The 122,599-nt window shown below is 36.5% G+C and overlaps 2 protein-coding genes across 2 annotated transcripts; one reads left to right on the top strand and one right to left on the bottom strand.

The window, feature by feature from the left end:
* Window positions 1-4,016: 4,016 nt before the first annotated feature.
* LOC132562645 (palmitoyl-protein thioesterase 1-like) lies at window positions 4,017-37,797 on the bottom strand. The gene is made up of 10 exons (XM_060227399.1): window positions 37,704-37,797; window positions 33,299-33,408; window positions 32,624-32,751; window positions 14,516-14,586; window positions 10,659-10,746; window positions 9,659-9,673; window positions 6,845-6,935; window positions 6,256-6,354; window positions 6,027-6,098; window positions 4,017-5,456 (listed from the first exon to the last, which is right to left on the bottom strand). Exons 1-10 carry the CDS (start codon window positions 37,795-37,797, stop codon window positions 5,328-5,330), a joined length of 897 nt encoding a protein of 298 aa, XP_060083382.1. The 3' UTR covers window positions 4,017-5,327.
* Window positions 37,798-38,037: 240 nt separating this feature from the next.
* LOC132562653 (transmembrane protein 65-like) lies at window positions 38,038-70,294 on the top strand. Its single transcript, XM_060227408.1, has 7 exons — window positions 38,038-38,385; window positions 48,763-48,807; window positions 58,224-58,291; window positions 64,776-64,830; window positions 67,310-67,352; window positions 68,691-68,796; window positions 69,180-70,294. The coding sequence occupies exons 1-7, from the start codon at window positions 38,103-38,105 to the stop codon at window positions 69,273-69,275; spliced, it is 696 nt and encodes a 231-aa protein (XP_060083391.1). The 5' UTR covers window positions 38,038-38,102; the 3' UTR covers window positions 69,276-70,294.
* Window positions 70,295-122,599: the final 52,305 nt, after the last annotated feature.

The following is a 122,599-nucleotide window of genomic DNA, read 5'->3' as shown; positions in this document are numbered from 1 at the left end:
TGATTGGAATATGAGGTTAACAAAATCAAAACCATCCTGATTATTTCCCCCTTGTGATACTGATTTGTGACCAGTTACTGTTGGATGTTTTTATACAACATTATATAATTAGTGTTCACTTAAGTATGTATGTGTACAAAATATGTGTGATGTGAGATTTGATCTGTTGTAAATACAAACATCAAAATTTGTGATACTACCAGTAATTATAGGTACAATTATCATTCCCCCTGTATATAGATTTGTGATATACTTATTCCTCTAGATCATTCAAACCGGATGATTATGACCCTTTAACTTATAAAATTATTAGTGTCTTTTCATTTTTCTTAGAACTGTATTGTTCCCTTCATTTTCACAGGATAGATACAGATGTGTCTCTAAAATTTGATGTGTAGTTGTATTATTAGAAGATACAGGTCAGGGTTATGTCATATTTGGGTAGAGTTATGGCCCTTGGATGTCAAAAAATTCAACTTATTTTTAGATTAAAAATAATTTTTCATTGAAGAGATGATATAGCAGTAATATACACAGTACTGTTGGACAAATCTCTGCAGTGAGTAATGACATTGTAAATATCAAAGGGACATGCTTTAGTCACTGTTGCTTATATCTTGGTACTTTAGTATCACATAATGCTAAACATTTTCAAATTCATCAAAACTTTTAATTTGGAAAATTTCAAAGGCACTACCTATTGAAAATTATGTTGCTAGGCATTAAGCAAAATGATGAGAAATGTTAAATGATTATGTATATAAACTTGAGGGTAACGTACTTGTGTATTAGTGTGAATGAGTATACTAGTGTAATGGCTGTGATGGTGACCTGTATCTACTAAATAACTGTCTGTACAAAGTTTGAATATTCTGAAGTTGCTGACACTGTATAGCCCACTTTTGTTAAGCTACATTTATTGTAGTATATATAATTATAGGTCCTAAGCTTTCTGTGCTTTTCAAAACTAGTTGATTCTTGTATGACATACTTTCTACAGTTTGGATTGTATGTAAGGACTTGTCTACTCCAATGAAAGATTTGGTCACAAATAGTACAAATAATAGATCTCGAATCTTAGGCCCAAAACAGAGGTCTCAGCTCTCGTTTTTCGGGCTCACTGGCTGGTAGAATAAAATGTGTCTGAGATCTAAGTTTCCTTTAAAGGTCTTAGTCCTATTGACCCTGCAGCCCTGTGTGCAAAGCGTTGACTTCATTGTCTTTTTGCTGATGAAGTAGAAATGATCAGACTTGAGGAGTATGCCTACCTAGGGATAATATCAGCACTTTTTCACTGTTGTGATATATTTGTGTCACCTCATTAGATCTGAGACTAAGGGATTCCCAATTCATGACATCGAACATCATGTCTCCCATGATCTTACATCATCTTTAAATGTCACACCAACAATGCCAGACAGTGTCAGCACTACATAAATTAAGAGACTAACATTAACAAATAAGCTATAAACTTCATCTTTAGCAGCTGAAGATTTCTTCCCCAACATGGAGGAGGTTCTTTTAACCCATCAGTAGTTACATGATTTGATGATAGGCCTATGTGTGGTACATATTTATCAAGGTCATAGATATTATTCAATGCCATGTATATGCATAATTTAAGAGTATAGATTTTTCTACCTTAGATTTGACTATTATTTATGAAAATTGAAACGAAATTCATATCCAGTATATATATTGTTACCCATCTTTCCTTAATCTCTTTCCTAATTTTTTGGGTTTTTTTTTTTATTGATAATGACCTGACCACCAAATTCATTGCTATAAAATCACTGCATTTCCACTCTGGTTTTTTTTTTTTTTTTTTTTCCAAAGAAAACACACTACACACTGATAGGCCACATGATAAGCAGCTGATATGAGTTTGAAATATAGTTACCGAAACACCACAAAATTTTGACAGCTTTGGTTTTGTTAAGTGAAATATTTGAATCGTATTAGGATCAGGTCTCCTTTTTCAGAATTCCAAGCGACCCTGTGTCAGTAGGTTTACATAAAGAGGCTACCTGTGTTTTCCCAATTTTTAGAAAAGTTTTTGTGAATTCTTTCACTTGATAAATAAACACCAATTTCTAATTTCCAATCATGCAATTCATTATTAAGTTTATTGAACATAATGCACTAGGTATTTTTCTATCATTTACTCTCAGGTCTGTTTTTGACAGTACACCAGTTGGAGGAGAGAGTATTTATCTAATATTTTGATAGGTTAGATTTTTTCTAATAATGGCCATACAAATATTTCATAACAGCAAGCCATAATAGGTTATAAAATATACTTGTAAGAAGTTTAATTTTTATTGAAGAAATTATGATAAATATACAAAAAGGAATTAATCCTGTTCCACTGATTGACTTTTCAAAATTACGTAGACTGCAATGTGCATGAAAATTAATTTGAAATAAAATACTGGAGCCCCCAGAATTATCAAGCAGATGTAAATTTCAAAAGTTTAACAAAATCAATAATACTCTTTATATAGTCATATATGTATATTTGTTAATTAAATCTTTGGCATGGCATGATATCTGAATATTTTTAGAAAACTGCAGGATTTGTTTGTTCAGAAAATTTTTGTCATATATATATTTTAAATTGTCGTTTTTTACTTTTTTTATTTTAACCAATACACTTTTTTTTTTCTTCTTGTTTTTTAACCAATACACATTGACTTAAATGTAAATACTCACGATATTTGTTTATGAAGGTTTTCTTATTTGATGATGTTAGAATATAATTACTTTGTTAATTGATTTACATTAAAAATGGGAAAAAATGTATCTTAACTTTGACTTTTTCTTTTATAGTGTGTCCAGACAGGGCAACATCTGACTTCAGGAAATATTACCTTTATAGTGTGACCAGACAGGGCAACATCTAACTTCAGGAAATATTACCTTTATAGTGTGACCAGACAGGGCAACATCTGACTTCAGGAAATATTACCTTTATAGTGTGACCAGACAGGGCAACATCTGACTTCAGGAAATATTACCTTTATAGTGTGACCAGACAGGGCAACATCTGACTTCAGGAAATATTACCTTTATAGTGTGGCCAGACAGGGCAACATCTGACTTCAGGAAATATTACCTTTATAGTGTGACCAGACAGGGCAACATCTGACTTCAGGAAATATTACCTTTATAGTGTGGCCAGACAGGGCAACATCTAACTTCAGGAAATATTATTATTCACCTAAAAACAAGTCAATAATTGTTTTATTCGATCCACACTTTCGATTGGTAAAAAACAGCAGCCAAGGTTACTGGATTGTTATAGTTTCCTGCAAGTTACACAACAGGGATTTTAACAGTGATATTCACCTTGTGTACTCGGATTATGTCTACTAGTATTTTGATGAAATATCACAATATATTTAGATCTATGACCAATAGCCATAAAGGTCTTATAATAATCTCCACATGTTTCCATATGATAATAAGCAAGTTCTCCTGTCTCACTGAAATTCAAATTAATTGCATTTCTCTTACTATGAATGACTTATTGGGATTTTTTGTCGGTTATGCAAGTCATGAGTCAAGGCCACTGCTATTGTAAGTAGAAATTCAGTGTTATTTATATATAATTACCCTATTGTTCTGTAAGGAATCATTATAAGATGGTTATGAATAATAACAAGATATTATCTAACCAGGCCCCACTTGTATAAAATATCTCAACTTGAGATTTCCTCAAGCCCAGATTTTCCTCAGCTAATATCTCCTTGAAAATATCTTGTATGAAAATTCCTTAAGGAATTTCAGGACATCCTAGCCGAGGACTCCCTCCTGTTCCTTGAGAAAATTTTATACAAGCTGTTTTTGAGGAGATATCAGCAGAGGAAAATCTCGACTTGAGGAAATCTCAAGTTGAGATGTTTTATACAAGTGGGGCCTGATCCTAGTATATCCCTTCCTAATCTCTAACAGACAATCTGTTCCATATCTTCATTAATTATTTTTCAAATCTATGAAAGAAAAACTAACTACAGTTTTTCATATCATTAGAAATCAAATATTTATTATAACAAATAAATCATGGATTGCAACATACTTATATACAAATAATATCAAGACACTTCAGTTGAGAGTCCCTGACTCACTTAAGTACATAATTAACGAAAACTTACCATATATATCTGGCAGTAAGCCCATTATTTGTTATAAGCCCACCCATATCTATTGCTCATTAATGTGCCAATACCTGACTGTGTCTGTGCCTTAGACTTACTGCAAAAAATATATGGTAAATATCCCTTAGGATATGTACCTTATTACATAATCTCACAGCCAGTCAGGAGACAGCCAAACCATACGGTCAATAACGGTACAGACATGGAATCAACATCTTTGGAATTTTCATGGAACATCCTTTATATAACATGCAATCAAGATCTTATATTGCATGATAATACATTTCTCATGGAACTAGGAGAAAATAGTTTTATTTCAATATAGAACAATCATAGCACATTATGTAATTAACACCTATATATATATCACAACATCAAAATGCATTATATAGACAAATATGGTCTTTCATGCTGCTTATTTTCAAAATGCAGTCACACTTAACATCTGCTGCTGGGAATAAATTAATTCGCAATCAATAAATGCATGAATAGTTTAGTCTTAAGCTGAGGAAATGGACAAATATTTGATTCATAGACAAATCTCTTAGAAACATTTAATATTCATACATTTCACTGAAATTTTTTAGAGTGGTAGTACTTAAAGCAAAGTCTAAACTTTTGAGGATACTTTCCAGAATAAAATTTGCCAAAGCTTTTTTATAAAGTTTTAAGCAAAGCTTCAAATTAAATACACAGGGATGTTTACAAAAACAATTTCCTACTTCTCTTGCAGAGAATATTATCTCCCCTTATCATTCCTTGTATGTGATATTAGTGAGTCATTTCCCTTGCATTGAAAGGTCTACCTAAGCAATTGACATAGAATGCTCAATACGCCAATAATGCCTTGACTCCAACTTAATTCCATACTTGTTTATTTATTAATTATTTCTGTAAGTTTTCTAACAATAATACTGACCTAGAATACACTACAATAAATTAATGTCAAAATAATGTTTTTTCACGCATGTGTAAAAAGACATTTTTCATAATTAGTAAACAATTTCAAAATGCTGGAAATAAACATCTCTATTGCTTTTTTCATCATTTTTTCTATCTCATAAAATCAAGTTTAATTCTTAGAATCAGAACCTGAAACTGATCTTCCATAATTGATAATTTAAGGTCGAGTATACTTCTGATGACAAATTTTGGGTTTTTGTCATGTGTCTACTGTGTAAGGAAGGGTTTGACGATATTGGCAATGAACCACTCCTCTGTGAACTGGAGATGATCGCCAGGATAGCTGAGGAAGTGAAGACGTTTTTCAGTGTCCATAGTCTTCAGTCCAAGCCAGTCCTATTGAAAGAAAAACAAACAATTCTTCACATTACACATTATGTTTCTGAAGAAAGCTTTAGTTAATAATATATTCTTTTCAAGGGAATTCTTATTTAATGCCTAACTTCAATCTTTGGGGTTTGAACACACAGGAATTTATCTCAACATAAAACAGATTTAGTACTACAATGGCCTCCAATGATACTAACGTCATTTCTTGAACTAAATTTTGCAGAGGGACAAAGCAATAAACTTGTTGAATAAGACTATGAGCCAGTTAGTACATTTGAAGTCATCAAGATAAAAAACAGGTAACAATTTCTTTATCATTGTTACATTAATAGCAAATCTAATACACAATGTAATATGTGAAATTATTAAAAAAATCTAACTATTTTTTGTGAGTTCCAATTTCAAATTTCAAACAATACATGGATTCCGAATTAGGGTAAACATTTCATCTCAAATGTAACTTGTAAACAAGATGTGTGTATTATACACTGTTTTCAGGTTGAGGGGAACGTTTTAAATATGAAAAACATGATAACTGAATATTTCTTATTCCTGCCTGCCCTCAATGTCCATTACCTCTGTGTACATCAGAGTCTCATTCAGGGGAACAACTTCCTTGTCCTGGCCAGCTTTGTAGAATCCAAACCACTGCAAAAAAGTACATCAGATATGATGAAAAAACATGAATTATGCCTAAGTGTGTTGTTTTAATAAACATTTATTTTCATCCTTTTTTTTAATTCATCATGATACATATATATTGAAATGTTTGACAGAAAAAGTCATTGTTTTGATAACAGCCTACCTCACTTTCTCTAGGTTGAACCATTTCATCTAGGGTAAATTTGAGCATCACAAAGTTCTTCAGCTTCTGTAAGTTAGCCTTGTAAGTGGCATTCTTTGTCTGCAATTGAAATTTTAAAAATCAGAAAATGCTAATTCATTAACTTTCAATTGAAGCCTAGTCTGATTGCAAATGATAAAAAAAATGTTTGTACATTGTCATATATCAAACAACAATAGATATAGGTGGTCTTGTCACCACATATATTGATGGATAGGTACATGTATATTTTAAGGTAATGTTTAGATTCTTACTAAACCTGTCTTTAACCCTTTCAGCGCCAAATATTTCTCACAATGTACAGCTCAGCGCCAAATATTTTCTGGTAAATATCCGAAAACAATAACAAAAATTGTTGACTAAAGTCGCCTACGGCAGCCTGTCTGTATGTCGACTTTAGTCGCCTACGGCACCGAAAGGGTTAATTAAGTAGAACACAGAAATTGATCATTAAAAAATCAAAATGGTGAAATTAGAAGTATGTTCTAATCAGTTCTTGTCTTCCTTCCATGGGAGAAATATTTATATTTGATACAGAAAAAAGTCCTACCCTCTCCTGATTGATGTCGGCCAAAAAAACACTGTACTTCCTGTACTCATCTTCATTAAAGGGATCCTGCCAGTACTCCGCCTGTGCCAAACTATAAGCACCAAAATTATACATATTTGTTTCTATACCAAAGCACAACAGGGGCCTTAGACTGCAGTTTATGAAGAGTTATGTCAGTTTCACAAGCTTATACCACCTGTACCAGATGGCCATTGTACCGTTGGTTATTGAAAAAGAGGTTTGAAGTTCCTAACACCTTGAAAGTGGGTCATGGCCATTCATTTGAACAAACTTAATATCCCTTAATCTCAGTATGCTACAGGTCCATCATCATGATGCTGGGCCACACAGTTGTTGAAAAGAAGCTGTTTATCAATATTAACATATTTAACCTTTGTGACTGTGGCCCCAGGTCATTCATTTAAACACATTTGGAACCAAGATCTCAATTCATCTAAGTCTGTCACTGGTCCAATATAAGTACTTTCCAAGGCCTCTTGGTTATTGAGAAAAAGTTTAAAGGGAGAAGTTGGATGGTTTCAGACAATGCCCCATAGCATGATCTCACTTGCCTTTTTAGGCTGATGAGCTAAATAATCAATTTGATTTGTCCATCAGATTAATGAATATTCTTCATATTTCTGAATTTGATTGGTGTTAAGAACTTATATCAACCCATACTGCTCATTGTTGTCATTATCAGTTTATGGAGTATTTTGATGTGCATTTTTGGATGTAATGCCATATCCTTCTATCACTGAAAGACACATACTTATCAGTGATAGACACATACTTATCAGTAGAAGACACATACTTATCAGTAAAAGACATATACTTATCAGTGATAGACACATACTTATCAGTGGAAGACATATACTTATCAGTGGAAGACACATACTTATCAGTAGAAGACACATACTTATCAGTAGAAGGCATATACTTATCAGTGGAAGACACATACTTATCAGTAGAAGACATAAACTTATCAGTAGAAGACATATATCATCAGTAGAAGACATATACTTATCAGTAGAAGACACATACTTATCAGTAGAAGACACATACTTATCAGTGGAAGACACATACTTATCAGTAGAAGACACATACTTATCAGTGATAGACACATACTTATCAGTAGAAGACATATATACTGATCAGTAGAAGACACATACTTATCAGTAGAAGACACATACTTATCAGTAGAAGGCATATACTTATCAGTGGAAGACACATACTTATCAGTAGAAGACATAAACTTATCAGTAGAAGACATATATCATCAGTAGAAGACATATACTTATCAGTAGAAGACACATACTTATCAGTAGAAGACACATACTTATCAGTGGAAGACACATACTTATCAGTAGAAGACACATACTTATCAGTGATAGACACATACTTATCAGTAGAAGACATATATACTGATCAGTAGAAGACATATATCATCAATAGAAGACATAAACGTATCAGTAGAAGACACATACTTATCAGTAGAAGACATATACTTATCAGTAGAAGACATATACTTATCAGTAGAAGACATAAACTTATCAGTAGAAGACACATACTTATCAGTAGAAGACATATACTTATCAGAAGAAGACATATACTTATCAGTAGAAGACATATACTTATCAGAAGAAGACATATACTTATCAGTGGAAGACATATACTTATCAGTAGAAGACATATATCATCAACAGAAGACATATACTTATCAGTAGAAGACATATATCATCAACAGAAGACATAAACGTATCAGTAGAAGACATATACTTATCAGTAGAAGACACATACTTATCAGTAGAAGACATAAACATATCAGTAGAAGACATAAACTTATCAGTAGAAGACACATACTTATCAGTGGAAGACATATATCATCAGTAGAAGACATATACTTATCAGTAGAAGACATATATCATCAATAGAAGACATAAACATATCAGTAGAAGACATATACTTATCAGTAGAAGACACATACTTATCAGTAGAAAACATATACTTATCAGTGGAAGACACATACTAAGACACATACTTATCAGTGGAAGACATATACTTATCAGTAGAAGACACATACTTATCAGTAGAAGACACATACTTATCAGTAGAAGACATAAACTTATCAGTAGAAGACACATACTTATCAGTAGAAGACACATACTTATCAGTAGAAGACACAAACTTATCAGTAGAAGACATATACTTATCGGTGGAAGACACATACTTACCTGTAGAAGACATATACTTATCAGTGGAAGACACATACTAAGACACATACTTATCAGTGGAAGACATATACTTATCAGTAGAAGACACATACTTATCAGTAGAAGACACAAACTTATCGGTAGAAGACATATACTTATCGGTGGAAGACACATACTTATCAGTAGAAGACACAAACTTATCAGTAGAAGACACATACTTATCAGTAGAAGACATATACTTATCAGTGGAAGACACATACTTATCAGTAGAAGACACATACTTATCAGTGGAAGACATATATCATCAGTAGAAGACATATACTTATCAGTAGAAGACACATACTTATCAGTAGAAAACATATACTTATCAGTGGAAGACACATACTAAGACACATACTTATCAGTGGAAGACATATATCATCAGTAGAAGACATATACTTATCAGTAGAAGACACATACTTATCAGTAGAAAACATATACTTATCAGTGGAAGACACATACTAAGACACATACTTATCAGTGGAAGACATATACTTATCAGTAGAAGACACATACTTATCAGTAGAAGACACAAACTTATCAGTGTTGTATATTTACTTACTTGTTTTGGACAAAGCTGGAAGTAACAGAAAAAAGTATAAAAATGACTACAAAATCATGTTATTTTTCAAAATGGTTCTATGATACCACCAATGAAGCATGCCTGATAAAACGAGATGAATTCTTTTTATAATATTTCCTAATTAAAACAAATATGAAGCTATGTTTAACAAACTGAATGAAGGTACTTTTATCTACAATATTACAGTTTATTCCCATTTTGCAGAAAAATATAAAGTTTTACAGTGAAAATATAAGTGATATTATAAAATAAGTTTTGATATTTTCATTCATTTTTCACCAATCAGATCAAAGCATTTACAGTGAAAATATCTGTGCCAAAATGCATTGTGCACTTCAGAAAAGACAACTCTGGTGGGTCTAGCCCTATAAAATGACATTATACTCTCACTTCACTGTAATGAATTAGAGACTCAGGCTATTTTATAATAATTTTAAAAACTTATGTCTTACAAGTGAAACTGTATTATCCTACTGAGTAATGATAATACAGCACATGTGGACAAAGTAGCCAGGGCTTTTTATCATTCAGGAAAGAGCCTCATTTTTGGAAGGAAATTGATCAATTGGGAAGGAAGTTTTAAAGAGAAAATTGTATATTGTGGGACTTTGGCCATATTATATTAAACATATCCCTGTTGGCAATGGGGTCCATATTTGGCCCCAGAAAGAGACATGTCAGCAAACAGTTTAAAATGAAACAAACAGATGATTCCTTGGTTTTTTACAAAGAGGATAAAGTTATATTTCATATCAATGGGTGGAAACTTTGCTATTTTTTTATTTATGCACTTGTGAAAAATATCAATGTTCCCTGACCCATTTGATGAAATATAACTGCCATTCATCATGAAACAAAGAAAATTTATAAATAAGACAAAATTAACTGAAGAGGAAAGGTTTTCAATAAAGCAGCATTGGTGTCCATACTTCACACCATAGTGGATCAGGTAATGGTTAACTAAATAAATAGTTCATACCTCACATAGGCTCCAATGTTGAGTAGCTTTCTCATATAATCACATAAAGTTTCATTATCTCCAGGACATCTCGGGAACCCAAACACCCCTACAACAAAGTAAACAATGTAAAGACAGGGAACCCAAACACCCTTACAACAAAGTAAACACAGGGAACCCAAACACCCTTACAACAAAGTAAACACAGGGAACCCAAACACCCTTACAACAAAGTAAACACAGGGAACCCAAACACCCTTACAACAAAGTAAACACAGGGAACCCAAACACCCTTACAACAAAGTAAACACAGGGAACCCAAACACCCTTACAACAAAGTAAACAAAGTAAAGACAGGGAACCCAAACACCCTTACAACAAAGTAAACACAGGGAACCCAAACACCCTTACAACAAAGTAAACACAGGGAACCCAAACACCCTTACAACAAAGTAAACACAGGGAACCCAAACACCCTTACAACAAAGTAAACACAGGGAACCCAAACACCCTTACAACAAAGTAAACACAGGGAACCCAAACACCCTTACAACAAAGTAAACACAGGGAACCCAAACACCCTTACAACAAAGTAAACACAGGGAACCCAAACACCCTTACAACAAAGTAAACACAGGGAACCCAAACACCCTTACAACAAAGTAAACACAGGGAACCCAAACACCCTTACAACAAAGTAAACACAGGGAACCCAAACACCCTTACAACAAAGTAAACAAAACCCAAACACCCTTACAACAAAGTAAACACAGGGAACCCAAACACCCTTACAACAAAGTAAACAAAGTAAACACAGGGAACCCAAACACCCTTACAACAAAGTAAACACAGGGAACCCAAACACCCTTACAACAAAGTAAACACAGGGAACCCAAACACCCTTACAACAAAGTAAACACAGGGAACCCAAACACCCTTACAACAAAGTAAACACAGGGAACCCAAACACCCTTACAACAAAGTAAACACAGGGAACCCAAACACCCTTACAACAAAGTAAACACAGGGAACCCAAACACCCTTACAACAAAGTAAACAAAGTAAACACAGGGAACCCAAACACCCTTACAACAAAGTAAACACAGGGAACCCAAACACCCTTACAACAAAGTAAACACAGGGAACCCAAACACCCTTACAACAAAGTAAACAAAGTAAACACAGGGAACCCAAACACCCTTACAACAAAGTAAACACAGGGAACCCAAACACCCTTACAACAAAGTAAACACAGGGAACCCAAACACCCTTACAACAAAGTAAACACAGGGAACCCAAACACCCTTACAACAAAGTAAACACAGGGAACCCAAACACCCTTACAACAAAGTAAACACAGGGAACCCAAACACCCTTACAACAAAGTAAACACAGGGAACCCAAACACCCTTACAACAAAGTAAACACAGGGAACCCAAACACCCTTACAACAAAGTAAACACAGGGAACCCAAACACCCTTACAACAAAGTAAACACAGGGAACCCAAACACCCTTACAACAAAGTAAACACAGGGAACCCAAACACCCTTACAACAAAGTAAACACAAACCCAAACACCCTTACAACAAAGTAAACACAGGGAACCCAAACACCCTTACAACAAAGTAAACACAGGGAACCCAAACACCCTTACAACAAAGTAAACACAGGGAACCCAAACACCCTTACAACAAAGTAAACACAGGGAACCCAAACACCCTTACAACAAAGTAAACACAGGGAACCCAAACACCCTTACAACAAAGTAAACACAGGGAACCCAAACACCCTTACAACAAAGTAAACACAGGGAACCCAAACACCCTTACAACAAAGTAAAGACAGGGAACCCAAACACCCTTACAACAAAGTAAACACAGGGAACCCAAACACCCTTACAACAAAGTAAACACAGGGAACCCAAACACCCTTACAACAAAGTAAACACAGGGAACCCAAACACCCTTACAACAAAGTAAACACACAAACACCCTTACAACAAAGTAAACACAGGGAACCCAAACACCCTTACAACAAAGTAAACACAGGGAACCCAAACACCCTTACAACAAAGTAAACACAGGGAACCCAAACACCCTTACAACAAAGTAAACACAGGGAACCCAAACACCCTTACAACAAAGTAAACACAGGGAACCCAAACACCCTTACAACAAAGTAAACACAGGGAACCCAAACACCCTTACAACAAAGTAAACACAGGTAACCCAAACACCCTTACAACAAACACCCTTACAACAAAGTAAACACAGGGAACCCAAACACCCTTACAACAAAGTAAACACAGGGAACCCAAACACCCTTACAACAAAGTAAACACAGGGAACCCAAACACCCTTACAACAAAGTAAACACAGGGAACCCAAACACCCTTACAACAAAGTAAACACAGGGAACCCAAACACCCTTACAACAAAGTAAACACAGGGAACCCAAACACCCTTACAACAAAGTAAACACAGGGAACCCAAACACCCTTACAACAAAGTAAACACAGGGAACCCAAACACCCTTACAACAAAGTAAACACAGGGAACCCAAACACCCTTACAACAAAGTAAACACAGGGAACCCAAACACCCTTACAACAAAGTAAACACAGGGAACCCAAACACCCTTACAACAAAGTAAACACAGGGAACCCAAACACCCTTACAACAAAGTAAACACAGGGAACCCAAACACCCTTACAACAAAGTAAACACAGGGAACCCAAACACCCTTACAACAAAGTAAACACAGGGAACCCAAACACCCTTACAACAAAGTAAACACAGGGAACCCAAACACCCTTACAACAAAGTAAACACAGGGAACCCAAACACCCTTACAACAAAGTAAACACAGGGAACCCAAACACCCTTACAACAAAGTAAACACAGGGAACCCAAACACCCTTACAACAAAGTAAACACAGGGAACCCAAACACCCTTACAACAAAGTAAACACAGGGAACCCAAACACCCTTACAACAAAGTAAACACAGGGAACCCAAACACCCTTACAACAAAGTAAACACAGGGAACCCAAACACCCTTACAACAAAGTAAACACAGGGACCCCAAACACCATTACAACAAAGTAAACACAGGGACCCCAAACACCCTTACAACAAAGTAAACACAGTAAACACATGGAACCCAAACACCCTTACAACAAAGTAAACACAGGGAACCCAAACACCCTTACAACAAAGTAAACAAGGGAACCCAAGACACCCTTACAACAGAGTGAACATTTTGTCAGGATGAAAGAATTTTGGACTTGTAACAGAATAACAATCAAAACAATTGTGTTGAAACTGTTAATAAACCTAAGTGACTGACCAAAAGTATATTGTTTCAATAAAATTATCGTGGTATAAACTTTCCTGTTAATAGATATCCTCAAATCAGATGGAAATGACGTAGACCTTGTCAAACATAGTGTTAATATCACCTCATTGAACCAGACATTGATACCTCAGTCTTACCATTGACAAGGAAATGATATTGCCCTCTTTTGTGTTTGAAGTTCGCTTGAGGAAGCAACCATAACTGCTGACAGCAGTCAATTTATGATTTTTTCAAAAAACACAAACCAGCTTGAGTTAGAGTCAAATCACACACCTCAGAACCTGTGGTTGGGAAGTCCCACACTCTACCAATTAAGATATAGCAGCTCAGTATTGTCAATGTCTCCATTCTGACAACAGTATTTAAAACTCTTGTCCTAAAACCTGTTAAACTACTAACATCAACCTTATAAGATCTCCAGTTCCTGATGATTTCACTTTCATTTTAGTGAGACATAACCTTTGATTCTTTATGGCATGGTCTTTACTTAAGACAGAAATGACCTTGATGTGACCTTACCTTGGTGTTGTCCCCCTACAGAAATCAGGTTCAACATGGGTGGCTCTGGGCATCTCTGAGCAACAGCTCGTCTGAAACAAAAGTTCTCTGACTTCTTAATCTGGATAGAAATGTATGGTAGTAAAACACTATCTTCAACAAATATTTTCCAGTTGTGCACTACATACTGAATGGTGTGTGTGTGAAGATGATATGTGGATGTTGCATGCATGTTGTGTGTATGATGCATGCACGATGTGTGCACAAAGTTTTTGGTGCATTTTTATTACCACAACTGTATACACTCAACTAGGTGTCAAAGGTTACTTGTATATGGTGCCATAAATCTTAAATAGGTAGTTGGTGACAGAGATAAGTATATATCATACCTTATAACTTACACATATATTTGGTGACAGAGTTAAGCCTTTATCATACCTTAATAACTTACAAGTATAGTTGATGACAGAGTTAAGCCTTTATCATACCTTATAACTTACACATATATTTGGTGACAGAGTTAAGCCTTTATCATACCTTAATACCTTACAAGTATAGTTGATGACAGATTTCATTTCAGTAATAATTACCATAACTTTAGTATGCAAATACAGTACCTACACCCATCTTTGTATCCCAACAACAAAAGATTCAAAAGAAAAACAATCCCGCCCTCCCTACGATCCATGAGACATCACGGCAGGAACGCAGAGTGATCTCCCTTCCTCTTACCTTTATGGCTGCCGACGAGTGCGGAGGTGTCTGAGCTAAGTGCTTTTCTTACTCCTTCTCTTCGTACTGCCATTGTCGTTTGAGTATATTGTTACTCTATTAGTAGTCTATAAACCCATCTCCCAACTTATATTGTGAAATTAAGTATTGTCATTTGTTTATTTTGACCGTATTTCCGGCCGTTTTTTCCTCCACGTATTCGAGTGCGTGACTACTTGTCTCGTTGCTCGGATTTGCGTGAAGTTGGAATTTGTTTTCTTGCTGCTTTGTCGGCCGTGTTGTACGGCCGTTTTATTTATGCAGTGCAATCTTGCTGCGTACGGTAGGCTTTGTGCTCTCGTTCGTAGTTTTTTGATTGTTAGAGAACTTCGTTTCCGGCCGTGTTTTTCCTCCGCGTGTTCGAGTGAGTGACTACTTGTCTCGTCACTCGGATTTTCGTGAAGTTGAAATTGTTTTCTTGCTGATTTGTCGGCCGTTTTGTACGACCGTTTTCTTTTTTTTGCAGTACAATCTTGCTGCGTACGGTAGGTTTTATGATCTCGTTCGTAGTTTTTTGATTGTTAGAAAACTTTTTATCCTTGTTTTCATTGTTACAATTTTTTATTGTTTCGATGCTGGATAAAGGTGCCGGGTTTACGTCGAGGGTCAGCGCATGGATGTTCCTATTTCTATAGATAATGGGAACCCCATGATACCTGTCCCATTTGCCGACATTACAGCCAGACCTCACTATGTGAACTTTGTTTGCACATGGAGTCTCCTGCTTAGGCTCCCATGCCTTTCCAGCTAACTTTCCGCCGGAAGAGGGATTCGTCCTCTTCTTCCGGTAAGGGAAGTAAGCTTTTTAAGACCTCCCTCCTGAAGTTCTGAACCAGAGCGTTCCTGCTGGGGGTGCTCTCGTTCCACCGAGCTCCACCCTTCAGCAGGGGGTGGCTCCCCCTGTCCAGGTGTGTCCTGGAGTAGGGGGGGGGGCAGCCCGACCCTGACTCGGCGCAGTCAAGGGTCGAATTGGCCGGTAGCTCTCGATAGGCGGCGGTGTTACCGTCGGAAAGGGACTTCCGGTCGAGGTCTTTGATTCCTTCAGGGACCTCGGCACGCCAGGTGGCGTCGTTGGTGGGGGCCGCTTTGACTCCGGAACTGTGCCTTCGGGTATAGGTTCAGGGGCCACAGACTTTTTGTCAGGATTGTCTGTGGCTACGGGGATTAGTGACACTTGAGTTCACTAATCCTGGTGTCAGCGCGGGGTCTGTTTTCCCACCCTCACAGGCTTCTGGCTCTGGGACTTCCGTCCCAATCCAGATTTCCCAGTGCAGGGTTTCCCAGGGGTTTTCCTCCAAGGGTTTGGGGCTTCAGGCCAGGAGTCCGGTTTCCGGTCTCCCTTTCCCCCGGGCTCAGGGAGTAGGGGTGCCTGCGGGCACTTATTCCTGGGTCGCCCAGGCCAACCTGCGGATGGTTTTGGGTACCAACAGTTACTCAGCAGTTACGGGCTTAGCCCGTACATGTCTGGGTTTCCACCTGGTGGGAGTGGCGGTTCATCCTGGTCCTTTGGACAGGATGTCCAGCCCCAGACTCAGGCAGGCCATCTTGGCCAGTTCTGGGGTCACTCCCGGCCCGCTGGACCGTTCCCATTCCCTCAGGGGTTTGGGTTTTTACCCCATGGGTCTTCACTCGTGGAACCCATAGGGGTTGGTCTCTCCTCTAGGAGATGTTATAGCAGTGCGGAATCCCCCCAATGTTCTGCTACTTCGGGGGCCTTGTTGGCCGGTCCTATAAAGGTTTGCCAGACCTTAAGGACTTCCGCCTCCAGCGCGGACCCGTCGGTCTCCTGTTCCCAGGGGTCGGCTTCGGGTCTCCGACCCAAGCCTACAGCTACAGCTGTTGGTCGCGCTGCGTCCAAATGCCATAAAGAGGAGTTCCCCTCTGCGGAGATGGCTCCTCTGGCGGCCCCTGTTCCTCCCAAGGGGACTTCGGTCTCTATTGAGGAGGAGATGGACATCGAGGGTGCGGGCTCGGCAGAGGAAGACGATGTCATTCATCTTTCTCCTGGGCCAAGAGGGTTCACAAGGGGAAGATGGCCCTGAGACTGCTGAAGCTGAGGCTCAGCATGTGCTTTCTGGGATGCGGGTCCTCCGGGCCAACATCTCCCGGATTCTCAGGGCGGAGGTTTGCCCACCACCTCAGCATCGTCGGCGCCTGAATCCACCATCCTTCTGGGTTCCCTGGTGGCTCCTCGGGCTTCCGTTCGCTCAGATCGGTCTCTGCCAGAAGGCAATATCATGTCTTCGGTTCTGGCCACGGCCCGGGCTCCGGTTTTAGAGAAGGACTCCTTCTCTACCCGTGCTCCCGGGTTTGTCGGTCTGCAGCTCAGTGTTGGTGAATTGTCGGAGGCTTCAGCTTCCGACTATGCCACACATGATGGGCAGCTGGCCTCTCAACCAGCACAGCTGGAGTTGAGACAGCTGGCTGCCTGGCCCGGCAAATCAGTGGACCAGGTGGTGCTCGATCCCAAAGAGCACCACAGGATGGAGAGAATGTTGCACCTCTCCATCCAAGTTCTGTCATACATAGACTTCCTGACAGTTTGTCTATACAGGGTATCCGATTTGCCTGAGTGTCGGTTATCCGAGACAGAACAGCCGACATACAGGACACGGCAGCCTTGCAGGTTCTCTGCTCGTCAATGCCGTGTTGGCTAGGCAGTTTTCAGTTCTGAAATTCCGCCCAGTCCAGTAACCCTACCGTTTCCGCTTGTTGAATGCCCCCTTCTAGGGCTCTACCCTGTTCAGGGTAGCTCTTCCTTGGGTTCAGAAGGATATGAAGGAGGACTCGGTCGCCTCAGCACTTCTGGTGAAGAGGTTTCAGGCTGAGAAGGCCAGTGCCTCGCAGGGGTCAGTGCCTCCTAAGAAGAAGGCGAAGTCTTCAGCTGCTCAGTTTTCTGCACAGCCCAAGTCCTAACCTCACTTCAACGGCAACAAGGGGAAGGGTAGGAAGGGTAAGAAACCTCCTGGGGGCAAGAAGAAGGGTTCCTGACTATTTCTGCTTCTTGGCCGCGAAAGGCGAAGGGTATGGCCATTGGACGGTGGTTCTCCTTTCCCGGGCTCATGTCCTTCTCCTGCAGGTTCAGGCTCCAGGTGGGCAGACGATTCTCTGGTCTGGCAGGGGCTCGATCTGCCCCATCCGGAACTCCCTGTGGGCGGACGTCTCTCTGCTTTCCTTTCCTAGTGGCAGGATATTACAGAGGACGCTTGGGCTTTTGTCGGTGGTCAGGGTGGGTCTAGGTATTCCCCTTCTTCAGGATTCGTCCCTCGCCTCCTGGCCGTTTTTGTTTCTTTCCTCCTCCCGGGGATTCAGAAAGGGCACGGGTGCTCCAGGAGGAAGTAGGGACCATGCTGCCAAGGCAGAGATGCCCTTGGGGCTCACGACAGCTCCTTTGGTGTTCACCAAGTTGCTGCTGGTGTTTCCTTCACTCCTGCAGAATAGACGTCCACATCTATTTCGACGACTCCCTCATGCCTCTTTTGGTGTGGGAATCGTTAGTGAAGGACACTCGTCTGGTCCTGAAACTCTTGCTCAGAGTCGGCTTCATTCCTTCCAGAGAGAAGTCAGAGGTTCCTTCATATTAGGACTTCTTCTTCCTGGGGAACCATTTTGACATGGTTCGGGGCTTAGCCCTTCCACCTCTGGAGAAGTTTGAGAAGGTCAGGGCTCTGGCTCTGACTTTCATCACTTGGTCGCTTGTCCAGGTACATTGGTTCCTCAGTTTTCTGGGGTATCTCAACTCCTTGGCATATGTGGTCCCCCTAGGGAGGATTCACATCGGACCTCTCCAGATGTTCCTCCTGTCTGACTGGGTTCCGTCATCCAGGAGGCCTGGATCCCGCTTACCCAGTCGGTCAGGGAGTTCTCTTGCTGGTGGACCATTCAGGAGAACGTTTTCCACGGGGTACCTCTGACCAAGCCTATCCCCTCTATGATCCTGTTCATGGACGCGTTCATGACAGGAATGTGAGCTTACCTCGATGGCCAATGCCGCTTGGGGGAGTGGTCTGGCGAACAACTCTCGGAGCACATCAGTGTACTCGAGATGAGACTGTTCATTTGGCTCTGCAGTCCTTTAGGGGTATCCTGCAGTCCAAAGTGTGGCTACCGACAACAGTTGTCGCGTATCTGGAGAGACAGGGGCCACCAGGTCTCATGTCCTGTGTGCCCTCTCCATCCACATCCATCTTCTCTGCCAGGACATGCAGTTGACCATAGCGGTCAAGCATCTTTCTGGCAGGCTGAGTGTGTTGGTGGCCACTCTCCAGGCGCCACCAGCCGGTGTTGACGGAATGGCAGCTGTGTCTCTTGATTTTCAAGGGGAATTGTCAGGCGTGGGACAGACCTATTATAGACCTGTTTGCCACTTCCCTGAACAACCAGCTGCTAACCTTCGTCTCTCCGGTCCCAGACCGTAAGGCGTGGGCTGTGGACGCCCTTTCTCTGGAATAGGAAGGGACGTATGCATATGCATTCCCTCCCTTCAACCTGGTGGGCAGGGTTCTACAGAAGTTCTGGGAGCATCACTGCTCCTTACTTCTGAGAGCCCCTCTGTGGCCGAGGCAGGCTTGGTTTCAGGAGCTCTTGTCGTTTCTGGTGGAGGAGCCCTTGGCTCTCCCCACCAGACCGAATCTCCTTCGCCAGCCTTGGCCCAGAACGACACACTCTTGACCAGAGATCCTCCACCTTCACGCGCTGAGGCTATCTCTGGAAGCCACGCCAAGGCAGGCTTTTCTCAAGAGGTGTCAGATTGCATTGAGCAATCAATCAGGGCTTCCTCTTCTGCCGTCTACCAGTCACGTTGGATGATCTTCTGTGATTGGTGTGTCGGCAAGGAAGCTTATTCATTCGAAGCCTCTGCATTTGATTGCGGAATTCCTAATCTCTCTGTTTAGGTACCGCTATCTGCCACCTGGCACTATTGCTGGCTATCGTACAGCTATTGCCAGAGTTCTTGCTTGTTATGGCAGGAAGGAGATCGGTTAGTCCTCCTCTCTTTCTGCCCTAATCAGAGGCTTTGCTATGAATAGAGTTGTTTTTAGCGAAGAATCAGGTTCCGGGGTTCTCGCACGATCCCATCAAGATCCTGGCTGTGACTAGCTCGGAGGAGCGAGATAGGTTGCTTTGTCCTTGTCGGGCTCTTAGGTTTTATCTTGATAAAACCAGGGGGGGGCGGGGCTCTCGATCCCGTCTGTTTTGCCCATTAAACAGGGGCAACGAGATATCTCCTCCCAGTCGGTTTCCAGGTGGGTTTGCCAGGTGATTTAGTATGCTTACGAGCATTTTGATGATCTGGCTCGGGCGAGAGCGAAAGCGCAGTCTCACGAGGTCAGGGCCCTTGCTTCATCCTGGGCCCTTCTCTCAATGAGTCCTCATTTCAGGAGGTCATGTCTGCAGTATTCTGGCAGGGCAGGGATACCTTAACAGATTTTTATCTGTGATCCCTAGCTTCCCACTCAGAAGGCCTGTATTCATTGGGACCTTTGGTGGTGGCATAGTCAGTGGCTGGGCCTCCTCGTTAGCCCCGGGCCATGTCTTTCCGTACGGCGGCATGTAGGTACACCTGCTCTTTCACAGAGAGGTCCCTTCCTTCACTTTAGCACTCTGTTCTCCCTCCCTACTACTTTGGTTGTGCTGAAGGGGCTGCCTGGCTTCTAGTCACCACTACGGTAAGACGAATTCGCATACTAAAGTTATGGTAATTATTACTGAAATGAAATTGAGGTTTTTTAATGTAAAACCAATTTTCATGATGTAATACTTACCATAACTTTATGGAGTCCCACCCTATCCTCCCCTCTTCCTTATCTGCCTGGCTGCCCCTCTGTGGGGTTTATGCCATAAAGGTTATTAGAGGAAGGGAGATCACTCTGCGTTCCTGCCGTGATGGCTCATGGATCGTAGGGAGGGCGGGATTGTTTTTCTTTTGAATCTTTTGTTGTTGGGATACAAAGATGGGTGTAGGTACTGTATTTGCATACTAAAGTTATGGTAAGTATTACATCATGAAAATTGGTTTTACATTAAAAAACCTCAAGTTAAGCCTTTATCATACACTGTACTTTACACTTACACATATTCCTATGATATATGTACTTAGCATAAAAGTCCACCAAACACACTGTATGAGACTTTATAACTTTACTCTGTGTTGTATAAGGGTCTCTTGCCTGGTGGTATAGGTTTTCCTCTGGTACTCAGATTCTGTCCTACAGTAAGATCCCCTGTGTATACTCATAGTGTTGGATTGTCGTTATACATCATCCTTGTCATTTAAGTTAAGGTTGTAGACCACTTTACACTTTATATCAGTAATTGGTATTAGAATTCACAATATATTGTCATCCTCATAATATCCCTATTATTTATAGTGACATACGTGTTCTAGTGTAGGATACAAATACCTGGTACATTGCACATTAGTGTCTATAATTTATGTTGGATTTATCTCCCTTGTACTTTAAACTTAATTTGAATTAAAACTTAAGATCTTTACTACTTTATGTCCTTACATGTACATATCAAACTTGTGATTGATGTTAAATTTCAGAAAAAAATATTTTTGTTCTACCAATATTTTTCAGAGTTAAGGTGATGTTAAATCACACACTTTTTTTCACTGCTTTGTGTTGAACTTTATGAACTGCTAATGCATTCTTATCTTTCTTTCAATTAAATTTTTCTTTTTTTCCTTTTTTTCCTCTTATGTCCTAAAAACCAAAAAAATATGATCTCCATACTTCAACAGTTGATCAACCAGGCCCTGAACCATTATGAAGATAAGCTAAATGGTTCACTGTATGGAACTCTTTAGTGGCAAGGAGTTTTCTCATAGAGAATGTCTTTAATAGTGTCCAATGTTTCTATTAACTTGAAGGCAGAACTAATTTCCTGTCACTTCCCTGGTGAGACCAGAGTGACTCTAAAGCCACCCTGTAACCATACAGAGTGTTGATCTAAAGCAATTGGCCATCACTCCTGGGACTGACCATGTGTGACACTGGTCAGTAATGTGATAATATGATAGCGGTGACCAGTAACCCGCGGTGATAGTCAGCCACAAATACCCATTGATTGATCATGAAGATCCCATCAACAGAGCTTTACTGCCAACAACAAGTCCCCCAGTGTGTCAATAAGATATTGGAGCAAGGTCAGATTCAATAATACATGTAATATTAAAAAATGACAAAAAAAAAAAAAAAAAACATCAGAAATTAAATAACAAAAAATTGTCTGAATTTAATTAACAAGGTCTGATATAAAGTAGCACAGTCTGACATAATGTAGCAGGTCTAACATGATGTAGTAAGGTCTGACATGTTGAAGCAGGTCTGACATGATGAAGCAGGGTCTGACATGTTGAAGCAGGTCTGACATGATGAAGCAGGGTCTGACATGATGTAGCAGGGTCTGTCATGATGTAAGCAGGGTCTGACATGATGTAAGCAGGGTCTGACATGTTGAAGCAGGTCTGACATGATGAAGCAGGGTCTGACATGATGTAGCAGGGTCTGACATGATGTAAGCAGGGTCTGACATATTGAAGCAGGTCTGACATGATGTAGCAGGGTCTGACATGATGTAGCAGGGTCTGACATGTTGTAGCAGGGTCTGACATGATGTAGCAGGGTCTGACATGTTGTAGCAGGGTCTGACATGACATGATGTAGCAGGGTCTGACATGATGTAGCAGGATCTGACATGATGTAGCAGGATCTGACATGATGAAGCTGGGTCTGACCTGTTGTAGCAGGTCTGACATGATGTAGGAGGGTCTGACATGATGTAGCAGGGTGTGACATGTTGTAGCACGGTCTGACATGATGTGACAACAGGTACATATTTTCAAGAAAAATGTTCTTAAATGATAAGGAAATGAGAAAATCATGAGGAATGGAAGCTAAATACAAAGTCTAAGTAGAAGTTAATTATCCTTTCATTTGGGAAATGGCCTTTTTACCTTAATTTGGGATGAAAATTGATCAATTGGGAAAGAAAGGTGGAGTTTCCAGAAATGCTAATTTCCCATATAGGTCGGCCTAAAGATTTTTTCAGCTTTCAAGACCACTCAACAATACTTTGTGCCATCAAAATTGGTTCCCTTGGCTTTATATTTAATCTAAATTAATCGATGACGCACTTGCCTAATTAACTAATTACGTAACTAAATTACTAAACTATGAATGCTGATTGTCACAAAACAAATAACAAAATGATTGATTATTTTAACAAAATGGAAAAGTTCCAACCATAAACTACATACCAAAATACTAACACAGTAAGTGCACTGCCAATATTGTTGCTTTTTTCAATGATTTTGAGATAAAAACGTCAATTTTTTGAGAATAAATGACATTTTGTTGTCTTCCATATTGAGTCCATTCAAAATTATTTAGCATATAGATAACTTCATCTTTTACCCTAACCCTGCCCTAAGATCAAAACTTCACCATCTGTACAAAGTGTCGACAACATTAACTTGTTGAACAATAGTGGACAAGGGAGACCATCCTGTTACATTCCAAGCCTTCATGTACACAAATGTCTTTCCTAATATATGACAACTCGTAGCACGCATACAAGTAATGCCCACATGTCCTTAAATGTCATTTGTAATTAGGATGTTTAATACAATATACTATATGACCAATAGTTACTCTACAAATCTTCCAACAATATACCATATACATATCACCTAATATCATCAAATGTTGTTTTGACATTACTGTCTACATTTTCTACAAAGACAGAGACTTTACACACCTAATACAGAACCGTTCTCACAATGAGAGGCAGATGTGTAGGTGCAGGTTGTAAAGTTGACTTTAGGAGAGACATTAAAACCCAGGGATCTGCTAGAAATATAAGAATACCCAAGCACAATTGGTTATTTGATGTTTGAAAGGCAGATGGCAATAACTTTAATGATGATTAAGAGATTGGTATGTGTGGTATGTGTTTTAAGAATTACCATAAAGGAAAGCCACAACCTGAAGGTCAAAGCGTCTCACTATTATCCATTGAAAATCTATTTTATGGCCAGTCGTCCCACGGAAAATACACACTATTTATGAAGGGCTTCAATCAAAACTTGACTGTATTGCCCAAGCGTGCAAAACACAAACTCATCTTTCATCACAAACTGTGGTGCCTTGGTCCTCATACATTTGTTCATTTCATAGGGAAAGATCTTAACCCTAACATTGAAATCTACATTGATGAAAGAGAAACGTTGACTTCCCAGATACCTTCCAGATCAAAGGAAATCATCAATGATCTTTTGGAGATATCACATATGTTATCAAACCAGGAGTTTTCTTTTACTCTACATTTCTCCTCTCTGGATGAAGCAGATTGTAAAGCCTGGACTGGTTGGACAAGGACACAGTTTCTAAAAATGCTTTCTTACTGTTCATCCTCTATTGGCACTGGTATTTACACTCTAAACCACGAGGATACACTATCGTTGTTCTGGGTAAAAATGAAGATGGACATATCATGGAAACAGTGTTTAATTAACTCTTTTTAACATGTCAATTTTCAATATATCAAAAACATTTCATTCCAAAGTAAAAGCATTAGAAATAGTCATTGTTCCTTTGTTCCTTGAATGTGAACATCTTACAGGAGAAAACATTCTTGAACACAACACTGTGTTCTCAGAAGTATTTCTTTGCTAGTGGTCTACTGTCATACTTGATGGTACATATATCTTTATTCCTAAGAGCTCTGATCACAAGCTCCAGATAATCTACTGTAAGACCTTTTCCTGGAAGCAATGATGATGCAAAGATTACAAAAGTCATCATGGATAGTCTCTTCTGACTGGAGAAGATGATGTAGTTTTTTATCGAGGGTTAAGGGATGTTTTGTCAGATTTGGAATCACATGGTTTAACAACATATATGCTGTCGTATCTAAAACCTGGACTCCAAATGATAACTTAAAAGCTAATATTAATACATTTGTCAATCCATAACTAAATTCAGATTGGTAGTGGAGTCATATTACGGACAATTCAAGCAATGGCTGTTTTTTAAAACACATCTTGCCTTCATCTATTTTATTGATGTCATCGAGGCACTCGTTAGAATAGTAATAGCCTGTCACAATGGAATCTGAGGACCCATCGAGACAGAAGGGATAGAGCGCTGGCTGCCAAAATGAAAGTGTGCCTTAGTGTTCACTGTGACCCCTACTAAATATCATTGGAAGCTGGCTACATAAGTAAGCAAAGCACCTCTGTGATGATTATGAGATCTGGGTCTACCAACACTCAGGAGACATTGTACAATGCCAGATTCAATCGAGGCATAAGGGCAGTGTAAGGTACAATGTTTAGATCTAGAATGACGGCTCCAACACCTTTAATCCACTAAAGGATTACTATTGCCAGTGTCCTACTGAACAGAGAACCATGGGGGTATGTGCCCACGTAGCCAGTGTCCTGTACTATTTAGGATACTACATGCATTTGGAAACCAAAAGCCTTTGTATCCAAAAGTCAAAAGGTTTAAGAAAAACCTGAAGTAATGTAGATTTCACTACCAACTTGAACAATTAGAACTACATCATTGTACAATGTAGACGGACACTGACATGGCCATCAGATTCTAAGACCAAGAAGCCTTATTAGATTCCAGATTAAGTAGTTTAATGCGTAAACCAACTTAAATCTATCATTTAGCATTCTTGTTAGAATATTGATTCAACAGTTGTAAGAACATTTAATTTTTGTTATCAGTGAACATGTCGGCCATTTTTGAGGTTGAAATTTCACTTTAGTGGGTTATTAGTGTAGGTGACATTCCCTTTGTACTAATAAAACCAATTGTAAACATTTTATTACAGTTCACTTTAAAATACTTCAAATTAATGTCAAAAGAGCATGTTCATTCTCAAAATCCATCACATTTTTATCTCCTGTTGTCAATGTATTCAAAATTGTGACTTCTTGCTTTGCATAAATGATATCTAACATATTATTATCAGTATGTTCATGTTTCTGCAAAAACCATATATTATTTTTTTTTTATTTTTGGCACAAAAAGAGTACTACTTTCTTGCATTTGTACATGTTTTGATTTAAATGCCTATTTGTAAACGTACGACTACAGAGGTTATCAATAGTATTTGCTGCTTAGGCCATTATGAAACCCCATCGTTTTGAGTTTTAGGAGTAAACTATATATTTGTTTAATTTTGCCTTATTTTGGAATAAATCCAACTGGGAATGGGGCTTAAATTTGGCTGAACAGAGCCGCCAGACAGAGACCTGAAAGAGTAAGTGAATATATTTAGGTCACAGTGGCTGACCTATTTGTCATGTGATGGTAGACCTGGTCAAGATGTATACTGTATGTTTATATAGTATATAGTTTATATAAGTATAATTATTAAAACTTTATTTACCACCTAAACCTTTGAAACTGGAATGTAGTGGTGTTGACTCCCCACCACCGATTATAAACTTCCTATTGTATGGAGTGAGCACCTTGTGGTACCCATATACCAATAAAGTGACTACCAAACAGCCCGAACATCAGCACCGACATTGTTTTTATCATTGAGTTTTAATTCATATACTATATATGGGTTTAGAGAACTAGAGAAATGTAAATTATCCCTGTAATAACCCCAGGGCAGAAACACATTACCTGTAAGTCAGGGGAAGGTGTCATTACTGGGCACTGAAAGGGTACTAGTTCACAGTTTAACTGAACAGCAACATTTACGAGTGGGCTTATTACAGGATAATGAAATAAAGTGAGTTAATAATTCTACTGGGCAGATATTGGTAGAAATGAGCTTATTGCTACATATCAAAATAATTATGAATTTTAATCTAAATGTACAGATATAAGGACAGATAGACGGATGGACAGATGGACAGATGAAAAGAAACAATATAGTTTTAATTTTGATTTAATAAAGAGTTGGGAGCATAAATGTAACAGTCAAATAGCACATCCAATTAAATGAAAGGTCAAAGTTCAGATGAAGATACTAAATGAGATAGGAAAACAATCATTTTTATCTAAATGAAAGTGACACCTTTTTCCTTTCCAGAAGGTTCCCTGGAAACACAGTGGATTAACACCTTATTGTCAGTAGTATGATGGTAGTGATAACAAAGACTGACAATACATCCACCGTACAGAATACACGAACTCAGCAGCCAATCAACAGATTATCAGAACCTGAAAATTACTGTATTCAATGCAGAATGTATCACACAATGCATCTGGAAGGATGGGGAGAGGGGAGGCCGGAGTGATTGTATGCCAAATGCATACATCAATGCATACATCACAGCTGAGACATTGTCGTAGTTACATCAGGTCTCTGTAGAGGCCTCGGTTACAGCGACCTACAAACTGAGGACAAGTATACCCGGAGGTTCATCAATTATCTAACTTGCATTTTCCATTTAAAATCTTTGGAAAAGAAACGGTTACATCCGCTATGGTCTGCATTGTTAACTTAAATAGAGAATTGTCACCTCAATTTCTGTCGCAAATTGTACTTTCAGAAAATGCATTCAGTTAGATGTCTGTAAGGTATATTGAAGAATAAACTCAATGAATTGAATGATATGTCGAACAGCCCTAGCTAGCCAGCAGTGGCACTTTATTCTAAAATTGGATGTAGACACTAAGAATTGTGCCATGTGTAATATTGTCTAATTACACTTCAATACCTTCTCAATTTCATTTGTTGGGTTGTTACCCTTTGTTTTGGTGTCTCTGCCCATTCTGTCCTAATATTTTGCATAAACTTGCATAAACTTTCTATGTTTTTTCTTGCTTGGTTGTATATAAGGTAATGCTGCAATTGATATATTACACATAATCACTTTGCTGATTACAAAAAAATAGAAATTATCGAAAATCAACGGCTTTCAAAATAGTTTTAAGCAAATATCTGTAAACTGACCTACAAAGGCTTGAGAAGCATTTTTAATCATTGTAGATGATTTACCAGGTGCATATATGTACTACATTGGATGAGGATGTAAAACCACTTCCACAGTCTCCCACTAATTACAAAGTACTAGGACCTGCATCTTGCCACTTTCCCACATGACTGAGCTACAATTTAGGATTTCAGCTGGGGCTATACTTGTAATATTGATTGAGCTGTTCACTTCATCAAAATAAATGCCATCTGCCAAAGCATGATAAGCTTCAAAATTATTTCAACAAAATTAGAATGAACATAGATTTTGATTGTTTATAACAATATTATAACACTTAAAACTTCTATGATTTCAGACAAGTAATATTGTTTTTGAAACATAATGATTTTAAATTGGACTGAATTTTATTTTAGAAAATCAACAAATTTCAAATTAAAATTAGCAAACAAGTCTTAAAAAGATGTTGATGGCAACCAACGCACTGAAGACAGATGACAGTATCAATTTCCAATGTTTATGCACAGCGTTACATTGCTTTAGTATTTTTTATGCAGATTTTGAAACAAACTGTTTACTGTTTCACACAACAAAATATTTTGAATCAACTCTTTTTTTAGTGAAGTCTCCAACACAAAATTAGGAAAAAATAGTCAATATTTCAACAAGTAATCGTAATAAAATTTGAAAAGCTGTCTATCAATAGGATATGTTATGTAATGTAAAAGAGAGAGGATTTTAAGAAAAAAAAGAAAAATGTTAATTATGAAGAGTTTCAAATAATGCATGCATATTTTAGTTTTAATGTATCAGACTTTGCAGGAAAAGTCCCTTTATATTCCAGCAAGATGTTAAGAGAGCAGAGCAGTTAACTTTGTTCATGTGAATTTGAGTGCACAATAAATGTCAGAAACCATGTTAATGTAAAAAGTTAAAAAAAAAAACAAAATGTATGTATTTTTATTGGATAGATGTATTAACAGTTTTAATCTATATTTCATATATACACATGTATATGCTCTTTTAAAACCCTGTAATAAGCCCATCCTCTAGTTGGAGATCTGGTTCATTCTGTTTTTCATTCCCTGGGTTTATTGCAGGAGAAATATGATACACTGACGGCATCAATGAATCAAAGAAAATGAACAGATTTTACGAATAGCAACTGTTGTAATATGGGACTCTATCAGACATTGATTAACAATATTAGCATACTGAGAAATCCTACCAATAAATCCCAAAATGTCTGTGGATTACAAATCATTTTAACTTTTCACAGATCTATTGATATTTTCCACATAATACATGTAATGTGACTTCATTCCTTTCCAAAACACTACCAACTCTAAAATGTTCTTCCCAAGATTTTCATTTGCTAGAAATTCATTCCAATCCTTGCACTTACTGGTAGTGATGTTAAAAATTTAATAGACATGGACTCATACAGCATTAATTTTGATCCAATTGTCCCTCATTTGTCTACGACGCCACTGTGCATAAAGCCTGGTAATTTTAAAATCTGGAGATAACATCCCTTGTTTTCTTCGGAAATTATTTCCTATCTGGAGCCGATTTCTTTAAAACTTAATGATGGCTGTCTGTACACAGTAATTAGTGCTTGTTTCTGAGGTCAAGTGTTCTCTTAAAAGACACGCAATTTAAACATGGGAAATAATTAGTGTTTCTTTCTAACAGATTGAAGGGTTCTTTGAAGTGTGAGCAGTTGAACATTTATTTCAATGATTATACATAGAACAATGGAGTCAGCTAGAAAGATAAATCAAATGGGACGGAATTCAATTTCGTTAGAGAGTTTGAAGCAAAGCTGGTGGTTTTTCTTTTGTGTACATTTCTTTTTCCATCTGTGTTTCACATAATGGATTTATGTCAATTTGGATTTCATAATGACATTGGTATTTGCAAAATCGAAAAAGAATTATAAAAAGAAAAAAAAAAAAATTTCCAATACATATTTCAATTTCAATTTCAAATTAAATTGACTTTCCAAAAAATATTTTGACAAGCAGATTGAAAGGAATTAACACACAAGTGTCCATATCATAAATGAAGCACATATAAAATGCAACAGCAAAGAATAGAATTCTCCATACACTCAAATTACTTCTAGGAAATCCATGTGGAAAAGGTCATATTTATTTCCAGCCAAAAACGGAATCAGAACATTTTTTACCAGTTTTAAAATTTGTAGTTAAGATGACCTAATATTTTACCAACTTTTCAAACATTCAGGAAGAAAAACGACTGTCGTATAAAAATCCACAGGGGAAACCCCTCATATTCTAGAAATACTGAGAAAACATGTACATGTTAGAGTTAACAGGAAGTTAGATATCATATGCTTTCCTGACACAATGCAAACATTTGAAAGGTCAGCAGATTTCTTTTTATGGAGTGGGGTGAGATGATGATGGTCACATGAATTGTTATGTTAAGTGGTCACAAAGTGCCATCTATATCAACATCAGACCACTAACATGTTTAACACATATTTTCTTCTTCAAACATTGTATTACCCAAACCATTAATGAATGCCTCTGTGATTAATTATCAATAGTAATAAATCTGTTCATTTTCCTTATCTTCATTTTCATATTTATACAACCCCCATCTATATATTTTGTGTTGTCCTTATGTACAATAGTATATCTGAAGTGCACAGGGACTTGGCACATAAGATACTTATAATACATATGTTGCACAGGGACTTGGCACATAAGATACTTATAATACACGTATAAAGGCTTTTAAGATGGGAATTCAAGTCAAATTCTAGTCCTTGTGCTACAATCAGACCTGGATGATCCCTACATAACACATGACAGGCAAATTATAATAACAGTCCTTTAAAATTCTACTTCTGTACCTGGAATTAAACTTAAGCTTTGAAATCAGAAGGATAACAGACAACTTGGAAAAGTTAAGATATATTTCCAGAAACGCCAACAGCCTTGAGACAATTTGGATATTTCAACCTTTTCATTAGGAAATGGTTTATGATATTGCTAGGTATCTACTGGCCAGTTCTGGAGAAAACTTGCATACAGGTATCAGGGGTCTGGAAAAATATTTTAAGCCACTAGGCACAGGACAAGTGGGCTGAAAAATTTACTCATCCGCATTGGAAATTTACTCGTCCAAATTCAGCTATGAAATGGTGACTTAATCAGGGAAGGTGTGACATGTGACTTTTTAAAATTTTTATTTTAAGTTTTAGTAAAAAACTATGCAGCGATGGCTGCTTTGCGTCAGACATTGTACACGACTTAGGCCTAGCTGTAATGTTTGTTTACATCTGACTGACTCGGTGCTGCATAATACAGACTGGTACATGTTGGTACTGCCCGAGAGCACCTGACATCAGTATGACCATGGGAAAATGACTAAGGTATTCCAAATGCTATATTTGACGTCATGGGAGTTCTGATGTAATCAAAAGTTAGAGTGCAGACTAGAATATTTTGTTTTCGAAGTACCGTAAACACATTTCTTTGTTTTAAATTTTCTTTACATTTTTATTGAAATTTGTAACATTAATATCATTGGAAAAAAGTACCCGTCCGACGGACGACAGACAAAGATAAATCTGGTTGTCCGAGACAATTTTCTCTCGTCCATGACAACCGGACAAGTGCTTTTCCTGACCCCTGATGTATTGATAATTTTTACTTTAATAACCTTTCACCCTTTAACTTTGACCACTAACTACACAAGTCTAATCACTTACAGATTTTTGTATCACCATATCATAGCATGAGTATATGAACTGATCTAAAATCTGTTGATAGTTCAGAAGGTATCTTCAAGTGTAGAACATGATGATGTGACGGTATGGTTTTAATATGAACTAAATATGTTTAGGGGTGTATGAGATATCTTGTACACAAACTATTTATTGCAAATGCAGTCATGATAAGCATGATATTTGAGCTTTGACCTTAAAGGATGATCACTAACATTTAATCAGGTGGAAATCTCCATGTTTCAAGGCTATATAGTAAATATGAACAAAATCTGTTAAGATCCGACTTCCACACAGTGGACAGAAAAACACAGACAAAGTGGTGTTGAGAAAGGAAGAGAAAGAAAAATCTGAAAGCCAATTTTTACATCTTATGTAATAGTACATGTGGCCTTACTAGTCTTGATTGATGGAAATCACCCTTTTGTCAAGCAGTAAAATGTCTGTCTGGAGAGCCAAAAGTTCCCAGTTCGAGTCCCGGCAAGGGGGCAGGATATTTGTCATTACTCCTTCCTATTACAAGGGTATATGTACAGTACAAAATTGTACATGTACCTCCTGGATCTGAATTAATTGGTCAATACCGCAGTGTTGAGGAAGACACCATGTTTTTTTAAATAGGATTATATGGAAATCTGACTTTGTTTATACCTTAATTACATCAGTTTATTTAACTTACAGAAATTGCCCTCCTTGAGAAAATCCAACAGCATGGTATCCATCCTGGAGTTTGGTGTCCTTGGCAATCTTGTCACATGCCATGGCAACCTGGTCATTGGCATTCATGAGGAAACCATTTTCCATGTCCTTTTTGAAAGAAAAGAAAATGTCTGCAATTCTTGCTACAGTTTAGGGAAAAAATCAAATCAAGGAAATGACATTTCATATCAACATACTGTAAGTATCCTGTGACGAGCCCAGGACTTCCAATTTCTAATGTCCGACTAAAATTACCTGGATGGGCTTCATATCCATGATAATGGACTAGTATATGTTTGGTAATTTCACCAAAGCCTAACAGATATAAGTGGGCTTATATGACTAGTAGTTTATTTTAACTTTTTTGTTTTACATCCTATCAAGAGTCAGTGTCATTTAAGGACCAACTGGTCTGAGTGGTGGAGAAAAGTCAGAGTTCCCAGAGAGAAAACACTGACCTGCAGCCAGTACCAAGCGACTGCCTCATGTGGGCCTTGACTCTGCGGCCCAGAGGTGAAGGACTAGTGATATAGATGGTCAGACGCCTTAACCACTCAGCTACTGCGGTTCCTCATTACATAACAAACTATATAATCATGATTAGCCATATAACACTATATTACTACAGATTGTCTGCCATGTTCTTTATACTTACTGTGACAATGTTACTGCCAATCATCAGACTGTTGACGTATACACCCTTAATTTGCTTCTCAATAAGTGATTTTATTGAGCCCATGCTCAAAGGGTTACAGCAGCTGTCACCTACAAAGTAATCAGTATACTGTTCAGTTTTAAAAGTTTCTTAATCGCCTTTTACTTCATATACCACTCTAATGATTCAATAACAGCTGTAGTGTACTTTGTCACCCTCAATGTATACTTTGTCATCCCTTTTGTATATTTTGTCATCCCTTTTCTATACTTTGTCATCCATGTTGTATACTTTGTGATCCCTGTTGTATACTTTGACATCCCTGTTGTATACTTTGTCATCCCTGTTGTATACTTTGTCATCCCTTTTGTATACTTTTTCATCCCTGTTGTATACTTTGTCATCCCTGTTGTATACTTTTTCATCCCTGTTGTATACTTTGTCATCCCTGTTGTATACTTTGTCATCCCTTTTGTATACTTTGACATCCCTGTTGTATACTTTGTCATCCCTGTTGTACACTTTGTCATCCTTATTGTATAATTTGTCATCCCTGTTGTATACTTTGTCATCCCTGTTGTATACTTTGTCATCCCTTTTGTATACTCAGTCATCCCTGTTGTATACTTTGTCATCCCTGTTGTATACTTTGTCATCCCTTTTGTATACTCAGTCATCCCTGTTGTATACTTTGTCATCCCTGTTGTATACTTTGTCATCCCTGTTGTATACTTTGTCATCCCTGTTGTATACTTTTTCATCCCTGTTGTATACTTTGTCATCCCTGTTGTATACTTTTTCATCCCTGTTGTATACTTTGTCATCCCTGTTGTATACTTTGTCATCCCTGTTGTATACTTTGACATCCCTTTTGTATACTTTGTCATCCCTGTTATATACTTTGTTGTCCCTGTTGTATACTTTGTCATCCCTTTTGTATACTTTGTCATCCCTGTTATATACTTTGTTGTCCCTGTTGTATACTTTGTCATCCCTTTTGTATATTTTGTCATCCCTGTTGTATACTTTGTCATACTTTGTCAACCCTTTTCTATACTTTGCCACCCTTATTGTATACTTTGCCAATCATATTTTGTATTTTGACACCTCTATTATATATATACTCCAGGGATAAAGAAATGCAGGATGATATCATTTGCAATATATATAAAGGCATTGTTTAAAAACAATGAAAGTCGGTCAAGCAACTCTCTAGGATACAGTTGACAGAGTCCTGTATTGAATGGTGTATTATTGTATTGTGTGATGCTGTCATTCAGGGAAAGCATGAAATAGACAAAAACATAGCAGTGTTGTGACATTGGAGTTTCACTGCTCATCATACTATTAGGTTATCTTCATAGAGACACATCATTTTCCATATTTTGATTAATTTCTAATGGTATTAAACAATGACACGACTGATGAAAGTTCAGAGGGGTCAGGCCATTGTTGCCAGCCATTTCTGTGTATATATTTGCTTGTTAGACGTCTAAGGGCAACTGGGTGGGTTGCTGACGGACCTCGATATGGACATCCACATGTGACTTCACAACGTCAGGACAGGTTTATTCGTCTCCAGCATTTGCACAATCAGCACCTAACTGCCACTGAATCTGCTCTTCATACCATAGGTACTCACAGCCGTCCTATCCAAGCAAAAACTGTAAGGAAACGCTGGTCTGTGGGCACGTCACCTGTTTGTAGGTGTACCCCTTACTGCTGCTCATTGCCAGCATCGTATGGCTTGGGTGGCGGCACATGCCCTAGGAATATATTCCCATTGAGGCAGTGGAGGCAGGTCTTGTTTACTGACGAGTCACAGTTCACCCTGTTTCGAGTAGATGTTTGACATCTTGTATACTGCGGTCATGGAGAATGTTTTGATGACTGCTGCATAGTAGAGACAAATAGGTTTCATTCCAGCAGGATAATGCTCGGCCCCAAGTAGCAAGGATCTGGACTGGCTGCTATACAGCCCTGACCTATCTTCTATTGAGCACTTGTGGGACCTGCTGGATAGACAGGATCACTAACACCAGCTTCCTTCTGTTACTCTGGCCCAACTGAGAGCAGCCCTGTTAAAAGAATGGGCCAACATCCCAATGAGGATGATAAACTCACTCATAAACACCATGCCTTGGAGAATCTTGACTGTGGCGAGAGAAAATGGAAGGCATACCCGGTATTGAATAGCCAGCTACCACAATCAGTCCATTTCGATTTCAGATTACAGAGTTCTCTTTCAATTCACTTCCATTACTCCTAAATTACTTCCCAGATACAAATTGTTCATTTTGCAATTTGTTCTGTATGGATCTATCTTCATATAATCAAAGTCTTTTCTAGAATCATCTTCAAAGTTTACCCTGCGTTTCTTTATCCCTTAAGTATATATTGTCATCCCTTTTGTGTACTTTGTCACACCTATTTCATATTTTGTCACACCTATTGTATACTTTGTCACACCTATTTTATACTTTGTCACACCTATTGTATACTTTGTCACACCTATTGTATACTTTTACAACCCTATTGTGTATTTTGCAACCACCAGTGTATACTTTGTCACTTCATTTGTGTATTTGCTACTTCGCTACCTCTTTTGAAATAGCGTTATACTGTATGACACAATGACACCATTAGGTCAAGTGATCAGAAATGTGATGTCTTCAATCTTTTTTATATCTGGCAAGGATCAAGAGTTAAAATTTAAAAAAAAGACCAATTATAGACTATAGCAGAAAAAGTACAATGAACATGAAATAACAAGAAGTGTTCAAGTGGTCCCTATAAGATGTAATGCTTTGTTAACAAACTCCAGACTGTACCAAGTTTGCTTAGGCCTGACCATATAACAATTGGTTAAATCATATTCTGCTTAATATATTCTTCTCAAGCTGGTAATGTTCTTTTATAATGTAAAGACTATGAAATCATTTAACAATAGAAACTGATATAGAAGTGACTACAGGTGTCCGGCAATATCTATCACACTGTGATATCATCATAGCTGAAGTCCAATCTTATAAGATATACTACTGTAGGTGTACAGGAATATGTATCATAAGTTACTATAGCTGATATCTAACTTACATGTATGTACAGGTTGAGGTGCCTCCAGTCTATATTACATGATTCATCAGCAATTGTCTGTACAATTTGAAGATAAAGTTGTTGTTGTTGTTTTTTTAACTTATCCTACATGTACACATACCTTCCTATTGCAAAATAAAAATCTCTCAGCATCAATTCAAAATCACTACAAAAAACAATTTCACAGAAGCTTTCCCCATGTTGATTAAAGAAAGGCTCTAACAAGATCTTTAGACAGAGGCCTTTTCAAACAAATTGCTGAAAACTAGGGTTGTCAGAGAAAATGTGTAACTAATGTATATTATATATATAAAAATGTATTTTCTGTAGAGTCTGTCCATTTATCATCAATGCTTAATTCACAAGTTAGTATTATACCATTGTGAATTATTTGAAACATTGATTGAATGCTCTTAAAATAGTTGATCAGCAAACATGTGGCTAATTTTTGCTTTATACAAAGTTGAAGAAATTCTGATAATAATCGAAAACTAGCACACACACCCAGTACTGTCTTTTAAAAATCTTTATCTAATGTCCCATGTAGCTTTTGAACAATTTCACATCAGCGAAAAAGCATTTAACCTGTTGTTAACCAACAAAAAAGTAAACTGTCATGAGGATTGGCAGAGATGGTAGGTTTACTAGGAAAATTCTTCAGAGAATATATATATGTATATTAGCAGAAAAATAATTCACCATTCCACTGATGTATCGTTCATAACTATCGCTCTATTGTAAGTTATTTCAACTATTGCCTGAATGCTGACCAATGCAAGGGTTGCTTTAATGTTTGTCATTTTTATTTAGGGAGGAATTCTGACTGCTGACAACAACCAAGGCAAAAAATGAAACATTATTTTATTACAGAACTCTTCAGACTATGAAGCACTATTTCTGTAACAAATGGTTGGCCAAAAATATTGTGGTGGTAGTTTTACATTTTTTTATCAAGAAGGAAGGAAACCGTACATGTTTAACCAACAAAGGCAAGTCTGTAAGATTTTAAATTCTTCAACAGTAAGAACATATCACAAAATAATCTGATATTCCAGCAATAACGTTTAATAATTTTACTGTGATAAATGTGAACAATGCAATTAAAATTCTTTCAAAAATGTGTTCATTTAAAGTTAAAACCATCGCCCACTGAACTATGAACCCCATGTTACATCGTATATTGTTGTGAAGACAGTGTTGATGTGCAAGTTAATTTCCCATTAACTAGTACAAACTACTTAGAATCGTGTTTTGAAAAATGTCATCATACGCTTATTATATTTTTACTAAGCTAGGTAAAAGAACTTACCCATGCCATGCCATAGGACGACCGGCGTCACAGCTAAACAGCCTGACACAATTGCTAAACATACAAACACTGTCAACAGCCTTGCGTTCGCCATTTTGGAATGTCATGTGATTTTGAAGTACGGACCAGTCATTATTTTTAAATTGACGTAATTAGTATAGCTTTAACAATATCTAAAACACGGTACATATAAATATATAAACGTTTATTTTATAACATACTCTGTGAACGACTTTTGAAAGATAATGCATTTTAAAAACTGTAACTTTAAATTTAAGTTTGAAATAATGATTACTCCCCTCCTACTAGAGGTCAATGTTTGTCATCGATCGGTTTGCATTATTGAATAGCGGTTCACATGTGCTAGGCTAACTGTGACAGTCCTGTTCGTAGTGAGACATGGCTCTGCAACGGCTGGGATGTACGGCGTGTACCTGTCTTCAAAGACAGTTCGTGCGACAGGGATATTCTTGGCAAGCTATTTCTTCAAAGAGGAGAGCTCACAAACTCATCAACCCAGAGTTTCCTGACAATCGGTTTTCAACTGTGTACAGAGATATACATGGGTCGGTTGAGGATTCATCCACTGCCAGAGACTTTATTTTTGCTCTGAAGCCTCATGAAAGATCTCTACTATTTAACGAACTGAAGAGTTTTGAAAGTGAAAACGAAAGTACCGCAGGTTGGTATAAGATGTCCTTGCCAGATAAAGTGAAAGTGGAATGATTGGCTTTACCGCTTTTGAAGTTCTCAGTGATGAGATTTTAAGTTTTTATTGATAATTTCATGATTTCTGGAGAACCAGTTTTTTGAATGGGAGAAATTGAGGTCTGAATGTCAGTATATCTTATATGAAATATTCCCATTGATTTGGGTATCAATGATGATTTTAGTAGATTTTTTTTCATTGCAGGTATTCTATATGTTTATACAGTCACCCAATCACACGTGTACTTTATAACACAACAAATCATTGTACACATGTAGTTCAAATAAAATGTATTTATGATAATTTATAATATTGGGAAAGGTTAAAGTCCCTGTAAACTTATGATAGAAATTTAGGTCCAAGTGATATCTTGAACAACATTTTTTGACATCCTGATGATCTCATGAGAAAAATTGTGCAAGGTCCCAATCATGATGATCCCTCGAGAAAATTGTGTAAGGTCCTGATCAGGATGATCCCACGAGAAAAATTTTGTAAGGTCCAGATCAGGATGATCCCCATGAGAAAATTGTGTATGTTTCTGATCATGATGATCCCACGAGAAAAATTGGTCCTGATCATGATCATAAGGTATTTGTGTTATCTTGATGCTAGTTATAGATCCTTCATCTTGTTAGATGTCACCTACAGTTGTTAGGGATAGTAGTAAGTATTACAGAATGAGAGAGTACACAGATTACATAGCTTTCTTCACTTTATACAGAGTTGTAACCCTTAAGTAGTCAATATTTGATTTTGTAAAATTTTATTTAAAAGTTTAGAATTATTTTATTCATTTCATTCTATGCTTTGAGTTTCAAATATTATGCCCACATTTGTAGCAAAAGGTGAATGATGTACAAATGACTTGAACCAAAAAGACCTAAAGTTAGATCAACGATTACATTAGATGAAGAATTGGGTTTGTTTCCATCACATGTGTAAGAATACTATGACAGATTGAGCTACTATAGGTGTGTGTCTCGTGTATATATTGTGTACAAGTTTGCTCAGACATTTGAGATTGGTGGCACTGAAGTGGCCTTTGATTGGCCAAATTGCCATGGCTGAAGGGCTTCTGCTGTGCTATACATCATTTTAAGACATTTGGAAATGTTAATCTGCCATATTGGTATCTGTGACAAAACCTTTTAATATTGTCTAAGAGGATTGTGTATCCATATTATATATGGCAATTTTAGCTGATGATACTGGTTTCTTTCCTGTCATGCAACAATCTAGCCGTATTGCATGATAAAGAAATCACTTTTCTGGTTTGCGATTTGTACAGTTTTATCGATAGTTGTATAAATAGATTAGACAATTTTCTGTTTTATGAAAAAACTTGAATGTATCGTTTTACTGTCTATTTTTGGATTTCAGTTTGCTTAATATGCAAAATTTCTCCTGAAACATTGAATGTAAAATGCTTTTATGTATATATTCTTTACAAAAGCATTTTACTTTCAAGCAATTTCAAATGCATGAATTCATTTGGGAACTTTATCAATTTAATTTTCTTATGTTATTCTGTCACTACAATTACATTTGTATTATGAAACTACTTAGCTAAAGCTGGTGTATCATACAAACAAGGCGTGCTGGCCCGTAAACCTGTAGTTATGTTGTGTTGCACATTACACGATTCAGAAAGTAACTTCCTGTATCAAGCCTCTAAACACATATATCACTAGTAGTTTGTAGCATTTTAAGAGTTGTATTTTTAACAGTATACCATAAAACCCCACAATAACACCCTTGAGTCAGTATTTGACGTACTTCAAAGTCATTTTTTTTTTTTTATTTCTTTTGTAATTTTGTCATATACCACTAAACAGTTTTGCAATGCTAAATATTTTGCACATAAAAGACAACAAATCAAGAAAATATATACTTATTGTAATTATATCAATACGGTTTTAATTTTCTCCCTCTCAAAACAATTACATATTGATTTTTTTTAACATATGTAACATTAAAATATTTATTTATCTTTTTCGTTTACAATTATACAACATTTCAGTTTTTCAAATAAAATCAATGAAAAAATTTACACTATTTGAAACAGTAAAAATTTTGCATTGACAGATTTAAAAACCCAATTGGATTGTCTATGTCAACAAAGAATCCTTTTGATGTTTATAATGTAATGGCCGCAGTTTATTGGTATTCTAAACAAGAACTGAATGATAACCATAGCCTGTTATATCATTAGGACCATGCCTTGCAGCTTTTGTTTCTGTAGATAAAAGCCATTGTACAGATATATGCAGGTTCCATTCCACAGATGTATTATTCCTCAAAATCAGCACTTTGATACCTATTCAAATGTATTGATGTGCATCCACAGCTTAAAATATAGCGAATAGGCTTCATGTTAGCTCACTTGGGCTTAATTAATGAGAATGAAAGGCTTCTGGATGTCCTTGTGTACCAGTTTTAAGAGCCAAGTGATGCCATCTCACACATGCCAAGGCTTTCTAATACATAAAATGTGCAAAACATTGAACATAGAGTTGTGTTTGCAAGATACAAACACTAAGAAAAATTTAAGTTAAAATTTATTGAAAATTCTCAAGCTTTAGAAATTCCAGTAAAGATCTGACACCGTTGTTTCTGAAGGCAAAGTCTACAAATGTACCCTGTACAGAAATATCACATTTTAACTCTGACACAAGACATTTTGGACGGATTTGAAATCTTCAATTTGACAAAAGTTTTTGTACTAAACGATTTCCATCAACAAAAATCAATTCTTATAAAATGAAAACTAACATTCTGAAGTCAACCAAGTACAACAAGAAAACAACGCAGAAAAAAATGGAATAGAATCATCTGAATTCTAGCTGACATGTTGATGCTGTCAGTGCCATTAAATTTTCCAGTCGGATTTTGTTTTCCCTCTTAGGCTTCCGATGTTCCCAGATTACCATGCAGATGATTGATATCTACCAATATGTTTTGTTTGAATAAATCACATCCTTTGATAAAAATATGTTTCTGATTCATTTTAACAGTAAAGTTTACTTTAAGTATATAACAAATATGTTTCATACTGGCCCATCCTTTACCTATCATCTGAGTCTGATATTAACCAAGATTATTGATGTTCAAGGCCTACTCTTTTGGAAGATACAGAAATTTTGTCAATGTTATGGCAGGTTACCTGAAGAACATGTTTTGGAATGTGATTGTGTGTATGTGTACAGAATAGACAGGGATTCATATAGTCACAAATTCAATTTGAATTTGATAATGTTACAATATTTACAGGATGGAAGATTTAGGGTTATGTGTTATCAAGCTGACAATACTTTTAATAGATTAGCTATTGTGTATGAAAGATTGTATAAAAGTATGAACATCTATAAATTGTTGATGCAGAATGCATGCCTTATCATGAACAAATCTACATCAATGATTTCTAAACAAATATTAAGGGGAAGATGAAAGGAAAAGGGGTTTAGAACATGGAGTGCACTGACAGGTAGCATAGTAAATTTTGATTATTGCATAATAATATAAAGATATGTCGACAAGGCTATTCTGAATTTGTTGACATTATTTGAAAGAAGTCTCTCTCAGGGACTTATAGTGTATAGCAGCAGAAATGCAAAGTTATACAAAGTCAAAATAACAAAATGATGGACACCTGTACAAGAACAAAATCCTTTTTCAGACTTTCTGTGAGGAATAATGTAGAAATTAATAAATTAAAAAAGATTTAACCCTATAATTATGTCAGTTGTGTGAATTGATATACATAGTATCATATATTTTCATGTGGCTCAGTTTGGGAAGTTCCTTGATTTCAGGGATAATATAACTCAATACATGCATTTTATGGTAACATTTCATCAACATATCAATTTGTGGATTAAAGGTATCCACGAAATCAGTGAATATAAATTCCCCACAAAAATAAATGAGTATTGATTTGTTTCGTATTCTGAACCAGTGCCAATCTTCAGGATAAGCAGGGAATTTCTTGTTGTTTGTACGATGTCATCTAATAGTGATTATTTTATTACTGGTAACCTTCTAAACCAAAGGCAGGACTGATCTTTTGTGTCAGATCCAGTTGTAATGAAACTGTTGTAAATGACAAAAGGTCAGCTTCTACAAGATATAGATGACATCAATCCCAATAGATTTACTATTGTTGATGACCATCTGCTGCATCAGAATTTTATTGCAAACAATCAGATATATGTGTCAAGTTGTAAGTGATAGATCCGTTGAACTGACAAATCCTATATACATTTATGAGATCATATAATTTAATATTGAATGATAAACTTATATTTATGCTTGTCGACAAATTTGATACTGACTATTTTTACTACTCTATTTTCTGGAATATAACTTAATATGAGGTGGGCATGCAGCTTATATACCAAAAAAAATTGGCAGGATGAAAAAAATCCCCAACAGTGCTAGATATTTTTTATACGAGTCACATGTTTGTAACTGAAACAGATCGTCTTGAACCTTCATTTGCAATCGTATACAGGATAATTTGAAGATTGATATAACAATAACATTCGTGTGGATTTAATTAATCATACCTTTTAATATGAATTACAATGATATCTTCTGAACTTGCGTGGTTACTTCAAAGTCCTAATGGAAGTTTACGTTAGCCTTTTGCATCCTGGTATCAATAGGTCATGCAGTTATAGGTCAAGTTATAGAACGACTGCCATTCTTGTTTACGATATGGATGGCATCAAGCAACTTACAAGAAGAAATGATATAGGGCTATAAGAATATGGTCAGCATGCAAGGACCTTCGTTGATATTTAACAATACAGACACCGATGGAGAAATTGATTAGCAAATGGTACATAACATCAGGCCCTGTATCTGTATGTAGACAATCTGTAATAAGCAAACCGTACGAAACATCAGGCCCTGTATCTGTATGTAGACAATCTGTAATAAGCAAACCGTATGTAACATCAGGCCCTGTATCTGTATGTAGACAACCTGTAATAAGCAAACCGTACGTGACATCAGGCCCTATATCTGTATGTAGACAATCTGTAATAAGCAATCTGTACATAACATCAGGCCCTATATCTGTATGTATACAACCTGTAATAAGCAAACGGTACATAACATCGGGCCCTATATCTGTATGTAGACAATCTGTAAAAGCACCAAAGCCAAACGAGTTAGATATTTGCTGTTTTAGATTTATTTAAATATATCCATAAAATAAAGGATTATCTATGCAAAATTTATTTACAACCTTTATTAAATGTTTGACTGATAATCTTGATAAATTGCCCTAGGTTGTCTGTTATATCCGCAAACTTTGGTCAACATAACGGTTACCACATTGTAAGAAGTGCTTTCCATTATCTGTTATTGGTATATCCAACATCAGTAATAGTGGTTACCATATCGTAAGAAATGGTGCAGCTTATAACCCAGAAAATATGGTAACTAAGCCTAGACACACGAATGGCTTTTAATGTTAGTTTTTTTTTATTATTACAATGATTCAGATCTTTTCCTGACGGGTTTGAAATACTTCAAAAGAGATGTGATGATGTATATGAAACATTAAATTCTTTTAAGGGTTTTTATCTGTCATTGTACTCTTATAACAATAAAACAGTGAAAACAGTACAATTTTGATTGAGGATATTACAGTATGGTAAACTGAACTGCTTTAGTTTTAAAGTAGGTAATTTCATTTCAGCGTTATTCATTTAAAGAAGCCACTATAGCACAGCCATTAGAGTGCTGGTCTATGTAACCTCAGGGGATGATCTGAGGTACATGGTTCAGGGACCGGTTGGCCAAAGGCTAGTTAACCAATACCTGGTGGTGAGTGAAAAATCTAATTATCGCCACTGAAAGAACATGAATGTCAAAGGAAAAACCAAAGCTCAAATTTCTCAATCATCACTATTTCAACAGCTGTTATAAAATGTTTTCGGTTTTATTTAATTTGTCTTTAATAAAGAATTTATACAATCTGCTGATTATGTCTAAAGAGCCTTTGAACAACCAATGACTGACTGCTTCCAACCCATTGTTTTTTGTTGTTCTCAGGAAGTTGTGAAATGGGTGGGGCTGTGGTGACATGGTTGTGTCCTTGGGCATTCTCTGATTGGCATGCATTGGGCCTTCTGTATGTTGTTCATTGAGGATACCGCAAGCTATTACTACATGGAAACCCAACCTCTAAGTAACCCTGGCTGTTCATCGGGGGATAGAACCAACAAGCACACAAATAAACATGTTCTTTATTCTGTTCCCCCTTCTCTTCAAACTCACAATAATAGGATAAGAGTCAGCTTTATGATACACATATATACACAGGGAAGTACTCTCACTTTGTGTGTATTATTAGCTACGACAAATTTAATTATGTGTAATATCTTCTGAAAAAATATGTTGATATGAAATGTTGTCATCCGTAATGACAAGTGTTACGATAGTTTACCACAGATGATTATTGATCGGTTTTTCCTCCACAGGTTTGCTAAATGTAATTATTCTAATGTACTCCCTAGAATATCGTTAATGCTATATATAGCTGTAGGCACTTGGATTTCCCTTCACTTTCTATGTGATGTTTGGCTGACAATCTATTGTTCCTGGTGAAGAAATAAATCATGCCCTTGTAGCACCTTTTATTAAAACATTTAATTTCTGTTAATTATAAGATCTATCAGTAAAAACACGTGATATTGATTGTGTGGGCTGTGATTAAGATATCTGTGCTACGGTTAGCTGGCCATAAAATTTGCCACAGGATTTAATGCTTTTATGGGTTAATTTTTTTACCAGGGGACACATAATATGTGTAAGAAAGAATTTGTTTCGCCAACTTATGCATATTTGTCCTAATAAACACCCAGTCCATGATAATCCCATCTGTGGATATCATTTACAATGTCTACAGCTAGCTATGTAGCCTTGAAATATTGGGTAAGGTTACAGTTTATATCAGACTTACATCTCTTTTAGATTTTGAAACTATTTTTCATTTCGTAAAATTCAAAATGCAATATGAAATATTTTTTTAGCAAAAACTTAAAAAGTAAAAATCATTCAGTTGGTGATGGTGAGTTTTGTGGCAGAGATAACATATTTCTTACTTAATGTGAGATATTTGGAAACCTGGAAAAGACATGGTTTAGCTTTAACTATACAAATAGAGTGCATACCAGCAAATCAACAGCAGAAAAAAACATTGTAGGTGTTCAGATTTTGATAAAATTGCTTGATAAATAAACTCTGACCTAGTTATCTAAAATCTTGAGCTATCTAAAGCTTATATTTTACAATGAAGGATTTGCAGGTGACTTGATGATGAACCATACATATTTCAATGTGAGGTAGCTCGAATGACTTTCATTTGCAGTAGTGAGTTTATATATGACATAGAAAACCAAATAAGTACCCTATATATGTAACGTCATGACAGTTTGTAAAAGTTCTGTGTTCAACTCTTGAAAAACCTTTCAAAATATCATAACATCTTTTATCAAAATAAAAACCCGAACAAAACTGAATTGATAAAAAGTAAGAAACATATGTATATGTTTAGGATCTTACATATACAAAAACAGTACATTTGTAATTTGTACTTTAGCTGAACTTTTCAATGTAGATATTATAATTACCGTAATTATACAGAAATAAACCCTTGACTGGTTACAAGATTACCTGACCCTTGTCTAATACAGTTTAATAAAGATGCTAACAAATGTCCTGCAGTAAGCCCATCTCTAATATTTTGAATCCCTTGGGCTTATCAAATAATAAATACGGTACACTTATAAGGTCAGCATGTTGATTCTCAAGCTCCAAGATGGCCTGAGACATGCCTTACCCACCTCCCATTAATCTATTATGAACTTCATTTTCCCGTGCTAGATATAGAAAGATTCCCTACAGGAGGTGGCTGTGTAAATGATGAAAGTAAATTATTTCTACAACTCTCTCGGTGGACTATGTTTATTCTACAAACCTAGACCACCATTGTCCTTTGAGAGCTTGACTTTTCACATTTGATTCAATCTGTTGGCCAGATTTTTCCCGAAATAGAATACATTGGTTTGAAGCCCACGCTTGCATTTAATTGACATGACAAAGATCTTTATTGATTGGCTGGACAAGAAAAGCAATGTATCTTATCGGTAAGAAAACCTGAAGATGAAAATTGGTCTTGTATACAAATTTACAGTGTGGTGAATATTTTCTTGTTTTATGCAATGTCTTGATCAATTGTCATCGCTACTCAATTGAGTTATGGTATCTTTGAGTTTCCTTCTGAACAAGTGACTCACTTTTATGAAAATTGGTTTTCATTTCACTGTTCTTCTTCCAGCAATAATGTGACGCACTGTGACATACTAATTACTTTTATTTCTCCACCAAACAATGTAGGTGGATGGATGTACACTGTGGAGATATGTCCCATTTCATGTTGTGATGCGTCCCATCACATCCCAAATCAATGTCTCAAAGAATTTTGATCAGTCTTTATGAAAAGGTCATCTTTGGTAATACCTCAAATAAGTCATATGATTTATTGTGTCAGGGTTCCAAGGTCAAGGTCACTATTTATAAGAATTTGTCAGATATTGAAACTTCCAGCTGAATTTTGGTATTCATATCTCACAGACATATTCTAGTACTTGGATAAATCACTTCAGTATATTTATAAGTTTTGTAATATCAGCTAAGAGTTTTTTCACCTAGACTACGCAAGACTCTAAAATTCTTCCTATTATGGCCAAATCCACTAAACAATGACTGAAAAACCAACTGGGATTGTTAGAAACTCATATAGAAATTGATTGAAAGGTTCTCTCAGACTTAATATGTTGACTAAATCCAGTTCCCTTTCCAATCTAGATTGCTTGCTTTGTGTGATTAACATAAAGCTGTGACACAAAATGGATTTGTTCTGACTCCCAAGTTCATCACTTTGGTTGACTGGGGTTTATACTAGTGATATCTGTTCATTGCTTCGGTCAAGTTTGTGTGACTGACAAGTATTGATAAAGGTCCATGATATTGTTGTCATAATCGTAGATATTCTAACGAAGAATCCTTATCACCGTTCGCACCCTTGGAACATTTCGTGGCAAAATTTAAGGCTCAAGGAATGTAATTTGAATGGTCTTGAGCAGTTTTTAGGAGAAAAAACCGACCAATCACAACCTGAAGCCCTCCTTAATTTGAAGAATACAATGGAGCAATGCCCAACTGTAAGGCCAATACATCATACTGTTAGGCAACCTGGATATTCAAGATGTGTTTGATGTACATTAGAGGATCAAATTAGGGTTATTGTTTTGTCCAAAAGGTGTCGCACATGGAACTTTTGATTTTGCCATAAAATTTTCCAGGTGTGCCGAGAGTGAAAGTGATCGTAGCCCCTGGAGTATCGAGGATGAAGCTCATCATCATTGAAACTATGTCTATTTAGCTCCTTGTTAATTTCTGATTTTGATTTTTTTATTGAAATTTGATCATGTCATGCTATATATGAACATATATCTTAATAGGTGTGTTTTGTCATTGTCTAACAGTTAAAACCATGTATATCTTCCTTTGTTGGTTGGTTAGTTACAGGTTTTTATCTTTATGATTCTTTCTATCCTGAAGTGACAAGTAGGCGTTGTCTCACCAGCATAGGCGTTGTCTCATCAGCGTAGGTGTTGTCTCACCAGTGTAGGTGTTGTCTCACCAGCCTAGCGTTGTTTCACCAGCGTAGGTTTTGGCTCAACAGCATAGGCATTGTCTCACCAGCATAGGTATTGTCTCACAAGCTTGGGCGTTATCTCAACAGCATAGGCATTGTCTCACCAGCATAGGTCTTGTCTCACCAGCGTAGATGTTATCTCACCAGCATAGGCATTGTCTCACCAGTGTGGTGTTGTCTCATCAGCGTAGGCATTGTCTCACCAGTGTGGTGTTGTCTCACCAGCATAGGCATTGTCTCACCAGTGTGGTGTTGTCTCATCAGCGTAGGCATTGTCTCACCAGTGTAGGTGTTGTCTCACCAGCGTAGGCATTGTCTCACCAGTGTGGTGTTGTCTCATCAGCATAGGTATTGTCTCACCAGTGTAGGTGTTGTCTCACCAGCATAGGCATTGTCTCACCAGTGTGGTGTTGTCTCACCAGCGTAGGCATTGTCTCACCAGCGTAGGTGTTGTCTCACAAGCGAATGTTCATGTTCTGGTGAGGTATACATGTCTTCAATAAGATCTAGTTTTTATTATGACCTTGACCACTTTGTGGGATCTATCAGTGACAAACATTATCAGATGATGTGTATTCTACTCTTGTGTAATTCATTATTATTTTATTCATCAGGTACCACTGAAGTGCATCCACCAACATCAGGACAACTGAAGCGAGGTATGATTATTACTACATTGTCCTATCTTTATTATTATTATTATTATTATTAATGCTTGCTTTTTTTCATGGGTTAATTGTCATTTGAACAACCACTGTAATTTCACAGTGGAGTGTCCTTGTTATATCTAGTTGCTACCTCACTGCACATCATATGGAAGGCCCATCACAGAGTAAATGATTCAGTACATGCTATTCCCTCAATTTTGGTTGGAATTTTCTCCCTTGAAATAATATATAACTAAACCTTACAAATCCTTAAGATAATCATCAAAGAATATACTGGAGTTTAATTTCCTACCATAAATGTTTTTTTCTCCAGTTTCTGAAACAATGGAATTCAGTCTTTTCAGAAAGTGCTGCATCATACATTATGCTTAAACCCTGCAAGGATGACGTGACATTTTGATATTCTTACTGATATGAACTTTGAACTTATCTTTCTGTTGCATCCATTTTTCAAAAATATAGATATCCGGTGGTCATTTCATTTGAAAAAAAATGGAAGTGAAAATAAAATAGGAAACAAGATAAATGTACATTGATGGAAGGCGATGTATTTGCCGACTAAGAATGTGTCGGTTAGATATGTAATCCTACAGAACTTTTCTATGATTTCTTTGTTGATATGACCATGTGCTGTCTGGCCTTTTCTATTGACAAGTGAAGCTACAAACATCACTGGAGTGGAAGTTCATATCTTTCTGCTTTAAAATTCTGTACCAAAATCCTCAGCTTGTCCTTACAGAATAAAAAGGAAAAACTCACAGAGCCATTAATGAAGAAAACAGATATTTTCTTACTATGATTGATCTTCTGTGAAGGTCACCATTGAATGTCAATGTTAACACACACCTATTAACGTAAACTGTACATAATACATCACCACTAGACCTTGCTTGCTCCGTTTTTGTCAATTATATGCTATATTCGTGGAGATATGTTCGTCCTCTGTCTGAATTAATGGGAGCAGAATGTATTTTCCTCCCGAGTTAATCAACCATTCTGATTGGCTGTTGCTCTGGTGTACAATATTCAATGTCTGAATAATAAACGGTTATTTCTCCATCACTGACAAAAGTTAATGGAAAGCTTAACTGTACATTAAAGAATAATCCATCAAATTCTTTATGGCTGGCATACTGTTTTTCCAAGACTTAGATCGTATACAGTTTTCTGCATTAATGATTCTGTCTTAAAGGCAAACAAGTCTTTCACTCACAGAGAGACTCCATATAACAGTGATGCTTGTGTCTTAGTTCTGTTGTGTGATGTACTGTAGAATTATTTGTTTTCATGGGAGATTAATTTTTGTTCATTTCCTGAGTACACTTAATCCATGAATTCCTGTGTCCATGAAATGTTAGACTGGTAAAAGTGGATTTTGCAGTAAAACAAATCTGTAAAATATTTTGTAGTCATATATATAAAAAGTAAAACCTAGACACAATTGTTTCATTTTGCCTGGCCTCTTGTGTTTTGAAGATCTTTTTTTTTTACGTCCTCATTAAAATTTTTTCCTCACAATTCTTCTATTACAATGCTTAACTTCAGCCCTTTTGGGCCTCAGTCTTTTGCTCTTCCAATTTTGCTTCCAGTGTCTGACTTGCAACTTATAAAGATATGGTGAGGATGATGATGATGATGATGATGATGATGATGATGATGATGATGATGATGATGATGATGTTAAATAAAATCCATCATTTACTGTTGACATGTTGTTACCATGGGTTACGGTCAAGTGACACACACTAAGATCTATTAACACACGCCTGAGAACCAAAGAAAAACCTTAATAAAGCACCTTCTTGCAAGGTCTTAAGGCTAAGCCACCAATTGGCCCTGAACATAGGAAGATAATTTATCGAAAAATTGAGCTTCTGATGAGAGAGGTTATCAGCCTCGTATCACAGAGATACAGATAAAGGGCTTCATGACGATCCTTCATACTGGCCACATGTTCTACCACATCCAACAGTTTCTACCATGATGTTGATGACAAGCAGATTTTAAATGGGAAAAATTGATTACGTATCTTGGCATCCAAGAAACTTGGTTCATGTATTAGTACCAGATAGAATTTGTCTAAAAGATCTTCTGAACAGGAGATTATTTTAAAAAAAAACCAGCAAACAGTTGTATCTCTACTGCTACATAGAATAGCAACCTGAAGTAGGGCTTGTCATTCATTGACCTTTTCCTTGTTGATGCAGGGTTTTGTATCAGCCATATCAAGCCATTCACAAAAGGCCAGAAATACAATTATCGATAGACAATCTTTGAAGGAGATAATCACTATAGAGAATTGTCGCGTATGGGTCTAGTTCATTTCTTAATGCTGGAAAATGGCCTAAACAACACAACACACACAGAATACAATTTTTTTTAATTGCTCAAAAGCAGGTATTGTGTATATTGTGTATATTGAGATAATTGTCACAGGATTTTCGCTGGGACATTATTCATACAGTTCTAAGTCATTTTCTTATTAAAATCTCTGGCTTCGGAATCCGTTGGGCTGTAACAGTTTTGTCAATGAAGTATATATCGCAACAGACTGTGACTCTAGTAAGTAGAATGTTATTGACTGCCTGATGGTCAATCATTCTTGGTTTAAAGGATTCCAAAGTCTTGAAGTCAGTTATCTAAAGATTTTTAACTTTAATCAATTCAAAGATTCATATTAATCTAAATTCTAAAGATTCAATAACTTCCATATACTTTGAGACTGTTAAAACCTTTGACTGTGACCAATATACAGATTTATGACTACACCAGAATGAAATCTGTTTCCAAAACTCTTGATGAAATTTGATGTAGCTTTAGCTGGAAATGAAAGCTTTGCATATCAAAAGTGTTATAAACAGTTATTCTTCTCTATAACGATAGCCTATTCCTCCCAAATGCCTCCAAAGTTGGATCATATTTAAACAATGGGATCCAGTTAGAATTTATCTTCATAATTATTGCCGTAACAGAATACAGAAGTTGCTGGCTTTTTTTTTAATTATCCAGATAAATCAATACATGGAACACATTTTTGCAGAATTAATGCAATTTTACATTTATGATTTGAAACTAAATAAGCAAAAAAAAAAAAAAGGAAAAGACAAAAATTGTGTGAGTCAACCTGTATAATACTAATGTTGCTTGCTATATGAGAGCCACATTTGTCACTGATTTTTTCCACAGGTTTGAGATGGGAGTCTTGTTTCCTCACTTTGGAAAGAGAATTGGTGAATGTTGTAGGATATTTCCAAAAGTGAATTGAAAATTTTAGGAATTTGGCTAAAATATGTAATAATTTCAGTCGGGAATGGGACCCAGAAAAGCCCAGAAATAGCTCCTAGATACATTTCATTGTCAAAGTAATAGTGTTGATTTTTACATTAAAACGCTGTTCTTTGTACTGGCTTATTTGATAATCAATTCTAACTTCATTATGTGGAAAATTGTCATTTTTTTCTCTGATATCTGATGAGCTGTGCTTGTCTACACGGAAAATCCTTTTTCCTTTTGGGTAAAATCTTTATTGGGTTTGTTTAATGTAGATCAATAATGATCTTGTTGAATATACATTTTAAACACGTCATAGTGAGAGGAAAGTAATTAATTAGTTGCCTCGTTAACAGTTTAACAGTGTAACATGATTCCCCATGAGGGCAAGAATGATATAGAATGTGGTTTAACATCATTGAGTGTTGACACCATTACACCAGCCCAGTTGTTATTTCACTTTTCCTCTACTGTAGTTTTTTGTTGTGTATTTGACTTTGTAACATTATTAATTGTATGTGATAACTTTGAAATATGCATGATAACAAAGTATCAAGAATTATCGCCAATTGACTACTGTCATCGTTTCAAAGTGACGTTGTAATCGGGAATTTGAAACTTTACATAATTATTCTAGGTGTGAATAGAAATGCTGTAGTCATTTAAATAGATTTATAAAGACGCTTTCAGCTGCTTCTGAAAAAAAACCCACATTCCTTCAAAACTAATCAACTGAAAGTAGAAAATGATTACCTATATTTACGATGTTTACAGACCAATAACAACAGTAGCTACCATGTACATGTGTAAGGTATTGATTTTATATAATCTCCTTCAATTTCAGCAGCTGAAATTCGAAGTAAGAAATTTTTAGGTATATATATATATATATATACATTGCTCAGGATGTTTCAGAAGGCTTTTCCCAGGAGATTGTCTTTGTTCAATATAGACTGCATGGTGACCTCTACATGCAGCTTCTACACAACTGAAGTTTTATGTTTAAAATTGACAAAAAAACCAGTGTACAGAATAAGTCTCTCGTGTTGTATAGTTTTATAAAATGAAGTTAATCAACAATGTTCTTTTGACTTCGTACATGTGATGTATATACATAATACTTTATACATGTGAATGTGAAATAAGTAGAGAATAAGGACTCCATCAGAATCTACTCTGTATAAATCATATTAGATCTTTAATTTAAAACTCTATATCTTCATATGTACAATACCACAGATCTTTGATTCAAAACTCTATATCTTCATATGTACAATACCACAGATCTTTGATTCAAAACTCTATATCTTCATGTGTACAATACCACAGGTCTTTAATTCAAAACCCTATATCTTCATATGTACAATACCACAGATCTTTAATTCAAAACCCTATATCTTCTTGTGTACAATACCACAGATCTTTAATTCAAAACCCTATATCTTCTTGTGCACAATACCACAGATCTTTAATTCAAAACCCTATATCATCTTGTGTACAATACCACAGATCTTTAATTCAAAACCCTATATCTTCTTGTGTACAATACCACAGATCTTTGATTCAAAACTCTATATCTTCTTGTGTACAATACCACAGATCTTTGATTCAAAACCCTATATCTTCATATGTACAATACCACAGATCTTTGATTCAAAACCCTATATCTTCATATGTACAATACCACAGATCTTTGATTCAAAACTCTATATCTTCATGTGTACAATACCACAGATCTTTAATTCAAAACCCTATATCTTCTTGTGTACAATACCACAGATCTTTAATTCAAAACTCTATATCTTCTTGTGTACAATACCACAGGTCTTTAATTCAAAACCCTATATCTTCTTGTGTACAATACCACAGATCTTTAATTCAAAACCCTATATCTTCTTGTGCACAATACCACAGATCTTTAATTCAAAACCCTATATCATCTTGTGTACAATACCACAGATCTTTAATTCAAAACTCTATATCTTCATGTGTACAATACCACAGGTCTTTAATTCAAAACCCTATATCTTCATATGTACAATACCACAGATCTTTAATTCAAAACCCTATATCTTCTTGTGTACAATACCACAGATCTTTAATTCAAAACCCTATATCTTCTTGTGCACAATACCACAGATCTTTAATTCAAAACCCTATATCATCTTGTGTACAATACCACAGATCTTTAATTCAAAACCCTATATCTTCTTGTGTACAATACCACAGATCTTTGATTCAAAACTCTATATCTTCTTGTGTACAATACCACAGATCTTTGATTCAAAACCCTATATCTTCATATGTACAATACCACAGATCTTTGATTCAAAACCCTATATCTTCATATGTACAATACCACAGATCTTTGATTCAAAACTCTATATCTTCATGTGTACAATACCACAGATCTTTAATTCAAAACTCTATATCTTCTTGTGTACAATACCACAGGTCTTTAATTCAAAACCCTATATCTTCTTGTGTACAATACCACAGATCTTTAATTCAAAACCCTATATCTTCTTGTGCACAATACCACAGATCTTTAATTCAAAACCCTATATCATCTTGTGTACAATACCACAGATCTTTAATTCAAAACCCTATATCTTCTTGTGTACAATACCACAGATCTTTGATTCAAAACTCTATATCTTCTTGTGTACAATACCACAGATCTTTGATTCAAAACCCTATATCTTCATATGTACAATACCACAGATCTTTGATTCAAAACTCTATATCTTCATGTGTACAATACCACAGATCTTTAATTCAAAACCCTCTATCTTCTTGTGTACAATACCACAGATCTTTAATTCAAAACTCTATATCTTCTTGTGTACAATACCACAGGTCTTTAATTCAAATCCCTATATCTTCTTGTGTACAATACCACAGATCTTTAATTCAAATCCCTATATCATCTTGGCTTTACCAATTCTCCTTCATCTAAAAGGGAAATGAGTCATATACATGCTGGCACAACTTGGCAAGGATTTAAACACACACCTGTGTCATGATTATTTTTTATTCTAACTGGGGACTGGGCTAGCGCAGTTGGTTAGGGTTTTGGTCTATGTAACCAAGGTTAAATATCTGAGGTATGAGTTTCGACACCCCCTATCTGTGGGAATTTGTGTTTCTGGATCAGTCTGTGCTGACATTATTGTGTCCTTGGGCTAGACACATTATCCCAATTGCCCTGGACTTTATGTGACATGTGCCTCTCATATGTTGTTCTTTGAGGTAGTCACCAGTTACCTCAAGGAGATCCCACCTCAAAATGGCCCTGGCAGTTCTCATGGCGATTTGAACTACCAAATAACCATCTTCAGTCTCTACAGTACTGCATCGCTCAAAGCCCCCTCTCTCGGCCCTCTCCCCGTCTCCCTACCAATGTCTGTTTCAAGTGTGAACAATCTCTCTCCTTTGGATAATTCTGCCAGTTTGCAGCATCTTTTATTGCTGTTGTCATTTTTTATGATTCTAAAACTAAAGCAATGAATCATTTTATTTTCCAAAATTTCAATGCAGGCACTTATTTGATCATGTACTGTGTTGCTCTTTCAGATATTTACAAGGCAATGGAACAACAATGTTGATTTCAATAGAATTAACAAAGTTAAGTTACTGAATGAAACAGGCAACTGGCACAAAATATTACATCATTCCATCATTATTATTGATAGTATTGAAACAAAGCAGGAAGAAAACTCAAGTTTAATTGATTTTATGATAATTTTCATTAGCATTGCTTTTGAATTGAATGATTTCATTAATTTGAATGAAAATGCCAAGAAAATATGAAGTTAAGCAATAAGCTTTTTTTAATCAAACTTAACTGTTAAAGAATTTGATGTTTCTATTACATTTGGTTCCTACTATGCTTATAGTAATCTACCAATTGTAATATTGAGGATATGAAGAGTTTCAGGAGAATGGGAGACAACCACATAATATAATTCTCATATAATTTCATAGCTTATAGATTCATTGCATTAATCAAATCTTTCTGCATGTTTCACTATTATATAGTATGGAATTGATTTGGAACTTTTGAAGTAAGATTAATATCAGATATTCTGATATTTTATGATATAAAACCCTTCATATCCTGATTTATGTGTAGATTGCTTTGATAATTTGTATCAGAATGTGTACCACTGGGTAAAGGATGATATCAGATTTGATCCAATTGATTACAGTTTTAATCAAAAATGTTTTGTTGTGGTTTTGCTTCTATTGTTGTGAATCTTCTCAGTGTTACAACATGGTCCTTTTTCAGGTTTGATTCTATTGGTATATACAGCAGGGATTGTAAGGATTATCAATCTACCAGTATTAATTCCTAGCATTCTTTTAGGATATTGATTGAATTATACTGGGGTAGACTAGAACAAGCATCAAATAAGGACAGTCGGTACTGGTATATTATAATGAAATCATCCTGCAGTAAGCCTTGATGGCAAAACATTACCACTGGCTGAAAGTAGAAGTAGACAAAAACATTACCATTGGCTCAAAGTAGAGGTAGACAAAAACATTACCACTGGCTCAAAGTAGAGGTAGACAAAAACATTACCAATGGCTCAAAGTAGAGGTAGACAAAAACATTACCATTGGCTCAAAGTAGAGGTAGACAAAAACATTACCATTGGCTCAAAGTAGAGGTAGACAAAATCATTACCACTGGCTCAAAGTAGAGATAGACAAAAACATTACCACTGGCTCAAAGTAGAGGTAGACAAAAACATTACCATTGGCTCAAAGTAGAGGTAGACAAAAACATTACCACCGGCTAAAAGTAGAGATAGACAAAAACATTACCACCGGCTCAAAGTAGAGGTAGACAAAAACATTACCACCGGCTCAAAGTAGAGGTAGACAAAAACATTACCACCGGCTAAAAGTAGAGGTAGACAAAAACATTACCAATGGCTAAAAGTAGAGGTAGACAAAAACATTACCACTGGCTCAAAGTAGAGGTAGACAAAAACATTACCACTGGCTCAAAGTAGAGGTAGACAAAATCATTACCAATGGCTCAAAGTAGAGGTAGACAAAAGCATTACCACTGGCTCAAAGTAGAGGTAGACAAAATCATTACCAATGGCTAAAAGTAGAGGTAGACAAAAACATTACCATTGGCTCAAATTAAGGTTGACAGTGATGTGGAATTTGTGGATGGGCTTATTTCCAAACCTAGGCTTATTGTCAGAAAAGTACATTATACATATATGTGTTTGTACCATATATTCTAAGAGCAGACTGTAAAATTTGATTAACTTGATGTATTGGTTTATGAATTGACTATCCTCCACTACTATGTGTACAACTTAAACGTCCTCTGTTTTCCATCTAAATTTGCATTATTCTGAGTGCCGAATCTCTGTTGTGCTATGTATGTTTTTGAAAAACATGCAGTTCTTTCGATTTTTACCCTATTCCTGTAAATTTGCTTATTTTTATTTTAGCCCAACATCAAATTTTAAACACATAAATGCATTGGAGAATTCGCACATTAAGAATAATTGCTATTAGGATTACAACTACAATTTGTGGCTTTTGTGCATGTTCACAGTATTTCATTTGCCACAATCTTGCACACCACTTTTTAACTAATTTGGATAGTGGCACGGTTCTGTGTATTTCACATTATTTCGAAGAAAATGCAATTACGGTTGCACCTCCCCACTTTTGTTCATCAATTTTTTTGACTCCAACCAATTTTGGTTTTCCTCCATTATTTTGATTTGAACATGGTAGATTCCTAACATATGTTGCCAAAGAATCCTAGAAAGAGGAAAAAATTCTGTGATGCTTCATTATGCTTCATTTTATTCTAAATATATATTGAAGGGTGCTATTCACTTGTGTGTCTTTTGAAAACAATTTTTGGATTCTTTAAACAAGTCCCTCATATTTTTGTTCAGATTTTTTTCATAGTTTAGGATTTTCTGAACCACCATGAAGCACTGCCTAACTCATTAGTGATGTAACGATGTAACTGAATTATGTGACAAAAATTTGTGAGCTTAGTTTTGTATTAACAAAATAAGTTCATAGAAAAAAATGATTCTTTATACCCTTGCGGTACATTCGTAAACTAATGGAATTTGTTTTTGTTTCAGTAACGCTCCACAATGCGATTCCATTTATTGGTTTTGGTTTCTTGGACAACTTCATCATGATCATGGCTGTGAGTATACAAAATTTTCTTAGCTGGGAGATTCGATAATAATCATACCATATGACCTCATCAATTCTTTCCTTGTATCCAATTGGGAACCAGAACTCTCACAATTGCTGTGTGCTATCAATAACAAGTATGTTTGTGAAAAGCAATTCTTTACTTTCTTCGTGCCGTTTCAATATTTCCTTGGGTATTATGTTCATTTGACATCCGTAGACATGCAAATTACCAACACATTGAAGACAAATCAAATCTAATATCTTTGTGCTTTATATAAAATAAGTAAGTAAATAAAAAAGAGAATCCTGCAATGTCAAGGACAATTAATTACTTACAGAAACTAAAAACAGTTCAATACACATATTTATTATGAACATGTAAAAATAATTCAGTTGATTTAGTCCATCCTTGTTGTTATTTAATTTGTGAATATTGTGTACTACCAATATTGAAATCTCTTATATAGACACTGTCACAGTTGTATGGTCACAGTTGTATGGTCACAGTTGTATGGTCACAGTTGTATGGTCACAGTTGTATGGTCACAGTTACAGTTGTATGGTCACAGTTGTATGGTCACAGTTGTATGGTCACAGTTGTATGGTCACAGTTGTATGGTCACAGTTGACCATACTGAAATCATTTGTTTGGTTTATAGATTGCTTAAAATATTCTGTATTTCATGTGAACCTAGAGTTTTTGCTGTGCTAAAGTATTCCATTAATGGTCTGTTAAAATCTTCCCATATTTGGAAAAAAAATAAGATTTAAATCGATCCATCTGAGCTCCATGACACCTGATAAGGTCAGGGAATACACATCACTTTAATTTCACAGTGGAATTTTTAAAAAAGTGAAGCTCAGCTGGAATAAGGATAATAAGGGAAAAGACTGTGAAAATTAAGAAAGAACAGTTAAATTGATATCATCTTTTACCATAATTTATCTAGTCTAGGACTAATTTAAAAAATAAAGAAAACTTAGCAGTATCATGAATGGTAAAAATTTTAATCTGTATCTTACTGAATATGGCTATGACAAGATAGTCATTAATTGAAGAAATATTTTATGATTTTGTCCTTGTTTTACACCTCCACAGTATTGTTGTTTCTGATATTGCTGTTTTTAAGAATGTAGAATTAATCACAATTTTACACAGACTCCCTGTAATGAGATTGGCCTTCAATGTGAAGCCAGAAGATCATTCTTCTTCTGTAAGAAGATATTGTAAATAAGGATCTTCTCTCTTCCTAATACAACCGCTATATATATATGTATACCTTTTTGTAAATATTTCACAAGAACACATTCAGTTCTCAATTTTTCTATGTAAGTTTGTAACAGTGACATTTGATTGTGTAGTTTGTGGTAAATTTGGGTAACTTTTCAATGTAGGATCTAATTTTGGTACAAAGCTATTTGTCAGTAAATCTAGGATCTAATTTTGGTACATAGCTTCTTGTCAGTAAATCTAGGATCTAATTTTGGTACATATCTACTTGTCAGTAAATCTAGGATCTAATTTTGGTACATAGCCACTTGTCAGTAAATCTAGGATCTAATTTTGGTACATATCTACTTGTCAGTAAATCTAGGATCTAATTTTGGTACAAAGCCACTTGTCAGTAAATCTAGGATCTAATTTTGGTACAAAGCCACTTGTCAGTAAATCTAGGATCTAATTTTGGTACATATCTACTTGTCAGTAAATCTAGGATCTAATTTTAGTACATAGCCACTTGTCAGTAAATCTAGGATCTAATTTTTGGTACATATCTACTTGTCAGTAAATCTAGGATCTAATTTTGGTACATAGCCACTTGTCAGTAAATCTAGGATCTAATTTTGGTACATATCTACTTGTCAGTAAATCTAGGATCTAATTTTGGTACAAAGCCACTTGTCAGTAAATCTAGGATCTAATTTTGGTACATATCTACTTGTCAGTAAATCTAGGATCTAATTTTGGTACATAGCCACTTGTCAGTAAATCTAGGATCTAATTTTAGTACATAGCTTCTTGTCAGTAAATCTAGGATCTAATTTTAGTACATAGCTTCTTGTCAGTAAATCTAGGATCTAATTTTGGTACATATCTACTTGTCAGTAAATCTAGGATCTAATTTTGGTACATAGCCACTTGTCAGTAAATCTAGGATCTAATTTTGGTACAAAGCTACTTGTCAGTAAATCTAGGATCTAATTTTAGTACATAGCTTCTTGTCAGTAAATCTAGGATCTAATTTTTGGTACATATCTACTTGTCAGTAAATCTAGGATCTAATTTTGGTACATATCTACTTGTCAGTAAATCTAGGATCTAATTTTAGTACATAGCTTCTTGTCAGTAAATCTAGGATCTAATTTTGGTACATAGCCACTTGTCAGTAAATCTAGGATCTAATTTTGGTACATAGCCACTTGTCAGTAAATCTAGGATCTAATTTTGGTACATAGCCACTTGTCAGTAAATCTAGGATCTAATTTTAGTACATAGCCACTTGTCAGTAAATCTAGGATCTAATTTTGGTACATAGCCACTTGTCAGTAAATCTAGGATCTAATTTTGGTACATAGCCACTTGTCAGTAAATCTAGGATCTAATTTTGGTACATAGCTACTTGTCAGTAAATCTGATTATTTGTTCTTGTGGTTCCACCGTTCCAGTCCCATGGCTCCATATCCCTGACCTTTGTAAGAGTAGTACTCATGTAGACAAATCCTCTCTAATTCAACATAGGTACTTCTTGATTTTCGTGTTTCGCTTTCTCATGCCTCAAAGTACAGCATACCAAAACACATAATCTTATCACTTATTGTCAGCCATTTTAAAAGTAGATAGTTTTTTTTAGGTCATCTGACCCAAAGGGTCAAGATGACCTATAGCCATCGTGCTTCGTCCGTCGTCGTCCGCCGTGCGCCGTCCGCCGTGCGTAAACTTTTCATTCAAACAACTTCTTCTCAAATACTAGAAGGTCTAGGGGGCTACTACTTGGCACAGAGGATACTTGCATGGAGCTCTACCAAGTTTGTTCAAATGAATGACCTTGACCCACTTTAAAGGTCACAGGGGTCAAATATGTTAAAATCTTTAAACAACTTCTTCTCATTAACCAAAAGGCTCAGAGTGTAGATATTGGGCCTGTGACATGCTGGGATGAAGTGCTACTAAGTTTGTTCAAGTGAATGACCTTGACCCACGTTCAAGGTCACAGGGGCCAAATATGTTAAAATCTTTAAACGACTTCTCCTCAATAACCAAAATGCTCAGATTGCTGATATTGTGCCTGTGGCATGCTTGCATGAAGGGCTATCAAGTTTGTTCAAATGAATGACCTTGAACAACTTTCAAGGTCACAGGGGTCAAATATGTTAAAATCTTTAAATAACTTCTTTTCAAATACTAGAAGGCCTAGGGGGCTAATACTTGGCCCATAGCATGCTGGCATGGAGCCCTACAAAGTTTGTTCAAATGAATGACCTTGGCCCACTTTCAAGGTCACAGGGGTCAAATATGTTAAAGTATACAAAGGACTTCATCTCAATAAACAAAAGTCTATGAGTGCCGATATTGGGTCTGTAGCATGCTGGGAGGTAAGGCTACCAAGTTTATTCAAATGAATGACCTCGACCCACTTTCAAGGTCACAGGGGTCAAATATGTTAAAATATACAAACGACTTCTTCTCAACAAGCAAAAGTCCATTGGGCCTGTAAGATGCTTGGAGGAGAGGCTACCAAGTTTGTTCAAATGAATGACCTCAACCCACTTTCTAGGTTTGGCTTGCTTTTTGTCAGATGACCGTTAAGGCCCATGGGCCTCTTGTTCCAAATTACAAAACTGAAATAAATAGCAGGACTATACTGTTCACCGACTGTATGGTTCTTCCTGGTGCCCATTCATTCAACATGACTGACTTCATGGGGTTTTTAAATGTTTGGTTTAGCTGTTTTAAGAGAATTGGGAAGGTGTACCCACCTCATTTTGTGATCTCATATTGGAAAAAAAACATCAAGTATGCATTATTGGGGCAAAGTATGGTATGTTGTAATATATTTTATCAGAATTGCACAACATACCAGAAAATTGTTCTTGAAACCATTCAAGAATTGGACAATTTTGTTTTTGCCAAAGATCAGAAAAAATCTAGTTGAATCAAATCTATTGATTTAGTTTGGTCCCAAATCAAGACAAATGGCATCTTTCTGATTCCAATATTTAAGAATTAGGGTAAAAATCAGTAATTCACATCTCAAGAGTTAGAAAGCATGCGAGATAATATTTAATGCATACTTAAAACACTAAATCATTTTACAATCATTTGTCAGAAAATGGGAAAACATTATGTTGAATTATCATATTGAGCTTTTGATTTTGAAAAGATATCATATCTGATCCATAATGAAACAACACCCTCTCTATTCATAACATTGTTAATGATAAAGCAGAACAATTATGATCAGCATTGTTGAAACATTTAATTGATTATCCCTGAATAAAAACAATACCAACATTGCGATTTTCAGAAGCATGATGGGGTTGTGTAATAAGGACAAATAGATCAGGGTCAACAGGTTAGGTGGCCATTGTTGTCATCTTCTTGTAACCCTCCGTCACAGCATCAATAATTCAGGCCCTGATGTGTGCTGTATTTAGCAGTTACAAGCGAAACTATTACCATGACTGCTAGCTGGAACATGTTTCTAACTGGGAGTGGTGCAGCCATGTTCTCTCAGACTGGTTTTATATGGACAATATCAAGTAGTATTACATTTTAAAGTTTTCTGTGGTACCTGGTGGGCTGCAGCAAGGATGGGTTTTTTTTCATTACCATAAATTTTTTTTTTCAATATTCATTACATAAATAATTTTTATTGGCATTATTTCAAAAATATTTTGTAGACATATAGACATATTTTTTTCTAGACAGAAGTTTGATTTTGAAATGGTGATGCTCTGAAGGTCAATGTGAAGTCATTACTAAATGTATATCATAAGGTCCTTTGTGAGTTAGGAGGGATATATTTTGTACACCAAACACATTCAAGTCCACTACATTTATTTTATCAGTATATATATATGTAAAGCAGTAAGCCAATGTAATAAGTCTACCTACATCTATTGATGTGCTGTAAAATTACTGAAATATATTAAACACTTTCACAATGAGCCTACCTCCTGAAAAATTATGATCTTTTCATAAAACAGTTTAGGGCAAATAAAAATGTTTTCCTATGTTTTTCAACTCTCTTTGAGTGTGCTTGGTTTACAATGAAATATTTTACTAAGCTCATTTTTCAAGAAAACACAGAGAAAATTATAGATGTGTACAAAACAATTGTAAGGAAGACCTACAGGCCAAGATATACTAGTAGAATTGATTTACTTACTGGAACTGCTCTTATGGAAACAGTCACTATGGTGACGGGAAAGCATGTAAGCTGGAAATGTCTTAAAAACCTGCACTTCTAGTTAATGTCATTGATGAAGTCGGCTGAGATGTCAATTTGATCCCGATGGGAATTTAAATTATGGCATACTTTTACTACCTCACAAACATATAAATTGCCGAAAACAATGCGACAGCATTTTCCACATTTTACTTATACTTACATCTATCCTATGTCATTATCTTTTAAGATAAGATAATGCGATATATCTTATTGTTAGCTGTAATATTTAGTCAAAAGTCTCAATTTTTCCTCTCTCATTAACTTCTCCTTCAGAGTCATAAACTCTACAGTCATTAAATCTGTTTTATTGCTTGTGAACTAAAGGGTTGAGTTTAATAAAGAAGTTAACATTGAAAAAAATATATTGAAATCTTTTTTTAATAAAAAAGAAAAACAAAAAGCCAAAACATGAATTCTATAAATTAGGAAGCTTACGCTGATAATAATGTGATCTTGCATGAAGTAACAAGATACTGAGGACTGCCAATAAAATTAAATGTGAACAACAAGCTATTACAATGCCAGTCCCAGTTATTGAAGCATCAAAAGTCATTAATATAAAGAGAACAAAAATGTAAAAACAAGAATTATTTTTTTAAAAATCCAAACGTACTATGCTGAAAAAATTATTTTCACAGAAACTTGATCCTTTTCATGATAGCAAAAACTTTGATGCATTACATACCAATTTATTTGTCAAGAAGTCCATTCATGTCTACTGCTTTTCATTAGAATTTCCTTTAGATTTTTTTCCATTATCCTGTAATAAGCCCACCCCCTGACATTAGATGCATGATAGCAGATTGGCCCCCTATAAGATAAATATAGCACTGTAATTATGACAAGGTTTTGTTAATTAGGTCAGACATTTGCATGTAAACTGGTAAACAGTGTTCTTTACAGTTACTAAACTCCTGTATCAACCCTTCAAATTCCTGTGTAATGATACCCTTAGAACAACACAAGTTCAGTTTCGTCTTTAAAATCAATGTACATAAACAGCTGTGTATACGTAATCCACCTTCATGTCTATTTCAGGGGGAATACATTGACACCTACTTCGGGGCTGTACTTGGTATATCTACCATGGCAGGTTGGTACAATACACTAGTTACCTGACAACAAATCTTCAGCAAATGATATTAAGTATTCCTGTAAATCTATTCTGGTGGCAACTTTGGAGTTTCACAGGATAATGTCTTATCTACAAAATATGGAGTAGATTTTCTTGGAAATAGAATTCTGTTTGTAATGAAAAGAAAATACCTGGAATCAGTTATGTCTTTTTAATTTATCATTTTATCAGTTGTGTTCTTAATAAATTCACAGTAGAAACAATAGGAAACTGACTTCAATGAAAACTACCTTTGTAAAAGCATTTTTCATTTTTCCTGTTTCTTGAATTTTGCTGCTATAAGAATATACCTTAGTACAGTCTGTTCACATCATTGCCTATTGCTATTATATCATATTATTAAGTTATTAACAAAACTGTCAGTTCATTCTTATACCCTGTTAAATCTGACCAATATGTTTTGTACATTAAGATGTCATACAACACTATTTTTATTGTATAGTCTGACACATGTCTAATCTGACTGAAATATTGTGTACCTCAGAGTGTCTGACCAATCAAGAATCACTTAACAGTCCACCATCCCATCCTGTTTGATCAGGCCGATATGTTTTGTCCATTAAGGTATCATATAACACAAGCTTCATTGTATAGTCTAATCTGGCTAAAACATTGTGTCCCTCAGAGTGTCTGACCAATCAAGAATCACTTTACAGTCCACCATTCTATTCTGTTTAATCTGACCAATATGTTGGGTTCGCTAGATTGTCAGATAAGACAGCCTGTCTAATCTAATTAGTGTTTTCATTTCAGTAATAATTACCATAACTTTTGAAAGCATATCTTCCACTAATTCCCTTTCATTTGTATATAATATAAACAAAGAAGAGAGCCCGTTCTCAGTTGTTTCTGCCCATCAAACAGGATAAGCAAGATATCACCACCGAGTCCAATTCTAGATGGCTCTGTGAGGTGATTCACTTTGCTTACGACCATTCCAATGAGAGGATCCGGGGGCAGTTCAAGGTTAGGGGTCATGAGGTTATGACTCTTGCTACGTCTTGAGCTCCTGTTTCAGGAGGTCATGTCAGCGGCCTTTTCATGAGGACAGACCAACTTTACTGACTTTTACTTGAAATCTTATGCTTCAGTTTCCCATGACCATTTTTCTCTTGGTCCTTTAGTTGTGACACAGTCGGTGGCTGTTCCCCCATCTGTTGGTCAGTAGTATGCATCACATCCTACTTTGTCTGTCCAAGAGCGGTTTTTATCTTTCAAATTTTCCCCTTGGGTGTTATATCTGTCCTTCTTACTGCCCTGTATTAGATTTGGTGCTGGGATGTGAGAATCTCCTCTATAGTAAGACAAATTTCATACTAAATTGATGGTAATTATCACTGAAATGAAATGGAGGTTTTTCTTGTAAAAAAAATGTTCATGATGTAATACTTACCATGATTTTATTGAGTTCCTCCCTCGTCTCATTTCAATATTCTTGCCTCCCCCAAAAAAGTAAAAAGCCAAGTTTAGTTATATATCCTGCAAGCACAGAGAAACAAAATATGGTTTTGACTTTTCTTCAAAGAAAACCAATAAATTGGCATGTTTTTTCCCATGTTTGTGTACAGTTCAGATTACTTGGCAAAGATTACCATTGTGATTATACCAACATTAAATAGAAAATCAATGTAGCAGTCATTTATATTGATAAAGTGATGGAGTTTAACGGATAATTTTACCTGGACTCCACGCTTGACAACCAAATACGGACCATGACCTAGAGTAATTTGACCGTTTATAATGTGACAACTACCAGCTGAACAAGCAGGGTTACTACACTTAATTACAGACTTGCCAGTATTAAAGGACCAGCGTTATGGACAGCTCCTGATTTGTTGCAGGGCTATCAGCCTGCTCTGTGACTTACAATAAAGTAGTTATGTTTATTTTTTGTGGTAATCTTATTTTATCACTTTTTACAATGAGAGTATTACAAGAAATACGATGGTAGTCACTGTATACTACTTGTACAGTAATTGCTGTAGATGTGCAAATTTACCATTACACTACTTTGCCAAAAAGAGATAAGTTGCTTAAATTTGATTACGTAAAATTCAATACATTTACAGTATCTGACCTATGGAACTAGACTAACCATTTATTTGAAGCCTTGTGTACCCGTGGAGGGGACATCCTCTCACAGATACATCCATGTTCATAAGAGTCATTAAACTCGTAACCAACTATTCATTGAACGTCCACCTGTTGTTCAAACCCTTCTGCATTTTCAAGGTTCGTTATCATCCGTGGATAGTTTTTGTGATGATCTTACCAAAAATTGATACCTTATACTCGTTGTGTGTTTCTCACAAATTGGGCCCTGACTATACACTTCCTGTGTCTGACTTTTAATCTTATATAGATATTTAGCGGCTAAGGATCTTAGATATTGCTTTGAATTTTAAATGTATCAAGTCAATATTGCTTTTATTTCCAGCGGCGGCCCTGGGAAACTGGCTGTCAGACCTGGCTGGAGTTGGGTAGGTTTACTGTAGTTATGTAACAGATCATTAATGGTGGTTTGTCAAACATGTGCTATAAAAGTAGTTTGATTTTCTGTAACTCATCTATTACAAAGGAGTAACCAAGATGGAATATCGGCTTACCAGCTTCGGTAAAAGTACAAATATCTTTTTCATTTGTAATATCACATGTTTTATATCTAAAATGATAATTTCAATAGTATACCAAACATGAAACAATTGTTGAGGAGTTGTGATAGTGACATATACTCAACCTGTCATTAAATGCCACTATTCTATTACTCAACCTGTCAATAAAGACCAGCTCTATTCTATTATACACTTTTTGTCTGGTAAAGGACTGTTCTAATCTCAGAGAACACTTGTCTGTGTTTCAGACCAGCTGTAATTGCAGACATTATTTCTAACACTGTCAGCCTGAATATTACATATATACAATCTACCTGTCAATAAAGGTCAACTCTGATCTGTCAAATCTATAAAATTCTCCGCTTAATAGTAGAATAGAAATGACTTGTATAGACAGGTCAGCTGCATATATGATAGATTAAAAATGACCTTTGTCTATAAATGTACAATTAACCTGAACTAGATAACCTGTCTATAGTGATCATTTCCATTCTACAATACACAGAAAACCTGTTTATTAAGGACATTACTATTCTACCATACACAGAAACTGTATATAAAGGTCATTTCTTTCCTACCATACACAGAGAATCTGTTTATGAAAGACATTCCTATCCTACCATACACAGAGAACCTGTCTATAAAGATCATTTCTTTCCTGTCATACATAGAAAGCCTGTCTATAAATGACATTCCTTTTCTACCATACACAGAGAACCTGTCTATAAAGGACATTTACATTCTACCATACACAGAGAACCTGTCTCTAAAATTAATTTCTATCCTACCATACATAGATAGCCTGTCTGTAAAGGTCATTTCTATCCTGCCATACATAGATAGCCTGTCTATAAAGGACATTCCTGTTCTACCATACATAGATAGCCTGTCTGTAAAGGTCATTCCCATTCTACCATACACAGAGAACCTGTCTATAAAGGCCATTCCCATTCTACCATACACCTGCCTATAGAAGTTATTTACAATCAGTCTACACATTAACTTCCACTTTTTAAAAGTTAATCAATCTTAATACTTTGATATCATTTTATCATCATTTTATGACATCACTATAGGCCAAGTATTAGGAGTTTGATGACTGAAGTGAATTGAATAAAGCTCATGTATAAAAGATACATTTTAATGTACATACCTGTATTAGGTACTGACAGAAAAACAAAAATTGGTTTTCTTTTATGTCAACAGGACTGCCCACTATGTAGAGTATGTGTTCAGCAAATTTGGAGTGAGGTCCCCGACTTTACTTCCTGAACAGGTGGACATGAAGCAAACAAGATGGGCTTCTAATGTAGTGGGTATCCTTGTATTTTAATTTCAATGTTAAGGATGTATGCTACATCACATTATATACACATTTATATCTGAATTTGGTATGAGTTATCTACCCTCTATTTCTGGAAATCATTAACATTAAAAAAGTTTCAATGTTAGAATTAAACTTTGATTGTTTCTGACCTGACACAGTTTCTAGTCTGACATTCAAGAGTCAAATAATTTGATTCATGCTTTGAATTAGGAAAAATAATTAATGACAAAGTCAAAGTCATGATATATACCTTAACTGTATTGTTAAAATTGTAAAAAAAATTAAATATTACCTTGGAAACAGTCTGAGTTGTTTGAGTTTTTGTTCCGTATCTCTATACTGATACCATGTTAACATCTGTTCCATAGGGACGAGCCGTGGGGATCAGTATCGGCTGTATATTAGGAATGTTCCCGTTACTATTTCTGAAAGGACGTGAGGATGAGGAAGAGGACAAGTCCTAGTAAAAACTGTAAAATTAGGATATTCTAATTTTTATATAGACAGTGCAATAGATTTGTTTGTTGTTACGAAGCCAAACTGAAATCTACGGTCATTTGGTCTGTCGATGTCTAGTTATCTTTTTTTGTGGGGTATTTAACAGTGGAATTTTATCGTAATCAGACAACAGATTTTCTAGGAAACTATCCAGAATAAAGACACATGTATTCCATTGCATTTGTCAGAAAAAAAGATGTTTGTTCAAAGAACGATTATTGAAGTGAGATATTTTTTGTACATCTTTTTAAAGCTGAAAGCAAAATGTTGAGGAAGGGAGATTCTGACTTGACATGGGGTAACTGTATTGTACTGCAATTGTGCTGTTTTATACAAGGTTGATAACACAAACCCAGATTGTATTGTAAGTGTACATCCCGGTCTGAAATGAAGAACATAATAGTTATATTTCTATGGTAACTAGTGTGTTTGTTTTTTTTTTAACTATTTCACCATTTTTCCACTGGATGGAAATTTTATTGTGTATATTTTTATATCCTAGCTGGTGACTATATCACTGAAGGTCATGGCTTTGAAAATTGGATGCCTTTTACATCTGTTCAGTTTTTTTTATTTCTTATCTTTTTAAATATTATTTTTAGAAATTGTCCTTACTGTGCTTTTCCAATTATTTCTTAAGCTTGGATACCTTTGATAATACCAGCTTATAGCCTAAATATTTTATATTCCCACCATTTGACCAGTCATACCTTTGACATCAGACATGGCTAGGGAATTTTACTGAGGGATACACAATAGAGTGCACTTTGAAATATAACACTGCCATTTCACTGGCCATGTCTTGGTATCACATATAAAAAGTTTGATTCTATTCAATTGTTTCTTTTTTCTTGAAGTGCAACAACAGATTACATGGATATGAACAAGACATGTATCTATGATCCATTCCATCTCATCTACCTCTAGCACAACAGCATTGCCCATAATCACATTCACTGCCCATATTTCACCTAGATCCTACCCAGGACTTTTCAATGGCGTATTAATGAGGGAAATTTTTGTATTTCAAAAACTAACAACATGAAAGAGAACTCTGTTTTTATTTTCCTCATGAATAACAAAGGGCGTTAACTCTACCATATTTAGGTGTCAGAATGCTAAACTTAGAGCAGAAATTAATTGATATATTAGTATAAATGGTAAAATATGGCTGTGTTACATTTTACCATAGCACAAAACTTAAGTATGAAGTCAAAACGTCTTTTTTGCGTAGAGAAAAGAAAAATAAATACAAAACCAATTATTATGATAACCATTAAAAAGCTTGGATTGTGTATGTACACAGGTGTCATTGACTATGTTGTCAGAGTAGCAACGTAAAAGACTGGACCCAGTCCACAGTGTCATGAGAATTATGGGATTGGAAGCATGCAGACTCCCAGTCCATCTTCCTCATTAGCTCGTTTATACTACAAATACAACTACTGTGTTGTGTTTTGCTCTGCATGTATTTATAGATTTAATATTTCATGAATTTGAAATGGTTTGGAATTCTGTTGGTTTGAAAATACTTGCACCATCCCCAGATGAAGAGAAGTATATCCTGATTGAGATTTATTGTGAGTTCTGTATCAGAGTGTGTAGTGTTATTGGGTGTGGTTACCAAGGTAAATGAGGTGACCAGGTTTTTGTATCAAAACCAAATTTTATTTTCATGGTCACCAAGCACCTGGTGTTATCAGTTTCTTACTGGTTACCAACTTCTATGTAGTAACCAAGATGTGTGTGCATAGTTTTCAGACTCTGTGTGGTTACCGTTTTTTGTATAGTTACAAAGTTATGTGGTTGTCAAGTTTTTGATGGTTCCCAAGTTACATGTAAACGTAGTTACTGGTTAACACTTCTCTATGACTGTCATCTGTCATAGGTGTCACTTGTACATGTATACGTCACATACAGTTGAAAAGGATTGCTTATTTTTATTTCTAATGTATTCATATGAAACAATTTTTAGATTTGAGAACGAAACATTTTATGAAAATGTTAATTTTGAACAGTTTTCTTTTTATCATTTTTTATCATTGGTGCCATGTATCTCACACATGTGTGATATAGTATTTTCTTTGTAGATAATATACATTTTGTCTTTTTTATATCAATAGAATTTTTTATCTGCTTTTTATAAAAGAAAAAATCTGAATATTTATAATAACATTGTGTATTTTTACCAAGTGAATACCACAGGAGATATGAGAACAGTTCCTGGTGGCTATAGTGAAGTGGTGCATATGGTGTATGTATTTGAGTGCAAATAATTCATTTGTTCATCTATCACTAGAAACTGAAACAACATGTAGTGATTGACTTATTTTTTCATTAACAGCTGGTGGCTGTCTCGCTGAACAACATGTGGCAGGGCCTGTCTGGTTATGTTCATCACTGTCAATCTTATGTGTTGAAATTATAAACAAGGCAATGTGTTTGACATTTTTTTCCCAATATCATTTCTGATCAACCCATTTTTTAGCCAAATTAACTTTTTTTGTGAAATGCCCAAACTACTACATTTTAAAGCCAGTGCTTTTTCCAAACTGACAATTTTTTGATTGGACAGAAACCATCTGATGAAATTTTACTCTCTGAAGGTATTTGGAATGGCTTCACTTTTACAGAACCGTCAGATTTAGGAATTGCACTGAATTTAAAACAAAAAATTGAGGACTGATGTATGGAGTTTCTGATTATCAGGTTTACAGTACTGATGATTTTGCCTCTTGCAGCAAGGGGAATAACTCTGTAATGCTAAGGAAACTTCTTGGATCTAGACTCGTGAGAGTTCTGATTTAGTGCCGGAAATTCTAACCAGGGATGTATAATGCATTCTATCATATGTACCTGTTTTAACTTGGACAACATATCAATATAAATATTGATTTATCAAAATATAGATAATGTTCTAAAATCTATTTCAGATTGTAACACTTTAAGTGTGATATACAAATAGCCAGGTAGATGCCTGTATCATAAAATTATCCTCACCAGTCCAGTAAAACAACTGTTAAAAAAAACTTTTGAATATGGATACATGTACATCAAACAAAATAATCTTACTCCAAAGACTAGCAGTATATGTAGGTCAACTGTAACTGTCACTGCTGTGTGGGTTTCATGATGTGAGAATGTTTCAAATGTTTAGAATTACGTATACAGGAGGATTATTCTAGGTGTAGAGGTATGTTATTGTTTAAAAATATAGGATTTTTAGTACAGGCAGTTACATTTTAATTAATGACTTGTAGTTAAAAAAGGTATAAATTAACTAACCTTATTATGATAAAATTAACCTTAAACTTGCATTACAGCAGGATTAGTATTAACAGGAGCACAACTTTCAGTTTAGTAAGGAAGTACTGTATGTATTCAGTAATCATCCCAGGAGTGTGCAGTTCTTTAACGAGAAGGAGCAGCTCGTATGATAGTCCGAGACTCTTGACTTTTGAGCTCACTTAAACACCTTTGTTAATGAAAATGGTGTTGAGATTTATTTTTTCACCTGGTAAGTCATACAGGGAAGGAAAAAGCTCTAAAATTGGGAGGAGGTGTTTATTAGAATAAATTTGGTATGTATAATATGTAAAATGGTCAGTACAACAGCATTGATTAGATAGATCTTGTGTGTGTGTACATTATGTATGATGAAATAGCTTAATGTAAACAACATATATACATGTCGTTGTTTACCATGACAGGAAAATGAAACACTTCCCTATATTATATATAAATCAGTATTATACTAGACATAATAACTCTGTAGTTCATTAAATGCTAATTAAATCATGTATCAAGATAAACGGGTCGTATGACATATGACTAACACAGAGATTGTATCTTTATGATTTTAATCATTATATCTGCCAAAGCTAAGATAGTAAGTGTTTGACGATGTGTTTAATAACAGTGATAAACCTTTGCTCTAGTGACTTTAAAATGATCCTGTCATTTCTTATCTTTCAAAATACCCATGGTTCATATTGAGGATGTCACCAAAAAAGAAATATTTAAAAAATGGAGTGTAATTTGTGTAAAAGTTTCCCTTATGTAATGTTGTTTTTTCGTAATACGGAGTTCTCTGCCCTTGTTAGCAGATATAGATTGATACTTCATTAGTTTGTGTTCGCAAATGAGTTTGTTTTCTCGCAAATTGATGGCATCATTCTCTCACATGATGACATTCTGTTGTCATTTGTTGTGTGAATAGGAACCCTGATTAATTAGGATTTACCTACATTGTCTGTTGATAAAACCTCATTACTTTTTCTTATATACAATGTATATTTCACAATTATATTCCCTCACTGTACTGTGCCTGACATTGTCTCTTTAGCATTTTAACACTATGTTATGGAAAGATCACAATGTCATACTTTTTTTTTGTATGAAAACTAAAGAAAGTGAGAAAATTGAAGGTGATGCAGTCTTTAACTACAATGGCATTTGTTATTTTAATTAGATTTAATAAGTAATGAGCTGTTCAGTAATCTAGTCATTAATTATGATATTTTATGTATAGGGAAATAAAAAAAGTATACTGAAGTAGAAAGGTTTCCCTGAAGTAATCATTAATTCATGTTTTCTAATTTGAACCTGCACTTTAATATATAAACGAAATGTTAGATAAAAAATTTGCTATCAGCTGATGGCGGGTATTAGATATTGTAAATTGATATAAATATGTAGGATCTTACATGAGTTTTCATTTCATATGTTATTGATGAAAAAAGTCTGCGAATTTTCAAATTTTAGGAAGCCAAGCTAAGTAATATATAATCCACGTAGGTAAATTATCTCATTGTTTAAAATTTTTTAATTAGTTGTGTATTTATAAAACCAAGGAGAGTTGGGAAATCTGTTTCAGTATTAACAAATAAAAAGTGTTAATTTCAATGTAAATTTTGATAATAAGATGTAAATATGTTTGTTTATAAGCAATAATTTAAAAATAAAAGTGTGTTCATTGTGTGTTTTACAGTGCAATAGAACTTCTGGTGGTCCAAAGAACGTGTATACTAAATCTTCTAAGTCTTTCTGTTATAGGAAGGCATATCTATATACAACATTGATTTACTAATACACACTTGGTCTCATTGTTACTTACGTTGCTTCCAATATTGTAATTCTTTCAGTAGGGCATTCTCTTGAAATATAAGCTTAACACAGCAAGCTGATATGATGGGTACAGGGTAATGCATGAGGGAAAAATGGGCCCATGATGGCTCTGTGGTGTTCTTATCCTTTTGGATGTATCAGTTAAGGTATAATTTAGTCTGTTTGAGGACAGAATTATTTTGGGAAGAAAAATTCAGTAAATGGTACTAAACAGAAAGTCTGGTTTTGTATGTTTGTATATCAAAACTCATTTCTACTTTTGATTCACACAGGAAAAATTTATTTTTTGTAAATTGTGCTTCCATGTAAATATTTTCAAGGAAAAGCAGTGACATTGACCTACATGATGTTTGTTCAATGCATGTATGGATAACAATGAAAGAAACAAAACAAAAACAGAAATCTCAGCTCTGGGGCACTTTATTAACTTACAAGGTCATTATTTAATGTAATCGAGATTACCAACTTTAACATTTTACATTATTGTGGGGTGCAAATTTTGTTGTTTGAGAATAAAAAAAAATCACTACATCATGGGTGCTTGATTTTATGGATAATTAATTCTCACAAAATCCTATAACTGATACTTAAAATTCATGTGAAATTTAACTAACATTGATGATTCAAGGATGTATGAAGTCGTGGATTAAAGGTACACTTAAATTCAAAGAAAATTAAACCACCACAAAAATTCATTATTTTACAGTAATCTGTGCCTCATTTTATAATTAAAGATTATCTCATTCAGTAACAAATTGATATAGATTATGCATCTCCTTATATCATTTTATGAATTTAGAACTTTAGAATACAGAAATACACATAGTTTGATACATTTAAAAAGAATGCTGGTTTGATTCTTGGTTCTTTACTTAATTATCATTTTACTTGAATCTGGTGTGTTTGTTTTTTCTTAGAAAAGTCTTAAATTTGTTAAAATTTGCCCTTCATTCTCTTTTCTGTACATTCCCTAGAAATTAACCGGTCATTTGTTCCTTGTTATTTTTTATAATTTTTATAGCATGTGATCTAGATTTTAATCAAGAATAGTAAGGAGGGAGCGTTTCCCTAGTAAAGGGAGTGAACTCTTGAATACTTACGTACTTTAATAATACAAGAAAGACAATTTTGCTGGCCTTAAAATATTAATTTGTTCTTTTCATTGTTTTTCATAATATTATATTGGAAAATTATTATTAGTTCTTATTTAGAAGATCTGAAATATGGCAAGCCATAAAAAAGTTCAATTTTTTATATTTAATAAAATTACTTTGAAAATTAAAAAAATTCAGCAACATGTTTAAATGGTTACGTGTACTTATCATTTTACTTCATTATATGTTCAGCATGGGATATTTTGTAGGATTTGAAAATAGAGATGCAAGAACAAATATTATATTTACAAAGTGCTGAAGATTTTGATTTACTTATAGATTAGTAATTTCTATTCAACAGATATTCTTGTTAGATAACATTTGTTCAACCTTTCCTGTATGCTTTTTATGATGAATAGTTGTAATAAATATAATTATTAGTTACCTACAGTGTTGTTGTTGTTGTCCACTGAACATTTTGTGTAAACTTTTTCCCTGTATAATTTTTTCTGTTTATAAATGCATATGACCTAGAAAATGAGTCAAGGTCATTCGTCACTCCAGCTTGCTATTGACCACATTTCATCAATCTGGGTCTTTTTTGTTCTTGCAAAGTTGTTTAAACATGAAAGTAGGTCAAGTTAATTCACTTGAACAAATAGAATGGCCAATTACCAAAGCATGCTACTGTCCAAATATCTAGTACTAAAAATTAAAGTAAAATAAAGAAAATGGTATAAAAGTAGATAAGTATGGAATTAGAGATTGAGAGAGAGAGAGAGAGAGAGAGAGAGAGAGAGAGAGAGAGAGAGAGGATTTTTTTACCCTTATTGAGGTCAATCATATAAACACCATACCATTTCACTAAACGTACATTTAAATATATTACTTATTGCAATATTCGTGACATTTATAAGAATGTAAGAATGTATTTAAAATAGGATCAAGGTTTTCTTTAAACACAAAATGTGGGACTGTTTCAAAGTTACTAATATATTTAAACAAATGTCTTGTAACATTTCAATAAAACAACACATCTTCAGAGTTACGATACAATATCTAGAGCCGTGGTCTGTATTGATTATCTCCCTTACACTGCTATACATATATAAATTAGTCGTAGAGAAGGAACACTATGATGACCTGACACCAAGTAAGGATTTGGAGACTTCTCTGTATATCAGACTTTTATGCTTGTCCTGAAAATCGTTACATACATACATACATACATACATACATACATACATACATACATACATACATTCTGGTACAAAAAAAAAAAAAAAAAAAAAAAGCAAAACAATAAGAGCATCCAGATATATATAACACATCATCAGAAATGTTTAATTGCAGCACAATTACATATGTCTGACTATTTTCATTAGATCTAATAAGCTGTTCGCAAAAATGTTTTGTTTGTAAAGCTGTGTTAAGCTACACAACAAAAAAAAACCCGCGGGTATAAAGGTAAACATTACACCTGGTTTGCACGCTCATTTGCTCTCATGGACGTCGCAGTTCGTGACACTTTGTTGCCCATTTTAAGCTTTCAATGCTAAGGGTAGGTCGTTATTAGGTCATCTGACCCGAAGGGTCCGATGACCTATAGTCATCATGCTTCGTCCGTCGTCGTCCGCCGTGCGCCGTGCGCCGTGCGTCGTGCGCCGTGCGCCGTCCGTAAACTTTTCATTCAAACGACTTCTTCTCAAATACTAGAAGGTCTAGGGGGCTAATACTTGGCACAGAGGATACTGGCATGGAGCTCTACCAAGTTTGTTCAAATGAATGACCTTGACCCACTTTAAAGGTCACAGGGGTCAAATATGTTAAAATCTTTAAACAACTTCTTCTCATTAACCAAAAGGCTCAGAGTGTAGATATTGGGCCTGTGACATGCTGGGATGAAGGACTACCAAGTTTGTTCAAATGAATGACCTTGACTCACTTTAAAGGTCACAGGGGTCAAATATGTTAAAATTTTAAACAACTTCTTCTCAATAACCAAAAGGCTCAGATTGCTGATATTGTGCCTGTGGCATGCTGGGATGAAGGGCTATCAAGTTTGTTTAAATGAATGACCTTGAACAACTTTCAAGGTCACAGGGGTCAAATATGTCAAAATCTTTAAATAACTTCTTCTCAAATACTAGAAGGCCTAGGGGGCTAATACTTGGCCCATAGCATGCTGGCATGGAGCCCTACAAAGTTTGTTCAAATGAATGACCTTGGCCCACTTTCAAGGTCACAGGGGTCAAATATGTTAAAATATACAAAGGACTTCATCTCAATAAGCAAAAGTCTATGAGTGCCGATATTGGGTCTGTAGCATGCTGGGAGGAAAGGCTACCAAGTTTATTTAAATGAATGACCTTGAACAACTTTCAAGGTCGCAGGGGTCAAATATGTCAAAATCTTTAACTTCTTCTCAAATACTAGAAGGCCTAGGGGGCTAATACTTGGCCCATAGCATGCTGGCATGGAGCCCTACAAAGTTTGTTCAAATGAATGACCTTGGCCCACTTTCAAGGTCACAGGGGTCAAATATGTTAAAATATACAAAGGACTTCATCTCAATAAGCAAAAGTCTATGAGTGCCGATATTGGGTCTGTAGCATGCTGGGAGGAAAGGCTACCAAGTTTATTCAAATGAATGACCTCAACCCACTTTCAAGGTCACAGGGGTCAAATATGTTAAAATATACAAACGACTTCTTCTCAACAAGCAAAAGTCCATGAGTGCTGATATTGGGCCTGTAAGATGCTTGGAGGAGAGGCTACCAAGTTTGTTCAAATGAATGACCTCAACCCACTTTCTAGGTTTGGCTTGCTTTTTGTCAGATGACCGTTAAGGCCCATGGGCCTCTTGTCTTATTTTTATCTTATTCTGTCACATGAGTATTATCTGACGTTTGTGAGACGTTTCCATGAACCTGAGAACACGGGCGGTTTTTTAAAGAGGAAATGGTAACAGTATGGGGAGAGATTGCAAATGCACGTGACAGGTCACTCTCAGCGAAAACCTGCAGGTATCTATTGGATCATATACTGAATAGGCCGTGGTATCGTTACTTTGTTGAACTGTACAACGGTTTTCGGTTATAATTTACAAAGAAAATCATCGGAAAACATGTGTTCTTCACAGGATTAATTCCATTTTTCCAATGCATATATATCAATCTAATAAAATTGAGCAATATGAGAGACTCGTCAATAAACGGAACCAGATCAAGACGCGTCCATAAAGGGTAGGTTTAGACGCGTCCATAAATGGTACCCGGTTTAGATACCTCCATAAATGGTACCCGGTTTAGACTCGTCCATAAATGGTACCCGGTATAGACACGTCCATAAATGGTATCCGGTTTAGACACGTCCATAAATGGTACCCGGTTTAGACACGTCCATAAATGGTACCCGGTTTACACGCGTCCATAAACAGAACAAGGTCAAGACGCGTCCATAAACAGAACAAGGTCAAGACGCGTCCATAAACAGTACAAGGTTAAGACGCGTCCGTAAACAGTACAAGGTTAAGACGCGTCCATAAACAGTACAAGGTTAAGACGCGTCAATAAACGGGGTCGGATCAAGACGCGTCCATAAAGGGTACCCAGTTAAGACACGTCCATAAACAGTACAAGGTTAAGACGTGTCCATAAAGGGTACCAAAATAAGAAGCGTCCATAAAGGGTACAAGGTTCAGACGCGTCCATAAACGGTACCCGGTTTAGACGCGTCCATAAACGATTCAAGGTTGTACTAAAATTTGGTATTGTTGTATTGACGTAGCGCCACGTAATCAAATTAACGATTCTTTTTACCTTATAGCTATATGGGAATGTGTTATTGGAATTCTGAAGCAACACTGTGATGTTACATTGTGTTGCAACATAACACGCCAACACCGTACAATTGTATTTAGCGAAGATCCAGCCACACTTAGCATCTGTCTACACGATTTATAGACTCAGTCTCGGATAAATTCTGTTGCTGTCGTTCCATTAGTTGTGAAACGATTCATGTTTGTTTCCCCAATGAAAACTAATTTTATGTCATGTAACACCTCATGCTTCCACGAAACCGGAAGCGTGACACGCCACACCGATAATTTGCAATAAGTTTGTCACTTTTTGAGTCGTATCAAGGTGACAACGTTATATAGATACGTCACAACATAACTGACATCCCACGGACGCCCAGTCAGTAGATACCACTGTGTCGCTTTTCTGTATAACCATTCACATTATGAATCTGAAACCAACTGCCGTTTTAATCGAATTCTACTTTATGTGTAGTTCAATATAAATTCTATTATCATGTAGGAACAGGCACTTAGCGGTTGTAATAACATTTTTATGGTGGCACTGACATAATTACGGTTGCCGAATGTTGATCAGCCTCGATATCCAATTCGCGAAAATTGTTTAAAACAATATGGAATAGATTTTAGTCAGTGACAACATATTACAAACACCTCCATAAAAAAGTAGTTTGGTTATGCCATATTAACAATATGTTTCAAAATATAGACGTATGCCACCCACTCATGTCACTAAGGCATTGGAATGTAATAACGAACGGGATTCTTAACGGTCTGTCTACACGTTTTAAATTTTGTTTACAAACGATATCTAATTTAGATATAAATTATGCCGAAGCGTGATGGACCTTCACATGTTTGGTATTCACTTTTCTATCGCTGGAGTAAAAGAGCAGATAATTTGTGGATAAACACAACACCAATGTATCAGTCGGAATAGAGCGATATTTCCTGGGCGATGAAATAGGCACTGTCATGGGTGACTCCACTATATAACTCCACTAATACACGACTCGTACATGTTTTGTTTAAAAATTTTGTTAAGGAACTAACTAATTCCGTTTTTCAAATTTAATTATGACTCATTCGGTTCTTTTTTACAATACTTGATGTGTCGTCTCGGTTTTGGACAATACTATATTTACGACGTACATGTAACTAAATTTACCCCTTAAACTTTCATTAAAAAGTGATTTTTTTCTTTGCCTAATACAAATGGTTCACTTTGTAGTTGATTAAATTGCCGTGACACACTCCCTGGTCTGACACGGTTTTGACCAATAGCATAATGTACTTCACCTTACCTCCCCCTCCCCCAGGCTCGGTCTTGACAAATTTGAGCAGATTTTAAACGGGAAATTGCTTGAAAGCATAAAAAATCGCTATGACCCATTTTAAGGTAACAGTGTACTGAAAACCCAAGTGTCAGTCGAGTACCTTCTGATGATGTCATCCACTGATAGCCGAAATGCCATTGAAATACCACTGAAATACCACAAAATACCACTGAAATACCACAAAAATACCACTGAAATACCACAAAAATACCACTGAAATACCACTAAAATACCACTGAAATACCACAAAATACCACTGAAATACCACTGAAATACCACTAAAATACCACTGAAATACTACAAAATACCACAAAAATACCACTGAAATACCACAAAAATACCACTGAAATACCACTAAAATACCACTGAAATACCACAAAATACCACTGAAATACCACAAAATACCACTGAAATACCACTGAAATACCACTAAAATACCATTGAAATACCACTAAAATACCACTGAAATACCACTTAAATACCACTTAAATACCACTGAAATACAAATAGAACTCTCCGAGTTTTTCATAGTGTGACCAGAAAAGCTTTTGGTTCTTTCCGCAATCCAAGGTCACCAGGGTCAAATGAGTCAGAATTCCCGAACGACCAAGATAGTACTAATTACTATAATGTTTCCTCTTATAAATCGCATTGACCTTTATTCACTTTGGTCATATATGTTGAAATCTTGATTATTTTGCCCAAAGTTTAGTGAAACCAATACATTGTTTCTAATTCAATATCTCTAATACATTAAACGGAATGGTATCGAGCGCCAAGCTGAATATTTTTAAGGGGTTAGAGGGGGTTAGAGGGAGATGTTAGAAAGATAATGCAGAATTATATCATGTAGCCATGCATTACGAATCTTTATCTATAGTTCAAAGGTCATTTCCTAGTGCTGGCTTTGATGAAAAATTAAAAAGCTTTACTTTAACTGGTAAAAATTCGAGTAACAGAAGAACCCGGTTTATTATATTAAGCCATTAGGTACCTGGTATAGAGTTGTATAAAGTTTCTAGCATTAGTGACCTTGACCTTTTTCAAACGAGAGACACGAACATGCAGAGATATTATACCTCGAATATATGGTATTAACTAACGGTAATGAGTGTTCTGCTGTGCAAAACATGGCACCTTAGATCATCATCATCATCATCATCATCATCATCATCATCATCATCATCATCACCACCACCACCACCATCATCATCATCATCATCATCATCATCATCATCATCATCATCATCATCATCACCACCATCATAATCATCATCATCACCATCATAATCATCATCATCATCATCATCATCATCATCATCATCATCATCATCATCATCATCATCATCACCACCACCATCATCATAATCATCATCATCACCACCATCATAATCATCATCATCATCATCTTTCCAATCTTATTAATGACATGGCAGTGAATTGACGCTTCTGCTTCTGTTAATTTCTTTCTCTCCTTTTTTTACCCTTTCCTCCTTCCTTTCTTCAAATCGTTTTTCTCTGTTCTTTCGTGCACACTCCAATCTCTCTTCTATTGGTATCTTATTTAATCTTCTCTGTCCTCGAAATTCTTGCCAATTTCTTACACATTTTCTCCCGTCTTTCATTGTCTTCTATTTCTTTGTTTGTGCTCTTTTTTGTCGTTTTCACGTGAAATTTGAAAAATCTCACGAAAAACACCGACAAAAGAATACATTGCCTGTGTGTAATTTGAATTGGACGAAAGTAAACTTAACGAAGTAATTATAACGCACGTCATGTTCATGGAAGTTATGGAGTAAAAACACGCCATATTAATAATGACGGTGCTGCAACATCATCTTGTCGCTGTTTTACAAAAATTAATCAATTTGATCTCGTAAATGCTATGGTAGCCGCTACATTGCCTGTGATACTAATACTGTTTTTATTGTAAAGACAAATAACAAAGTATGGTGCCGGGGGTTTTAGGGGGCGCGGGAGTACATGATGTGGTATACCATCGAAGTACGTACTACCTGAAGTTTGGTTAGTCGTGGTAATACTTCCTTCTGGAAGTGTGTTATGCTTCGGAAGTACGTACCACTAAAGGTTTAATTGTTCTGTTTACACATGGGTTTCGGTGTGTCACTGTTTTTCAACGTATAGTACAGATTACTGTGTAATATTTCGGTATCTGGTGTTGTACAGACCAAGGAGTGTTGTATTTATTGAGAGAGGTGGGCGGATATCAATATAAAGGCTAGACAACGTTTCTCAATCGTAAACAGGTCACTGAGAACATAAAACAAAATAACAAAATCTCCCAGGCAGGGTTTGTTCTTGTATGATATTAGAATTTATCAAATAAAACGGATACACACATTTTTATCACAGAAATCTTATTTAATGTGATTATATTCTTATAAATGAAACGAACAATTACACATGAATGTTTTCCACGTGTAAACTTACCGAGTTTTCTGTCATTCTATAACGTAATCGAGAATCACCATGCATGGGAATACTGCGTAAATCCTTAAAGACAATCGGACGAAACAAAGGTATTGAATAAGACACCAGAGAAACCGGCCATAAACTGTGACAGGATTGAAATCTAGGATTCAACTTTGTAACGATATGCTATACATTCCCATTCAAACATATTTCCTCACGTGTCGTACTGCGCACCGGCAACATCACCATTCAACCATTTTATTTCGTTCGGCGCCATATTTTTGATTTACTCGTTTGGACAGTGTCTGATGCTGAGTACTATCTATTTTATTTATCTATTTCCCTCCCTTTATTAAAGAGTTTTATATCCACTATAACGTCCTTCGACTTTTCAGCTGACGAGACGTTCTGAAAGAGTTTTTTTTATCATGTTTTAATTTCCTATCTGACAATTTTCCATGATGAATCCGACAATATCTAAATGACCTGCTGTATAACTGTTATGATAAACCCACCAGTCTGGTAACATGTCTGTCACCACTTTCTCCTTGACTAGTTACTTCTTCCGGTTTTACGTTCCTGTCTCCGACAGTTCAGCTGATGCGATGGTACAACATCTGTCTGCTTTTTCGTTCTGTAGGGGATAAAAATTGTTGGCACTCAGATACACCCCTTAACTATAGACATCTGAGGGGAAGGGGGCGAGGGAAAACGGGCGGGGAGGAGGGGAGGACGGGGAGGGGAAAGGAGAGGGGAAAGGGGCGGGGGAGGGGGGACGGGGCAGGGACTGCATGTAAAGCATGAACTTTAAGCTGCATTTTTCTTAGCCATTTATTTCACTTTGTATATGCATTTATCACACGTGCTGTGAAAGATTTAAAATGATTTTATGCTTCTCAGTGAATACAATTGTGATACGATAATAGTAAGTTTACTAACGCTGTTTTATCCCAGTATTGTGCTGTGTTTTGTTGATATTTTAATTTTTACGTGTTTGTCGTACAAATATCTCAATTGAGTTATGATATCTATTGTTTATACATATACATCATAAAATAAATTTTGTATAACCAGACTGAGATCAACAGTTTCGTTTAAGAAAGAGTTATTCCGAAGGATGACATGAAAATAATGTAGTTTAATTATTGCTGGCATCAGTTGACATTGAAATGGTTACATTATTTTTACAGGGGAACTTTCGGCTAGGATTTAATCTACTTTTACACGGAAAACAGTTACACATATCGACAATTATTTTTCCTATTAAAATCAAAAGATGTTATTAGACTTAGTGTAGGATGGTGAATCTCTGAAGATATTTGAATGAAGGTCTACGATAACATGAACTACAGGATGCACATTCACACCTCATCTCTTCACTTCATCCTTTCTCCCATCTGGTCATGTCTCACTTTCATCACTTCCGCCTAAATTTACAATGTCACTACCAGCTTCAACATGACATTAATATACATTCAAATATATTTCCGTTTTTTCACAAAATGCAATTCAAAACTAAAACTTAGATTCCAGATAATCAAATTACATGAACATAAATCAACGCTATAAATCACCGCGGTTTTCTCGTTTGCTTCGAGATTATTTCTCCTTCCGGTTTGCGGACCATCACAAACTGGACTAAGACCACAATTAAATACTTCCGGGTTCAGTACCCACGAATGAAGTCCCTAAAAAATGTATGTATATTTGGGAAAAAAATAATATGCCTCTTTGAATTGGATGTTTGCCTATAAATTTGCTGTAGATGTGTTATAGAGATGATAATCTAGCTGTCAGTGTGTAAATCATTCATATTGAACATGTATTTTGTGCTGCAGGATCCGGTGTAAAAAGTCCTGTTTTCACCTTTACCCCTGACCCGGATGTATATAATTGACGTTGGTGACACATATGGAGGTATATCTCCAGAAAATGCCCAACATGATGGGTTGAAACTTTTACATTTTGCTTCTCAGATGTTGATCTTGGCCAGGTGAAATGGAAATTTGCAGATGAAACTTTGGGACTTAGTTATGAATTTTAATGTTACAATGAAACATATAGTGAAATTAATTGTGGTCTTAGTCCAACTAAAGGCAACACATTCGGGAAGGGAGGTAATTATGGCAATGCTCTGATTTCATTCCCATACTGCTGTCTAAAAATAGCTACGCTCTTCCAGTACGTTTACACTTAAAATCAAAGTACTGAAAGTATTGAGAGGCTAAACGTATTGGAAAATGTTTACAAATAATCGCTTAGCTATATTACTTTCCCCATACTCTTACACTTTGGAATGCAAAAATTACTAAAATAAGAGAACCAGAGGCTATTTTTCTTAATTTTAAGCGTTTTTATATATTCTTTAATTATTATTTCAAAATTGACGACAATTTTGTGAACAATTCAAAATAGGTAAAAAAAAAATACACTCAACCATATATTTATCGCCAACAAGCCAAATGATAAATAGCTGATGATGAAGTTGACTAAATAAAACCTTTGCAATACCCAAGCTGTTGCAATTACTATCCCATCAATATGAGGATTTAGACAAATCGAAAGGACTTTATACCTACTTCTTTATTTTAAATGTATTGCAAAGTAATAGTCCTTACTTATTATAATTATATTTGTGGTTGAGGAAAGTAGATAAGGTTTACACAGCATTTCAGATAGATGAAAGTGTAAGTAATTACATTAAATGTATTTACATGTCTATCTTCCTTGAAGTATCATGATTAGACTTTTCTTCCAGTAATTCTATCTATAAAGCCAGAGCTCTATGAGATTAAACCAGACTTCCATATGTATACAACATTTACAATATTTTCACTATAGCTACTACTATTTCTGATCTCCAATGCATTAGATAATATCACCATGACACGCAAAATGAATAAATATGTTAAGGAAATATTTCGTTCTAGTTAATTGAAAATTATAAACATTAATATTTTGGAGTTTGTTTTATACGCGCTTTGTTTGAAGGAATATTTTCATTTCAAGGAACTTTGATACACATTAACAAACCTTGAGAAATCAGCACAATCAACCTTCATCAAATAAAACTAAAAGACAACAAAGTCAACATCATGATCAGTACAGTATTAGAAATATATTATTCATAAATCATGAGCACCAAATGTACCTTGCCTACGAAGCGCAAACTTTTTATCTTCAAAAACTTGAAAAAGTGTCATGGCGGTGGGTGTGAAAAACCTGAAAAAGTGTCATATCGGCGGGTGTGCGCGTGGGACGAACAGTCCAATTGTGACGTCTAATGAGGTAAAGTGATGTTGTATAATAAGACGACAAGGATTAAAGCCAAAATTGATGTTCTGTTTGTAAGTTTTGTTTGTTTATAAGTGCTGTTTGTTAGTTGATAATTCAAACCAAGCCCCAGGCTAGATTCTTATCATGGCGCCAACTCGCACGTTCAGTGTTCTGTACGCTTACATTATGTCGAGAAGGATTGATAAGCCCTGCCATACAATAAATACACTGTAAATCAAGTCATGCAGTTACAATAAACTTTGAAGATACAAGAACCATTTTTTTGCTTACTTAAGGTAAATATGGTTGTTTTCTAGGAATATTCACAGCAGGCGATAAGAATCACGTCAGCTCGATCTTCTTCAGTAGCAGAGGTCGGGGATGTCCGTGAGCAAATTCCGTAAAATATATTGTTCAAAATTTATCAATAGTTCAACCATGCTGTGCATCTTTTTTTTTAAATATATAGCAATCGAATTGTTATTGTTACTTTTAAAATAGCGATTTGAAAGATCGCGGCATTATTTACGCAGAAAATTGCCGCTAGAGGGCTCTAACTCTTTCCGATATTTCAGCCAATGAGAAGGCCAGGATCGGTAAATTTTGTCTGAAAGGCCGTAGCAATAGGCTATTCGTACTGAGTACGTTTAGCCTAAAAATCAAAGATGGTAAGAGCAAATTATGTTATTAGTCCTATCGTGATAGTTTACAGAGAAAACACCCAATTTCCCATAATGATGGGTGATTTCAGCCATCTCACTTTGTCCTGTTGACGGGGGCATTAGATACGCGAAAATGCGACAGTGCGACAGAAGTACACCGCCAACGCGACAATTTCTTTATGTCGCTTTGCCGCGTTATCTTGTTCCGGTTGACATTTCTCATGTTTATATTTACTTTGTTCCAGGAACATGAAGGTATAGCAGAATAGGAATTGACGTGTGTTTCTGAGATACACGTGATCCGTTTGAATAGACCGGTATATGTAAATATATCCTATCATTCACGAAGCTGTTGTCTGAATTAGCCGTTCACGATTTCCATCAACTCCGAATGGTGTTTGAGATTAAACCCACTGACCTCGTGGACAGGAAATGAGCGACGTCACATTACGTGTGTAGGCGACTGACATCAAAGTTATGAGTTGATGTTGAGGAAAAAATATCGATTTCAGAATGGAAAATATGGATGAAATTTTGATAGCCCATGGCTCTCAGAACAGCACAGAATTTTCATGGATAAACTGGTATGTATACGCCATAGTTGGCATAAACCAAATGATCAAAATTTTGGAAAAAACCCAAGAAAATACCAACATGTCAACATAATCATAATCTTAACTCAAATTCAACAAAACAATGACAAAACATACACACGGAGTCTCTGGAGTACGAGGAGAAAAAGATCGGGGTTTGTGTGTCTGCATTTCTTACCAATTCAAATAGTTTTCAATAGGCATCTTTCGAGTTCAGCTATATCTGGACACGGTTTCGTTATTGATTTATACCTCTGCAAATGTTGTGAGCCCAAGTTATTTTAAAATATTTTATTGCAAATAGACATACGCAACTTATCAGAGACCTTTTCTTTGCTAAATTGTGTATCGAAATTTAATCAAATTTAAAGTTAAATTCTCACAGTAAGGTTGTAACGTGTTAACTGTCTAGTTATTAAATATCGTTTCCGAGTGTATAGGGGACAGACATAGAGATAGCGGAAAGAGTATTCACATGAGTTACCTCACCTGCATTCAGCACAGTTTATCAGACGGAAATGATATACAGGGTATGTTTACGAGAACCTAACCAAAAACATTTGTTATGTGTCATTTCCGTTTAACTGATATTTGAATTAAATAAAAAGAGAGTTAGAGAGTTCCTGGTTTCTGATACAAAGTCAAGTTGTCTTAGATCATATAGATTTCTGAGGTCATAATGGGCTATATCCCCGATACTTGTATAGTATCACACAATACAGTGTGATCTGGAGCTGTACCGTTAGTAATTGTGAAAAGTAAATGATTTTATGTGCTTCCTTCTGATGCTGCCTAGGCAACTTCGTTACTATAATTACTATAATTGACCTAATTATAGCCCTAACTTACAATGTATCTCTAACTTCGCACGTCGCAGTGACTGGATGTGGACAGAGAAGGAGATAGTGATCCTACTCAGTAAATTTCGATATTTTATAATGTACATAATAATAATAAGTTCGCCAAAATTTGTAAATAAGTAACACCTGATGCTAAGTTAATCATAGCCTCTGTATCGGCGTTATCACATCTCTTTCTAGAGGAACCAGAGAGGGGTCTTTATCATGCGAGATTTGACATTCCCACATTTGAAGTACCATCTGACAGACTGTGTGTTAGTCATTATTTGTTAGTACATTTTTGGTTCTGATATGTTTGTGGTGTCATTTCCATATCTGTATGCCCATTTGTACAATTTGTATTTGGATGGGATATCTACTAGTTCTACTGTGATACCCTTGTCCATCTAACAGTTGTAGAGACCGTCGAATGGAATTAAGACCAACTGTTCTTGAGCTATTTCTGGTATCTATAAATTGTATTACCCAACGACTTTGAGGGGATGACTGTCTTGTTTGGTTTGGTTAAAGCTAAGTCTTAAGCTATGTGTTCACTGGAATAGACAGAGAGCAATTGTCCGAAATTCTGATTGGTATGTTTATGTCGTTGTCAGGGGAGATAACTCCTAGACTTACTCTACCTGTTGTTGGAACTTCAGAACCAACGGTATAGTATTCAACATAACCATTGTATTTGCTTTCTGTCGTCGCTATCGATCATGCTTTGGCTCCTAATTTTGTTGGATGATTTAATGATTTTGTAATTAATTTCAGTTTTACTGAGGAGGCATGTCGGGTTTATGTAATTTTACGTCCATTTACGTCTAAATCAAACTACTTTGATCAATTAACTGATGATGGTTAGCATGTTTCTTGTTTTGTTTTAATTTATCACTGTAAACTGATGTATTGGCTGCTTTTATTTATTCATTAGGTGGAAAGTTTGATCCCTATGTTTCCGCCCTAGCCCCATAATTGAGAATCAGTTTTTCCTCTTCTGAGTTTCGGAGGCAAATCGTCGGATTCTGTCGAAAATCTAACTAACGATGTATTTTCAACAGCACCTAATACAGTTCTAAGTTCATTGTGTTGAATTATCCGAGTCTGTATTGTACACTTGACATCTGTAATATAATTCAAATCTTATTAGCGTTCTATATATACTGAGTAATGTGTTTTTGTTTTGTCGTCCAAGATTGTCAGTCGAAACGAAAGTGAGAGTACTGAATGCTCGTGCGTATCTTTCTGGTATATATTGAATGCGTAGTTTCCAGGAGTGTTTAAGGTACAAAATAATGCCAAGATATTTGGCTTGATTAACGTTCTTACTGTCTTGATATAGATCTGTTTTTTTTCCAAAGTTTTCTAGGAAAGGACATAGCTACAGTTTTTTTCCTTTGAGATTTTAAAAGCCCATTCGGTAGCCCATTCTTAGCAACCTTTATCTGTAATAACCTTATTTGTGCTCCAATTACTGATGTCATCTACAAATTGTGCTGTATGAGCGAATTTGTTTTATCAATAAAGATATTAAGCAGAGAGGAGGAGATAACACTTCCCTGACTGACTCCATTTTCTAGTGGTTTTTCTTCTGACATGGAGTTATCTACCCTGACTTAAATTTTCCATCTTTTGAGAATCGAAACCCGCCAATGCTATAGCACTACAGAGCAGATGATGGCTTGATGTCGTATTTATGGCCTTAGTGTCGTAAGCAGTAAAGTGATATATCCTGTGTAGGACAACTTTAGCTGTCTGATCGGATTGTAATGTGACCTGTCTTATTGTTATCCCTCTTTCTGTGCTGTGATACAAATGAAGAAAAATACCAGCTCATAAGAAGTAGAACACCTACAAGTAACCGACCACAGTTATATCAGTAGAGTTATGAGTGCGTCAACACACAATTATGTATGTAATTGAAGATTATAGAGATTTGTGGGTCGCAAGGCGCAGTGGTAAAGCACTCGGCGTTCACCTATGCAAATTGGTAGAGAGGATGTCATGTGCCCGGTCACTAAGAATCCCCCCTTTGGGTCGATATCCTCCCACAACACGACCGTTTTCATCCTGGTAAACAAACATTATTTATGTAGTTATAACTCTCGCCACAAAACGGGTAGTTGTTACAATAGTTGTCAATTAAAGTGCAGCACAACTACATGTAGTTAAATATTTCCAACTGGTGCTGTATGATATTCTTGCCTCATATGCACTTTCCAATTGGAAGAAATTATCTCTTATTACGTTAAATGCTAACTGACTAAATTTCAGTGCCCACAAGAAATAAAGTGTTGTGCAAATATCTGATACAATTGTGGCGGACGTTCCTAATTACCTCCCTTGGGTGTTTTTCTATATATGTAGCTACGTGAGACGCGAAAACCCCATGTCTCATTGGGTAATCAGATAAGTATGATTTGATCCCAGTAAAACTCTTGACGTATATTTCATTGTCAGTATGGCGTGTCTAAGCAGTCCTTATATCTGTACGAATATGAAAGGTTTCTAGTACAAGATCCTCGTTTGCTAACCAGTCCATATTCATGATTTGTTGTTTTAGAGTCTCTGACCTTTATTTAGCGTTATGTTAGATCCTTATATGGGCAAATGACGTCAGCAGTAGTCTCTTAATGTCCTTATTAACCTTTAAGCCACACACAATTTAGATCCTGTTCATAGGGGTTTTGCGATCAAATGGTCAACGTCAGTGTCAGTGAAACAGAAAGAACTATCAATCTCCGGTTTTATGTACTAAGATTCTTTTGTCTCTTCTAAGCATTTCACTTCCGTCATCGTAACCTCTTCTGGGAATGACGAGGAAGTGGTGTAATAATCATGGTACGGTGATCTAAACATGGCGATGATACAATGGTTCACTAAAGTACATAATGACGATGAGGTTGATGAGCAGAGATTATTCGGTGATTCAATCTATTCATATTTGATGACTGAATGCCAATGGTTCTATTATAGAATAGTACTGATGATAGAAAGACTCGGTTCAATGATAGACCGTTCGATGATAGATTATACGATGACATATTGTACGATGATACATCGTTCGATGATAGATTGTACGATGATAGATTGTACGATGATAGGTTGTACGATGACATATTGTACGATGATACATCGTTCGATGATAGATTGTACGATGATAGATTGTACGATGATAGGTTGTACGATGACATATTGTACGATGATACATCGTTCGATGATAGATTGTACGATGATAGGTTGTACGATGACATATTGTACGATGATACAACGTTCGATGATAGATTGTACGATGATAGATTGTACGATGACATATTGTACGATGATACATCGTTCGATGATAGATTGTACGATGATAGATTGTACGATGATAGATTGTACGATGACATATTGTACGATGATACAACGTTCGATGATAGATTGTACGATGATAGATTGTACGATGATAGATTGTACGATGATACATCGTTCGATGATAAATTGTACGATGATAGATTGTACGATGCTAGATTGTACGATGAAACATCGTTCGATGATAGATTCTACGTTGATAGATTGTACGATGTTAGATTGTACAATGATATAATTACAATGTTTTGATGATGTGTTTGCTGAGATATAATATAAGCCAGTAGCTAATGAACCAAGTGACCTTAGGGTCAAATAAATCATGTATAAGATGAAATTTCAAGAGAGATAGAAGAAGTATCTCCTTGGCAGTTTGACAACCCGACAATGTTTCGTATAAAATCTCCATCTCCTTTATCCGAAACTGTCTGTCAACAACGCCTTCAGAAATTGAACTGTTAGTGTGAAACCGAAAGAATCGATTGTCGTTTTGTCTTAATTCGTCAAATTCTCCTAAGTCCTCCCTAGCTCGTCACATTTAGGAGAGTCGTGATAAACAGTTGTGTCCAAATTCTATAGAGCCAGCTTAATTTACACGTTTCTATAAATTAATCATGTTGTAAGTGTTAGATCCGTATCGGATATACTAGCAAAATTGTCTCAAATTTAACAGAAATATTTAGATTAAACGTTGATGTTCACCATATCAATACCATTTGTAGTGGCGTCCATCTTTTTTTGTCTAATTATTCATTCTATCTATTAATCAATCTAACATTCATCGAATCATTTAGTTTAGGCATGTTTGGCAAATAACTTCTTTCTGGTCAAAATCTTCAAGTTGAAAGTCGCAGAATGGTTCATCATCCACTCCTTTTACAGTGTAAGGGAACTTTGTATAGAGATTTTTTACAAATGAACCGTGGATATTCTGGATTCAACGAAATGTTTCAAATTTCGGGAAACCTATACATAAATGATAAGGGTTTAATAGTTTGTGGTGGTCGGTAGAGGAAGTGTTTTGTGGTGGTCGGTAGGGGACATGTTTTGTGGTGGTCGGTAGGGGACATGTTTTGTGGTGGTCGGTAGGGGACATGTTTTGTTGTTGTCGGTAGGGGACATGTTTTGTGATGGTCGGTAGGGGACATGTTTTGTGGTGGTCGGTAGAGGACGTGTTTTGTTGCGGTCGGAAGGAGACATGTTTTGTGGTGGTCGGTAGAAGACATGTTTTGTGGTGGTCGGTACAGGAAGTGTTTTGTGGTAGTCGGTAGAGGACGTGTTTTGTTGCGGTCGGAAGGAGACATGTTTTGTGGTGGTCGGTAGAAGACATGTTTTGTGGTGGTCGGTATAGGACGTGTTTTGTGATGGTCGGTAGGGGACATGTTTTGTGATGGTCGGTAGAGGACATGTTTTGTGATGGTCGGTAGGAGACATGATTGTGTTGGCCGGTAGGGGGCGTGTTTTGTGGTGGTCGGTAGAGGACATGTTTTGTGATGGTCGGTAGAGGACGTGTTTTGAGATGGTCGGTAGAGGACGTGTTTTGTGGTGATCGGTAAGGGACATGTTTTGTGATGGCCGGTAGAGGACGTGTTTTGTGGTGGTCGGTAGAGGACGTGTTTTGTGGTGGTCGGTAGAGGACGTGTTTTGTGGTGGTCGATAGAGGACGTGTTTTGTGATGGTCGGTAGAGGACGTGTTTTGTGGTGGTCGGTAGAGGACGTGTTTTGTGATGGTCGGTAGGGGACATGTTTTGTGATGGTCGGTAGAGGACGTGTTTTGTGGTCGTCGGTAAGGGACATGTTTTGTGATGGTCGGTAGGGGACATGTTTTGTGATGGTCGGCAGGGGACATGTTTTGTGATGGTCGGTAGGGGACATGTTTTGTGATGGTCGGTAGGGGACATGTTTTGTGATGGTCGGTAGAGGACATCTTTTGTGATGGTCGGTAGAGGACGTGTTTTGTGATGGTCGGTAGAGGACGTGTTTTGTGATGGTCGGTAGGGGACATGTTTTGTGGTGGTCGGTAGGGACATGTTTTGTGATGGTCGGTAGGGGACGTCTTTTGTGGTGGTCGGTAGGGGACATGTTTTGTGGTGGTCGGTAGGGGACATGTTTTGTGATGGTTGGTAGGAAACATGTTTTGTGGTGGTCGGTAGAGGACGTGGTTTGTGGTGGTCGGAAGGGGACATGTTTTGTGGTGGTCGGTAGAGGACGTGGTTTGTGGTGGTCGGTAGGGGACATGTTTTGTGGTGGTCGGTAGGGACATGTTTTGTTGTGGTCGGTAGGGGACGTGTTTTGTGGTGGTCGGTAGGGGACATGTTTTGTGGTGGTCGGTAGGGGACATGTTTTGTGATGGTTGGTAGGAAACATGTTTTGTGGTGGTCGGTAGAGGACGTGGTTTGTGGTGGTCGGTAGGGGACATGTTTTGTGATGGTCGGAAGGAGACATGATTGTGATGGCCGATAGGGGAAATGTTTTGTGGTGGTCGGTAGAGGACATGTTTTGTGATGGTCGGTAGAGGAAGTGTTTTTATGGTGGTTGGTAGGGGACATGTTTTGTGATGGTTGGTAGGAAACATGTTTTGTGGTGGTCGGTAGAGGAAGTGTTTTGTGGTGGTCGGTAGAGGACGTGTTTTGTTGTGGTCGGTAAGGGACATGTTTTGTGATGGTCGGTAGAGGACGTGTTTTGTGTTGGTCGGTAATGGACATGTTTTATGATGGTCAGTAGGGGACATGGTTTGTGATGGTCGGTAGAGGACGTGTTTTGTGATGGTCGGCAGGGGACATGTTTTGTGGTGGCTGGTAGGAGACATGTTTTGTGATGGTCGGTAGGGGACATGTTTTGTGATGGTCGGTAGAGGACATGTTTTGTGATGGTCGGTAGAGGACGTGTTTTGTGATGGCCGATAGGGGACATGTTTTGTGGTGGTCGGTAGAGGACATGTTTTGTGATGGTCGGTGGGGGACGTGTTTTGTGATGGTCGGTAGGAGACATGATTGTGATGGCCGGTAGAGGACGTGTTTTGTGATGGTCGGTAGAGGACATGTTTTGTGATGGTCGGTAGAGGACATGTTTTGTGATGGTCGGTGGGGGACATGTTTTGTGATGGTCGGTAGAGGACGTGTTTTGTGATGGTCGGTAGAGGACCTGTTTTGTGGTGGTCGGTAGGGGACGTCTTTTGTGATGGTCGGTGGGGGACATGTTTTGTGATGGTCGGTAGGGGACATGTTTTGTGATGGTCGGTAGAGGACATGTTTTGTGATGGTCGGTAGGGGACGTCTTTTGTGATGGTCGGTAGGGGACATGTTTTGTTGTGGTTGGTAGGAGACATGTTTTGTGATGGTCGGTAGGAGACATGATTGTGATGGTCGGTAGGAGACGTTTTTTGTGGTGGTCGGTAGAGGACATGTTTTGTGATGGTCGGTAGAGGACGTGTTTTGTGATGGCCGGTAGGAGACATGATTGTGATGGCCGGTAGGGGACGTGCTTTGTGGTGGTCGGTAGAGGACATGTTTTGTGATGGTCGGTAGGAGACATGTTTTGTGGTGGTCAATAGGGGACATGTTTTGTTGTTGTCGGTGGGGGACATGTTTTGAGGTGGTCGGTAGAGGACGTGTTTTGTGGTGGTCGGTAGAGGACATGTTTTGTGATGGCCGGTAGGGGACGTCTTTTGTGATGGTCGGTAGGGGACGTGTTTTGTGATGGTCGGTAGGGGACGTCTTTTGTGATGGTCGGTGGGGGACATGTTTTGTGATGGTCGGTAGAGGACATGTTTTGTGGTGGCGGTCGATTTCTGGTCATATGTAATATGTACGTGTCATATATCTATCAAAAAGTGTCAACTTGACCGATGAAAATTTCAATAATTGCGGTTTGTTAGTACATTGTGTATTGAGTAGTTTCTGTATTTCACCGCCTTCAGCATTTAATGTAGATGTCGTAGATGATTCGATAATTGGAGACTTGTCCAAATGTCAGGATTTTTATTGGTCTATTTTCATATACAATTTTGCTGGAAAAAACCACTGAACATGGGAAAAATGAAAATTGTATACGTACTGTGTATAAGAGAAAATTTACTTCAAGGTTTTGTTGACTTCCAGTATAAGACAGGTAACTGGCACGAAGTCGAAATCGTGTCTCGCAGCTCCACGGGGATTGGCTCTTATGTAATATTTTCTCAACATTTTGTCGTAACCGACCAAGCTATATATAGATCAAGGAGAGAGATATACATCCTATCCTATAATAGATTGTTATATATTATATCTGTTGTTTGATTTCCGACGCCATGCTGACTATTCTGGTCGGGTGATTTGTAGCGACTAAAGAAATTGTTACGACAACATTGTTTATCTATATCATAAATACTGTCAGCTTAGTTGATTAACCTATTTTTTATGTCAAAATATATGTTTATTCAAGATGGCTGTTCATCGTCGCAATCACTTCACCGGAAACCTCACGGATGTCCGAAATGCGTTGTTTGGTTGCGTGGTATTAGTAAAAGGTCCATGGTGTCTGTACATCAGGTATCATTTGTGATGTAATTGTGTTGAAATGCTAATATCTGCCAACAAAGAAGTAAATAATTTTTTAAAACTAAATTATGCCGGGTTTGGATGCGGAGTCGTAACTTTAATGTACACGTGCCGCCATCCAGAAGGACTTTTGAACTTGCTACACCTCTCGGCACCCATCATTGGTGTTGATGGAGAGGTGTCGTTTTTACCTTATTGTCGATGTGCTCCGACAAAGAAACGTGTAGTACTTGTGTTGAGGGTGCGTGTGTTTTCTTTCATATTTTCCCCTTTAAAATCGACTTTTGATATATTTGAAAACTAAGAACGACAAGAAGAAAGTTTTATGTGTGCTAAGTGGAAAAACCGAAGCTCTTTAGAAAATGTAAACAACAGACTGGTTACCTTTCATGCATGTGTTGTCTTTACTTTTGATGGTCTGAAAACCGGAAGCAGTATCCCAATGGGTAAATAATTCCGTTCAGCCAGACTTCATTAAATAATACAAAGTGGGGAGCGGCGGGGTGAAGTAGACAAATGGAGAAACTTTGATAGCTTTGATTACAGAATGTACACTTTTTATTATCTGAAATGAAATCTTGTTCATCTGAAATCAAAGTGATGGTGGTGTGGGTTTCCAATATGCAGAATTGTATATCGTGTTACATATTCTCTCGAGAAAAACACACTGGTAATTGCTTCCTTCATATCGAGATATTTGCGTAGATAAATCAACATGTATCTTGCAAAGTGTTTTCAGTTTAAATTGATAAAAAATAATGTATTCAGGCATCATTGAACGTAATATACATACTATATCAATAGCCAGATTTAAGTCTGATACAACAGTGATAAATCGTGAGTATTAACCAGCGAGTTGTGTCAGCCATTAGGACACCCACGTCAGTCTACATTACAATAGAAAACAGACTGTCAGTTGTAACGGTTTTCTCCGGTGAAAAACGTAAACAACTTACGATAGACGAGAAGTATGAACTGAATCGATCTATTGACCGAAAGGAAAGAGGCTAAAAGTGATATTGCAAGAGATTTCGGAATCAATCTGAGTATACTATCGGGCAGCAATATGGACGGATAAAAAATGAAAACAATACAGATATATTGTGTTTTGTTTGTTGCATATACACTAATTTTACTTATACCGTACACTACCGTACACGTCGATAAGAAGTTCACAGAACGACGGACAAAGTCTAACAAGCTTGTCCCTGATTCGAAGAATTTTGTCGTTCCCCATGGATATCAATATAACTCGGTTCGACTGCAGTCATAACTAGACGTCATCATATAAAAACGATATACATATCGCATCACAGCAACGAGGAGCGTTGATATGAAGGAGGTAACACTGGGATAAACAGCAAGGAAAATAGCAACATGTCGACAGAGTCATAATCCAACTCAAAATGATAATAATTTGAGCAAGTTATCGACAGACTCATGAAAAATTACCAAGAGAATATGACCTGGTGTTCCGGAAGTGTAACCGTCTTCTGCTTCGTCTACGACATCAGTTGATGACTTCTTGCACGAAAATCATGATGATGGGAAAATGCCCTTGAGTATCGTATCAACTGCGACATGTAAACACTATAGGTTGGGGGTGCGTGGATGTTGCTATCCAGACATGGAACATTCACAGGGAAAATTGAAATCAACACGCTTATCATATAGCTTGGTGGAAAACTGTCCATGTTGGTTGTGTGTAGGAAAAGATCGAGATAAGCGACTGATGTAGAAGAGTGTGCCATGTCGTTGATTTCCAAGTCAGAATGGTATAAACGATGGAGGTGTTTTCCACAGAATTCGCTCAAGTATATTTCACAACAACACAAACTCACAAAACAAGACAGTGAAGATATTCCTTCGTATTGGAATCGGTTATGGATGTGCACAGCGTGGAAAAACAAATGTTCTTAAAGAAGAAGAGTTTTTTAGGAGAAGGTGTTCGAGATTGATTGAAAGTTCTTTGGAGTTCTTCGAAATCTAGATACCATTAATTCCACTTAATAAGTGAACAGTGTAAAAATAGTACAATTTCCCTTATTTGATAGTACTAAGAATGATGGTAAGAGGGTTTGGTTGAGCAACAAAACATCATTTATATGAATTCTTGTAATGAGAAATTCAGTATAAATAAATAATGTTTGTATCCCTATCATTAATTGGCAATCCGAATTTAACACTGAAGCATGATTAGCCAGTATTTCTTCTTTGGAAAGACATTATTGTTTATAGGCAGTGCTACTTCCGTTATCGAGTAAGTCTTGTCCTTTTTATATGTAGGAAATGCAGTTATGTCTGCAGACGAGGGTGGAGGTCAGTATTAGGTTCCTTGACAATCTTTAAGTGTGAACATCGGGATCAAGGAATACAGACTTGTTTTTGTTTCTCAAGCTGCGTGTAACCCTGGTCTAGTCACAATATACTGCTCGGCTGCAGAGAATACATCATTTACTCGATCGGTTGAGCGTCAGATTAGAAAGCTAGAGGTCACGGGTTCGATTCCTGGATCAGGCATTGAAATAAAGAACTTTTACAGGCCCACTTTTAAAGAATTATAAACTAAACGAATTTGATACACTCTAAAAGTGATTCCTAGAAAATAACGCTTTGACACTGAGCGTATAATTGTCTTTCGTCTGTGAGACGACAACACAGTAGTCAGCTCAGGCGAAAATCGAATATATCCAATCTGCCGGTGTCAGTAATTATAAATACAAGTGCTACGCTCTTTAAAGACATTGCCTTTTTCATATGACAGAATATTCAATTATATTATACTACCTTTAAAGAATGTTACTTCATAAATACTATAAACCTTAATGGTGACAGGTACACGAATATCGGGAAAGAACATAATAATTATATGGAAACGGTAAATAGAAAATATATACACGTGCACGTATTATTTCACGTGTTTATTCTGTCGAAACAATCTGCTCTCACATATTTGTAGTCTGCCGTTGAATTCGTAAACACAGTATAGTGAGACGCCGTCACTACTGGAAATGATAAGGAAATGCGACGACAACTCCTCGCTAAGATCACACAGAAGGTGAGACTTTGGGTGTTGAGCTATTTAATACCACACGATGTCCTGCTGTGTTCGCTAGTAATGAGTCATATCCCGGTAGATATTGAATGATGGTATCCGATTTTTATGACGTCAACGAAATGTCCATCAGTCCCCAACAGGACGTTTTTAAATCAGACAACAGTAGACTATTGAATTCCTTGAGTGTCTTTTCCTGCCTGGTGGCTATCAGTATTTGCCGTCTAACGATGTTAATGTTATAGGTAAGACAATATAGCGCCATGTGGGTGAAATTTCAAATAAGATTACCTTGGTGATCTTGTTATCAAGTGCCGCTGTCGGGGACATCAAAAAGTATTTCCGACAAATCTACTACAATTTTCACACCAAGTCGGGTTTATTTAATCTGCAATGCACTTTGGATGCAAATGATGCTTTTGCACTCAAATAAAATGTTTAAACATGGTCTTTATTTAGGCTCCCCATTTCATATTTTTTCCAAGATTCTATCTGGAATCTAATTGTGAAAACAAACGCCGGTCAAACGTATCCGGATTGATTTTTACAAACTGTATAAAGAAAGCAAATGAACAAATATCCTGAATGGAGTTACATCCCCTTTCACAGTGATATAACAATGTCAAGCTATTCTAATATATGAGCTGAACTATTCTGTTAGATATACATACGAATTTCTTATATACACGTAACTTGTGCTCAAAATATAAGACAGAAGTTCAGCTGAATTTTACGATAAATGCATTTTTCTAATAAATAACGCAAGGCTGAAGATATGTCTCATACTCAAATTCAACGAATTATCCCTCGATGTAATTAATACGACACTTATCCTAATCAGAAGAGAATTGTAGCATATTCTAAAGAAAAGATCGAAACAGTTTTTATGACATCATTTCACTATCTCATACATTTCATTGACGGCAGGCTCCGGTCTGTTAGATAGGCCTTTATCTAATCATAGGTCAAATCATGAAGCTAGGAATTACAATAGATTCTGAAGTATTAGTTAATACCACAGAATTATATATACGCAATATTCCTTTTCTCAGTAGTAACTTCCAGTCTTCCATTCGTCAGGTATTCCAACCTAAGGTTTTGATTTAATTACTATTTTATTGCTGAAAATTCCATGCAGTAGGACTGAGCATAAGTTTTGTCAACTTGTTCAGTCTATAGCTTGCATGTAACCTACGTCACAATGACATAGTTTCCATCCGATTTGTTTCATATCAAGTAAAATCGCTCATAGTATCTGATCGACGATGGTGTGTGTTTTCATCGCTGCTTTACGTCCTATTAACAACCAGTCATTTAAAGATGTGCCAGGTTTGGATGGCGGAGCAAAGACGGAGTTCCTGGAGAAAAACACCGACCCTATGGCAAGTACTTCGTGACCGCCCCACGGAGGCTTCGAACCCGCGACCCAGAGGTGGTGATACAGAGAGCCACCACGGTCCCGTCATATAAAACAGGTCAAGTTTTTGTGTTTCTGTAGTTAGTGTGGGTTTCCTTCAGCACCAGTACCAGCTGTTAGACATTTTGACGAATAGATATCTGTTATGAATCCAAATCAAAGACTCCCGACACAGCTTAACTACATCAATTTCCCTTTGGAATACTGGTGCAATCTATATCACTTACCTTAGTGCCCGTTTGAAATACCAGATTTTAACAAATACAATCAAATTACATTTTTCTACGAAGTCCTATGATATATTTTCTGCATTAACAAATGATATATATTCAATTATCATACCAGCTACAACAGTAAGGTTCTTGATATTTTCCGTCTCTTCTACAAATATTTCCTGCAAATTATCCCACTTTGTCTCCCCTGATACCGTTTACCATTTTTGCTATAATACGATATAGATATGGTCTAGTATGATTTTACGGTGTTAATGGACCGTTAATAAGCCCATATCGTTCTTCATTATTGATTTTATAACGCACAAACTCGACCACTATATAATTATTCCTTCGCGGAAAATGCTCCATTTTCTCCTACCAAAAAAATAATAATGATAAAACATCGCCGTAAACTTTCGGGAGTCTGAATGATAATAGGTCAGAACGATAAATCTCTGTATATATGAAATACAGCCCGTAGCTGTACACATAAAGGAATCGTATATTTTCACATCAACTCATAACACATTTCTGTTAGGAAATACGTCATTTCTTGAGGAAAGAAAATGATAAAAATACTACATCTGTTAATTTCAGGTTATTTGACTAGAAAATTGTAAACGAAATAAATTGCTTACGTGAGAATTTCTTTATGGAAACTGTCAACATTGACGAAATTGTTTGTTTGAAGTGATGGACGTAGCTATACCTCCCAGGCTGATAAGAATGGCCATACGGTCAATGGTTTGTGGACAGAATGGCGAGAAACAGACGGATAAAACAGAAATAACTCATAGAATCTATTAGATTTGTGTGTTACTGGTGACTTAAAGGTCATAAATATTTGCTTACTTCTAAAACTGTCAATAAATTCGTCAAAATACATGGATGTGTAATATTTCCCGGCGGAAACTTCCTTCTGAAGTGGACACACGCCTCATTAGAAAATCCTTAAGTGGAAGTATTACAGATTTGCGGAAAGAGAATACAAAAGTACATCTCCAATTGAGTTCCTGCAAATCCTCCAACATATATTTAAATGTAGGACTAGCCATTGTCAAGGAGGGACATACTGGCCGGGACAATGAAAAGGGGTTACTTAGCGTATTTACAGAAGACTTCGCTACCAGTAGTATCTAGGCTGAATATGTAGCTAGGGATATTGTAACTTATAATATGTAGCTAGGGTTAGTGTTACTTATAATATGTAGCCAGGGTTACTGTTACTTATAATATGTAGCTAGGGTTAGTGTTACTTATAATATGTAGCCAAGGTTAGTGTTACTTATAATATGTAGCTAATTCGTGTTACTTATAATATGTAGCTAGGGTTAGTGTTACTTATAATATGTAGCTAGGGTTAGTGTTTCTTATAATATATAGCTAGGGTTAGTGATACTTATAATATGTAGCTAATTCGTGTTACTTATAATATGTAGCTAGGGTTAGTGTTACTTATAATATGTAGCTAGGGTTAATGTTTCTTATAATATGTAGCTAGGGTTAGTGTTTCTTATAATATGTAGCTAGGGTTAGTGTTTCTTATAATATGTAGCTAGGGTTAGTGATACTTATAATATGTAGCTAATTCGTGTTACTTATAATATGTAGCTAGGGTTAGTGTTACTTATAATATGTAGCTAGGGTTAGTGTTACTTATAATATGTAGCTAATTCGTGTTACTTATAATATGTAGCTAGAGTTAGTGTTACTTATAATATGTAGCTAGGGTTAGTGTTTCTTATAATATGTAGCTAGGGTTACTGTTACTTATAATATGTAGCTAATTCGTGTTACTTATAATATGTAGCTAGGGTTAGTGTTACTTATAATATGTAGCTAGGGTTAGTGTTTCTTATAATATGTAGCTAGGGTTAGTGTTTCTTATAATATGTAGCTAGGGTTACTGTTACTTATAATATGTAGCTAATTCGTGTTACTTATAATATGTAGCTAGGGTTAGTGTTACTTATAATATGTAGCTAGGGTTAGTGTTTCTTATAATATGTAGCTAGGGTTAGTGTTTCTTATAATATGTTGCTAGGGTTACTGTTACTTATAATATGTAGCTAATTCGTGTTACTTATAATATGTAGCTAGGGTTAGTGTTACTTATAATATGTTGCTAGGGTTAGTGTTACTTATAACTTGTAGTTAGAGGTGTGTTACTAAGTATATGTAGCTAATTAGTGTTACTAAGTATATGTAGCTAGAGGTAGTAATAAGAAGTCTTTCCACGGAAATCGTTGTTAAAGGAGTGGCTGGTATGACTTTACGTTAAAAGAGTAGGTGTTTCTGTGCGTAACAAAGGTTAATTATAACTATAGGGTAGGTGTGACAAAGGTGGATGGTTATATTTGAGGCTATGGCAGACGTTGCGATGGTACTAGTACTGTTGCTATGAGCAGCTAATATTAGTGTGACCAGACGTGGCTTGTGTTTGTATTACAGAGGAAAGTTATCGCTAGGCATAGCTAGGGTAGTCGTTGCAAGGCATAGCTAGGGTATTCGTTGCAAGACATTGCTAGGTAGTTGTTGATAGGCATAGCAAGGGTATTTTTGCAAGGTATAGCTACGGTACTAACTATTTCTAAAGTAAGAGTGCCTATATCATGTGTGAGAATAAAGTATTCTTGACGTTGCTGCAGCAGATGTTTATAGACGGGGTTAATCAAAACATAACATATATTTTTGTAGGTTTACTAGTCTAAAGGATATATGCCTAAGCGTGGTGTGACTAAGTAAAAGTGGGTATGGCTTAACTCGGCTAGAGACAGGTAAACACTAGGTCTGACTACAGTTCCCAGATCAACTAGCACGTGAATCCATAATAAGGCAGGGGTGGGGGCGGAGGGTGGGGTGAAGCCATCAGAATATACCGGGTCACTGTTTGGTAGGATATCTTGTCTTACTAGTTGAATGTTTGTTAAGATGTTGATCCTGAGATGCTGAACACTTTGGTATATTAATTAGTTTAATGAATTAACCATCTTTATAATATCATATTCTAATTCTAGGGAAGCCTCCGCCTCAGAGCAGCGAGTTCGAGGCTCACGTGGGGAAGTCGCCAAGTGCTGGCCGCAGTTTTCTTTCTCCAGGAACTTCCGTTTTCCCTACCACACAAACCTGGCACGTCCTTCAATGACCTTGGATGTAAATAGAACATAAAGCAACAAGCAAACAACTAAACCAATTCTATATTTCGTTTGTATGTAGCAACAATATCATTTATTACGAACTTATGCTTCTAGATCATTTGCATAACCATTATCGGAAGTGCACGCATTGTGCACCGTTATACAAACAATCGCCGTATCAGAGCAGATTGGGTGTCTACGCCTTTTGTCGATAACTTAATCACTATACAGCATAATGCAAAGCAGATTAAATTTTTTCTCATATTTTCAACATGTAGTTTCTAAAAGTATTAAGTAAATGATGGAAATCTCAGTTATAATATATTTTACATGTTCTGAAATTCCTCTGTACATAAAGGTGGTTTAAAAACATTCCCTCTCAAAGCAGTATATCTGTCCTGTTCTACGCATCCGCACAAGAACGATAATTTCACTGACAAATGTTTATATTTACACTTCTGTTGCATTCTCTCTAGATGAAGTAAGTCCAACCCAATGTTAATAATTTTCGATATTTACGTACGGTGATTAGGCTTGCGCATAGATATCAAATAAAATGTAAGAACTACTTGTCCAAGTTGCGAACGCTACAAAACGAGATTATAGTTTATTTCGTTCGGAAAAGTAAAGAAAAATGTGTAATGTCCCAACCGAATGTTGCCAGGTTGTACCGATGCCCTCAGAAAATACACAACCTAACTTCAGTATGAATTATTCTGCTGCAGCCTTTCAGTCAAACATGTCATCAGGGTTTCTATCTAACTCATCCTTCCATGGATGCACGTTCACATTCAACAGCACGCACTAGCATTATCAACGTAGAGAAAATGGCGTGTCATGTTCATCGTTTTCCCGCTCTTTCGATCAGCTGATCGGGCGGCCTCATCACGTATTGATAGATATATACCTGCGCGGTGTTGAATAATGAATTTGTATACTATGGTAGAGGAATATTGTGTAAATGATGAATGATTGATTCCTAAAATTAAAAGATGTCTAAATATTCAAATAAATATTATAAAACATGTTGATTGTACTCTTATCTTTAAGAACTGTTTTGTTTACTGTACTTTTCAACAGCAGCGCCACCTAGTGTTTTTGGATTTACTTGGCTGTCCTATAAAGCGGGCGGCTGTTCGAACAATGTGTATAAGGTGATTTAATTTTTGTTTTTAATTTCAAAATGGCTAAGTGTAAATATAAGGATTGTTTCTTATTTTCTGAAGCTGCATCGAATTGTATTTACATTGGGGTAAGTACATATTTAACTTATGTTAAGCAATATGTACTTACCAATATGTAAATACAATTCGATGCAGCTACAGAAAATAAGAAACAACCCTTAAATAAAATCGTCAGCGTAATTTGAGCGCTCCTTTATATAACTAACTCTCTCTTTATAAATGATTAATGTATATACATACATATTATCTAACTCTGAACTGATAAATATTGCTTTTTCTTTTATCTAAATATCGTTGTCAGAATAATTGTCTGCCTGTTACCAGTAATACCATTATGAATCATTCATGTTTTCACGTCATTACCAGCCGTTGTTGCCTCCACAAGCAAGCAATTTTTGCATTCCTTCCAATCTCCAGCTTTTTTTGGACGAAAATATATATGATACACGTGTTCTGTATATCGATCTGTTGTAATTCTGCTTGTTTGACTGAATCAATCATTATAAAATGACACTGATTAATGTTTGCTCAACATGTAGCTCTTTTGACATAATTCTGTCATTATTCACTATAGATGTACTGGTGCATATTCAGAAATCAGCTCAAAATGTAGACGAATACAAAATAAAGCACGAACTTATCACACAATGAGATAAAGTAGGTTTGCCAGCTTGATTAGAAAAAAAAAGTTCAGAAATTGCTTTTTAAAATTTGTTTACTTTTGGTCAAAATGGAAAGATATAGACAAACAAACAAAACAATAAGATTTAGAAAGCTTTCAGCCCCATTCTTAACATAATAATTTTCATAATGTGTTACGTACTATAGTATACAAGCGAGTATCACATATAACTGCGGATTTCTTCTTTGTAAGGTATTTCTAACCATTAATTGTGGCACCAGAATCGGTCTCCAGATTAATTAAGTGTGATTTATTTCGAGATAATCGATTTATATGTAAATTTCCTCTGAAATATTGCTGATTTTGATCAATTACGTCCTGGTATCCCATACCAAGACAAATTTCTTCAAAACAAAAGCTTTTTGATGGGCATGCACACTGTTAAGGATTTACGGGAATCTAGTTATTACAAAGTCTGTGTGGGCGACCTGAATAAAAAATCATGCATATGAGGAATATTTGTCTGTAATCCACGTAGATTTGCTGTCGTGATAAAAGTTCGGCAATTAGAAAACCGTTCTGGAGTCATCCAACTAAGGGATTGCGAGAGGAAACCACTCATGATCGACGGTCGCTATGGTGTATAATGCATTGTCAGCTTGTTCGTGAAATTCGTGATATTTCAAAGATTTGTTTTCGTTTAACTTTAACACCTGTATCTGTATGTTATATTTTTTGATGTGTATCTTAATTGACCTAATAAGAAATTGATCGAAATTGTAGTCGTTTATGTGAAAATACGTCTTTTACATCTTATGTTTAAAATCGCTGAGATGACAATGCATCACTGATTCATACCTCTGTCGCGAGGGGAAACATTGCTTTTGCCAAAGTGGTATTTTTATGGAGCGGAAAACAGAATTTAGCTTTTAAGTGAATACTCAGAAATTCATTTTCATCTAAACCCGTAGGTAAATGAGATTCTCGTTAAAAACCTAGGAAATTATTTAACAGTTCCAGAAATACGTATACGGGTCGCCATGTTTCGCTTGTTCAATTCGTCAACGTTTGGTAGTTTCTTACGACAATGCTGAGGCGTGTAAAAATAGTTTTCGTTTAGTATCAGTAAACTTCATAGCTTAACAAAGCGACCATGATGTTCAGTTGAAGCAAGCCCCGTCTTAAGCGACCATGGTGTACATTTGAAGGAATGATCGTCTTTAGCGGCCATGGTGTTTATCTGAAGTAAGTCCCGTCTTTAGCGGCCATGGTGTACATCTGATGTAAGCCCCGTCTGTAGCGGCCATGGCGTACATTTGAAGTAGTGATCGTCTGTAGCCGCCATGGTGTACATCTGAAGTAACGATCGTCTTTAGCAGCCATTGTGTACATTTTAAGGAATGATCGTCTTTAGCGGCCATGGTGTTTATCTGAAGTAAGTTCCGTCTTTAGCGGCCATGGTGTACATCTGAAGTAATGATTGTCTTTAGTGGCAATAGTGTACATCTGAAGTAATGATCGTCTTTAGCGGCCATGGTGTACATCTGAAGTAAGCCCCGTCTGTAGCGGCCATGGCGTACATTTGAAGTAGTGATCGTCTGTAGCCGCCATTGTGTACAATTTAAGGAATGATCGTCTTTAGCGGCCATGGTGTTTATCTGAAGTAAGTCCCGTCTTTAGCGGCCATGGTGTACATCTGATGTAAGCCCCGTCTGTAGCGGCCATGGCGTACATTTGAAGTAGTGATCGTCTGTAGCCGCCATGGTGTACATCTGAAGTAGTGATCGTCTGTAGCAGCCATTGTGTACATTTTAAGGAATGATCGTCTTTAGCGGCCATGGTGTTTATCTGAAGTAAGTTCCGTCTTTAGCGGCCATGGTGTACATCTGAAGTAATGATTGTCTTTAGTGGCAATAGTGTACATCTGAAGTAATGATTGTCTTTAGCGGCCATGGTGTACATCTGAAGTAAGTCCCGTCTTTAGCGGCCATGATGTACATCTGAAGTAATGATCGTCTTTAGTGGCCATGGTGTACATCTGAAGTAAGTCCCGTCTGTAGCGGCCATGGCGTACATTTGAAGTAGTGATCGTCTGTAGCCGCCATGGTGTACATCTGAAGTAACGATCGTCTTTAGCAGCCATTGTGTACATTTTAAGGAATGATCGTCTTTAGCGGCCATGGTGTTTATCTGAAGTAAGTTCCGTCTTTAGCGGCCATGGTGTACATCTGAAGTAATGATTGTCTTTAGCAGCCATTGTGTACATTTTAAGGAATGATCGTCTTTAGCGGCCATGGTGTGTATCTGAAGTAAGTCCCGTCTTTAGCGGCCATGGTGTACATCTGATGTAAGCCCCGTCTGTAGCGGCCATGGCGTACATTTGAAGTAGTGATCGTCTGTAGCCGCCATGGTGTACATCTGAAGTAACGATCGTCTTTAGCAGCCATTGTGTACATTTTAAGGAATGATCGTCTTTAGCGGCCATGGTGTTTATCTGAAGTAAGTTCCGTCTTTAGCGGCCATGGTGTACATCTGAAGTAATGATTGTCTTTAGTGGCAATAGTGTACATCTGAAGTAATGATCGTCTTTAGCGGCCATGATGTACATCTGAAGTAAGTCCCGTCTTTAGCGGCCATGATGTACATCTGAAGTAATGATCGTCTTTAGTGGCCATGGTGTACAACTGAAGTAATGATCGTCTTTAGCGGCCATGGTGTACATCTGAAGTAAGTCCCGTCTGTAGCGGCCATGGCGTACATTTGAAGTAGTGATCGTCTGTAGCCGCCATGGTGTACATCTGAAGTAACGATCGTCTTTAGCAGCCATTGTGTACATTTTAAGGAATGATCGTCTTTAGCGGCCATGGTGTGTATCTGAAGTAAGTCCCGTCTTTAGCGGCCATGGTGTACATCTGAAGTAATGATCGTCTTTAGTGGCAATAGTGTACATCTGAAGTAATGATTGTCTTTAGCGGCCATGGTGTACATCTGAATTAAGTCCCGTCTGTAGCGGCCATGGCGTACATTTGAAGTAATGATCGTCTTTAGCGGCCATGGTGTACATCTGAAGTAACGATAGTCTTTAGCGGCCATGGTGTGTATCTGAAGTAAGTCCCGTCTTTAGCGGCCACGGTGTACATCTGAAGTAATGATCGTCTTTAGTGGCCATGGTGTACATCTGAAGTAATGATCGTCTTTAGTGGCCATGGTGTACATCTGAAGTAATGATCGTCTTTAGCGGCCATGGTGTACATCTGATGTAAGCCCCGTCTGTAGCAGCCATTGTGTACATTTTAAGGAATGATCGTCTTTAGCGGCCATGGTGTACATCTGAAGTAAGTCCCGTCTTTAGCGGCCATGGTGTACATCTGAAGTAATGATTGTCTTTAGCGGCCATGGTGTACATCTGAATTAAGTCCCGTCTTTAGCGGCCATGGTGTACATCTGAAGTAAGTCCCGTCTTTAGCGGCCATGGTGTACATCTGAAGTAAGTCCCGTATTTAGCGGCCATGGTGTACATTTGAAGTAATGATCGTTCTTTAGCGGCCATGGTGTACATCTGAAATAAGTCCCGTCTTTAGTGGCCATAGTGTACATCTGAAGTAAGTCCCGTCTTTAGCGGCCATGGTGTACATCTGAAGAAATTATTGTCTTTAGCGGCCATGGTGTACATCTGAAGTAATGATCATCGTACATAAATACATTTTGTTTTCTGTATCGAAATTTGCCTCAGACTGTATTTGTCACTATTTTATATGTTAGACGAGTTTTCCTCTGACCCAGAACCAGATACATGTACCTTAAACGTGCTTCCATTCGTTTTCTCTTCAACAATTTTAGTAAAAATGATTGTATCTTCTACTTAACTTATAAAGATTCGATCTTATTTTTCCGCGGTGTCGTCATTTTGACATTTTCATTTTAGAAATCCTCAGAAACAAGCTTCAATCCATATACATTTTGTTGTAAAGTCTGAGTTTAAATACCTGTTAAATTTGAACAATATGTTTTTTTACAGAAGTTAATCAAGCGTACGTTTCAAAAATAACTAGCGATATCGCTTATTCCTTGTTGTGAATATTCTTTTTTAAACCAAAATATGAGCCTGCAGCAAATCATGGCGGAAAATCAACGCCGCTATTAATCTCGGCCGGCGAAAAACTGGCGTACTTTACGATCCACAAAAAGAAAACATTTCTCGTAATTTAGAGAAGTTATTTCACATGATCTTGCAATAACGCCTGTCTATGTAAAGTGTTCTCCTCCCCGGAGTCGGATAAGGAATCACTTTCTTACACTGTTAGATTGATCCGCTTCACCAGTGGTGATCACCTCTGGTATGGACCGAACTTTAAACCGCCATCTTTATATATATAAAATATATTAATGAAAATGTGAAACAGCACATGAATGTACAGAACATTGAAATTAGATATCAAAACGTTGATTTAAAAAAATGAAGTGTTTAATCAAGAAGTAATATTCAGAAAAAAACGAACACATGATTTTTTTTCTTAATAGTCAAAACACCGACTCAATCAATTTATACATGAACATGGGCGATAAGACACCTTCCTCCGTGCATTGAAACAGCTGTCTCTCTTAACTATATGTATTTGAATTCTTTATATTGTATTTGAAACTTATAACCTGTCATTCACTCAACCGCGTGTTATATATGTACGCATATCATATATCTTTTTAAAAACCGTATTAAAATGCTTCATTAAACAGGGTGTATATAAGGTATTTTGAAGCACAAAGTGTATGAACTATTTCTTCGTGACAATATTTATCTAAGATTATAAAAGTAAACGGCAGTTTCTCACAGCTGACGCAAACATATCGATAATACGTGTGTGTGTAGAAAGAAGGTCCAGGTGGCCACCGGGTGGATATGATATCACCTACATATACTAGTAGGAATGTTAGAAATGTTACATGGTGACACAAATACATACTAGTAGGGATGTAAGAAATGTTACATTGTAACACAAATACATACTAGTAGGGATGTTAGAAATGTTACATTGTAGCACAAATACATACTAGTAAGGATGTTAGAAATGTTACATTGTAACACAAATACATACTAGTAGGGATGTTAGAAATGTTACATTGTAACAGTAATACATACTAGTAGGGGTATGAGAAATGTTACTTTGTAAAACAAATACATACTAGTAGGGATGTTAGAAATGTTACATTGTAACACAAATACATACTAGTAGGGATGTTAGAAATGTTACATTGTAACACAAATACATACTAGTAGGGGTGTGAGAAATGTTACATTGTAACAGAAATACATACTAGTAGGGGTAATGTAACATATCTACATACTAGTAGGGATGTTAGAAATGTTACATTGTAACACAAATACATACTAGTAGGGGTGTTAGAAATGTTACATTGTAACACAAATACATACTAGTAGGGGTGTTAGAAATGTTACATTGTAACACAAATACATACTAGTAGGGATGTTAGAAATGTTACATTGTAACACAAATACATACTAGTAGGGATGTTAGAAATGTTACATTGTAACACAAATACATACTAGTAGGGGTGTTAGAAATGTTACATTGTAACCCAAATAGATACCAGTAGGGGTGTGAGAAATGTCACATTGTAACACAAATACATACTAGTAGGGGTGTTAGAAATGTTACATTGTAACACAAATCCATACTAGTAGGGGTGTTAGAAATGTTACATTGTAACACAAATACATACTAGTAGGGATTTTAGATATGTTACATTGTAACACAAATACATACTAGTAGGGGTGTTAGAAATGTTACATTGTAACACAAATACATACTAATAGGGGTAATGTAACATATCTACATACTAGTAGGGATGTTAGAAATATTACATTGTAACACAAAAACATACTAGTAGGGGTGTTAGAAATGTTACATTGTAACACAAATACATACTAGTAGGGGTGTTAGAAATGTTACATTGTAACACAAATACATACTAGTAGGGGGTGTTAGAAATGTTACATTGTAACACAAATACATACTAGTAGGGGTGTTAGAAATGTTACATTGTAACACAAATACATACTAGTAGGGGTGTTAGAAATGTTACATTGTAACACAAATACATACTAGTAGGGATGTTAGAAATGTTACATTGTAACACAAATACATACTAGTAGGGATGTTAGAAATGTTACATTGTAACACAAATACATACTAGTAGGGGGTGTTAGAAATGTTACATTGTAACACAAATACATACCAGTAGGGGTGTGAGAAATGTTACATTGTAACACAAATACATACTAGTAGGGATGTTAGAAATGTTACATTGTAACACAAATAGATACCAGCAGGGTTGTGAGAAATGTTACATTGTAACACAAATACATACTAGTAGAGATGTTAGAAATGTTACATTGTAACACAAATACATACTAGTAGGGGTGTTATAAATGTTACATTGTAACACAAATCCATACTAGTAGGGGTGTTAGAAATGTCACATTGTAACACAAATACATACTAGTAGGGGTAATGTAACATATCTACATACTAGTAGGGATGTTAGAAATGTTACATTGTAACACAAATACATACTAGTAGGGGTGTTAGAAATGTTACATTGTAACACAAATACATACTAGAAGGGGCGTGAGAAATGCTAAACATTCTACATAGTATACAACTTGTAACACAAATACATACTAGTAGGGGGGTGAGAAATGTCGGCCAAAAACGGGTAAAATTAGTGACTGGTTTGTTTGTTTGTTTATGGTATTACGACAGCTATGTTCTATAAACCGATGGGTTGTGTAAGTATGTTAAGTAAACAAACACACCTTTAGGTTATTGACGATACTCTCTTTCACTAATTATTGTAACATCAGAAGACATCCATTACGTAAACAAATGAATACTAAACGATAGGAAATAAACATGCGGAACCCGTCATTAGTCAACACAGGGAATAATTATACAATATCACATGGTTATACTTACTAATGTTATTTACTGTAGCAAAAATATCAACGATTTTTTTATTGTTTTTATCTTACCAACTGGAAAGGGGAATGAGAAGATCTAACTTCCCTTTTATGTCGGTGGATAACAATTCCTAGTCGTCTCTACGAACGTTAAACCCGAAATGGAGAACGGAGCATTTACATACCGCTTCCACTACAGCGGTGTACTAAGTCTATGATACAGTGATACAGAGCGGCCTGAAGAACGTGCCGATTACCAATGGGCTATTAAAATACACAGAAGAAGAAATCTTTTCATTAGGATTAAAGCCGGGACATGGTTTGGCATTGATCGAAAGGTATTTACATATTTTTCCATTCCTTTGATTAGATTCCTAGATGTACATTACTTATGGTGATAGGCCGACTGTATATTTAAAATCGGTTACATGTACGTGAATAGCATAACAGATATATGTGAAGTTAGGTAAGGAAAAGGTAACTAGATTGTCACTTGTCTAAGATCAAATTGGTGAATCGTGGGCGATTAATTTTGTTAACGAGCAATCTAAAGTCACGGTACAATAATTATGTATATTTTTATCACTAAGAACGTTAAAAAATCCCGTGAAATTCGAATTGGTGTCATGTTAGAATTCTAACTGGAAATTACATCCGACAATGTAATCAAATGTATGCCAGTGTTTTAAAGCCTTTAAACATTCGGATTATTTGTACTTGACAAACTAATTCTATAATCGTGAAATATGTCGGTGGTGCTACAATATCTGTTTTTTTTTATCTTAGGTCGATGTGACTTGGGCTGTGTGATAACGACTATTAGAGAAAGATGATGACAGAGAGATAGAGACCCCGGGCCTCACGTAAAACACGTGCAATGATCACTTATTGGAGTGCCTTAGGGCCAGTTAGACATTTATATGTTGTACGTGTGCAGTGATTAATGGGCTCGTGCAACATCTTCTGTTTATCTCTGTTAAACAGTATCTAGGCAGTGAATCTCTGGATACTTCTGTCCCGGTCATAGAACCACTCGAGTGTGTCCAGATCCGATGCTTGCCTAACTAGTGTCGAATACACTAAGAACTTTGGAAAAGGACGGAGTTGTTGAGGTAAGTGTATTGTTTGTTAGTAAGCTTGCCCACACATGCTCTGATGACAAAATGTATCGACAAGCCTGTGTTTATGACTCGAAGTCAAGGGACACACTGAGTCCAGTTAGGGATGTGATGACATTTGCCAGTACAAAATAATAACGAAGAGAGAGAGAGAGGGGGAGGGAGAGAGGGAGACAGAGAGAGAGACAGAGAGAGAGAGAGAGAGATAGAGAGAGAGAGAGAGAGAGAGGGGGGGGGAAGGAACTGATCAATGTGTAAGGGGTGATATCTTTCTCTTACATAGCTCATGACTACAACAAAGGTAATGTGTTTTTATTTATGAAATATTATGCGGTTTCGATTGATAGTTGTTACGTTGAAAGACGTGAGAAATATTGAGAAATTTTGATTTTTTTAAAAGATATTTTCTTCCTGGTCAGTTAAGGGTTGACGAGCAATGTAAGAATCAATAAACTAGCTCTTCTACATGTTCTCGACTCACAAATCTGTCAACCAAAGTTGTTCGGTTTAGTAAGATTCTGACAATGAAAATATCACTAGTTCAAGTCTTTCGTTACTTCTTTGTGATGAATACTTCCGACATCTGTCGGACATGAACAAGTATTTTGACCAGGTTCTATATTACTTATTACAACTAAAGGATGAAAAACACCAAATCTACATGTGTTTATCTCACGGTACCGACCCCCCACCCCGCACTTCCCGTTTAATTACTACTTTAGCTCTAAGAAATGATATCTAAAGACTGAAGGAGACCGTGTTCATCACCTGGATCCCCCCCCACCCCCTTGTATTATCAATCAAGTGTGAAGACACCGATATCATTTACATGTACTTTTATATTTATCTAACATTGTTTTCGTGTTTGTTATTTTACATATAATACACACCCAGGGGACATATTGAGATGTTCACAAGTAGTTTCTTTTTCAATTTGTGATGACAGTGTTAATGTCATTTCACCGTCGGAAAAACACCTTTGTTTAATGGAGCATGGTATCTGAATGACTTTTATGATAATAAGTTACATTTAGAAACAATACGTTATCTATAAATTTCCATCTGGAAGGTTTTTCACACTTTACATTCATTATCAATAGTTTACATTTAACAGTTTGATAAGAATCTTTTTCAATTACCAAAAGGAACAATTTACAAAATGCACAAATTTTCAAACCAAACCTTCGAGACATATTGATAATAAACTGAACTTTCTTTACTGCAGTTTTTGTCCTGGTAGGTACAGGCCCGAGTCCCTAGTAGAAAGGTAGTACAGGCCCTAGTTCCAGTCTGGTAGGTGCAGGCCCGAGTCCTTATCCGGTAGGTACAGGCGCGAGTCCCTAGTAGGAAGGTAGTACAGGCCCTTGTTCCTGTCTGGTAGGTAAAGGCCCGAGTCACTGTCTGGTAGGTACAGTCCCGAGTCCCTGTCTGGTAGGTACATACCCTAGTCCTTGTCTGGTAGGTACAGGCGCAAGTCCCTTATAGGTAGGTAGGTGCGGGCCCCGAGTCCCTGTCTGGTAGGTACAGGCCCGAGTCCCTAGTAGGAAGGTAGTACAGGCCCTAGTCCCTGTCTGGTAGGTACAGGCCCGAGTCCCTGTCTGGTAGGTACAGTCCCGAGTCTCTGTCTGGTAGGTACAGGCCCGAGTCCCTAGTAGGAAGGTAGTACAGGCCCTAGTCCCTGTCTCGTAGGTACAGACCCTAGTTCCTGTCTGGTAGGTATAGGCCGAGTCCCTAGTAGGAAGGTAGGTACAGGTCCTAGTTCCTGTCTGGTAGGTACAGGCCCGAGTCCCTTTCTGGTAGGTACAGGCCCTAGTTCCTGTCTGGTAGGTACAGGCCCTAGTCCCTGTCTGGTAGGTAAAGGCCTTAGTTCCTGTCTGGTAGGTAAAGGCCCTAGTCCTTGTCTGGTAGGTACAGGCCCGAGTCCCTGTCTGGTAGGTAAAGGCCCTAGTTCCTGTCTGGTAGGTACAGGCCCTAGTTCCTGTCTGGTAGGTACAGGCCCGAGTCCCTGTCTGGTAGGTGCAGGCCCGAGTCCCTGTCTGGTAGGTTAGGCCTGAGTCCTTGTCTGGTTGGTACAGGCCCAAGTCCCTGTCTGGTAGGTAAAGGCCCTAGTTCCTGTCTGGTAGGTAAAGGCCCGAGTCACTGTCTGGTAGGTACAGGCCCGAGTCCCTGTCTGGTAGGTTAGGCCTGAGTCCTTGTCTGGTTGGTACAGGCCCTACTTCATGTCCTGGTAGGTAAAGGCCCTAGTCCTTGTCTGGTAGATAAAGGCCTTAGTTCCTGGCCTGGTAGGTACAGGCCCAAGTCCTTGTCTGGTAGGTACAGGCCCGAGTCACTGTCTGGTAGGTAAAGGCCTTAGTTCCTGGCCTGGTAGGTAAAGGCCCTAGTCCTTGTCTGGTAGATAAAGGCCTTAGTTCCTGGCCTGGTAGGTACAGGCCCAAGTCCCTGTCTGGTAGGTAAAGGCCCTAGTTCCTGTCTGGTAGGTGCAGGCCCGAGTCCCGGTCTGGTAGGTTAGGCCTGAGTCCTTGTCTGGTTGGTACAGGCCCTACTTCATGTCCTGGTAGGTAAAGGCCCTAGTCCTTGTCTGGTAGATAAAGGCCTTAGTTCCTGGCCTGGTAGGTACAGGCCCAAGTCCCTGTCTGGTAGGTACAGGCCCGAGTCCCTGTCTGGTAGGTAGAAGACTATTTTTAGGTTTTAGTTGTGTTTTCATTATCCGAAAGTTTTGTGCATTTTAAAAACCCCATTCCTCCCCTGAGATATACTTAGGTAAGGAATAGGATTTACATTTTGTTTCCGGGTTTTAGCATCACCCAGTCGAGGTCTACGTTTGATTAGATTTTGGTGGTCATTGGTCAAGGTTGCAGGTCCACGGTCACTGTTGACACATTTTTAAATGTCAACTTCATATTTAAGATGTCTCACCACTTTCACATCTCAGCATCAACACATGCCAAATGTACAACTGATTAGGTTATGTCAGTTTGACATCGGACGGGTAAATATGACTATAGTGACAGGATTGAAATGGCCTAGTGTGTGTACAATTAACCATTGTGTTGGAATCACGCAAAGCGCAATAGGTGTAAAGGGAAGGTAACTATGACTACACGATAGAATCGCTGTATGGTTTGAGAATTAAAGTACTTTGCCTCTTTCGACAGAACACATAGATGAAAAATAACCAAGATAAATTTGAAATCCTCGTGGACTGGATGTACTCACACTGAAATATGGTATTCATCACTGGGTTCATAGCTATACAAGCATATCGTAACACTGTTGTCAAATCACATAAAACGTGGCTTGGTTGCTAAAGTTTGGTTTGTTTTCTTTTTATCGCCTAAAATCTGACTTGCAAAATACATTTTGAAAAAACTGTGGGCGTTTGCAGCGTTTCTCTTGGATGTCATTAAGCTGGGTCTTCAGCGTCGTCTAGTTCCATCATAGCCTCTTTCTCGCTTATAATGTTCAATTAAATTAGATACAAATTTCAAGAAACTGTGATCATATTTTGTCAACAAGAGGCCCAGAGGGCCTGTATTACTCACCTGGATCTTTATGACCAACAGTTCTATATCTGTGCATATGTTCCACAGTAGATGCTTAAAGCAATATGACAAATTACTCCATATGGGTTCGGTCCCTTAGTAATCAGCCCCTTCATCTGTGCAATGTTGAATTGAGACTTTCTTATGATGTTTCCAGTTAAATGTAATTGATAGCTTTATTTTAAATCAAGGAAAGAAGATGGCCAAACAATATAGCATAAAAACTCTTAGTTATAGCTGGACAGATGACCCAGGACAGCAGAAGCTTACTTGCCCTTTAGATTATTGTTTACAAACACAGATACAACATATTTGAGACTTGCACAAGTCAACAATATATAGCAACAATTCAATATAAAGACAGGAAAAATTAAGGTACATGTAATTATAAACCAATACTAAAACGTTTCATGCATGTCATTAGTGATATCACCATGGTCAGTTAAGCCCCGGTTACTGGAGATATACAGATAACAGTTTACTGTAGACCTATAAACACTGCATAGCAAATGGCTTCAACTTATAATTTCTTATTTATTTATACTATAATAATGAAGAATCTTACATCAAAATGAAGCTCTTGCAATTCCCTTTCCGATCATGTTTTCTTTATTTTAATGCTGTGAATAGAACATATGTAACTGGCTCACATGTATTTTTTTCACTTTGTAACATTACTTATCCCAAGCATAACATTACTTATCCCAAGCCCCCAGACCTCCAGTAGGCGTGTGCCAATCTATGTTTTTGGGAACAGTGTGACGCCACTGTAAAAGGTCTTTATAATTTTGTCCAAATCATGCCAAGAAAACTCCCAGCCAAATATGTCCCATTATTGAAGTCAGGAAGGTCCTGTATATTTGTATATAAGCATTTACTGGCTAAATATGATGGGTTTTTGGTTAATCAGAAGAAGTTGTTTAACTATTTTACCAAATTTAACCCCAATGACCTTTAATATCATTATGGGTCAGGCTATTTTTTCGCACACTATATGGGCACCATTAAGGGAACCTTTTGGCCAAATATTATGATCCTAGGCCTTAAGTTTAATCAGAAGTTGTTCAAAGGTTTAACACATTTGACTGTTGTGACCTTGAATATGGGTCAAGGTCATTTCTGTTCTCAAATATTACCAGGAATAATTGAAAACCTATTTTAGAATAACATCACTATCCCAGATGTTTTGGATAATCAGAAAATATCATTTAAACGTTCAACACGTTTGACCCCTGTGACCACTACGGGCCAAGGTCATTTCTTTTTGCAAACATTCTTGGACTTCATAAAAGGAACATACTGGCTAAATATAATAATTATAAGCTTTTCGATATTTCAGAATTAATTGTTTAAACGGTTTAACACATTTGATCCCTGTGACCTTGAAGATTGGTCAAGAGGAACATAGTAGCCTAATATAATGATTCTAGGCCTTCCGGTATTTGGGGAGAAGTCGTTTAAAGATTTTAACACATTTGACCTCTGTGACCTTGAATATGGGACAAGGTCATTTCTATTCGCAAACTTTGTTGGGCTTTATCAAAGGAACCTTCCAGCCGTATATAATGATTCTAGGCCTTCCGATATTTTGGAAGAAGTCGTTTAACGGTTTGGACACATTTGACCTCTGTGATTTGGCAAACACAGTTAAATCTCGGGTAAAAATCCAGGTGAAAAATGACAGCTTATCTGAAACGATGTATAATGGATTTTCCACTGTTTTTATTGTTGATGGCTTGGTTTGATCGTTAGTTTGTGTGTTTTGTATACAGTGCTGGTTTGTAGTATAGATGGTGATAAATACCTTCTTTCTCAATTGGGTGGTAGCCATTTGGCGGGAGATCCTTTAAAACACTATTTCGGTTATTTCGTGGCGTGCACGTTATACGTGATATTTATTTGTGCTACAGTGATGATGAAGTACAGTCGTGATAGAACGATTTGCGGTTTAAAACCAAAATGCCGTGCCTATGAAAATAGCAAGAATATGTCTTACTTCTCAAATAACAATACTATCACGGACTTAGATAAACTTTTCCATACAAAATAAAATAATAATTAAAAAAAACCTTGATTTAAAAATGATAAATGTTAGTACCTTAAGAAGAGTCGTGTTCGTCACTTAGCTGTGGATACCCGAGCTGTTCATAGACATCAGTACACTTCATATTAGTCCGCCTAGCTACAATCCAAGAAATAGTTGTCCGTCTTTTTCTAGCTGTCTGTGAAGAGTTTTTCGAGCGGTCCCATAATCGTCTTCTTGTTTTGTAGGGGAATTTATCATAGAGTGAATGCGAATGAAGTCGTCGATTCCTGCCGAAAATCCGACAAAATCATACAACTTGTTTACTTCCAAAGGGTTTGTTAGAGTGTCTTCGTAAAATGTGTAATGGATTCTTCCGGGGTGTTTATGTTGAATCTGATTTATATCCTCACAGTCTTGTCTAATTTTTTTCACACAGTGATTCTATCTCTTCATCTTCTGCAGAATAATATTCTTCTCCTGTCATTCTGGAATATATGATAGCTCTCGGATCTCTAAATAAATGTATAATTTTCAAATTAGGTAACATATCAAGAAGACGTCCCGCTTGACCTACAGTCAAACGGAGCACCTTGCTAACACTGGAGGAGGCAGTATGGCATGGTTTTAGTATTTGTGGCCAACACAAAGGTTTTTTGTATTCACATTTCAGAAATTTGATTTCAGTAATTGCCAAGGTAATATTTCTATCTGATAAACATCACCGTTACACTTAAAGCTTTCCCGGAGGGTATTGATAGCCTATTGATGGTGTTTTCATTGGAAACCCTGCGAAGTAAACAAAAGAAAACTGAAGTTAATACAACAATACAATGGCATACATTTTTTGTCTACTGCTACTGACCGGTCTCTAACGGGACACTCTACCTCTCGACTTGAGAGAAATTCTGAAGCTTGTAAGGCGACCTGTTTTCTCAACTTCTAGACTACTCTCTCCTTCAAGAAGTCTTCGACTCCGAAGACAACAACAACCCAGGTTCAATATCTCCAAGGAAGCATGTCACTCTCCTATAGCTTCTTCCTTCGGAGTGGTCAACGGCACCTCATCTGACTGTACACTCGTATTGATAAATCATTTTAAAAGAGAAATGTTATATATATCTATCCGTTAATGTGTCAGATCAGAGTAAGTTTGATTATTTTTCAATATATCAATTAGATTAGACATATGTTTTTATATAGTGAATTATTTTTGATCGATAAGGCATAAAGTTTCAACACCTACAACACCAATGAGTGTTTTTTTCACAAGGGTTCGTTTAAATCAGTCTTTTTATTCTTTCTTTATGATGTAGTACTAAATCATCTGATATACTAATCTGTTGCTTTTATATATAATTTCAGTGTTGAATTATCCAATTTCATTATCAGTTCTTTTTCTACTGATTTTTCTGAAGTACTTTAAATATCAACATCTCAATATTTTCAAAATGGCCATTCATCAAATATGAAGAAATGTACAGTGTGAAATACAGGTAAATCTCGTGTGAAAATTAAGATGGAGGACAGCACATATAACATTGTATATAACTGATTTTCGATTGTTTCCTAGACCATCATCTTTCTATTGTTAAAAAAGTAAATGTTGAAGTTCCGGAGAAAACGCCCATCTCTGAGGAACAGTTAGCAAAAACTTCACCCTCTTTAACAGCACGCGAGGCCTGCTCAAAACGACTTGACAGGACCTTTTTATGTTAGCTATATGCCTGACAGGAATGCACAATGGCGTTGCCGTAACCAAAAAGTTTATATGTCTTTTCTCCAACCGTATCATGAATGGTGACATTGTACCAAAGATTTGTCTATGCCATTCTTCATTTTCAGCCAAGTTGCAGCACGGATATCAACTATATGTCCGTTTGGACATGTGTTAAATAGAATTATTGCTGGTCTATTAAAAAGGTTTTATAAATGTTATGTATGATGTGTAAGACCACACGCAATGATTAATTTCTGACTTACTGTAAAACTACTTACGAACAACTTGTGTTCCAGATACTACAAAAGTAACCAGGCTTAAAGTACTGGTGTTTAGCCATTTTGTGCAGTGGTTCCTAGACGTAAAACTGATTTTTACGAATCTCTAGAATTTCTCCAAGAAATCTGCTTCCTCCTCTCATGTATCCAAGTGAAAGTACGTCTGACGCAAGTGCTTTTGGTGCTCTGTGGATGTACCTCGCTTGAACAGCCTGTTGGCAGTGACTGGTGTTGTATTTTGCGAGTTACTTGTTTTCATGGACTGGTGATTCTTTCTCATAATATCTCGTTATCACAATTGGGAGACTGAAAAATGAAGTTGATAAATATGAAAATGTTTGAAATAGCTATTAATAGCTAATGCATCTCGTCTACTTTTTGTGTCCGCCATTACCGGAATCAGAAGTTATGTTTTAATTCATTGTTCACTAAAACATCAGATCGACTAGGATTCCCATACGTAGCAAGCTACGAACCTGATTATTTATAAGTTAACTAACTGCATGTGTATTGTGTAGCAAACAGTTGATAAATCTACGGTGCCGTTGCTGTATAGCCCTTGATACCACCAACATTATAATCTGTTGATGGTATATTAAAAGATATAGAATATAAATAATAATAACATAATTAATACAATACTAAAACGAAACCAATCCATCTCAATGTAATTCCAGATATAAAGGTTATTTTTTAGCAGTATCAATGATGTATCTCTATCCTAACGTTATGTTGTATATCTCGGCGGCTAGCGGTTTTTATTCAATTACGTTTTACATATTGATGCACACCAAAGTGTACTAGTGTCAAATATAACTATTAGTAGAAATTACTTCCATTGTATTCATCAGCAATTTTTTTAAAATTGGTTTATAGTGCTAACTGTAACCGATATGACTATAACAATCGAATGTTGGTGGTCGCTATTTATTT

This window comes from Ylistrum balloti, unplaced genomic scaffold, assembly GCF_031769215.1.
Source record: "Ylistrum balloti isolate Yb309-2 unplaced genomic scaffold, AGI_CSIRO_Ybal_v1 Utg371472, whole genome shotgun sequence".
Taxonomy (NCBI): domain Eukaryota; kingdom Metazoa; phylum Mollusca; class Bivalvia; order Pectinida; family Pectinidae; genus Ylistrum; species Ylistrum balloti.
This window is presented reverse-complemented; position numbering and strand designations above follow the sequence as displayed.

Excerpts from the sequence above, each read along its gene's own strand:
- LOC132562653 (XM_060227408.1), top strand. The coding sequence starts at position 38,103 with ATGGCTCTGCAACGGCTGGGATGTACGGCGTGTACCTGTCTTCAAAGA. Across the intron at positions 58,292-64,775 it reads ACTTCATCATGATCATGGCT|GGGGAATACATTGACACCTA; the intron begins GTGAGTATACAA and ends TGTCTATTTCAG. Across the intron at positions 67,353-68,690 it reads TCAGACCTGGCTGGAGTTGG|GACTGCCCACTATGTAGAGT; the intron begins GTAGGTTTACTG and ends TTATGTCAACAG.
- LOC132562645 (XM_060227399.1), bottom strand. The coding sequence starts at position 37,797 with ATGGCGAACGCAAGGCTGTTGACAGTGTTTGTATGTTTAGCAATTGTG. Across the intron at positions 14,587-32,623 it reads TCTCAAGGAGGGCAATTTCT|ACGAGCTGTTGCTCAGAGAT; the intron begins GTAAGTTAAATA and ends CTTTTGTTTCAG. Across the intron at positions 6,355-6,844 it reads CCGACATCAATCAGGAGAGG|ACAAAGAATGCCACTTACAA; the intron begins GTAGGACTTTTT and ends TTTCAATTGCAG.